This window comes from Dermatophagoides pteronyssinus, unplaced genomic scaffold (genome assembly GCF_027571235.1).
Source record: "Dermatophagoides pteronyssinus isolate colony J.1.1.1.1 unplaced genomic scaffold, Derpt_VIB-CSIC_2022.12 sq0052, whole genome shotgun sequence".
Classification (NCBI taxonomy): Eukaryota; Metazoa; Arthropoda; class Arachnida; order Sarcoptiformes; family Pyroglyphidae; genus Dermatophagoides; species Dermatophagoides pteronyssinus.
The window spans coordinates 1-135,912 of NW_027461575.1; the positions used below are offsets into that span (position 1 = coordinate 1).

Below are 135,912 nucleotides of genomic sequence, written 5' to 3' on the forward strand. Positions count from 1 at the left end.
TCAGGGCCGGTCCGAGGAAACGCGGGGCCCTGTGCAAATTTTACATGCGAGGCCTTTTTTTAAGTAATGATGCGGGGCCTTAAAAAATTCGAATTTAAAATCTAACATGAAGATAATCTTCATTTAACAATGCCAAATTTCAAGTCAGGAATGAAGAATATCTTCATTTAGCAAATCCAAATCGATAATCTGAAATGAAGAATATCTTTTCATAACAAAACCAAATTTCAATTCTGAAATGAAGAATTTCTTCTTGTAGCAAATCCAAATTTCAATTCTGAAATGAAGAATTACTTCATTTAGCAAATCCAAATCGATAATCTGAAATGAAGAATATCTTCATTTAACAAATCCAAATTTCAAATCAGAAATGAAAAGAATCTTCATTTAGCAAATTCAAATTTCAATTCTGAAATGAAGAATATCTTTTCATAACAAATTCAAATTTCAATTCTGAAATGAAGAATATCTTTTCATAACAAATTCAAATTTCAATTCTGAAATGAAGAATATCTTTTCATAACAAAACCAAATTTCAATTCTGAAATGAAGAATTTCTTCTTGTAGCAAATCCAAATTTCAATTCTGAAATGAAGAATATCTTCATTTAACAAATCCAAATTTCAAATCAGAAATGAAGAATAACTCCATTTAACAAATCCAAATTTCAATTCTGAAATGAAGAATATCTTTTCATAACAAAACCAAATTTCAATTCTGAAATGAAGAATTTCTTCTTGTAGCAAATCCAAATCGATAATCTGAAATGAAGAATATCTTTTCATAACAAAACCAAATTTCAATTCTGAAATGAAGAATATCTTCATTTAACAAATTCAAATTTCAATTCTGAAATGAAGAATTTCTTCATTTAGCAAATCCAAATTTCAATTCTGAAATGAAGAATATCTTCATTTAACAAATTCAAATTTCAATTCTGAAATGAAGAATTTCTTCTTGTAGCAAATCCAAATCGATAATCTGAAATGAAGAATATCTTCATTTAACAAATCCAAATTTCAATTCTGAAATGAAGAATATCTTCTTGTAGCAAATCCAAATTTCAATTCTGAAATGAAGAATATCTTTTCATAACAAATTCAAATTTCAATTCTGAAATGAAGAATATCTTTTCATAACAAATCCAAATTTCAAATCAGAAATGAAGAATAACTCCATTTAACAAATCCAAATTTCAATTCTGAAATGAAGAATATCTTCATTTAACAAATCCAAATTTCAAATCAGAAATGAAGAATAACTCCATTTAACAAATCCAAATTTCAATTCTGAAATGAAGAATATCTTCATTTAGCAAATCCAAATTTCAAATCAGAAATGAAGAATATTTTCGTGTAACAAATCCAAATTTCAATTCTGAATTGAAGAATAACTTCATTTAACAAATTCAAATTTCAATTCTGAAATGAAGAATTACTTCATTTAGCAAATCCAAATTGATAATCTGAAATGAAGAATATCTTTTCATAACAAATCCAAATTTCAAATCAGAAATGAAGAATATCTTTTCATAACAAAACCAAATTTCAATTCTGAAATGAAGAATTACTTCTTGTAGCAAATCCAAATCGATAATCTGAAATGAAGAATATCTTTTCATAACAAATCCAAATTTCAAATCAGAAATGAAGAATATCTTTTCATAACAAAACCAAATTTCAATTCTGAAATGAAGAATTTCTTCTTGTAGCAAATCCAAATTTCAATTCTGAAATGAAGAATATCTTTTCATAACAAAACCAAATTTCAATTCTGAAATGAAGAATTACTTCATTTAGCAAATCCAAATTGATAATCTGAAATGAAGAATATCTTTTCATAACAAATCCAAATTTCAAATCAGAAATGAAGAATATCTTTTCATAACAAAACCAAATTTCAATTCTGAAATGAAGAATTTCTTCTTGTAGCAAATCCAAATTTCAAATCAGAAATGAAGAATATCTTTTCATAACAAAACCAAATTTCAATTCTGAAATGAAGAATTTCTTCTTGTAGCAAATCCAAATTTCAATTCTGAAATGAAGAATATCTTTTCATAACAAAACCAAATTTCAATTCTGAAATGAAGAATTTCTTCTTGTAGCAAATCCAAATTTCAATTCTGAAATGAAGAATATCTTTTCATAACAAAACCAAATTTCAATTCTGAAATGAAGAATTACTTCATTTAGCAAATCCAAATTGATAATCTGAAATGAAGAATATCTTTTCATAACAAAACCAAATTTCAAATCAGAAATGAAGAATAACTCCATTTAACAAATCCAAATTTCAATTCTGAAATGAAGAATATCTTCATTTAACAAATTCAAATTTCAATTCTGAAATGAAGAATTACTTCATTTAGCAAATCCAAATTGATAATCTGAAATGAAGAATATCTTCATTTAACAAATCCAAATTTCAATTCTGAAATGAAGAATTACTTCATTTAGCAAATCCAAATTGATAATCTGAAATGAAGAATATCTTTTCATAACAAAACCAAATTTCAAATCAGAAATGAAGAATAACTCCATTTAACAAATCCAAATTTCAATTCTGAAATGAAGAATATCTTCATTTAACAAATTCAAATTTCAATTCTGAAATGAAGAATTACTTCATTTAGCAAATCCAAATTGATAATCTGAAATGAAGAATATCTTCATTTAACAAATCCAAATTTCAATTCTGAAATGAAGAATTACTTCATTTAGCAAATCCAAATTTCAAATCAGAAATGAAGAATATTTTCGTGTAACAAATCCAAATTTCAATTCTGAATTGAAGAATAACTTCGCGTAACAAATCCAAATTGATAATCTGAAATGAAGAATTTCTTCTTGTAACAAATCCAAATTTCAATTCTGAAATGAAGAATTTCTTCTTGTAGCAAATCCAAATTTCAATTCTGAAATGAAGAATATCTTTTCATAACAAAACCAAATTTCAATTCTGAAATGAAGAATTACTTCATTTAGCAAATCCAAATTTCAATTCTGAAATGAAGAATATCTTTTCATAACAAAACCAAATTTCAATTCTGAAATGAAGAATTTCTTCTTGTAGCAAATCCAAATTTCAATTCTGAAATGAAGAATATCTTTTCATAACAAATTCAAATTTCAATTCTGAAATGAAGAATTACTTCATTTAGCAAATCCAAATTGATAATCTGAAATGAAGAATATCTTCATTTAACAAATCCAAATTTCAATTCTGAAATGAAGAATTACTTCATTTAGCAAATCCAAATTTCAAATCAGAAATGAAGAATATTTTCGTGTAACAAATCCAAATTTCAATTCTGAATTGAAGAATAACTTCGCGTAACAAATCCAAATTGATAATCTGAAATGAAGAATTTCTTCTTGTAACAAATCCAAATTTCAATTCTGAATTGAAGAATAACTTCGCGTAACAAATCCAAATTTCAATTCTGAAATGAAGAATAACTCCATTTAACAAATCCAAATTGATAATCTGAAATGAAAAGAATCTTCATTTAGCAAATCCAAATTTCAATTCTGAATTGAAGAATAACTTCGCGTAACAAATCCAAATTTCAATTCTGAAATGAAGAATAACTCCATTTAACAAATCCAAATTGATAATCTGAAATGAAAAGAATCTTCATTTAGCAAATCCAAATTTCAATTCTGAATTGAAGAATAACTTCGCGTAACAAATCCAAATTGATAATCTGAAATGAAGAATTTCTTCTTGTAACAAATCCAAAGGCAATGAAAGTGACGGAATTTCATTCATTCTCTAAATTGGATAACAATTAATGAAATTAAAGAAAAGACACTCATACCTTGAAATCTTTGGCATTTTCTTGTAGGATTTTCCAGTTACAATTTTAATCATTTTTTAGTTCGATTCGTAAATTCGAAATTCAACATTCCAATCAATTAAAAACACAATTCTTGAGTAAACAATTCGGCTTATGATCCAATGAATAAGAAAAACTGCCATCATTTTTTCGAAAGTAAGGTTCGATAAAAAAGTAAAATAAAAACCAATTTAATCATTCGTATTTTCAATCAAATCATAACACAAAGAAAAAATTTTGGCGGAAAATAAATTTTTGTTTATCACGGCAGAATTTCCAATGCTTATTTCGGCGCCAATTTGAACCGTTCGTATAACACGTGATTTTCAAATTATTTGCAATTGCCAAAAATGAGAATAATTAATTACAAAATATCGAATGGAAATAAAAACAAAAGCTTTTTATTTATCATGAATTTGTCCATGAAATGTTGAAATGTTGAATGTAATGATCGAAAGATGTTAGATATGAAATTTGGATTTGTTATTAACAGAATCTTCATGTTACAATGGAAATTCGAAGTTGTTATTGAAGGATTCTCTTCATGCTAGTTTGGAAATTTGGATTTATTATTAAAAGAATCTTTTAGGTTAGGTTTTGCAGTTTCACAATTTACAAATTCAACCAGTTTCCAAGTTAAATTGGCGCCATTTTCACATTTTCAAACAAATCAATGGAGGAATCATGAGATGTTAACTTGATTTTTTCCTTAGTTTGATAATTCTGATTGAATTTTGTTAGGTTTGTCTATTTTAGAATCAATTTGGCGCCTTTTTTACGTTTTCAAACAAATCAATGGAGGAATCATGAGATGTCAACTTGATTTTTTTACAAGTTTCATTATTCTGATTGAATTTTGTTAGCTTTTGCAGTTTTAGAATCAATTTGGCGCCTTTTTTACGTTTTCAAACAAATCAATGGAAGAATCTTATGAGGTTAACTTGATCTTTTCACAAGTTTCATGATTCTGATTGAATTTTGTTAGGTTTTGCGATTTCATAATGAATTTGGCGCCTTTTTTACGTTTTCAAACAATCCAATGGAAGAATATTATGAGGTTCACTTGATTTTTTCCTTAGTTTCATAATTCTGATTGGATTTTGTTAGCTTTTGCAGTTTTACAATGAATTTGGCGCCTTTTTTACGTTTTCAAACAAACCAATGGAAGAATCTTATGAAGTTAACTTGATATTTTCACAAGTTTTATGATTCTGTTTGAATTTTGTGAGGTTTGCGTATTTGAGAAACAATTTGGCGCTTTTTTTACGTTTTTAAACAAACCAATAGAAGAATCTTGTAAGGTTAACTTGATTTTTTCCTTAGTTTCATAATTCTGATTGAATTTTGTTAGGTTTTCCAGTTTCCAAGTTAAATTGGCGCCATTTTCACGTTTTCAAACAAACGAAGGAAAGAATCTTATGAGGTTTACTTGATCTTTTCGCAAGTTTCATAATTCTGATTGAATTTTGTTTGGTTTTCCAGTTTCCAAGTTAAATTGGCGCCATTTTCATGTTTTCAAACAAATCTATAGAAGAATCTTATGAGGTTAACTTGATTTTTTCATTAGTTTAATAATTCTGTTCCAAGTTTGAGCCTCGCTTTTAACAGATCGCATTTTTTGGGCCTCGCTATTCTCTGATCGCATTTTTTGGGCCTCGCTATTCTCTGATCGCATTTTTTGGGCCTACCTTTTCCCTGATCGCATTTTTTGGGCCTTTTTATAAACTGGTTGAATTTTTTGGGCCTCACTTTTTACTGATCGCATTTTTTTGGGCCTCGCTATTCTCTGATCGCATTTTTTGGGCCTACCTTTTCCCTGATCGCATTTTTTGGGCCTTTTTATAAACTGGTTGAATTTTTTGGGCCTCACTTTTTACTGATCGCATTTTTTTGGGCCTCGCTATTCTCTGATCGCATTTTTTGGGCCTACCTTTTCCCTGATCGCATTTTTTGGGCCTTTTTATAAACTGGTTGAATTTTTTGGGCCTCACTTTTTACTGATCGCATTTTTTTGGGCCTCGCTATTCTCTGATCGCATTTTTTGGGCCTACCTTTTCCCTGATCGCATTTTTTGGGCCTTTTTATAAACTGGTTGAATTTTTTGGGCCTCACTTTTTACTGATCGCATTTTTTTGGGCCTCGCTATTCTCTGATCGCATTTTTTGGGCCTACCTTTTCCCTGATCGCATTTTTTGGGCCTTTTTATAAACTGGTTGAATTTTTTGGGCCTCACTTTTTACTGATCGCATTTTTTTGGGCCTCGCTATTCTCTGATCGCATTTTTTGGGCCTACCTTTTCCCTGATCGCATTTTTTGGGCCTTTTTATAAACTGGTTGAATTTTTTGGGCCTCACTTTTTACTGATCGCATTTTTTTGGGCCTCGCTATTCTCTGATCGCATTTTTTGGGCCTACCTTTTCCCTGATCGCATTTTTTGGGCCTTTTTATAAACTGGTTGAATTTTTTGGGCCTCACTTTTTAATGATCGCATTTTTTTGGGCCTCGCTTTTGATGATTTTATAGGCGTTTTGCTAATCAAGTTTATGGAATTTTTTGAATCAATTCGTTGTTATTGTTTAAATTCCACTTTATTTTGTTAATTTGTACATTGTGCATTGAATTTTCAAGGCAGATTTGCAATTGGCATCGCAATTTTCAACAAAGATCCATAAGCGAGGCCTCGCTTGAAATTTAACGCTTTATATAACATTTAATCATTTAAATGAAATATTGATGTCTAAGAAGAAAATATTTGTTTATTTTCTTTTGTTTCGATACTTGTTTAATATTTTTTCTTAAAATAAGTAAAGTAGATTGTTTTTTTTGATTTATATAACATGTGCTTTGATTCATAAGAGATATAACAAAAATCTTTCAGTGGTATGAATTTATGTGAGAACATTTTCGACTTATTGATTGAACTCACATGCTTCTCACTCACATGCTACTCGCTTGAGAACATGCATACAATGAAAAAAAGCAAAAAAAAAAAAAAAATTTTTCGAAGCGCGGGGCCTTTGGAAGCGCGGGGCCCTGTGCAGTCGCACACCTCGCACACCCCAAAATCCGGCCCTGCTCATTGTTATTGTTTTGTCTAATTTATTTTCTTTTTTGAATTTCGTTCTAGTAAAAAAAGTATTGATTGATTTATTGAATGAATAATTTATTATATAATGATAATTATAAATTTGTAAAAAAAAACAAAAATTTCTCTTTTGATTTATGTAAAAATAATGAATGTGTGAATGAACATTTGATAATCCATGGCCATCATTGGTGCTAATAACAATATTTATAAATGAATAAAACAATAGTTTTTCTTCCAACATTGTTGTTGTTGTTGTTGTTTCTCCTTGAGATTTCAAATCGCTTTTTGTCACCATTTTACATCATTATGGATGATAATGATAATGCAATTTGAATGATGATGATGATGAACTAGAGAAACAAAAAATGCAAAATCTTGTGGGAGTTTGCCCTTTTTATTTCACTCTTTTTCATTCGATGTCATTAGCATTGGATCACTAAGAATGATGGTTCTTTGTTTTTTAATATTTTAACTGTTGTTGTTGAAACTATTTCATTTATATAATTCTAATTAACAGGTTCGCTACCAGCGACGCATATGTGCGTCGTTTTAGTTCTTTATTTTGAACCCGACGACGCAAATATGCGTCGTTTTTGTATTACATTTAAGCAAATATGCTTGGTTTTAGTATTAACATTTGATCGAATTTGCGTCGTTTTTGTTTTTACATTAGATCGAATATGCTTGGTTTTAGTATTCACATTTGATCAAATTTGCGTCGTTTTTGTTTTTACATTAGATCGAATATGCTTGGTTTTTGTATTCACATTTGATCAAATTTGCGTCGTTTTTGTTTTTACATAAATGCAAATACTCGTCGTTTAAGATTTTACATTTATTTATCAATTAGATTTTTTCAAATTTCTTATATAATTACTTTTACAAATATGCGTTGGTTTTAAAATCATTGCCATTCAAAGTTCTATTATAAAAAAATTCCATGGGCTGTGGTTAAAGATTTGTTTCTCAAGCGCTGGTAGCGAACGAGTTAATAATGATGAAAAGTATTTCTTTACAATGAAATTTTGTTGAATTCATTCATTTTTTCTTGATTTGGTAACATTTTGTTTTTGTTTTTGTTTTTACCATGGACAAATCCATTTATCCACAACGATGGACATTGTTAATGTTTCAAATTCTAATAATTAATTGAAGTAAAAATGTTTTCATTTTTCATTTCATTTCCATATCACCGATGAAAAGAGATTTTTTTCCTATAGTTCTTATTATCCATCAATCGTGTTCTCTTTTTTTTCGTTCATTCTCTGTCCAATCCTCTTGTTTTTCGATCAATCCAACTAATGGAAAATGAACACCCCCGATTTTTATATCGTTATTGACCACCACTATTTATATAATTTTTACTTGTTTGTTCTGTCTGTCTGACTGTTTTTTCTTCAACTTGTAATAATTCTTTTTCTTTTTATTTGTCTCTTTTTTTTCTAATCAATAGATTTATCATTCAAAAACATACGCACCAAATTGGAATCATCTAAATCATTAGATATGGTCGATGATCAAAAACTTTATTCAACTAATTCAAGTAATGATAATAATAATAATAATAATAGTTCAAGATTACCACGATCACTAACGTCATCCTGTAAACGATTATCATCATCGATGAAGATTTGTGGTGAACCATTTTTTGATGTAACTAATGATCCGAAAACAATGATGGCTCTTCATGATAATCATCAACAAAATCAGAATAATAAAACTATTGAAACAAATATAAGTCGAAGTAGTACGGCATCATTAAGTTTAATATCAAATATGAATGATGCAATTTTAAATGATATTAGTGATAATGATGATGATGATTATAATGATAGTATTCTTGATCTACGTGGTCGATTATTAACAGCTATTGATGAATCATCATTATCACCATTACCAAGCTTTAATTCAATAATCACTACCGATCATAATAATCAATCTAATAATAATAATAATTCATCAATGAATATTGGTGTTGAAAATAATGATGACAACATTGTAATCATGATGACTGATGAAAAATCGGTTGAACCTGATGCTAATATGATTTTTGAACAATCATCATTAGAAAATATACAACAATTACAACCTGAATCTGAAATTATGGATGAAGAATCCGCTTTATCATTGAATTCTATCGAATTAATTCAAGAAACAAATTCCGATTCATTAAATTGTGTTGAAGAAAAAATTGATGCAACCAAAATTGAACCGAAAAATGTAGCTAAATCATTAAATAAACGTACGGCCAATGATGATAAATGTACATTTAAATCAAATAAATCAACAAAATCTTCGGTTACGAATCGAATAAATAATACTGCTAACAAACATCCTATATCAGCATCGACAAAAAGTACGACATCGACTACAAAAACATTATTGAATGCATCAACAGCATTAATGAAAGCACAAGTCAATCAGAATCGATTAATTTCAAAAAAATCAGGCATTGCAACCACACGTAATATTGATTATTTAAATAGGAAAAATTTGTCATCAAACAATAGCAGCAAACCTTGTTCAACTAATGTATCTCGTTGTACAACACCGGCGCTTTCAGAAGCTGATTCTGTTTGTTCATTGTCAACATTTACAACAAATTGTATGTGTTGTGTAACCAAAGTTACCAAAAATAATTGATTTTATTTGGCCTTTAAAATTTCTAATTTTTTTATGTTTTTCAGCTACAAAATCTAAACGTTCAACAAAAATGATTACGAATTCTGCACAGAATGTTAATAAACGGCCTTATTCATCAAGCACAAAAGATATTCATTCTACTAATAGTAAAAATTATTACTCACATCAGAAAAATGGTAATGTTTTTTTTCAAAATTATTGAAATTTTTAATTAATTTTTTTTTACATTTATAGGAAATGATTCAAATGTTAGTGGATTGAAAAAAAGTACAACATATACTCGTTTAGCGCAAACATCATCATCATCATCAACAAAATCAGCAGTTGTTGCAACACGAAAAGAAAATGTCAATCCAATAAATAATGATATGGCTGTAACCGGAACCGGTATGTATTATTTCTTTTTATATATTCATCATCATCATCATCACTGTGCATTGAGTGTATCGAGAAATGGTAACATCAAGAGATATCATTTCAATGATAAACATATCAATCTTTTTTTTTCTCATTATTTGTAATGTAATCATTTCTATTGTTTGTTTATATAATTTTTTAAAATAATTTGATTGATGTTTTTTTCAATTTTAATCAAGAAAAACAAAAACATTGAATTTGTTCCCCCTATTCATTGTTATCTATAGGTATATTTGCTAGTGTTGTGTTTGACAGTTTTTTTTAAATTCTATTTCTTCAACTTGATTTCTATTGTTTTTATATCAATCATCCTATACACAAATACATTTGGTTATTATGTAACCTGTTTCATAATTTTTTTCAAAAAAATGTCGAAAATGTTCATCTATCAATTCGAATATCAATGATAATAATAATTTACAAATATGGATCGTCGATAAGCCATTGATATTTCTTTTTGGCAATTTGGTTAATGTTTGTGTGTATGTGTGTGTGTAAAAGGGATTAACATAGAATAAAGGGTTTAGCCTGATTTACATACTGATTAGGATAATGGTGATAATAATGATCATCATAAATATGATGATTAAAAAACTATTATAATCTGTTGATCATCATTCATGCTTCAATAATTTGTTGTTTCCAATAATAATGTTTACTTTGATAATAATATTTTACGAAAATGAAAATTATATGTAAAATACAATTTCTCATAGCGTTTTATTATTGCGTATTTTAAATTTTGAGATAATCAACTTTCATATTATTTAGAATTATAAGAATGAAATTTATTTATTAAAGTTTTTTTTGCATTTTTTTCCTCGAAAATATATCATGAAAATGGCCATTATCGTTGCATATATTTTTTGAAAAGTTAGTTTATTAGTAGTTATAAGTAAGTAACCAATATTATTGTTATTATTTAGGTTGACAAAAAAACATTTTTCATCTTCCAAGATTGAATTTCGATGATATATGGACTATTTAGTGTCCTATATATTATCAAATTGCCATTTTTTCTACTACTTTCATTGAATAGATCATTATGTATAATGATGATTATTCAATTGATTTCAATGAATACAATCTCAATTACAAACGAAATGATAGAACAACTTGCTCGATATTTATATTTATTTCAAAAAGTTTTTCATCCAATCATTTTGTCTATATCGAAAAAGCATTATCGATTTGAGACTTGAAATATGTCAGCAAAAAAAACATTTAAAAGTCAAAAGAAAAATTGTATCAAAAAATATGGATGCTTATTTCAAACTAATTTTTTTATCGTTTGTAACAAAGAAACTTTACAATATTGTTGATTATTATCGTGATGGTTACAAATGTTTTCCTGCAACAAATGATATGGATTTTTTTCTTACTTTTTTGAATAAATTTTTTCTGACATTGAAATTTTATTTGCGATGCATTTTGTTATGATTTGATTGGAATGATTCCGTTTAGTTCCCACACACAAGTTTCCATTGAGACATTAACAAATTTCTTGTGAATTGAAATTTTGAAACTCAAAATTATTCATTCATTCAGAGCAACAAGTGTTAGCCAATATTAGTGATATATGTTTGTTGCCATTGTGATGTTTTACGTTTTTTTTCCCAAAATTCAATTTATTTCAATCAAGGATTCAATTGAATCAATTTGTGAATAAATGGTGAGGAAAACAATTTTCAAATTGGAAATTTCGTTTTTTTTTCATTTTCCTCCTCGTTTTTTTTTCTCACCAAATACGATGATGGATGGATGATGTTTTACTACATTTATTTCGTACTTTTCATGCTTGTTGATTATATTATCCTCGTTTTATAAAAAAAATTGTTTGGCTATGTTTTTCTTTCTTTCTTTTTTCAACCATTCGTTGTGTTAAAGGATTATCATATATTTTTTGCTTATTAAAGCAATTTTTTTGCTGATCATCATCATCATTGAATCATTAAATGGATGTCATCCTTGTTGTACCGCCGTTATTATCATTAGCTTTTTCTTTTTGATTGTCTTTGTAATTGACCGTCGCCGATACATCATGCGGTTATTCATAGATTTCTTTGTTTGACCTTTTTTCGTCGTCGTTTGTTGCTACTTGAAATTTAATTTATTTTTATATCTTTTAATGATAAAAAGTGAATGTTTTTTTTCTTCTTTTTCATTGTAATTTCAGTTTTTGTGTAAGAATAAATGATTTGTTTTTTTCGGTGTTAAATAAATCAAAATCACTGAAAAAAATGGCAGAATAAAAATTATCATGTCACCCAGATTTTCTGAATTAATTATCCAAAAGTTTTTATTTTTTCACTGTAATTGGATGACATTCTTATTTTTTTTTGTCGTTGGATGAAGAATTTACTGGCAACAAGAAACAAACGAAAAAAAAATTTACCCATATTTCTTTTCTGTGTCTGTGGTGAATGACACCAAAAAAATAAATAAAAATCCTCAATTTAAAATTATTATTCAACAATTTCAACGACAATAACAACAACAACCGTTTTCATTGATGAAATCTTATACCTTGTGTTGGATGAATTCAACATGTTTTTTTGATGCCATATAATGTTTTATAATGTTGTTGTGTGATTGAAAAAAAAAGAAAAGAGGGCCAATATTGTCGTCATATTTATCTGTATTTGCTGACTGAGCTATTCGATTTAATTCATCAAAAAAAAAAACGATGATGGTGATTTTGTGTGGAAGATTACTCAACAAGATTTTTTTTTCGTAGTCTTGTCGTTCATAATTGCTAAACACACATTGTTGTTGCTGTCCCGTTATTTTCAATTTGTATAAAAATGGAAATGAGGATGATAGTTGAATAGAGGATTCAAGTTTCAAGCCCCATAATAATAATTTTTTTCTGTCTGTGTTGTTGTTGGATAATTTAGCTCTTGTTTGTTTTCTTTTCATACATAATTCGTTTACCTTGTGTTTGTTTCTTTGAAAAAAATATTCATTCTTAAGCACAGTGTTTGTTTGTGTGTGTCTATGTCCAAATCATTATATGAATTTGATTTTTCTATTTGTGTTTTCATTGTTGTTGTTGTTGTTATCCTACGTTATAGATTTTATTCATTGAATCTTCATTTTTTTCATTATCGTCCTGGATTTTTTTTAAAATTCACTTTTCTTCATCGATCATTCTTGTTCACATTGTATCGAACACACATAACATTTGATCATTTTTGTTCTTCCCTATTTTAGTTTTTACAGCTTGCTTGCGTGTTCATAGGATTTATTTTTCTCAAATTTCCCCATTCCATTCTTTTTTTCTTCTAATATTGCGGTTATAATTGTGAATTTTATTTTATTTTTCTGTTTGTCCTTTTTTTTACACAAAAAACATTGATCAATTGAAAATCACCACCGCTTAATAAAATCCTTTCGTTTGGAAAGATAAAGACAATTTTTGTTGAATCATTCAATCTAATCAATTATTCAAATAGCCTTTGGTCTTGGTGGTTTTTTCCCCTCTCCCTGCATGTGTTTGTATGTGTAACCACATCGTAAAAAAATTCTAATTTATTTTATTTCGCCGTTTTTATACATCATCGATAACTTCCGTAACAAACAACAACAAGTTTACACATTAATAAAATTTTAATTTCAAAAAAAAATCAAATTAAAAAAAGGACAGTGAAAAAAATGTAAATTGATTTTTTCAGAATAAAACTTGTAACAAAACTCATCTAAATTCAATAGCCCTGTGTATGTTTTTATGTTTATATATCCGTCAAAATTTAAACTGATGAAGTAAATATTTTTCCTTTTTTTTTGTTTTCAAAAAAAATTGTTTTTGTTATTGATCCCGAATAATAATAATGATAATAACAACAACAACAACAACATAGAAATCATCTCACATGATCTCAATATCGATCCCAGTTTTCTTTTCAATTCAATTCTCATTTACGTTTATATTTATTTTCAATATCATCTGATATTTATTATTAATCAATCGAAATTGACTGATTGATTGATTGATTGATCCGTTCTTATCGGGTGTTTTAAAAGAGAAATTTTTTTTCGCTGTTTTGTTTTCATTTTTAGTCGTTTTGTTATCAATGGGTATTTTGGGTCTCTTTTTCCTCCATTTCTATTTTTTTCTCTTTCTTTTAGCCATTTTGTTATAAATGTTTGTTTCAATTTCCAAACAGAAAAACAAACAAATAAAATTAATAAATATTGCGACAAATTTTTTTCTGTTTCTCATAATCATTCAAATTTTTTTTGGAAATTTTTTTCTCTGTTTTGTGGACATTTTTTTCCATAATTTCCTTGCATTGTTTTATTTTATTTTATTCTTTTTTTTCCGTTTCATTTCCATTAAAATTTCTCTTTCTCAATTTCTCTCATTATATATTCATTTGGTTGATGATAATAATATTTGTGTTCATTATTTTTAACCATTGTTTTGCTGTTTGGATCAACAATCGCTGTTTTTTATCTTGTTCTTATCATTATACTAGATTTTCTCTTTCATTTACAATTTATTATTACTTTTTCATTATATTCTCACTATATTTTGTTTAACGACAATGACAAATTTCTAGTTCAACAATCTTGAAATGATAATGATACGAGCACGACCACACACACACACACATATTCAAACATTCATTCGTCGTTACTATCATTCGATCACTGTTGATCAGTTTCAGTTGATCTAAAAATTTGTAAATAATTCTTTTAAAAAAATTCTTTTCCTGATAGTTTGAAATAAAAAAATGTACAAAATCTGTTTTAGATTTAAATTCTATTCATTACTATCCTCATCATCATGCATATTAAATGGAATCGTAATTTAGACGGTGTACACCGGTCATATGCATCATCATCGAATGATTTATTGAATGATAAAGTTACTGTTATGAAAAAATTATTATTGAAAAAACAAAAATCTATTAAATATGATAATCATGATCAGGATGATTATATTGATACTACAGAAAAATTATTACATTTTCCATCATTATCATCATCATCATCATCATCATCATTACAATCATCAACAAATACAACATTAATCTATACAAATCGTTTTACATCAAAAAGTGCCATGAATACATTTATTAATTTATTCTGTTTTCGTAATGAACATTTTATAAATAACAAAACTAATAATACGACAAAACAATTATTATCCATTAATGATAATGATAATTATGAAATAAAAACAGATCCACCTATGAATAAATTAAATCAAAATATTGATGATGAATTTGATTCGGTTACATCATCAATCGATAGTGCATATAGTTCAACATTATCATCATCAAATGATTCTAATCCATCGATAATTCCATTAACAAAAGTATTGGTTAAATTTATTGATGATGAACCATGTCGTACACCGATTGTGATTACAAAGCAAAATATCGTTAACGATAATAAAGCTAATAATAAAACTTTACATGGAATACTACGTTTACGTAATTGCAGTCATTCATCAAATACATCATCATCATCATCATCATCAACATCCACAACATCGACCCAATTCGATGATGTTGGGTCATCATTATCGAAACGTGTACATTTCGCTAAACCATTACATACGTTCACATTGTATAGTTTATCCTAATCAATATATGCAGGTGAATTTGATTGTTTGATCTCTTATCTCGATACCTCGTGCACAGATGCTTAATTTTTATGTTTGCATTCATTTTATTTTTTATCTTTTCAATATTATAATGAATTTTTGTTTTCACTCCATTATAGGCAAAAATTCTCATTCATTTGCAAAGCCAACAACAAGTTATTTGCGTAAGGCAGCAAACAATGCACCAAGGCAATCACCTTCCGGATTATCTAATATTAACAATGCCAATTCAGTGGTAACCAAGACAACTAATAAACCGATTGGTAGTGTTAGTGGCGGCGGTAGTGGTCCATCTTCCACATTCACCGCAAAACGATCGCCAACAATTACATTATTGAATTCACTTGCACTATCAAATAAAAGTACATCGAATTCGGCTAATTCATCACGCCGTTCTTCAATAGCATCGCCAACTAAACCACCAGTCAATCTTAATTCAAGTAAAAAAGATATACTACAGCAGCTTCAATATTACGAAAATCTTTCCTATGAACGATTACAATTGATTGAAAAGAAAAAATTAGAATTAAAACAATTGAGCTCGAAAACGAATGGTTTCTTAACACTTTTTTCATTTCTTTTGGTCGAGGTAAGTGTTTTTTTAATTTGAAATTTTTGTTAATTTTTCATATTTTGTTTTCAGTATCGGCCGTTTGATACGCCAAAATTAAGAGCCGAATTATTGACAGCAAATCAAAAATGCAGCAATTTAAATCGAGATTATGGTAATTGATTTCATCTTATCAACTAGATTCCTGTTTATTTCTAATTATTTTTTTCATATATAACCGAAAATTATAGAATTGGCCAAAGAAATCAGTCATCAAAAACAGGCCGAAATAAATCTATTGATGACAAATGTTGGCGAGTTGACCAATGTTATTGAAGAACATAAAGAAAAAATCGCTTCGATTGAAAATCAATACAATGAACTAAAACAAGAGGCTGAATCATTTGATGATGAACGTAAACGTCTTGAAAATGAATTACATGAAGCTCAAAGTGAATGTGCAAATGGAAAGGGGATTATTACCGATTTAGAAAAACGATTAGACAAAGCAGAAGGATTATTACGAACTGATCGTAAATATAGAGAATTAAAAGAAAAAGTTTCGAATTATGAGAAAGAAGTCGATTCATTGAATGTTGTTGTTGATATGAAAACACAACGAATTCGTTATCTTGAAAGTGAAAAAATGCGTACTGAATTAGAATTAGTCGATTATGAACAGCTAAAAGAATCATATCAGCAATTACAACGAGAAAATGAAGCACTTACCGAAGCTTTAGGAATGAAAGCAAGAAAGAATGCTGAACAAAGTAGGGAACTGGATATACTTCGAACCGAATTAAAACGTGAAACAAATGAACGTAAACGTTTGGCAGCTCGTTATGATACATTGGAATTTCAATTGAATGAAAGTAGAGATATGTTGAGTAATATTTCCAATATGAATAATATTCTTAATGAAGAATCGATAAAGAATGCTCAATCCGATGAAGCCGGATTTTTTACACCCGGGCAAACAACTAATTCTAATTTTGTTGAATCTTCTCGTAAATCTCGACCAGGATCAAATAGTAATGCATTTCGGCAGCTTTTTTCTACACCAATGATGTCTGATTCTCAATTCAAATCTCGTTATCATTTTCAGCATCAAGATCCGGCTTCTGATACATCTCATAGATTACCCGAAGTTGTTTTGAGTAGTATGAATTCTTCTAATTGTCGATCATTTCATAACAAACGTAATACAACAACAACGGAAACAAATACAGCTACTAATGTTAACGTCATAAATGGCCATCAATCATCATCATCATCACCACAATCATCATTTCATCCACCAACAAAATTGAATACACAAACACATCATACTGATCATCATCATCATCAACATAATCATCATCATCAAGATATCGATCCAATATCCACCGATTCATCTTTGGCATCTTCGAATAGTGAAGAACGAGAAAGTAGATTTTTTGAATGACCCTACTAATAATGATATACCCTTATTTCTGTAATTTTATTTTAATGTTCCGTTGTGATCACTCTTTTGTAGGAAGGTCGCCTAGTCACAAAGAATTGCAACCTTCATTCATTTGTTTTAATACACTGAAACGTTTTTTTGAAATACAATTTTTTTTCATCTCTTTGTCTCGTATGGGTGACACACATGACGTTCTAATAACACATGCTTATTTACACTGATTACATTCCTTGTTTGTTCTTATAATAAAAAAAGTTATTTTACGAAATATTGATTTGGAATTCATCAAGAGGAAAGAAAAATCATCCGTTTTAAAATTATTTATTTAAATGATAGGATACAAAAATTTTCCTGAACAATTTTTTTAGAATATAGGCCAATATCTTTTTTCTTCGTTAGTTTTCCCTTCGCCATGATTTATTTGTGGAACTTTTATACGAACTTTTGATCGATCGACATGGTATACGTTTGGTTTTCTGTCCACCAACATCTTGTATATATACATTGTTTACATCAGTCATGATTGCATCATCAGTATCATTATTTGATTGTTTGATATTTTTTCGAACTGATTGTATTTTCGTTTCCAATGCCTGTTTCGAACGTGTACTTTCTTCTTTATAATTATTGGCTGTTTGAATTTGATGTTCAATATTTGATAAAATATTTTCACATGTTCGGCACCATTCATTGAGCACATTGGTTATTGTCTGGAAGTCTTCTTCACGTACATCTCTTGCAATGGTTTGATCAATTTCCAGACGGTTATTACGTTGGTCCATAGTTCCTAAATAATGTAAACATTTGAAAAAAATCAAACAATAATTCAATTACCTTTGATAACATTAGCATAGATAACTTCGATTATCATGTCTTCGAGTTGGCGAATATTATCCAAATCGAGTTCCTGCATAAGAATCTGATAAGGGATATGTCGACGGCAACGAGCCAATGAAACAATCGATAAATGACGTAATTTAATGATCATTAGTTCGCTTAAATCAGGCAATTTGTCGGGAGAATCTCTTTTTTGTTTCCTATAATCTTGGTATGTTCCAAAGGCAAAAATATTCAATAGATTTAAATATGGTTCATATTCGGTATCAACAAGTGCTTTGATATTTGAAACATCAAGCAATTCACCGAAAACATAAATTGAAGGTGATTCTAAAGCCTATAAAAATCAGAAAATTTACTACAATGACCAAAATGAATTCTAAAATTACCTGTCGAATAATGTCGATCAAATTTTTCGGTTCACTTGCCGTTTCAGCAAGTGTCACATATTTTCGGAGATGTACATTAGATCCAGCTTCAGATTTATTCTGTTTATTACCAGAAATATCATATTCCGCTTCCATTTTCAATCATATAAATGTCAAAATTGTTTTTATTAATAAAAATATTCAATTACAAAATAAATGATGAGAACTCAACAAAGAAAATTTCATCATTCGTAAACATTTTTTATGAATGACGCTCATATTTGCTTTCAAGTAAATACGGTGGTTTCGCAATTAACGACGGTCGAAATCGAGCTTACAATGTAACAATTTGTCAAAAAAATTTATTAAAATCAAATCAATATTTATTTATTCATTCCAAGTATGACAAAACCATCGGATCTTATCTTTCTAAATAATGAAATATAACGGGCCAATAGTTTGGTCCTTGGAACTATAAATGTTTCACAGAATTTTGTTTTACTTTCAATGGATGTTTCAAATTGTTTCATATTCAATGATCGTAAGAATTCTAAAACAAAATCGAAACAATTATTATCGGCGGAATGATATTCAGATTTCGCCCATCGTTTATTCGCTATGAATTCTCGTAGTTTAATATCCCAATGGTTGTTTATTTTAGCAGGAAGGTAATCGAACATATTTATGATGAGACATGATTGCCATTCGTTTCCATCTTCGCTGACTCTTGCACCTTTATCATCAAACTCGACAATTTTTCCATCCGACATCGTCAGACAAATGTGTAGATCAGATGTATTCTTATAATCGCTATATGATAACAAATTATATTCAAATAAATTTCAATTGGAATAAAAATTGTAATAAAAAACCTTAGAAAATCTCCTTTAGTTGGACGAATAGCCAAAGCACATTTTGATTTGTTAGCGGCTTTCAATGGATTTGGTAATGATTTAATTTCTTTAATCGAATGATCATCATCATCGAATTCAATTTCATCTGTATTATCAACATCTCGTTTAAGGATTTCTTTTTCACATAATGGACATCGATCCGGTATATCAAAACAAAAAATCCGATTATTATTGGCACAATGTTTAAATGTCAATATCTGTTGTACGCGGTTTGTTTCGCACATTATCACAGGACAAAGATATATTCAATATGACAATTTTTTCAAAATGAGAAATAAACTTTATTTGAATATTTATGATTTTTTAAAACAAAATTATTAATTCTGTTTTTCGTTTTACGAACAACTGAATTGTGAGTAAATTAACAAACAAAACACGAACAATCAGACAGACAAACAAACAAACAAACAACAATAATGATGACAACAGGTAAACCTATAGGCAAATGAAAAAAAACTAGCCAAACCGGTCGATGTCGGTCGCCAATGTTTTTATGGACATATATGCAAAAATAAAAATAGTTTTGAAAGAGAATCCTAATGCTTTTGTGATGATAATAATTTGACCTCATGATTCATGCACATTATGTTTATTATTCATATACATTATTTGTATGAATTTATTTTATTACATAACATTAAATTTGGCAGCAAATTTTTCATAAAATTCAATTGTCTCCATCGACGTTTGTGGTCGTATCATGTTGAATGAATGTAGAAAATGGTCAACTTGGATTGTTTGAGCATTTTTATCATTGGCTAATGCTAACAATGCGGCACGTTGACAAACGGCTTGTATTTCGGCGCCAGAATAGCCATCCGATTTTATGGACAATGTTTCGATAAGATTATGAAATCCGATTGTTTCATTTAAAGGCATTTTTGATAATCTTATTTTGAATATTTCTTTTCGTGTTTCCATATCTGGTAATGCTACATAAACAATAGAATCAAGTCGACCTGGTCGTAATAATGCTTTGTCAACAATATCAGGACGATTCGTAGCTGCTATTATAATTACCTGGCCAAGTTTTTCAATTCCATCAATCTCGGTCAACAATTGCGCAAGAACTCTATCACCGACAGCAGATTGTGTTTGACCACGTTCAGTAGCTAAGGCATCAATTTCATCAAAAAACAATATAGAGGGAGAAGCTGCTCTAGCTTTGCGAAATATTTCCCGTACAGCTCTTTCTGATTCACCAACCCATTTGTTGAATAATTCCGGTCCTTTAATGGAGAAAAAATTAAGACCACTTTCATAGGCCAAGGCTTTACCAATCATTGTTTTACAGCAACCAGGTGGTCCATACATCAGAATGCCTTTCGGTGGATCGATACCTAATCTTAAAAATGCATCAGGATGTTTGATAGGCCAAACAACACATTCTTCTAGCAATTGTTTCAATTTATTTAGACCACCAATGTCTGACCAACAAACATTTGGCATTTCCAATGTTATTTCACGCATTGTACTCGGTTTCGTTTGCAACATTAATCTATAAAATTGATCAAATCGAATGATTCGTGATTGTTCATCGTTTTGTTTAAGGAAATAATTTTTACACAATGATTTGAGATCACCACCCGTATATCCATGAGCTGTTTCTGCTATTCGTTCAATTTGTACCGTCGTTAATTCATGTTGATAATTGGTAAGAATTTCATTCAAAATCACTTTACGATCTAAAGGTGATGGTATGGAGAAATCAATTTCGATTTCGAATCTTCCAGATTGTCTTAATGAAATGTCCAATAAATCGGCCTGATTCGTTGCACCAACAATAATAATATGATTATTGCGAGGCAAATCATCAAATAAAACCTTTAACCAGGATACAAGACGTTTGTCAAGTTTATTTTTTTCATTAAGAACATCTTCCAAATTGTCCATAAATAGAAGCACAGGTTTTAGATTTGACATGTGTTTCAATATTTGATTTACTTTTTCATATTCAAATGATTTCGACAAGAACACTGTACTTGGTAAAACAATTATATTCATTTTTCCATACAATTTCTGCATTAAAGTTCGCATGGCTAATGTTTTACCAGTACCAGATGGACCGGTAATTAAAATATTGGCCTGTCGTGAACAGTCATTTTCAATGGATCTTAATAAAAGGGAATGTAATAATTCAAATCGTTCATTATAGGCAACAAATTTAGAATCTAATTCATAGAATTTTAATGGAGCGAAAATGATTTTAGTCTCTTCGGAAATGAGGAATGCCGAATGAACTTCAGGAGTTTGAGAAAGTCGCTTTGAAATCGAAAGATTGTGAAAATCATTTTCCAATGAAGTATTCTGGGGCTTTTGTTCTGGTTCATCATTCTTAGCGAATATTTTCAAACGATATTCAATATCATTCATAATGATAGATGTAACATTTTGATTTTGATCGATAACTTTTTTCATCAATTGTTTTTTGATATTGCTGCAAATATTCAGATAAACTATCGGATCGGTAAACTCTCGATGTGTTCCAACATACAATGATTTCAAAGTATTTGCAATAGTTTTCAGATTGATTCTCAAAACAATCGACTTGGTTGATAAACCTTTTTTCTGATTAGTTAGGGGATAATCTTTTGGAAAACCGATTGAAAGACAATTTTTTAATAATTGACATGATTGTACAGTGAAAAAGTTACTTTCAACATTATTATTTAAATCGATTACGTTGACAAGATCGCCATCATTCAATTGTGAATGTTCCATCAATTCGGTGGATAGAAGAATGACATTATCATCATCATTAACATTGATATCTGCTTTTAGCTTTTCTAGAATGAAACAAAAATTTGTATGAAGATTGGTTTTTAAATATAATGAATTTTACATTTACCGATTGATGATGTGTACAGGATATCATCACCGATCAGGAATGGATATTCAAACATTCTATTTTTCAAAAACGAATCATCCAATCTAGCGGTGCGGTCCGAAAGTTGATAAAATGATTGAATAAAATATGCACAGGATCTTTCTTTCATTTCTTCATGCTTGGATAGATTATTTTTGCTAATTTGAATCTGACATTTATTACATTTAACAATCTGAAATGATGATGCTGATGAATGACGATTTTTTTGACCCGATGAATGAACATTATTATTATTATCTTGCATGGAACGATTCAATGAAGTATTTGGAGAGTTAGTTGCCATAATGTTGAAAATGATCGAATGATGATGAACAAAACGTATAATGATTGATAATCATAGATTGAAGAAAACGACGCCAAAATGAATTGAAAAAACTTTGAATCATAATATCGTATGCATTTGCGTGCATTCAGGTGTGTGTTCTCGTGAAATATACATAAACATAAACATACACACAACACATGTATGCATGTACGGAATCAGATTCCTTCATTGATTTCATTACATTCACACATCTATAGATGTCGTTGTGGATTAAAAATTCATGGCCATTGAATCAATTTACGTCAATAGAAAAATTATATCGAACAACTAAATTGAATGAAGGTGCAGAAAAAAAATATCAATGTTCATTATCGATCGATTAATCAATCATTCATACTAATCAGAATTAATACACATACACATTGGCAACCTTGTCGCGTTCACGGGTAAATGTGTAATACCTGCTCTGTTTTACCAATTTTTTACTGTTTATCATCAAAAAATAAAATTTATTTTGTTGATAAAAATTTATTTTTTTATTTCATCATCATGTGTAAGATCGGTTGCTCCGAGTTTTTCATGATAAAATTCTCTCGCTAATTGATTCCAACCGAGTACATTCCATTCTATTCTTGGCATCTGTTGATGATATGCTTTACGTATTAATGTACAAACTAATGATCGTCCAAGGCCCAAACGACGATATTTGGGTTGAATGTAAAGATCTTCCATCCATAAAAATGCTCCTTTCCAAGTGGAATATTTTTGTACATAAAGTAAAAAGCCGACTACAGTTTTTGTTGACAAATTTTCTACAACTAAACAATGAAAACGAGGTTCATGATCATCACCGAATCCATCCTCTTTTAAACGTTCAGCCGTTATTTCTACCTGATCAGGCATTTTTTCATATTCGGCCAATTCGCAAATTAATGAATGAATCGAATGACAATCCGATGGTCGAGCATCACGAACTATAAATTCTATTTCGGACATAATTTTATTAAATAATCGGCGAACGAAAGAACGAAACTGATGAAGAAATCATAAACACATTGAAAAAAAAGATAAAGTTAATTACGATCTTACCCATTAGATGGAGTAAACAATTTTTTTGCTTTCACTGAGAAAAAAGTCCATTTTGGATGCCGTAATAACGCCAACATTGATGTATGCACGCCTTCAAAAAAAGCATGTAAATGTGTTAGCGATTGGCGTGCAAACCTCAAAAAAATTGGCGTGTGCAAACCACACTTTTCTCTCAGTGATTTTCTAACTTTTAACAACAACAAAAGCAACAACAAGAACCAATTTCCGTTGCCAGATGTCCTAATTGCCAGATAATACCGGTTAGAATGCCAATTAATTTCCAAGTCGAAATTCCAAACGAAACAATTATAGACAACATTATTATTCTGATCGAAAATTTTCGTTTCGATCATTTTGTTGCTATTTTATATATGATCGGAAAAGTCAAGTGGGGCAATTTTTTTTTATTTTGACAGAATTTATACATTTTTATTTTTAAAATATATTCACAAAAATATTATCCCACTATTCAATAACCAGAACATGGGAGAAAATTATTATTCAATCACAACTTTGGCCAGAAAAAAATGTTGGCAATTGATAAAACAAAAAAAAACAAACTAAATTTATTTGACATTATTATAGATGACTGATCGTATCAACTTTAACTTGAATTACAGAATTATTATTATGATTCGTTGTCGCTGAGGTGGTCGTCGTAGTTGTCATCATCGTGTTGTTCGTTCTTGATGAAGACAATGATGAAGATGATGATGAAGCTGATATTCTTGTCGATGGTGAACTACCATCATCCGAATATGAATTGGCCAACGATGATGATAATGATGATGAGGAAGAAGAAGAAGATGGTGAGGAATAATTTGATGTCATGGTTTGATTACTTGAATCTTGATTTGATTTAGATTTTTTTCGATGACGATTCAAATTATGATGATGATGTGAGCTATGTGATTGTTGATTAGATATTATTGATTGTCTTGAGGATGATTGTTCAATGGTTGCTCCGGTTTGATGTACATCAATTGGCTTTCGAACAATTGTACATTGGGATAATGATTCCGATGATGATGATGGCGAATTTATCGAATCATTTTGAATAATCTTTTCTTTTGATGATTCGTTAATATTATTATTTATCATCGTTGTTGAACAATGATGATTAGTAGATAATTGATTATTCGTAATTTGAGAATGATTTTGCGTTTGTTGTTGCTGTTGATGAATACTGTTATTGTTGTAAATGCATCGTGACATCATTGATGATTGCGGCTGCTGTAACATTGTTGATCGAGCATTTGGAAAATGTGTTCGTAAGGTTGATGTTTCGTGAGTTTGTTGGGAATTATTATTTACAGGCATTATCATTGTTCGGCCATAATTGACTGATGTTTGATTGGAAATTGGTGGTTCCACATGTAATCGGGTTATATATTGATCAGTGGATGTTGATCGCCCAGATGGTTGTGATTGTGAAAGATCTACAGAATTTTTTAAAAAATTAAATTGATTCGTAAAATTGATTTCATTTAATCTTACCATTATGTGATGCCAATGATGAAGCTAAATGTGAGATCAATCTCTGTGGATAGAAAAGATTATTTCGCATAGTTGCGGGTGGATTCGGCACACAATGTCGAATCTGTGGATCAACATTTAAAGATTGTCCTCTATAACAAACAGGAAGAGGTTTAATATCCGTCGATATGATGCTATTATGATGAATTAAGTTATTCGGCTGATAATAACGATTATTTTGATGAGCATGTGTATTCGCTCTGTTACCGGATGAATTATTTGAATGGCTTATTTGTTTGGTAAATGTTTGCTGTATTTGATCCATTGGCTGATTTTCAATTATAGACTGTTGAGGCAAATTTATTGATCGAATTATTGAATTATGAGGTGTCGTCGTTGTCGTCGTTAACCAATTTTGTGGTTGAGATTGTGTCATAACATACCCCGAATATGATGGCTGATGGTCCAAAACATTGATGATTTCATTGTGATGATTTGATGATTGAGTGTTGTTAAACTGTTGCGATAATGAAGATTGTTGACAACCAATAATAAGGGCTGCATTTGACATAGCAATGTTGCTGTTACTGACTTGGATTGACTCTTCATAGCTTGGCGGAGCTTCATTTGGTAAGGGTTGAACAGGCGAAAGGTCATTTGTCTCGGTTAAACTAGGAAATTGCTGTTGTTGCTGTTGTTGTTCAATACATTGCGCAGGCATTGATGGAGGTTTCCAAAATGTATATGGTGGGGGTGGTTCAATCGAACCAGGTCCCATCAAATCAAAAGGACCAAATGGTCCATTAATAGATGAATGACCACCTAGACCGAATAAACGCATCGGTGTTGTGACCAATTGATCGACACCATAACCTGAAGGATCATTACAATGAGGAGGTGGTGGAGGAAGATGATGGCCAGAATTACTGGCATTCATATGATTAAGCCGACGATTTTGTAAACGTCGGATCATCATCAGAAGACGACGTTGACGTAATCGATGAATCATGAATAATAATAATGCAAGAATTAAAAACGATGTGACAGTACTAGTGATTAATCGTAAACCAAGATTAGATGTTGGAATTGAATGGAATGTTTTCGTTTCGCCTTTTGTCAATATGGCAGTTTTATTGTTATTATTGCCAAGAAAACGCAAACCATTCTGTAATCCACCATTGAAATTGTTTGAATGATAATGATGGCCAGTACCGGTGTTTATCATTCGTATAGCCATATCACTATTGCCATTATTTGAATTTATTATTTCATTTCCATTTCCACCATCGATACATAAAAATTCACAGCATTTATTTGTTAATTCATGATAACGTCTATAGAAAAAAAAACAAAATTTTCTTATTAGTTTTCATGGAAAATTATTTTTTCTGGATTAATTAAGATAACGAAACAAAAACAACAACAAATTTATTTCAAGGTTCAAAAAGATAATTTGCCATTGATTACTCAATTCATATACATTATTCAACAGGCCAAATAATTGTTTATTAATTAATTGATTATTGTTCAAATATTTTTTTCATATTCATTATTCATTCATACAAAAATTATGTCATTCACATCAATTTTGTTTATGGCATACTAACCGACAATTTTCTGGTGGAGAACATAATACCGATATACACATTTCTGCTTTTCCATGCATACATGTACACTATAAATTGAATATAAATTAGAAAATTTTATTAAAGAAAAAAAAATAAAATAATAATCCAAAAAACAAACCTGTGTACAGGTATCGATTCCAAGTGGAACATATTGTTCACCATGTTTAACCATATCACCTTTATCATTATAACATATTTCAACACCGGATGATGGCTGTGGATGGCCTATTTTTGTTTTTTGGTAAGAAAGAAAACAAAGCAGTCAATAATTAGTATCTAAAATAATTCAAAAAAAAATTTCATTCAAACAGATTCTCTCTGTAATCAGATAAAATTCAATGTTTCTCCAAGAATCATCCATCTAAATTTTCTACAAGAATAAAAATCCAATTTTTTTTTTGAAAAAAATTGAGAAATTTAAAAGATGTATGAAAAAAATTAATCATAGAAATTGGCCCTGAACCTTAGATATAATCATCATCATCATTATTATTATTATTACAACAAAATCATCATCATTATTTGACGAATGAAATGAATTTTTCATTATATACACGATTATGTTTGCGAATGAATGAATGAATGAATGAAATGAAAACCAAAAGTTTATATTTTCAATCTTTGAAAAAAAACGATTATAATGATGATGATGGAGAGGATCCTGCTTCCATGGCTTCAGGGATAAAAATTAAGATTGAATAAAAGCGATATCACCACCATCATCATCATGATAGGGAGAAAGTATAAATTGAAAAAATCATCATCTTTTTTTTTGTTTTGGAAAAAATCAATGCTTTAGATGTTGATTTTGTTATGAAAAAAAACATATGTGGTTCATTTTATCAATAATTTTTATGTCGATATGTGTATCATGAAAACGGAGGTCACTTTTTTGTTGTTTTCGAAAATCAAAATTGAAAGAGAAAATCATTTTACCTAAAGGTAAATTTGGCCATAAATAAGCAATGTCATTTCAATTTATCAAATCTTTGATATCATCATCATCCTCATTATTATTATCATCAATTTCCGCATCAATCATCATTATGTTTTGAAGGAAATTTCTTCTCTTTTTTGTTTGCTTTGTTTTCTCTTACATAATGTCCTTTTCAATTTTCAAAATTTTTTTAGAAAAAATGGTATCGATAAATAATTTATAAAGAAAATAGAATCTAATCATTCAAATGAATTGAATTTTAATCCAATGTCAATTATTCTTGTCAATGAAAAAAATCCGATTTATATAATTTTAGATTATTATTGCATTTGTCGATGGAAATTTCATCTGCCCATTTTTTTCAAAGAAATACAAGTTTTTCTCTCATACAAATTATGTTGATGATATGTAAGAAATGAATCATTTATTTGTGTTTAAATTGTGTTGATCATAATGATGATTATGGTTTTGTAGTTTGGTCATCATCATTCACATAACCATCAAACAACAACAACAACAATCGAATCGATTTCTCTCCATCTAGACATTATAATATCTGTTGCATGATCATCATCTTCATCATCATGATGGTTGATTGGTCGATTGGCTTGTTGGATGATTGCAAACGAAGAAAAATCAAAATTATATAGCTTTTTGGTCAATTTAGGCTGGACTTATTATTATTATTACATTATTTAGGATCGTGACTCATCAACAATGAATTTGAAAGAATCAAGAAAAAATATTGAATTTTTTCTTATCATTGAAATTAATGAAGAAACCCAGTAGCTAAAAACACATGAACGAACAAAAAAAAAAAATACATGATGAAGAAATATAGCATTCGATTTCTATTTAAACATTCGTGTACACACCCAATATTCTTCAATTCGAATGTATTTATAAAAAAAGTTGAAAGGTCATTGCTTTATATCATTTTGGAATTATTTTAGAAGAATGGATGAAATAGAAAAAAAACATTACCATTTTGTCTTACACATAATCTGTGTATACAAACAGTTGCATCATTATAATGTTTATTCGTATTGATGATATGATCATGTTGACGAAATAAATCATTATAGGTTATATTCGGATTCTGTTGTTGATTATTGAAGCTCATAATTATATTATTATCATTATTAGTTGTCGTTGTTGGTGATGATAATGGTCGCATCATCATTATTGAATTATGATGATAAATTTTTGATGAATGCAATTCATTATTATTATTATTCGTACTAGTAATTGAAGGATTAAGTATTTTTTTCGGTAATAATGATGATGATGATGATGAATTAGTGAAAGTTGTTCGAAATATTTGAGAATGACCAATGCTATTACCACTGTTATTATTATTATTATTGGTAATAATTGCAGATAATGATGTCAAAGTTGTTGTTGACGCCATTGTTATCATCATTATCTTGATGATAATGATTAGATTTATATAAATCAATTTATTTGAATGGCAATAATAATGATAAAACATTGGACTAGTTGATGATTGGATTTTCATTTCGATAGAATAGATTCTAAATTGCTTTTTCTTTTAAATAATTTGAATATAAAGGAAGGTATACACAAATGTATAACCACATTTTCAGACATTTGAAATAAAAGTATTACATCATCATCATCATCATCATTATTGAGTTTTTGAAATTCGAACAAAAATTCATCAATTTTGAATTTGAATGTTAAGTATTGATCAGGATGGAGTGAACAGAGAGGACAAAACGGTCACACCAATCATTTGTTCATTGTCGATTATTCAATTTTTTTTTGTTGGTTGGATTGACACAATCACACCAGGTATGTTTGACACACAACAATAGATCTGGGTTCAAAATTATTTTTTTTCTCCAAATTTTCATAAGGTCGATTATATTGTATTTGATTAAATTTCCAAGGATCAAATATTTGTTGTTTGATAGAGTAGCAGTAGGTAAATGAATGAAAATCTTTCAACGAATAGGGGTCAATGATGATGATGATGATGATGATGAGGATGTATTATATAAATATATTTTCCTTAGAAAATCATACAAAAGAAAGTGAGGTTAATTTTGGATTGAACGCATACACACACAAAGTAATGCTGAAATTGAAATTTTTTTTTCGCTAATTTTCATTTTGTTTAACATTGTGTTTGGTTTATGGGAAAGAATTTTTGTCATCATTTTTATCGAAAATTATTCATTATAATATTGATGACAGTTTTTTGTTGATTTCTTTAAAAAATCTTATTGATGATATGCACAGATACACTTTAACGAAGAAAGAGAGAATATAAAAAAGATTTTTTAAAAATCTGATGACAATCGGTCGGGAAAAAAATCGAACAAATAGAACAACAACAACAACAAAAATGACATACAAACACCTGAATTGATTTGAATCATCAGGTAAATAAATTTGCAACACACAAAAAAAACTGAAATTAAACTAAACAGAGCGAGACCAAGAAAACGAAATCCGTTAAATCATGACAACAACAACAACAAAAAATTCACATGATAGTTAAGTATTAGAAAAATAATAAATGTCACAAAAAAAATGAACCAAAAGATCAACATTTAACGAAACAACAATTGTGAATAATGCTAATGATAAAGGATGGTTGAATTTGGAAGAAATTTTCTGCGTTTCCACTATAGATAAATAATCATCATCATCATTTCGACATATATGACGAAAAAAACCTGGAAAAATTTGAAATATAACAGCCGAATGTCATGATGATGATCAAAAGATCGAAATTGATCTATATATTTTTCAAGAGTTTTTACATTTGAAATTATCACACACACACACACACACCACATATACTCAACGATATCGATAACGATACTGAACGACGACGACGACGACAACGATAACGACGATGGTTGTGTGAAAAGAGAAATCTTCAACCAATTCAACAAGTGGTATTATCATCATCAACATTCATATAATAACAATCATCAACATTTCACCTTTACCTGTACTGCTAGCAAAGTAGAGAGATGAAAAAAAAATCCTGTTGTAATGATGTTACCATTTTTTTTGCTTTTCTTTTTCTTCTTTCCAACAATTTCTTCATTGTTGTTGTTGCATGTTTGACCACGACCTATGTGCCAAAATATCAAATAATAATAATAATAATAATAATGGATGAATAGGAGAAGAAGAAAAACAAAATACAAATCGTGAATATTTCAAAGATGTATATTGGATAATGGTAACAGTACGACATTAACAACGAAAACGACGAAGACGACGAGGAAAGAGATCAAACATACACACAGAACACAATGATGTATTTTTCTAAATAGGAGAAGAAAAAAACTTAAATGGATGTCAATCGCCGTAGCAAAACCAAAAAAAATTGATCATCATATGGGGTGAACACATTGGAAAGAAAAACGATTTGGAAGAAAAACATCCATTGTTTGTTTGTGTTATAATAAAATTGCCAAACGAAACTTGATTTTAGCTTGATAAACCAATAGCATATCTACCTAAAAATGATGATGATCTTGATTGATCTTTTTTTTACCTGGAAAATTTTTCTTTTTTGCTCTTCTTATATAACGATCACATTCATCTGATATATATTGACGATGAATGAATAAACAACAGGAGAGATGTATTATTATAAAAGTTTTACGTGTATTTTTTTAGATTTTAAAATATTAAAAAAAACATAACCTAACCTAATCTAACCTGATTACATATACAAATGTGGGTCCGTTTTGTTTGTGTGTTTGATGATGATCGTAATCACAGCAAGAAACCCACATAAGAAAAAAAAAGAAAGAAATATGACCATGGCCTTTTATCAAATGAATGATTTTTTTTAAACATTTCATCATCATGATTTCATATTGGTGTGATTAACTTTAAAAGAAGAAGAAAAAGAAAATTTCCCCATCCAAACAATTATTATATATTCGGGAGAAAGTTGATGATGATGATGATGATAATGAGAGGTCAAAGTTCGACATATAAGATTTGCTTTTTTTCTTACTTTAATTTTTTTCACGGTGAAATGTCTTTCAAATTCAAAAGGTGAAATTTATTGTATTTATAACGAGTACCAGAAAAAAATAAATTTGGATCGCCTGTTTCTAATATATCATACTGATAGATAAGGTAAAAGGATGGATGAAAAAATATAATCAATTTTCAATAAAACTTTAATAGAAAAAAAATCCTAATTTTTTATTTGGAAAAAAATGAAATGAATGTGATCTCTTGAAATATGAAAAAAAATTCCAACAATAATAATAACAATAACAAAACTAAAAAATAATGTGAAAACTAAATCTAAACATCAACATTGTTACAACATTGATAATAATTGTTCAAGTTCATGGCAATAATGATAATAAACATTATTATCTTCAATCAAAATCAAAATCCTATTTCTCAACACGAACAGACAACAATAACAACAAAAATTATGGATAAACCAAGATAACCAAATGCATCTATTATGTCAGTATTTCAACAACAACAACAACAAAAAAAAGGAGAATCATAATAAACTTAATGGCAAAATTATAATTGTTGTTTTTTTTAAATGATGTTTTTCATCATTAACATTGTCATTGAAGCAATGTAATAATATTATTTTTTAATAAAGATGATGACACACATCAGGGAACAAAACAAGGTAAAATAAAATTTCAAAAATTAAATCAATAAATGATACTTGGGTGTGGAAATAAAAGTCATCAACAATTTTTTTTGCTTTGTTTTTTCTTTTCAAGTTGTCATTTGAAAATAGATGATGATGATAACAACAAGGTGGTTCGATTCGTTTTTTTTGTTGGTATAAACAAATAGAATGAATGATTGAAAGAAAAGGTTGAATGAATTTAGGACAAACAAATGTTGTTATACGGTAATGAATAATCATCATTTGAAAAAAACGGATTTTTTTTCTCGAAACAAAACAAAAAAAACACATTGAATAGGCAAATCATCGTGATTTATTTTTTTGGGTGAAAAAAAAATTGGATCGAATATATTCGAACTAATCAACGGTTATTTTAACATATAGGTGGAAATGGAAAGAGAAAAAAAAATTGTTAAAACGTTCGAATGGATTTGTATGACAATCATCAAGCAATCAATTAATCGATCAATTAATTTTATAATAATGATTGGGAAAAAAAATCATGTTAAATAATATTATTCAAATTTAATGATTTTATAATTTAACTGATTTAAATTAATCAATAATGATGAAAAATTATATTATATTTCCGCTTTATTTGGTGAGAGAAAAAAAAATAAGCAACAAAAACAATACAAACTGGATTAAAACAAAGTTTCTTGTATAATCTTCATGGCCAACACACTAGCGACAATGAAAGGTGAATTTTTTGGAAAAATTATCATTTTTTTTTTTTGTCTTCTTTCAACAATAAAAACAGGATGAATATGCGTTGGCGCCATTTTATCTCGTTTATATTATGTGAAAAACTTTATGATCATGATAATGTGTTTATATTGTGCCATATTGTATGATTGTTCAATGATGATGATGATCATCATCATAAATTTGTTCAACATTTTTTTTTTGGTTTGGTTTCAAATTTGAAATTCAGTTATCATAATCACTAACAATAATAACAGGAAAATATCCAGTTTTTTTCTGGATGAATAATGTACACACCTGAAATAAATTATTTAGTTAATGAAAAAAATATTGGTTGAATTATAATAATGATATGACTAAACAATTGAATCCTGAACCACCAAAATCTCATCAAAAGGAGAGTAAAGAAAAATTTAAATTTGATGTTTTAAAAAAAAACCAAGCATCTAATTTGATTCATTTTGAATGGATGTTAAAAATACTGTGAACAAATAAAATAAAACAAAACAAAAACTAGATCATCATCCATCATTCATCTTTCATAGATCACGGATATTATTATTTATTTTTTTTATTTTATCCCAATAAAAATTAGAATCGAATTATATACTGTTTTATGGATTTTAACGATGATAATAATAATAATCCTTGGTTAATTTTGGTTGTTGTTCGAAAAAAAAATAATTTTCAAATTTCTTAGGTATACCGTTATCACTAAGATATTGTTCTTATTATTGATGGTGTAATTACCCCAAAATTAGAACAACAGAAAAAAAAACGTTTTTCTTATAATTATCAATAACAATGGCATTGTTTTTTGTTATTCACACATACAAACAAAATCTGAGTGAATATTTCATTCAATATCAATTACAATGAGCAAATGAAAACAATTCGCGAATGTTTTTGAAATGAACCATATTATCGGATGAATGAAAGGATTTTTCTTTCAAGTGTCATTATTATTATTATTATTATTATCACCATCATCATCATCAAAAAAAAATCACTTACCATCTTGAAAATCTTGAATGCCAGGCATCGAAACAAACATTATTAAAAATAATACATTGATTATTGTGTCACATATGATCAAATGAAATGATATGATCAAGGAACAAGAAAAATTATTATTGAAACAAAACGAAACAAAAAACAGTGAAGAATTGTAACCACACAAATATACGTATACAAACGAGAAAAGAAACAATAAGGATGTATAATTGAAATCACAATTATTAAAAAAAGAAAAATCTAGAGCAAATTGAAAATGGACAACAAAATCATTATCATCATTATTATTATAAAACTTTACAATGGTGACACATTAATTGTTGAAAGATGTCATCAAATTTTAATGATTGTCATTCATAAGAAGAAACCAAATTAGGTAGATTATTATTGTAATTATGCCAAATATGAATGCAAGGTGAATTGGTTTTCAAATTGAAATTTTACAAATTCGAATGTTCAATTTTGTTATTGTTATTGTATTTATACTTCCGCATTGCCACCATATTGATGATAATGATGATAATAATTGGAATTATGTTGTAAAGTTGACAAGTTCAATTTTGTCATTTAAAATTATGAAATTTTATTATCAATATTTTGTTCATTATTGAATATCTGGGATTTATTCTGGTTTCAAGAATTTTCATACGTTTAACACCTACAAAAAAAACATATACACCAAAAGAAAAGAAGATTTGATGTGCATGTGGAAAGAGAATTCGAGTATCCTTGAACTAGTAACCAATATATTTTATTTTGTCTAGTCCAAATCTGGGGAAGGAGAAGTTTTTGATATGATGTGTGTGCGTGTGTTTTTTTTCTGGCGACTCAATTAACCAATATGCTATATAAATCCATTTGAATATAGAATTCGCAAAGAATCTGATCAAAATATAGCAACGTTACATTTTCAACTCGTTCAACAATAAAGAGGTGAAGAAAAAAAAACTGAACAATGAACAAAGAATAAGATTTTTATATTTTATTTCAATCAATTTTGTAATGGTCTAATGAAAATTCAGATTATAATCTACAATGATAAGGCCAACGAGGAAATGGTACAACATCCTTAATATTGACAACACCACAAACAGTCTGCAGAAATCGATCAAAACCAAAACCAAAACCGCCAGTTGGTACCGATCCAAATCTTCGCAAATCTAGATACCATTCTAATTGATTAGTATTATTGATCACATTTTTCGATTTGATTTGTTCAACTAAACGTTCTAAACGATTTTCTCTTAGACTACCACCACATACTTCACCACAAATTGGAGTTAATAAATCAAAACATTGTGCCATTGTACCATCATCAGTAGATTTCATATAGAAAGGTTTAATTTCCATGGGGAAATTTGTTACAAAAATTGGTTGATGATCACAGATTTCCAAAATGAATCGTTCCATTTCTGCATTAAGATTCATTTTTCTATTTTCATTCAATTGAGGATATTTATTCGATAACATTTGACAAGCATCTTGATGAGAAATTTGAAGGAATTTAGAGCTTTTAAGTTTATCATAATATTTATGATGCTGATTCATATCCAATAGAAATTCTAAATCTTTTTGACAATTTTTTTCAATTTCATCGAGAAGATAACGAAAAAGCGATTCTACCAATGACATTAAAGTTTTGAGATCAAAAAGAAAAGCTTGTTCCAATTCAAGCATTAAAAATTCACTCAAATGTTTGGGAGACATTGATTTTTCTGCTCGAAACACTGAACTTAGACAATAAACACGGGATAATGAACTGGCCATTGCCTCCAGATGAAGTTGACCCGATACCGTTAAATATGTTGGACGACCAAAGTATAATCTTTCTGGATTAGTAATAGGCCAATTTGCGGGATTTAATGTAAAACATTCACCACCACCTTCACAATCGTTTGCAGTGATTAATGGCACTTGTACTTCAATAAATTGATTATCAGACATAAATTTATGAATAGCACGAGATAATTCATTTCTTATCCTCAGAATCGATTGAAAATATCGAACTCTAGGCCGCAGATGAATTTGTTCACGAAGTAAATCAAATTCCATGCCACTTTTCAAATGGCCAATCTGATAATGATCAGGTGGACAATCACCAATCACAGTGAATTGATCACAAAGAAAATCCAAAGATTGTTGATGGCCTAAACTTTCTGACAAACGTCCAATACATTCTAATGATGCACCGTTTTGTATTCTTGAACGATCATTTAGTTCCATCAATGATACGGGTATAATAACTTGCAAACGTTCAGCAGAACTGCCATCATCTAGCTGAAGAAACCATTTAGATTTTTTCTTTTGTATCTTCCCACGTATCCAACCCTGGAAAAGAATTTTCCCTAGATAAAATTAATTTATTTTTAAAATTTAAATAATAGGAAAAATGTACATAAACTTTATATTGATAACAATCGGAGGGTTGGCCATAATCAAGAATTTTTCTGATTGTATCTAATGATCGAATATTATGACAATATCTACGACAAATAAATTGATGAAAACGATAACGAATAGAATTGATAGACGAAATCATTTTCAAATTAAAATTTTGGTTCAGCTGACAATTTTAATTTGAAAGAATTTTTTTTGGAAATTTTCTCCGCTATCCAATAGTCACAATCGTTTACGGTTTGGTGTAGAAGCATTATTTCGTGTTATCACTTAACCGAATGTTGAATTAGAACAAGGATTCATTGTGACTATAAATGTACGGATGGATAAGTACTGGAAGCATGTGGACTTTGACACGTCATCATTGTTTAAGCTTTGACGATTATAAAAGCCGATAAACTTAATTGTTTCATTTCTGAAAAAATAAGTTTTCAACAACTTTTTAAAGTAAACAAAAAATTAATATTTAATCTTATAGATTAGTTATAACATAAATTTATAACCAAATACTGTTTTAGTTTTTTCATTTTAAATTTCAATCCGATACGATTCGAAAATTTTGTATTTTTCTCACTCCAGTGTCATTTACCAGCCGTTTGTATCTAAATTTTCGGGTTTTAATTGAGAAACGATTGTTCTATTTCAGCTATCAGAATTATCTATTATCGATCCATATTTCTATTCATCGTCAATTTTCCAATTTTTGTACGAAGAAAACAATGGCAACTACCGAGAATAAAACTTCATTTCAACGTTTACCCTGTTTGGTAACGCCTATAAATTATCATATTAGATTGGCACCAGATTTTAAGAAATTCACTTTCGAAGGATCTCAATCAATTGATCTTAAAGTGAATGAATCGACTGCTGAAATTGTTTTGAATTCGGATAAACTGACTATTGAAAATGGTGCTGATCAATGCAATGTGAAACTGCCCAACGATAACAAAAGTAAATGATTCGATAACATATGTTCATTGATGATATTTTTGTTTGACGTTTTTGTTTTTCATTATAGCAATCAACATCAAAGAAATTAAATACAATGTTGAAGAAGAAACAGCAACTCTAATACTGGCTGAAAAATTGGTACCGGGAATGAATGCCATCTTGAATTTAGAATTTAGTGGTGAATTGGATAAAAATTTGACTGGTTTCTACAAAAGTCGTTATATCGGTCCAGATGGAAAAGAACGTTTTTCTGCTGTCACTCAATTCGAACCAACATATGCTCGAAAAGCTTTTCCATGTTGGGATGAGCCGGCACATAAAGCTACATTCGATATAACTTTAGTCGTGCCGGTTAGTGATAATGATGACAAAATGGTTGCTTTAAGCAATATGTCCGTAAAAGAAGAAAATCGAGATTCCCAAAAACGACGTGTAGTTAAATTTGATCGAACACCGATTATGTCCACCTATTTAGTTGCATTCGTTATTGGTGAATATGATTACATCGAAACTCGATCCAAACATGGTGTTCTTGTTAGAGTTTATACACCTTTACAAAAATCTGAACAAGGACGTTTTGCTTTAGATGTTGCTGCTCGATCATTAGACTTTTATACCGATTATTTTCAAATTCCTTTTCCATTGAGTAAATTGGATTTGATTGCCATTTCTGATTTTTCTGCTGGCGCTATGGAAAATTGGGGTTTGGTTACTTATCGTGAAGTATATTTATTGGTCGATCCATCCCATACGTCTACTTCCCGAAAACAAAGCATTTCATTGACTGTTGCACATGAATTGGCTCACCAATGGTTTGGCAATTTGGTAACGATGGAATGGTGGACACGTAAGATATTTCATTTATATTGAATTTAATCTGATAATTCTATGCCAATTTTAGATCTTTGGCTAAACGAAGGCTTTGCGATGTTCATGGAATATTTGTGTGTGGATCATTTGTTCCCAGACTTTATGATCTGGAAACAATTCGTTTCAGACACATTCTTATCTGCAATGAATTTAGATTCGTTGGCGAATTCTCATCCAATCGAAATTCCTGTCGGACATCCATCGGAAGTAGAAGAAATATTCGATGACATTTCTTATAATAAAGGGGCTTGCATTAATCGAATGTTATTTCATTATATTGGCGATGAAAATTTCCGTAAAGGAATGAAATTGTACCTTTCCCGTCATAGTTATAAAAATACACAAACCGAAGATTTATGGAATGCTTTGGAAGAGGCTAGCCAAAAACCAGTACGTCGTATGATGACTACTTGGACTAAACAAAAAGGTTATCCGGTTGTTACTGTCAATTGTCAAGGATCAAATCGATTGGAATTGACTCAGGAAAAATTCAACTCAGATGGTCAATTGTCTGATGCTGATAAAACAATGTTATGGGCTGTTCCAGTTCAAGTGATCACTGCTAAGGATGTTCAAAAACCGCAAGCCGAAATTCTTTTAGAAAAGCGTGTTGAAACTCTTGAACTTGGTAGTCTCATCGATTTGCAAAAAGAATGGATAAAATTGAATCCTTTTGCTATGGCAACTTATCGTGTTCAATATCAACAAGAAGATCTATTCATCCGTCTGTTAGAGGAAGGTATTGGCCAACAAAAATTAGACCCAGCTGATCGTTTGAATTTAATCAATGATCTTTACTCTATGACATTGGCTGGACGTAAAAGTTCAGATGTTCTTTTCCAAGCTATCGGATCTTTCCGTAATGAATGTGAATATTCAGTATGGACTGTAATGAACGTCATACTGAGCAAATATAATCAATTGCTTTATGGTTATGATTTTCACCCAAAATTTGTTGAATTTGGTACAAAATTGATTACACAAAAAGTTTTTGGTGAAATCGGCTGGGATCCTAAACCATCGGAACCACATCTAAAAACTTTACTTCGTCCTTTGTTAATCAATCGTTTGGTTACATTCGAATATCCTGAAGTTATGAAAAAATGTCATGAAGCTTTTGATGATCATGTTGCCAAACGAAAATCAATACCGGCTGATCTTCGTTCAGCTGTATATCGAGCTATGTCAAGTCAAATCACAGATGAAATATGGGAGAAAATCATGAAACTTCATGATGAAGCCGAACTTCAAGAGGAACAAATGCGTATACAATCAGCGCTAGGTTCCGTAAAAAAACCTGAATTCATTGAACGTGTCCTAAAATTTGCAATTAGTGTAAGTAATTATTTATCAGATGATAACTGTAACCTCACAATGTCATGATTCTAGGATAAGGTACGTTCACAAGACACTACTTTTGTTGTTGCGTCAGTGGCGTGTAATCCATCTGGTCGTCGAACTGCTTGGGAATTTTTCATCTCTAATTACGAGCTATTCAAGAGTCGTTATGATGTTGGATTCCTAGGCAATGCATTGATAAAAAGTTTGATTGAAAATTTTCAAACTGAAGAAATGGCTCATCAAATTGAAGATTTTTTCCGCGTGAATCCTAATAAAGGATGGGATCGTTCGATTCAGCAATCGATAGAAACGGTTCGATTGAATGCTGCTTTGATGGCTCGTGATACTGAAAAATTGGCTAAATTTTTTCAATAAAAAATTGAATTATTAATCCACATAATTCATGAAAATCGTACAATAAATTATAATTTTCTATTCATTCAAGATTTTATTTACATAATAATCTACAATCTAAATGTATTTATAGATAAGAGCATTGCGATCTGCTGTTGTTGATACATCGACCTTAACAGGACATTTTAATAGATGAGACAATAGCTCTTCCGTGTAACCGATTAACCAATAATATTTTCGTGCAGGAATAGCCTGATTAACAATACCACCAATATGTATCATATTACCGCGACGTTTGATTATAATTTCGCTGAGAAATAAACGATGCCATGTACCAGCTAAAAATTTTCTAATAAATGTATCATCAATGGTTACTTCGCTTGTCAATGATACGCCCACCAAAGAACTGGTATTCCATGAATTCCAACCTTTACGAACACCAATATAACTAGGTTTATTTGCTTGTTCATAAGTTAATGGACGGTTACGTTTCAATGTAACCTTATAACGTCCAGCTTGACATTTTTGCCGATTTGAATTATACGAGATGATTTGAGGCACGGATAAAATTGACGGATTTTTTGTAAAAGTTGAATTAATATAACCAAAACAATTTCTCCATTGAATGCAAAATCTATTCATGATTCTGGAACTTTATTTGAACAATCGATAAAAATTGAAATTTGCTTTTCAATTATCACATGGCATAAAATTCGAATTGATTTTTTGCCAACTTCATACATTGTAACACCATACACAAACATCGTTTTCAAAAATGATTTAGTCTTGAAAAATGATTTATAAATGGTAGTGGTAATATAAAAAGTTTAAAGTTGATTCGGTAAATTAAATTGTAGAAGCAAAGAAAATTATGAACGATTATTAAAGCAGTGGTAATCATGTTGATGATGATAACACCATTTCCACATCAGCGTTAAAATTGCCTGATATTGTCCTTAACGCGTTGTTGTCATCATCATCATCATCATCATCATCATCATCATCATCATCATCACCGACAGTAAGCATTACCATCAGCAAATCATCGGCATAGTCATCATCATACGAATGAATGGATGAAAATCGGTCCATTGCTAAAAGACCATTGTATGTAGATTATATTTTCATTAAATTAATTAATTGAATTTTTAAAAATTTACGTTCAGTTTTTTTATATTCAAAGATTTTTTCCTCTTAAATTCGTTTTTTTCCTGTGTGTATATTTGTGTGCTAATAATTATAATTAATTAATCGATTGTTTTTAATTTTATTCAATCGAGAATTATAATCTCCTGATATATTTCGAAAGAAAAATACCAAATAAATCATAAATTCAATAAAATCAATCATGTTCATATTGGATTTTTTCAGTGGTGTTCTCGGTTTTCTAGGTATGTGTTTACATTGATGTTTATTTCTGATCCATACACCAAAATTATTCGGAAAACAAAATTAAATGAAAAATGGCCCTGTAGGGTACATTTAAATCAAAGAAAAGATTAGTGACGTAGTGTTTTCTCTTATGGATGATAGTAATACTAAAAAACTATTGAGAAATTATTGATAAACATTTTAACTTGTTGATATTGTTATTTTTATCCAATATATATTTTTTGTTCACAATTTTCATCGCTCATCATAATCAATTTCTTTTTTTTCATTGATTATGGAAATGTACGTTTAGGTCTTTGGAAAAAGAGTGGTAAACTTTTGTTTCTCGGTCTAGACAATGCAGGTAAAACGACATTGTTACATATGCTCAGAGATGATCGTATGGCTCAACATGTACCGACGTTACATCCCAGTGAGTTGAACAAAAATTATTTATTGAGAAATCAATTTTACCATCTTATTTTTTTACATCTCATAGCATCGGAAGAATTATCGATTGGAAATATACGTTTCACAACCTTTGATTTAGGTGGTCATTCACAAGCTCGTCGTGTATGGAAAGATTATTTTCCAGCTGTCGATGCAATTGTATTTCTTATCGATGCTTGCGATCGTGTACGTTTTCCAGAAGCAAAATATGAACTAGATGTAAGTTTATCTTTAATTATCCGAAATTCTTTGGTCATAATTTATTGATTTATTGCTAATAGAGTCTACTGTGTGATGAACAATTATCTAATTGTCCTGTTCTGATATTGGGCAACAAAATTGATAAAATGGGTGCCGCAAGTGAAGATGAAATTCGTGGTTACTTTAACCTAAACGGTCAAACCACTGGAAAAGTAAAAAATCTTTAAAATCTTGAATCGTTGAAATGTTTTAATTCTTTTTTTCAAATTCAATAGACTAAAATAGCCAAAAGTGACCTACCCGGAAGACCGCTAGAATTGTTCATGTGTTCAGTGTTACGGCGACAAGGTTATGGTGAAGGATTTCGTTGGATAGCGCAATATATTTGAAAGAAAAATTTTTGAAAAAAAAGTCAACCAATTATAAAAAATCTCTAATAATATTTAATGATAAAGATGCGAAACGTCCGAATACAACAAAAAAAATAATCTTTATAAATACCGATATTTATCAACTTTACTATTGGTATCCAATCAGAAAAAATTAACACATCTTACCCCACACACCAACACATACACACACAGGCAATGACACAAACCCGGAGAAAAAAATTTTTTTAATCAAAATGAAATAAAACAAACAGAAAAATATAAATATTTGTATGTATAATTTGCCGCCGCATATACAATGTTTTACAAAATGCATATTATTATACTCTTTATAAGATTCACATATACCTTACATGTCTGAATACTATAACTCATTATCCTATCAATCGAAAAAAAATATTGAATATTTATTATTATTATTATTATTGATTATAAAAATATCATATCTTTATTAGATTCTTTGATAGGAACAAAAAACAAAAGACGATCTAAATCTGACAACAAAATGAACATGTACAAAGAAAAAAAAATCTTTAATATTTTTTAATCCTAATTTTTTCTGTGTTTCTATTTTCTTTCAAGAATTGAAATGATTGGTAAAAAAATTGAATTTTTCCCCAAACCCACTTTGAAAATTCACACACACAAACAAACACATTAACATACTTGTTCTGTTTTAATTTTAATTAATTTTTTTTAAAAATCCTTTTTGAATAATTATTAATGGAATTGAATGGATAAATTTGAATGGAAATTGATTTTTATTTTTTTCCAACTTTTTTTTGGATCTTTTCGATTTCTATTCCGACGATATTGAACACTATCTTATCATTTTTTCGAAGTCGATTGACAAAAAAAACGAAACCTGAAATGATTTGACAAAATCAAAACGGGAATAGATTTTTATAATTAACGATTCAAATCATCAATCATACTTGTCGTTGGTTTTTTCTGTAAAGAAAACCTTGTAAAAATAAAAATAAAAATTCTGTTCTTTACCGATCCATCTGTTATTAAAATGATTTTATCACGTAAAAGTCTAGCTTAGTTTATCTTTTCAAAATCACTAAACTGGTTTTTAAATTCATTTTGTTCGACCTTGATTTTATGGTCAATGTTCGTATGTTTCGTACGTATGTCAGTGATGATCAATTTTTGTTGTTTTTGTTTAAAGTTTAGATAATCTATCGTGATCATACATGGTAACATCTACTAAAGATCAATGATGTGAACAACCGAATAAAAGTTTTCTTTGTATCCACCTGAAGGGTCCACTTTTTTGTCGAAAAAAACAAAATTTAAATTCATGTTTTGCCACTTTTTTATGAAAAAGATATTATATCAGCTATACTATTATACTAAAGATTCTTGAAAAAAATTATTCAGGTTTTTTTAAATTTATTTCTCGAGCTATTAAAATGATAAGTTTAAAGAAGGTTGAATAAAACTAGCCCGTCTACTTTGTTCTACACCATCAATATAAAGAATTGAAAAGTTCTTTATTTTTGAATTTTTACATTTTCTCATTTCACTATCATCATCGTCGTCAATTGAACACTGTTTTTCATTTTTTTTGCACTTGAAAATGTCTTGGTGTTGCTTGATTTTGTTTTTTTCTTTATTCACACTTGCCATTTCCTATCCGGAACCATTAGTTCCAAAAGAATTTGTATTGGCAAGTAATAGTTTTGGTTTCAATATTCTGCAACGACGATCTCAAGAAAATGAACGACAAGAAATTCGCGAAAATATTTTTCTTTCACCATTCAGTATTACAATCATTATGTCAATGCTTCAACAAGGTTCAAATGGTGAAACATTTGATCAGATAAATTCTGTTCTTGGTTTTCGTATGGCAAATATCGATGATAGAGAAAAAGTGGCCAAACGTGCACGAAAGGCCATCGAGCAATTGGCTCAACTCGATCAAAACGGAATGAATTCTATATCATTGAAAATGGCTAACGCATTGATGATCAATAGAAATTATCGTATAAGAGCAAATTTTAATGAAACGATTCTACGATATTTTGATAGTGAACTGTTGGAAGCTGATTTCGTTAGCGAAAGTGAATTGGTAATGGCTACCATTAATCAATGGTGTTCAGCACGAACAAATGGCATGATTCGTAACTTTCTTCGTCAACCACCAGCAAGAACAACTCAGTTGGCTTTGATTAATGCCATTTATTTCAAAGGAAATTGGAGAAATCGATTTATGGCTAATCAAACATCTCCAGGAATATTTTATGGCTTGGATAATGAAACATTCAATGATGTTTTATATATGAAACGACAAGGACGAGTAGCTACGGCTTATCTTTCGGAATTGGAATCAGATTTGGTGGAATTTCCTTACGAAGGTGAAGATGTAAGCATGTTTGCTATACTTCCACGTAATTCAAATTCATCAAATCTTATGTACATTCGTAATGCATTAAATCCTTGGTATATTGAAGCTGCCATTAGTCGTCTCAATGAAGATGACAATGAAGCAACAGTTATATTTCCTAAATTACGCATTATGGGTAGATATAATCTAAAAGAAACATTGAAAGATATGGGTTTGGTGAATATTTTTGAATTCGGACGAGCCGATTTATCAGGAATAAGCGAAGATTTGCCGATTGCAGTCGATGATGTTCGCCACACAGCATTGATCGATATAAATGAAGATGGAACTGAAGCTGCTGCATCAACATATGTTGGTTTCGTTAAAATGTCTTTACAACCATCAGCCGTATATAAATTCAATCATCCATTTGTTTTATTTATTCGTCATAATTTATCTGGACAAATTCTTTTCTTGGGAGAAATTCATAAACCCTAATAATAATTAGCATTGAATTCAATCACTTTTTTTCTATAAGTTACATCATATAATACAATAAAAACAAAATTAATTAATCAAGGTTAAATCAATAAAATGGGGAGATTAAAAAAAACTATATCAATCATTATTATATCGATTCCGGTCGTCGGTAAAGTTGTAACCAATGTATAGAGAAAGAGAGAATAAATTGAATTTGTTACTAAACGTAAAACATGAATCGGCATTAATTAATTTATCGATTTTTTTACCTGTAAAATATTGATTATGCCCCTTGATGTTGGCTAAATATAAAACCTCCTTGATCAGAAAAGGATAAATCCTTTTTTTGATGACTTGATTTTGTTCATATCGAAAAATACGTTAATTTGATTTCGTGATAGTATATGTGTGGACGTGTTTTCATTGTATGCGAATAATTTCAAAAAAATGACCGGACATTCGGTACGGTTCGACAAAAATGCAGCCAATGAGGATGGCCGCACTAATGAACCATCAGGTCGTTTGAGTAGACGAATTCGAAGAGCTCCATATCAATCGCAACCTAATCTTCATCGATTAAATCGTTATGGCTCACATGCAAATAGTATGTATCGTTTGAATTTTTTAAGTCCACAACAAAAACAATCGATTGGAAAAAGCTATGCACAGTTGGTCCACAAAAAACATCAACAACAACAGGAAAAACTAATCAAAAAACAACCGGATGCCGTTCCAATCGATATGGAGAAAAAAGAAGGTCCCGAACCGCCGAAACGTGGCTTATACACGAATAAACATATTGCTAGTGCACATCGTTTATTGAAGGATATTCCGGATGATGAACCCAGTTTTAAGACTAAATTGCGTTCAGTAATGAATACTTATAATTTTCAAATTTTAATGGTTGTATTGATCATTTTGGATTGTGTCATGGTATTGGGTGAAATGATCATCGAATTGAGATTGTTTCAGAACGAAGACTGTCCATACGGACATTCAGAAACAGGTAAACAAGTAGCAAATGCGATTGTTTCAACAATTAGTCCATTGCTACAATCAGCACCAATGGTCGAGCATAATGGACATGAATCGATTGTTTCTCAACACGAACATACGTCTGGTCATGGTAGTAGCGTTAATGATCACCATCTTTTAGAGTGCGAACATTCCGCTCACCTGTTGCACAATGTTGAAAATGTATTTCATTTGACGTCGATTTTTATATTGTTCATGTTCAATGTCGAACTTTTAGTTCGTTTTTATTCGGAAGGATATAAATATTTTTTACACTTGGAAATTGCATTGGATGCATTGATTGTTATGGTTTCATTTGGTTTGGATATTGTATTTTTGGATCATAAGATGAAAAAATATCTTTACCTGTTGATTGTTCTTCGAGTTTGGCGTGTATTACGTGTTGTACATGCTATAATCACAGCAATTCGTGCACCACATGAAAGACAGATTGAAAAATTGAAGAAAAAGAAGAAATTGCTACAAAGAGATCTGGCCAAAGCATATTTCTATTCAAATATACTTGAAGAAGAGATTAGAAGTCTTCGAGAATATATTGATAGTTTTGAAATTATCGAAGAATATGATGACGAAGATGATTTGGATGGTAGTCATGGACATGTGGAAAAAATCCCAGTTTGTCAACGATCAATTCAATCGGAACAAGGATTGAGATTTCAATCATCTATTCAAAAGGCTCGACGTGATTTCGAAAATAAAAATAAAAATGATGATGAAGACGACGACGATGATGATAATGATGATAGTGATACAAATAAAAATAAATAAAAATTTGTGTATTTATATTTTATATAATGATAATTTATTATTATTTAAAAAATTATTTTTTTAGTGAAATTACAAAGACAAAAAAATATTATCACAATTTATTCGTATCATTATAAATTCCTTATAGAATAAAAGTGACCATCCATCCAATAAGAAAATTAATCATGTTTTCCATTTCGCTCCTGATTGATATTATTTTTCCGCATATGTCTATGATTATAATCAAAATAGAGACAAAATTTATTAGTTATAATAAAAAAAATTTCCATTTTTATAATCAATCAATCAATCTATTCGTGATCGTCGTCCATATTTGTTCGTGGCCGATATTGTCTTATATTGAAATCATCCATTATTATTGTATTTTTATTTTTCAAACTTTCTTTCCATAAAATATAAACTCTAATCTATTTGAAACAAAACAAAGATATAAAAATTTGATAAGTACTTATTTTTGTGAAAAAAAATTTGATTAATAAATTTTAATTCTAAAGATAGACAAAATTAAAGTGATGTAAATCTTTTGTTTGATCGGACACGAACATTCATGGAAGACTTTGAATAGAATGATTTTTTAAAAATAAAAATGAATTAATCAAACATAAAATTACTCTTTATAAATTTCAGTGATGACATCGTATCGCTTTTTCGTATTGAGCTGATGGATTTCTGAATTCAACAAACTATTAATGCTCTGATCAAAATTTAAATAAAAAAAGAAAAATTAATGATCAATGGTGTTGAAAAAATTTACATCACATGTAATTTTGCCTACACAAATTTGAACTGATTTCGTAAAAAAATAAAGATAAATTTAAAATAAAAACAAACCTCTAAGATAATTGTTATGACTAAGGTCAACAATATAAAACTGGTGAATCTAGAACCGAACATTTCACGATGAAATTTCGAGTATCCTTCGCGTTCTTGATACATAGTTTCACGCATATGCCTGTAATGATTATAAGTGGCACGATCACTGAATGGTGATTGATGATAATAGTAACGATGATGATACGGGTCACTATGATCCATCGGCGGTGGTTGATGATAATAATAGCCTTTTGGTGGCCTTTTTATGAATGGATTGTTACCAAGGCCAAAGTTAAGTGACAAATCATATTGATTACGGGTGTCCACTTTACAAAGACAATTATAAGCTTCGTTGATCTTTTGAAAACGGGCAGTATCGTCGATTATTTGTTGTTCGCTTGTATTGTTTTTAGCTGATTTATCTGGATGATATTTTTTACACAGATTTAGATAGGCTGCGCGAATCTGATCTTGTGAACAATCATGTTTCAATCCAAGAACACTATAGTAATTTTCTTGCTGTTTTTGAAAATGTTTAGTTGTCCATAGCGAGCGAACATGATAATGACCAGTCGTTAAACAACAATGACCTGTCACATATGATGACAAAAAAGTTTTTACAAAGTTTTGACCGACGTTCGTTACAAAAAATGACATTCCGTTGTAATTACCTGTATAATGGTAAAGTAATTAAAAATATTATTAATATTGAAAATTTCATTGTCATTAGAGTACATTTTATACATGAAAAGAAACAAGTCAACCATGAAGAATTAGATCCAAAGAATTATACCGAAGAAATATAAACAAAATAAATATCTTTTTTTTATATTGAAAGTCATTGTTTATAAACACATGTAATGGGCGATACTATCGATATATATGATAAAAATCGAATATTTTAAATATTTGCATCAATATATTTAAGCGGCAAAAACGAAAAATCATTACTGTCATTTGATATGAAGTAATTCAATATATGATTAAGTAATAAGATTTTTTCATATAGAAAAAATTGATAAATGGATAATTGGAAAAATTTACCAAAAGTAGGATTTTAGTTTTTTTCTTTTCTTTTATGGAATGATGGATTTAAAAACTTGGCAAAAAAACGTGATCGTCCATTTTTTTCAAAGGATTTAATGATGATGATGATGACGACGATTTATCGTCATCGCTCACGGGACAATGATTGAAAAAAATGAGACACGCCTCCGATCTAAATAGAAAATAAAATTATTTTATTTACCATTTTTGCTTCTGGATAAAATCTCAAAAACTTGTAAAAAAAATTAAAATAATTTTTCATCGACATCATCAAAAAGTCAAGGATTTTTTATTTTTTGCTTTCATTTTCTTCGAAAGCGATTCAATACTTCTTGTTGTTTTTAATGAGATAAAATCTTTATACATAATATTTTTCGAAATCTTGCTTTTAGCGAGATTTTTTTTCAAATAAATCTTCATTTTGATTTTCTTTACCGGTAAACAGCAAAAACAAAAAACATGGAAAATGTTTCACAAAGACTCTAATTTTGTTAGCAATTTTTTTTTGTTTCATTCAAATTAAATATTATATGAAAAAACAAGCAAACAAACAGAAAAAAATATGATGAAATTGAAAGCAACGGGTTATTGTGTGAAAAAAAATTTCAATAGGTCATTTTCAATAATAAATGTTTGTTTTGAAAACATTTGTTTTTGTTTACACACTTGTTGGAACGGAAGAAACTTTTGAGTTTTTTTTTGTTCAAAAAAATTATTGTGTATTTATTTTTCTCTCGTTCAAATTAGGTCAATTTATCTATCCATCTATTTTTTTAAAAGTGTTTATTTGTGTTTGTCCATGATGAAAATGATGATCACAAACAACAACATAATTTTGATGTTTTGTTTCTATAATTCCGGTACACCTGGTCACAATCATTATCATTTAGCCATAGTATAGTGTTTTTTGTTTTTGTTTTGTTTCTGGGTGATATAATAATATCCGCATTTTGCTTAAGGGCCACAAAAACAATTGGTTCATTGAATAATTATCGTTTTAGTCTGTTTTTTGTTGTATTTATATTTAATAGATTTAATTAAGATTAGATAAATCTATCTCGGAAAAATAGACATTTTATGAACTAAAAAAAAATATAATAATTGATAAATTTAAGTAAGCCAAAAAGAAAATTATTTAAAGATAGCAGAAACAACAACAACAACAAAAACTTAAAGAAAAAATTGGATCACCAAAATTGATAGATTGAAGTTGTGGTAATCATCATCATTATTATGATTATAATCTTTACGTGGGCAATTTTCGGTTGTTTGTTTTGTTTTCATTTTTTCATATTCTTGTGGTCAAATGGTTTTCGGAGATAAAACAAATTAATAATAACTATGTAAAAGTTTTTCCTTCATTTTCTCCTAATTGCCAAATATTTGGTTTATTTATCAATATTTGATTCTGTTAAGAAAGAATAGAAGTAGTGACAAATCGAAACATCATAATTGAATCGAAACATAAAAATATTTTGCTCTCAATTATTGGTATTCACAATTAAATATCATTTATTTGATCCGAAATGTTTAAGGTGATTGGAAATTAATAAATCAGTCGATAATAAGGATAAAGGTGATAATGATTAACAAAAATAACAAAATTGGAAAATGGATTGACAAAAGTTGATCTGGATAACATTTAACATATTTATCATAGATATGGGTGATTAAAACATACAGTAATCAAATAATGATATTGATGAACCATGCAATGGCATTTAAAGATTTTTGGTTTTTTTTCATCGATTTTTTTCGAATATAAATATCAATACCGATATTCAGCCGACATTAATCATTCTGATCATGAATCAAAAATCAATTTTTATTATTTTAATTACATTTGTCCTTATATTTGGTTAGTAATTTCAGACAAATATATGGTTTAATATTTATCAGATAATGTAATATTTTATTCGTTTTATTGGTTCGTTAGAATGGACAGAATGCAATGTTACGACAAGTCATTATGGAAGTAGAACGACAAAAAGTAAATTATTATTTCAAATATTTGAACAAAACAAAGAAAATTAATTTCTATTTTTTTAAAAAACTAAACTGATTTTTTTAAATATTAAGGTCCTAACCAAGTGTCATACCAAACCAGTTCAAAACCAAAACCAGGATGTCTAAATTATTGTAATCCATACGAATGTAATCGTGGTTGTGTTCAATTGGGTTTTCATTATGGTCTATGTCAATTTTTATTACCACCACAAGAGGCTTGTATTTGTTATCCATATTATACATAAGAACTTTTACTTTTGTTTGAAGAAATAATAATAAACAAATAAAACTCTGATGAATTTTGTATTTTTGTATCATATGCAAAATTTCCCAGCAATAAAGCTCTACTGTAGAATTTCCATCTACATCATCAGAATTTTAATTCAATTAGAATTACAACAATTATGAACCAATTGTATAAAGCAAAGCTTTAGATTTAACCATATTAAAAAAGTTTTTATTATTATTAAAAATTATTATTTTTATATTTGGCGCGACAGGCAGGAGTGATTTATCAATACTGACATTCAGTTGGCATTAATGATTCAAAACATGAATCAAAAGCCAATTTTTATTATTTTAATTTCATTCGTCCTTATATTTAATGGTAAGTAATTTCCGAAAATGTGTTATTTCGTAATATAAAAAGTAAAATATTCGAACAAAATAATGAAAATTAATTTATGTTTTTTTTCAATTTCCTTTTTTTATATTAAATGGATCTAATCCTGTGTTAAACCAAATTATTTCAAAATCAGTTGGTCAAGTCATTTCTTGCGACCTAGCCAAGTGTATACAGGATTGCCAAAGTTTTGGTTATAAAGGAGGTGGCTGTAGCGTCATATGGGGTTGTCTTTGTGATATCTGGCACAAATAAATGATAAATACACAAAACTTTTACTTGTGCTAAAAGAAATGAGAATTAATAAATAAAACTCTGATGAATTATTTAGTTAATTAAATCAAAAAAATATCATGATTATGAAATAGTGATTGACATCATCAGGGAAGTTTACAAACATCCGTGGTGTATTTGACATTTCTTTTCATCTCGTTTTCATCAATATGAAACATCACAATTTCATTTGAATATCTTGATTGTCTAGACTTTTTTTTCGTTGGATGATATTGTTGTTGATTGTGATGATGGCCATTAATGTAGCTGAATGACTAAAAAGAAAAAAATTACGAGCTTGCTAATGAACTACGTTCATGATGCGTTGATCGAATCTGTCGATTTTGTCAATTTCATTGTCCGTTGATTGAGGAAAATGAAATTTCCGTTGTTTTTTTTGTATGCATTTTTCATTAATTTGCACAATTTTCATTAGCCTAATTTTTATTTACTTAATAGCCATAGTCCATTTCATGTAACAAAACAAAACAAAAACGATGACAGAAAAAATTGTACAAAAAAAAACAATGTTCAAATGAATTGAACCAAAGATTTATGAATATTTTTATGAGTGTGTGGGTGTGCAAATCACAATTTCTCATTAATAGATTTTTGTTCAATAATTTTTTATTTTATTGATAAATAAATATCATAATTGCAAAAGTTTGTCAAAGCATTATTATTATTTTATTTTTTTTTTTTGTTCTTTCATATTGAATTCGTGAGGTTGTCGTGTTGGAACATTAACAAGGTGAAACAAAACGCCGAATATTCAAAAAGATTATCCTATTTTCAATGAAAAACAAAAACAAAAACAAAATTCCGATCAATAATATTATAATATGGTTGCATAAGTCATGAAATAAGAAAAAAGAAAAAATTTTGTCTACTGTATACTTACAACGAAATATTGCCCGATTTAACAACAACAACAACATAAAAATGTTTGACTTGTGTTTAATAATAACAAATACAAACTACTTGTGGTGGATATAAATGTTGACATTTACCAAATCGAAAACCTTCTCGAACACAATTATTATTACAATCCCTTTGAATACAGCTTTTTGGCTCTGGGTTAGATTAAGAATATAAAAAATTGATTAATTTTATTTTTGTTTTTGTTTGGAAAATAATCAAAATGATAATTTACTTATTGTCGTTGTTTTTTTGACATAATCTTCCAAAGATGTACATCCTATAAAACAAATAAAATATTATATTAAACATATATTTTTTTCAGAAAAAAATGTTCTTCATTTCTAACCATCAAATATTAGAATAAATGAAATGATAAGAATATAAATTGATTTTTGATTCATGATTATCAATGATTGATCAATGTCGATTGTCAGTATTGATATTTATACTAAAAAAAATCTATCAATGCCATTTATAATTCATGGTTCATCAATATCATTATCTGATCAATCATTATTCAATTAGAATATACGTTTCAGTGTTCAAGTTTTTTTTTGTTCGCCATCCATTGAAAAGTCAAATGTTATCCAGATGATGATGATTATCTCATTAACGCATATTTTTTTTTGTGGGGAAGAGGAAACACATTGATCAAACTTTAATTTAAAGAAAGATCATCAAAAAAGGAGAAAAAATATCATATTAGAGAAAATATAATCTTGACCGATTACCAATAATATTTGCCAAAAATAATTTCCTTTTCTTCTTTTTATGTGATAAAAGATATTTTTTTAAATCAATGATTGGAATGTATATGATAAATAAGTGGAAAAAATGAAGAAAATTCAACCAACATCTGGATCTACATTTAGATTAATTTTGATAAATAATGATGTTAATATCAAAAATACTTTCGATTGAATACTGAGTAATTAATCTATCATGAAACATGAGTTTATCATTTATAGAATGTATTTTTTATTTTTGGCTGATAATATCATGATAATGTTGATCTTTTTTGTTTCATATAATTATTATGATATAAAAAAAAGTAGCCAGAACAAAAGATAATTTATCAATTGTTTTTGTTTCTCTGTTTAAACATCTATTAATTTGATTTCGGTTTCGAACGAATCTACTAAATGATTTGGATATGATTTTTCTTTTCTGTCAATCAAATCAAACAAAAACATTGTATGTTTGTTTCTCATTATCGCCTTCATCCTCAACAAAAAAAATGATTTCTTTTTCAATAATTAAAAAAAGAAAAGAAAAATTAATTTAAACTGGATGTTTTTGAAAAAAATTCGATCATTTTACAATTCGGTCAGTTTGAGAATTCAATTTGATGTGTTAAGTTTGATTAATCAAAGAGTAAAAATAATGACAATAGATTCTCCTGCTTTTTTAGATTTCACATTGGATCGAAGATCAAAAAAATGAGGATGGAAAAAAAGGTCACTTGGTCAATATTATTTTCAAGTTAAATGTTATGGTAATTTTATTATCATTTTTTTTCTCTTGCTCTCCAAACCATTGTCATCAAGAATGATAGTTTTGTTTATTGTTGTTGCCCATTGTATTGTCCTGTTTTTTATTATTATTATTCATTTGATCAAACGGATTTCCATTTGCATTCCATTCGCTATTTATTAGTTTATTCCATTCAAAATGTGATTATAAAATTTTATTGTGGCTAATCACTTCACCATCGCATACATTCATTCAACTAATCAATCAATCAATCAATCAAATAAATTGAACGTATGCTTCTGTGTTCTCAATCATCGATTGTCAAATTGTTGTTGAAAAATTTTCCATTGCGACTTATGCATTCATATTAAAATATTATTGATAAAATGAATCAAAAAATGTAAATTTATAATTTCTTCATAAAGGTTAACTGTTTAGTAATTTAATTTAAAATTTTAAACTTGATAAAATTGTACAGGTTAAATATCATTTAATTGATATTATATATTGAAATTTCGAGTTTGCAAATGAACCGCATTCATGATGCATTGATCGAATCTATTTGGCCCAATTCATTGTCCGTGGCTTGAAAAAAATGAAATTTTAGTTGTTTTTATAAATGTTTTCGTGAGTGTGTGTGTGTACTCATCACAATTTCTTTTCATTTTTTTTTTTGTTGATCAAATGATTCTTTGAATATCATCCATTCAATCTATTAATATCATCATCATGTAATCAAATTGTTGTTCTGGTTGTTGTTATGACAGCCATATGATAATCGGTCATCGAATTGAATCATATTTTTTTCTGGTTATTGATATCAAATTTTAAATTTTAATTTTAAATCGAGGTTGATCGATCATTTTGGTTAGAATAATTGATTGATTGATTGATTGATCGGTTGATCGATGAATCAACCAACCGACCAATCGATTCAAAACATTATTGCATACACTAATATACAATTATTAAGATGAGAATATATCCATACAATCTTGAATGAAGCGCATCGTTTCGTTTTTTTATCAAACTGAAAAAAAATTCAATTCACTTTTGTTGTCACGATGATAACAAATCTTTTTTTTTTTTTTTTTTTTTGGTTGCTCTCACAAACATTTTCTTTAACATGGTTGATTGATTCAAATGGTTGAATTGTTGTTTTTGAATTCTTCTTCATCATATTGACGTTTTTGTTGCTGTTGATTAGTATTGATATCGATTTCGATTCTAGTACAATTTCATTTATTCAAACAAACAAACAAACCAAATGACAAAATATTTGGAAATTGAGATTGTTGAGAAAAAAAAATTTCATCAAATTCGTCAAACTCCCACACACACACAAACACAAACAATAAGAGTGAGAGGAATATTAAGTTTTTTTTTGTTTATGTTGGCGTATTTGTGTTTGTGTTTGTGCCACAGACCATGTTGGTTTTCGGGTGAAAATTTCAATGAACTCTCCGAAATTTTATACAATTACATAATCATGTGGTATACAAACATACCACATGATTATGTTGAATTTCAATTTTCAATTTTTTCTTGTTTGTTTGTTTGTTGTTGTTGGTGGTGGTGGTGGTTACGATATGATAATAATTTGTATTATCTGGATCATCATCATCATCATTGTTGTTGTTGTTGTTTGTCATTGTAGATGATGATCGCTGTCATAAAATCCGAATTTTTTTTCTTCTTCATTTCTTATCACAAAGAATGTGCGTGGGAATTTTTCGTTTCACTTATTTATTTATTATCATTGTTGAACAAATTTAGACATGATTTTTTTTTCCTATTTTTGTTGTTGTTGTTGTTGTTATTGTTAAAATATTTATTGCCAAAAAAAAAAATCCAGGAAATGATGATAAATCATATCATTGATAATTGATATACAACTGAATTTCATATCGAATTTGGAAATTAAAAATTTATTTACCTGGAATAAATTAATAATTTTAAAAAAAATGATCGATTTGTTTTCCGAAAACAGAATCAAATCAATCATACAATAAACAAATCAATTTGTTTGTCTTTCGATTTAGATCTTCGAGAAATGTAGAGAAAGAGAAAGAAACGATGATGAATTTGCATACACACTGTGTTTATTTTTCAATAAGATGATAGGTTGTCGTTGTTGTTGATTATCTAGAATTGAATTATAATCATATTGCTGATTTGGACACGGGTAAAAAAAATTAATAAAAATCTTTTGTTTTTTTCTACAAATATTTGACCACCATCATTGTTGTAGTTTTTTATGCTTAAGGAAATTGAATGTTAATACAAATAAGAAAATTGAAATTGTTAGTACAAAGTTGTTGACGTTATTGATGATGATGATGATGATGAAATATCCCATCAATTCAATCATATAAAGATTGTTTCCATTTTCTTTGTTTTATTGAATATTTATTTTTCTCTTTTCAAATTTTGATTTCATTTCCTTCGATTATTTTGTTTGACAATCTTTTATTTATTGGATCCATAAGATTTAGTAAATAAATTAAAATAAATTCACACATCATATGGGATTAGAATTTTTAATAATTTTTTCTCTTTTTATCATTATTATTTTTCTTAGTAATATTAATGGAAAGAAACAAACCCAAATATTCTACATAAAGACTATTAGAACCGACAACTGATTATTATACAATGCAAAAAAAAATGATGGAAAATGTTCACCCTGGAAAGATAGTGAAAATCTGGCCTGTCCGGCAATTTCCTTTTTGTCGACATCCAACAACAACAACAACAAAAAAATGTGAAATTATTATCATAAACAACAACAAACAGAAAGTTAAAAAAACAAAAACAAAAAAACGGATGAATAACTTAAACAACAACACGAGAAAGAAAAAAAATATCCACTTTGGGTTTGTCTTTTTTGATGAACACCTTCATACCATCATAAATAATAGGGAAAAGATTTTTCAGCTAATTTTTTCAATTTTGGTTCTCATGTTTTTCTGGTGTCCGTCATACTTTTTTTTATCCCATCTTCATTTTTCTATTTATGTTTTACATTTGGATTGTTCCAAAAAAAACTACAACAACAACAAGACATTACGATGTGTTTTATTGTCGAGAATAGATTCGAAAACAAAAAATAAAAATATAAAAATATTTACATTTCGAATAAAATCGTTTGTTTGTTTGTTTGATTGTTTGTTTTCATGGAAATAATAAAAAAAAATTATTTAAATTTAAAATTGGAATCCGGACAATTTTTCTATTTTTTTCCCCGATTGTTTGTTGCCTGTGTATTTGTATGGTTTGAATACCGTATGAAAATTGTCATACGAAAAAAAATTGTACAAACAAGCATGAAAGAAAATGAAAAATCCGTAGAAAATGCATAGGTATTTTTTTCACTTATTTACAACAGCAAAGCAATTGACAAATGAAAGAAATGGATGAATGGATTGGTTTATACATTTTATTACAATACCAATTCATTTAAATTATTTGATTTGAATGAAATTAAAAATCTCCTACCATAATCTAAAATGGTTGTTTGTCCAATAATATCTAATTGAATGTAGTTTGGTATTTTTTGAAAAAACCAACATTTAAAAAAAGTGAAATGGAGACAACTATATCATTATCAAAACGAAAATTTTCACAAATAAACCTGCAATAATAATAATAAACTAATCTATCGAATACTTGGTCGTTTAATCAATTTTTTTTCTCTTCGTTCAATTATATAATTATTATGATGATGATGGAAAAAACAAATCAATCGATAAAGAAAAAATAACGAACACACATCATTATTTTCTCGATTTTTTTGTTTTTATTAATAATCTTAATAATCATTATTTTTTGTTATTATTATTATCATCATCATCATCAAGATGATGATTGAACGGTTACACACTTCAATACCTTTGATGTCGATGACTACCTAAGCTACTAGTCTTTGTTTTATTTTATGTTTCTATCATCATCATCATCATCGACATCAACAACGTTATCATCGAATAATGATAGCCAAAAATAGTCAATCATCGACATTGTAGAATGAAATAAAATGAAAAATAAAATAGTGAAAAGAAAGACCATCACCGACATAAAAATAATGTATATATCGTTTATATATATAGGTTGATTGTGTTGGAACAAACATTTTGATAAAATGTGATTGTTATATATAAAAATAAAATGTTTCCGAATGTGGCTGCAATAATAATAATAAAATAATGAAGCCGGTTTTTTTTGTCATTCGATTTCACTGTTGTTTGTCCGAATTGTGTGACAGAATCATATCCTTATCTTCTTCAAATTATTATGATTTTTTTTTTTGTAAAATAAAAACATCAATGGAAATGATTATTTTGTTGATAATTTTCGCGTTTTTCGGAACACATTTTTAAATTGTATTTTTTTTTTTTTTTTTTTTTTTGAATTGAAAAAGGAAATCAACAATGACAGTAAAAAAATGATGAAAATATTCAATCAATCATCAATGAAATAATTTGAATCGATCAATATCGATCGACATTGATGATGATGTGTGTAATCAACGACAATAACAACAAAAAAAAAGAATCCAATTTTTGAAAAAATGCCATATCCTTAATAATAATAATGATGGATAAATTATTGTAAATTGACAATCGACATTTATCATCATCATCATCATCAATATATTATTCGTATTGTTATTATCGAATCGATTGATAAAGATATCAATCGATTTGTTATCCAAAAACTAGATTTCTTTCTATTCTTTTATTCGTAAATATCGTCGTTTTCTCTCTTGCTTTATTTTATTCAAATAAAAATTCTGACATTTTTGTCATTCTTTATCATGATTTTTATTATAAGTTATACTTATCTATTACAATGAATACATTTGAAATGTGAAATTACGATTTATACGAAAATTGCATTCAACAACAACAGCAACTTATCATCTGTATTTAGAAGAAAAAAAAACAGATTGCAAACTAACATCTGACAGGATACAACTTAAGAAAGTCCAACAATTTTTTTCCTTTCTTCAATGTATGACCAGAAAAACGAGAGAAAAAGATAATAATAGCAACTACAATTGATGATGATGATGGTGATCACCATCTTGATGATTACGGTTATGATTACTACAACGAATCACATTCACAGCAGAAGTTATTTACAAATAAAATAAAATATACGTTAAATCAAAATGATCTGGCCAGGAAACGAAATCAGATCATCATTTATGTTTAAATTTATTTTCAAAGAAATGCTCAATGATTATAATGATGATAAATCCAAAAAAAAAGAAAAAAAAACAAAACAATCGATCAATCGATTCAATCATTTGATCTGATTACTAATTTCTCACATAGTTTAACAATTGAATTGATTGAACAACGCTCACTTATTAATCTTGATGATACTGAAATGAAATTTGAAAAAAATCAATGGCTACCTGAATTGCGATATTTAAAATAAAAATAAAAATTGTAACAAAGTTATTTTCAGCCAGGATTTTGCAATCAATGAATGATGATTATCGATTAGAGAGAGAGAGAGAGAGAGAGAGAGCATTAGATTGAGAAAATAAAAGAATGAATGATTTTACCATAGATTAATTAATACTTGATCGATTCAAAATAACAATTGACAATTGAAATGACAATGTGAAACATCGCTTTTGCATCAAATTGTCGTTGGTCTCGATTATAATCGGATTCCATTAAAAAAAAGATAAGTGAAGAGAAAAAAACTTTTGTCAATCAAAGAGATTAAATGTTACGTGTTAAGAAATTGATTGTAAATTCAAATCGATCATCATCATTAAACATTATATACAAAAGAAAATGATAATAATAATTAGTGGCTATGTAAAAACTTTTGTCATTGATTGATTTGATTATTTTGTATGATGATGATCATCATATGTAAATCTAATCTATTCAGTTTGTTTCATCATCTAAAATTTAGAATCTAAATTCATGTTTTTTTGTTTTGTTTTTTTTCATCGGCATTTCCACTTTATTTTCATTGACCATTTTCAACCAACCATCAACAACAGCATGAAAAAACATGAAACACGATCAGATAAACTGATTGATCATTCTCATCATCATCACCTTCACGAAATAACTTGCAAAAAATTATAATTATCTTCGTTTATTTTGTTCAATCAACCAACTAACCAACCAACCAAAAAAAAAGGAAACAAATCCATTCGAATAATCTTTTAACATATTTGCATATATGGTGTGTATGTGTTGATTATAATCGGCAACAATTTTCAATTCATAATGATCCATGATTCGTATGAAAAGAAAATCGTAAAAAAACGAAAAGAAATAATCGATTTGGTTATGTTAATTATTATTATCATCATCATCAATATTAGTGATAACCACAGTGTTTTATTCCTTATTTTATCTCTGTTTTTTTTCATTCACTATTTTATTTTTCAATCATACTTGAATTTTAATGTCGAATAAAAAATAATAATATCATTTTTATGGATAAAAATTTGGAGGCATCAAAAAGATTATTATCATCATCATTTGGATTTGGATGGATAGAATTCACGATTAGATTTTAATATCAAAAAAAACGAAATATATTCAAACAAAATAGATAAAAGAAATAGAAATAGAAATAACATTCAGTAATAATAAAATAGCAATTACATACCTAACAACAACAAAAAGAATGAATAAATATCATTTTGGTTTATTTTGACATCAACACTGACAAAAATAATAATTATTTTTTTTCATTCAAAAGAAATGAAAAAAACGGTTTCAATTTTCAAATGAATTTATCATTATTATTATTATTATTTCATATATTCTCAGTACACAGAGAGCGAAAGAAGAAAATGAAAAATTCATAATGATAAAAAAATGATGAATTTTTTTTTGGAACAAAATTTTGTTTTTTTTTTCAAAAGCTTCTATTTTTTTTGGCAAAAAAAATAAGGATATTGTATCACATTTATTTCTTTTACATACTATAGAAATGAATGAATGGATGATGATGGACAATAACAACGGACAAAAACTTTTGATTTCAAAATATTATTTCGGTAAAAATTAGCCATTGTATATTGGTTGAAGATTTGCATCTTTTTTTTCATCGCCATTTGAAAGTGGATGATGATGTTTTCATTCACTTTTACTCTACGGATTTCATTTTTTTTAATATTTGAGATTAGTGTCTGAGATCATCTAAATATTATTGATGATGATATGATCGATATCAAACATTTAGATATAGATAAATAGCTTGATTGAGACTATCATCATTATGATGGATTTTATTTTAAAAATCAGTGAAACAAAATGATGACATTTTTTCCATTTATTTTCTATAGATTTTTTAAAATTAATTTACCAAATTGTACAACAATAAAAATCTAAATATCCATTAGGTTGATTTTATAAGGATGTGCGTTTGTTTGTAGAAAGTAAAGAAGTGGGAAAACAACAACAAATAATAATAATACTAATGTTATTTATAGACATTTATTATTATTATTATTATTATTATTATCTTCTTGTATGAAAGATTTTCCACATACATACATACATGAAAGACAATTTGACATCACATATAATCATAATCATAATCATTATTGTTTTTATTGAATTTATACTACTTTTCTTGGCATATTTTAATGGCATTATCATTTCTTTTTCTCTTTCTTTCACTAGGCTAGAACGTTCTTTTGAGTGTCATTCTTATTATATAACATCCTATCTTGAATTTTGCATTTTTTTTTCACTTGGATGCATCATTTTTGTTTTGTTTTTGTTTTGTCTGCACACCTAATGATGACAAAGCATGATGACATAGAATCATATAGTGGATATGTGGATAAATTTTATATTACTGAGGTCATAGGTCTTTGTTTAAGATTATTACATTTTTGTCTGGACAATATAAATCAATATATGAGATTTTGATTTTAAAATGACTGGCGACAATTACAATTTTTTTTCTTATCAACCTGAAGAACAAAATTCCAGGTCAAATTCGCAAAAAAAAAAACAAAAATTTCGTTATTTAAATTTCTTTCTTTTTTCTTATACATTAGAAATGTTTTCTTCGAAATGTACACGATTTTTTTTATTATTTCTAAATTTAAATTCCAATTGGAAATTGATTGATTCCAGATTATCATCATACTACATAGCTATCCTAGATTTCTTCTTTAGATTTTGTCCAAGTTGTGGTTGCTGTTTTGCAAGATCACTAAGATTACTTTTCAATTAGAAATCAATCGAAAATTTGATTGTTCGAATTCAATCAAAATGTTATTTTTGTTTCTCATTATATTTTCATCAAAATTGATGAGATTTAAATGAGATCATTGTTACATCAGAACATTTTTTTGTTGTTTTTGATCAAATAATAATGGAAAATAATCATTCAGCATAAAAAAGGGGTTTTAAATTCAATTTTTTCATGAAATGTAACAAAAAATTTTGATTTTAGTGAAAAGGTATTATTTTTATCAACGAGTTATTGTCGTAAAGTAGAGGAACAAAATCTTGTGACAAAAATTCACATTATTTCATCATTCAAATAACTTTTGCTGTTGGGTGAACAAAGTGGAAGAGGTGAAAGGGGAATAAGAGTGAAAAAAAATTGTAAAACTTTTAGATTTTTAAAAATGGATCAAATTAGGCATTGAATGCAAGAATGAATAATGAAACAAAACTTAACCATCAAAAATACACATTTCAATATTATTTGATTGAACAGAATGATTTAGTTTTGTTTTCAATTTCCCTCTCGGTTCAATTTATATTTGTCATATACAATAATTTCATATGCGTATTCATGCGTATCATTAATAAACATGAACAAAATCGAAGAAAATTGTAATGAATCAAAACGAAAATGTCAAAACAAAAACAAAAACAAAATTCTTTAAACCAGATTTTGAATTGTTTTAAATTAGAAAAGAAATCTGATTTCAACTACCCCAATTCAATCATTTCATTCATAATCCATTTGTTTTTATGTATGTTCATTTTTATGAAAATTTTCCATAAAATAATGCTTTTTATTATCACCATTATTATTATTATCGATTTTTTTTTGTTTTTCGATTCAAATATGAAATAAACAGTGAAAAAAATATAAGAAAATTAGATCAACAGGTGAACTTTAACATCATTCATACCGCTAGATGGCCATAAAAGAGAAATAAAGATAGAGAGAGAAAATGATAAATGAAAATAGTATGGAAAGTAAACAGGTAAATGAAATGAAGAAATTTTTTTAAAAACAAACTGGTGACATGTAGAAAACAGGTGTATCGAGAGAAAATAGAAAAAAAGAGAAGGAAAAAAATTGAAAACATGAGAGAATTTTAAGAAAAAAATGAGAGAGATAGTTGATTGACTAACCGACGAACAAAATGAAATCTAGTTTGTCGTTGTCGATACAAGCACATCACACACACACACATCATAATATGTGGTAGAAATATATGTTCGTAAAAAAATCATTCCAATGGAAATACAAATGATTCATGTTTATTTGTTGTTATTGTTTTTAATACAATCATTTTTGATTCTATGAATTCGAATATAAATTCAATGTGATGATCATGAAATAAGAATTCAATGAATTTATTTTCAACAAAAAAGTTTCATTTTTTCAACATTAACTTTGATTTTTAATTGATTGTGATTTGATTTGATGGACATTTGACTTCATCTCTTTATATTGGATAATAATAAATTTTTTCAATTCTACAAATTTTCTTCTGTTGAACAACACAGCAAGAATTTTAAATTTTCAAAATGAATTTCATAAAGAATAAAGACGTTAAACGTGCATCATATTATGTTTGGTTTTTGGGAGCAAAAGAATCAAAAGGTTTACGTGGTGATGAATATGTACAACCGGTGTTAAATTATCTGATTGATAATGAATGTGATTTAGAACCATCAAAAGTAACCTTACAGGTTTCATCAAAAGGATTAAAAATCATACAAATATTAACAATACCAAGAAAATCGGGTAAATTAAATCCCGATCAACAATTACAATTGTTTGTTGCAACAACCGGTAAATCGGATACAACGATACCATCATCGGTGATGAAAAGTGAACAAGTAAAACATCATATACCACATGATTCAATATCATGGGTTTATCAAGAGGATGATGTTATTTGTGCCATATTATTATTATATAATCCAATTACACGTTGTCCTGTTCATATACATGGCTATCGTTGTGATTCCATTCAAACAGCCAATAATCTACGTCAACAATTACAAACATTAATTGATCGACCGGAAAATCAGAAAAAATTCCGTGAAATTGAAATGCGTTTAGCGGCCAAAGGATTATTAATACCACCAATGCAACCACAGCCATGTGGCCCTTTACAACTTGCACCATTACCATTACCACCATCTAATTGTCATCATCCTAGCTCATTGTTTGATGATTGTTCCGATTCTCGTGGATCAATACCATTCGATCATCATCATCATGATCCATTATTAAAACGATCATTTCGAAATAATTCACCTTCGGCAAGTAAAACATTGAATTCGGATGGCCGTTCGACTCGTACGGATGGTTCAGATGAAATCAATTCAGAAGAATCAAATTCTTCGGATCTAGGTTACGCTATAAATCGTTCATCATCGAATAGAAATAATAATTGTCAATATAGAAGTGATTCTAAATCATCCAGTCATCATCAATTATTCAATAAATCATCAGCGAAAAAACAAATCGGCAAAAATTAGTCCTAAAATCATACCAGATGATGGTGATCAATCAAATTTATTTGATTCATTAGCGGCTGAACTTAGAGCTAAATTGGGTAATCCAAAAGTGGGTCCATTATTATTGCCACCACGTGATTATGAGAGCCAAAATTCTGAAATTAATTTAAAAAACGGAATCATGGATAAAAAACGAAATCAACATGATAAACATTCGAATCATCCATTATCAAGATCCGAATCATCGGGAAAATCAAATTCAAGTGGTCTTGGATCCGATGAAGCATTATGTAATGATCCACAAACAACAAGACCACGATCATATTATTTTGATTCATGTTCAATCGCTAACGAATCTCCTCGTTCATCAAATCATCATCGATCATCATATTTAGAACATCGATATAATCGTGAAACATCGGCCGATGATGATTTAGTTAGTCATCATAGTGATAGTTCATCATCATCATCAAATGATGATGTAAATGTTGGTGGTGGTGTCAATCATCGTGGCCGATTAAATAATAATGGATCAATTGTTGATTGTTTAGAGGTTGATGTGGAAGATTTCGAAGAGGATGTTATTTTTTCCACAACAATTCCATCTATACAAAAAGAATCAAAACAATCATCTAGATCTCGTTCAAAATCAACATACAATTTGATGCCAACACAACAACAACAACAACTTTCATCACCGACATCATTTAATGATAATGATTTTGATGACATAAGAACACGGCAACGATTACCAAGTCAACACGTGCAACATCAATTTCATAAACAAAAACATTTAATTCATCCATCATCATCACCATTGACGAGGACAAAAGAACACAACAACAACAACAACGATGAACAAACGGCGGCAAATAATCTTCATCATTTTGGTCGTGGTCGTGACGATCATCAACATCATTATCATCATCAACAACAACAACATGCTACTTTGGAAATATTGAATCCCGATTTTTCGTCCGCTCCATATAATCATCATAACAGCAGCAGCAATGGTGGCAACATTAATAGAAAAAAATTTTATTCTAATCCAAATCTTGAACCAATATCGAGTTCAACAATGGCCATACAACAACAACAACAAAAACGGTCAACAACAAAAGAGGTCAACAATAATAAAATTATGCGACAACAAATAATTAATAATGAAGTCGACAAATCTTTGAACACGACAACAGCATCGGGTTTAATTTCATCAACATCATCATCGTCGGGTGTAATCGGTAGACGTGAACAACGATTTAATAATCCTTATCATAATCGTAATGAAGAAAATAATCATCATTCTCGATTAGCTAACGTAAAATCGAGACAACCGACACAAAAATTTTATTTTGCCGATGCAGAATTTTCATCAAATTTTAGAGAAGTACAACATGAGAATAATCATCGTCCATCATCATCATATAATCGTGGACGATCAATGGGCCGGTTAGATCAACTCTTGGCTGTCAATTCAAATGAAAATGATCGTCAAAATTATCATCATCAATCGGATAATTATGGACCGATGTCATTAAATTTTCAATCATTCGATAATAATCATGCAACTATTGTTGCCGATATGAATGATCGTTCAATTTCACCACCATATTATGTGTTACAGCATCAACAGCCACCATTATTACCACCACCACCACCACCATCATCAAATATAAAAAAAGATTTAATTAGTAAAAGATATGAAAAATCATCCAAAGAAATTGTTAATGAAAATAAACGTAAACAAAATCATAATCAACAACAATTTAAAGATCATCAAAGACGAATGATGTTTGAACAACCATTTTCACGTTATTCATATATCGATATGAATGATGATCGTATTGAACATGAAAGATTTTCAGCAATGATGATAATGAATAATCGTAATAAAAGATAATCATTGATGTTCTTCTTTGTAGCTATTTTTTAATTGTATTATTAGTTTTTTTTTCAAACAAATTTTTTTCTATTCTTTCAGTTAATTGTTGATTCGATTATAACTGAACTGAATCAAATATTTATTGATTATTTCATTTTTCTGTATGTAATATTTTGTTTCTTTATTTTTTTCCTATTAGATAATCAATTCGAATGTATTTTATATGATTTGAATTTAAAAGAGAAAAATATTTTCCTGAATAAATATTTATATCTATCATATTGAATGATGAATTTCAGTATTGAATTTCAAATCTGACAAACCTGACAAACAAACAAACAAACAAACACGGTATACATGATGAATTTATGGGAAAAAAATTTCATTTCTCATTCAAATATTGGGGCGTGAAAAAAACCAAAACCAAAACAAAACAAACTATTATTAGTTTGTTACACAGAGAGATTCAAAAATATATAGTTCGAATGATCATCATTTATAAATAATCGAAAATGTTCAACATTTGACATTTTTTTTTAAAAAAAAGGTATCTGCCCTATGTATGATAATAATAATGACAAAGATAGATAGACAAATAAAGAAATGACATCATCCATGATCATTTATGATGTTTGTTGTTGTGTACCGGATAAAATATTACCATCATGTCATGGTAGACAACAATTGAAGAAGGAAAACTAAAAAAGAAAATATCCAAACAAGCAAGCAAAATTTTACGTAGCACAAATGTAATGATCAATAATCCCAGAAAAAAAGCTGGAGCAAAGTAAAACAGAAAAAAATTTATTAAAATGATGATGCCAGTGCACATGGATGTGTTACTAAAAATAACCATCATCATCATCATTATTATCACCATGATAATAATGCTGGTCAATTTTATCATTATCGGTTGATCAAATCAACAAACCATCATCATCATCATCGATAGAGATTGATAGATATGGTCATCGTATATCATATGAATTGAATCAGGATATTAAATTTAAGGAAAAAAAATTAAATGAATCTTTCAATCTGTATGCCGGGGTTTTACTAATAATGCCGGTAAATAATAATAATCCAATATAAGTTTGTGGCAAAAAAAAAGAAAAGAAAAATGTTTTCATCATCAACATTGATTCATGGTGATATCACTACTGATATGGAAACAAAACATGTTGGGTTCATGTTTTTCTTATCTTCGTCAAACCATTATCATGATTGGAAAATATTTTCTTCATTTTTTTTGTGAAAGATGAGAAATTCAACAACAACAAATGTTTGATTTCCGGATGTTTTCATATATTTTTTCCCCTATTTTCTGCCATTGATGATGATAATGATGATGGTGATGAGTTTTTTTTTCATTATGATAATAATGTAATGAATTGCCATAATGTATTGATTGTAAAAATCGATTTGAAAAATATTTGTTTTTTTTTATATTTGATCATCACAGGAGGTTTATTTGTCTATCACTATAGGATATCCGAGACATCTTCATGACATACATGATGATGATGATGATACCAGGAAAATCATTGTTAATAAGTAAATGGAATACGTTTTGAAATAACATTGAAAAAAAAGGTTGGAGGGAAATAGAGACAGTTAGACAGACATGAAGCAAAACAAAAAAAACTTTGGACAATCAATAATGAATTCAAAGAAATAAGGTGTAACAAATATTGGTACACTGAAATTTTTTTTTCACTAATCTGCTTTTTGACTAATATAATAGGTTGACTAATGAAAGTCGACTAATCAGAATTTTGACTAACGTGAATGTGACTAATTCAGAATTTGACTAATGCAGGCCGACTAATCAGAATTTTGACTAATTCAGAGTGACTAACTTCAATTTTGACTAAAAATGTGCGACCACTTCGATTTTTGACTATTTTGTGCAATGGTTTTTTTCAGTGTATGAAAATGATTTATTATTCAAAAAAAATCAGTAAAATAAACGAATGAATAATTATTGGGAATCTTTCGATAATTCTTTTCATTTGAAAATGATTCAAAAATACATTTCGTTTTTTTTGAACATTCATTCATTCGAATCGAAATGAAATAATTTTTTTTCTTTCTTTAGATTTTGATTGATTCAATCTAACAAGAAAATGAAGAAAAAAAACGAAAGACAACAACAAACCACTTTAATCAATGATCTTTTTTTGATTTGATGATGATGGCACGGATTTTCAATTAACAACAACAACATCAACAGCAAAACCTTTATTCGAAAAATGAATTGAATCGATTCAATTGAACTTGATCTTTCTTCACTGATGATGTTCTGTGCCAGAAAACATTCGAAACAGGAAAAAATTGTTTATCAGTGTTTAGACATATTTTTTCTTTTTCTTATTCTTTTTTTTTGCAATATACGACCAATAATGGTTGAATTGAATGGAAAAAAGGATAACTGGATTCGATGAACACTGTTCACATAGATTTTTTTTTGTACAAAAAAACAACCATTGCAAACTTGTTCGTTTGTTGAATAAATAATTTGTTCTCCTAAACACAAATGCAACAACAATAATAAATAACAAAAGCCGGTGTTAGGTAGAAAAAAAGATCGACAAGTTTTCAAACATTATCAGATTCCAGGTCAACATTACCGACCATAATCAACCATCATAATCATCATCATCATTATTCAACAACCATCAAAAATTATCCATGAATCTAGTGGTAATGAAGAATCGTTTTTTTTTGTTTTGTTATTCAACCAAACAAGCACACTTGTTGATATGTGTTGTTTTTTTTGATGATGACCCATTACCGTTTCGGTTGATTGCCATACAAACATACATTCTTCACTATAACATACGCCGAAAGAAAAAGAGACTGTTTTTTTTCATCGACTTATAACCTCTTTATGATCCACATAAATCAAACATCACATATATACGGTTAAATTTACATTGGCCTTCAACTATCAAACAACATTCAAATGACCGGAATTATTCATTTATATGTATGGTGTATGGTGTATCTGATATGAACATCAGCAACAAGATTTAATATTATTATGATAATGATGATGATGATGGCTGACCTAATTTCACATCTAACAGGATGAATTTATCGACATAATTCTGTTTTAAATCACCCATTCAAGTTTTTAATAATCAAGATATGATATAGATTTTGATGGTCATCCATGATCATGACAGAGGTAGATACTGGAGGAAGAAAAGCAAAACATGATAAACATTTAAAGAATGCGGAAAACCAAGTCTGGAGTTATTTTTCTGATTGGTTTTGTTTTGCAGGTATTCAAAAATAATTTCAATTAATGAATGATAAACTCAAAGAACTTAATAATTTCATTGTAGATTTCATCACTTTAATAAAAGCATTTTAATGAATAAATAAAATTTAATATTTATGAAAATCCGATCGATTGATTTGTTGCATTTTGATTGATAAATAATTCGTGATCGGTGACTTATCTGACTTGATCAAGATATTTACCTAAATATTTTTTTTTCCGATAATCATTCGATTTAATAGTTTCAATTTGAATATAGAAACTAATCGGAAGCAAATTTGACAGGCAAAATATTCAATAATATTTAGTTGTTATTGTCCTCTTTTCTTTTTTTTTTTTTTTGTATTGATTTTTATTTCTTGTTTCGTTTCATTTTGGAACTTTTCTGTCAATGTTTAATTCAAACAATCAAACTGGCTGATATATAGCCCTGAATGGTTTTTCTTTTTTACTTTCATCAAGATTATTAAGGTGAAAAATAAAATCAGGAACACAAAAACACACTAACTATGATTGACAATCCTGATTCAAGAGGAAAAGAGAAAAAAAATTTCGTCCATCATCCTCTATGGTTAAGATAGTCAGATTGATTGGAAATTGTTTTGTTCCTCGATTTGTGTTTGTATGTGTGTGTGTGTGTATTTGAATAGCCCATTGTTGGTGTATGTTTTTATGCGACAATTTTCTTTGTTTGTTCCATAACACATCAACAACAACAACAACAAAAGACAATCACAATGAACAATCATTGTTGTTCATTTTGGAACATAATGGTTACAAAAACGTTTGATGTTTGTGTGTGTGTGTGTAAATGATGGCCTTTTAACGTGAATCTTTCTTTTTTTTCCATTCTGATTATGATCATCATGATGATCATTTAATAATGATTATCATCAAAAAAAAATTCCCTTTTGATTCAAAACTTGTTTATTTCAATGTCTTATTGTTTGTTTGTTGATTAAATTTTTTTTTAAATCATAAATTCAATGATAATTGGATGTATGTTTTTTTTTGGTAAATCTATACAGGAAATGACCACTAATGGGTTGAGAAAAACTTGAAAATTTGAATATTTCACAATCCAAAAATAACTGAAAATATGATGATAATTAAATTTAATTGGGATTGAATGTGTGAATATATACAGAATCTATTTTTTGTTTTCTTATCAGAATTTTTTTTGTTTTTCGTTTGACAGGCAATTTTCCCATTCATTAATTCATTCATTTGTCCATTATCAAATGACAGTGATCATAATAAAAGTGATAGAAAGTGAAAGATGCAGGTTTTTTGTTGTTGTTGATTAATGAATTTAAAAAAATGAAAACAAACCACAAATTTTAAGATTTTTTTTCGAGAATGTCGTGTTTGTTGCTGGGAAAAAATTATTTTTGTTTCCTTTCCAATTTTCAGTTGTTTAAAACAAATATTTCTGGGCGCTGTCCATACGAACACTGTGTTTTTTTCCAATGTTTACATTTGGAAATTTTGTGTTTGGACAAATGTGGATAACTAAGAAAACTACATGGAGAAAAAATCTTTATTAAATCAAGTGCAAAACGTCTTTATGTTTGTTTATGAAAAACAACAACATTTCCGTAATATTTTTTGAAAATGACAAATACATAATTTCTAAATCATGCATAATAATAATCATAGATCTTTTCAGAATATTCAAATTCCAATCATAATCTTTCATATCCTTTTGTATTGTATAATTGATGAATATTTTTTGTTAAATATATGGTAAATTTTTATGTTAATTAAAAGCCATAAATTTGATGTTTGTGGTGTGTCTGTTTGTGCGTGTTTTAGACGAGAAGAGATGAAAGAGATCACAACAACAAAAATCGAATCTAGGTTGAATATGAATCATTATTATATAATATAAAAATATTGAATAAGAAAAAAATTCATGAAAAAAAGATTTAGGCTAGGCTTTGCTCGTTTTATCATATAGATTATGGATGATTTTTGTTTCTTTTGTTTCTTCTTTTGTTGTTGTCGTTGTTAATAACTGAATTTGAATAGGTGACCAACGATGATGATGATGATCATAATGCCAAACCAATCCCATACTTTCTCCCAAATTTTATAATCTTTTTGGTGAACAAAAATGAAAAAAATTGTACATCATCCAGAAGAATGAGTTTTTTTTCGTTATAAAGAAAAAAATCCTTTCGAAACATATTGATATGATCAATGTTTTTTACTGATAAATCCAAATCAATCGATTTAAGATTGATTTTTAAAACATTTTTTATTCGTTTTCTGATTAATTGCCCTGAAACGAATGATATTTAATTAGATTCCAAATAAGGATGTTTTGATTAATGGAAATAAAAAAAAGAAAGGTCAAAACTGATAATCATTCATATAATATATGTGTGTGTGTGGCTGCATTTGATGTTTATAAATGAAAAAATAATCAACATTAAATCGATTTGAATCGGATATGATTGATTTCAATCATTTTTTTTATTTTGATTATAAGCATTCGTTTAAATTAATCGGTAAATAATCAAAACAAATAAAAAACCAAATAGGATTTTTCTTTTCCTTTTTTACCTTTCGAAATTTGCCAACCAAACACATGGCGAGAGAAAATAATTTTGTTCAATTCTCAAATCATCAGATGATAAATAAAAGCATTTCATCAAAAATTTTCCTTCATATCGAACAATAATAACCAAAAAAAGGAAGAAATGTGAATTTTTCCGTTCGAAAATAGATTTATCGAATTGAAACGAAAATCTAATCTTTCAATCGATTGTATCTTAAATCTTGGTCGAAATATTTAAAAAAAATGAGAACATAAAAAGTAATCAACAAAAGATTTCACACTCATTTTAGAATCACTTTAAGAAATGAATTTAGGCCGAAATTATTTTTCCAAGAAAAATCCAATTCAAATCGCCATATGAAATGACATCAATCCGGTCAATGAATTCAATTGATTATCAGTTTTTCTTTTCGCCATCACAAACATATCAAAACGTTGTTCTATTTTGTTTCAACAAATCAATTTTAATTTCATCGAAAAAAATGTTCATTTTTTTGAAATCAACCTAATCAATTAGCCGAATAATTCATATAAAGATATCATTCTTTTTTTTCGTTTACATTTCACATTATCATTTTGACCTGATCTTTGAAAATCTATTTTTTTTCGAAAACAAAAAAAAACAAAATTCCATTAAAGGTTATTTTGTTTGAAAATTGATCGTTGAAAAAATGAGTTTATCGATTTTGTTTTCTCATTGATCAGTATCATTTGACATGAATCATTTCAAAAAAGATGATGATGATTTTTTCTATTTGAAATCAATCCTGATCCAATGACATTGATGAATATTTATAAAATAATAAGCTTAACTATAGAAATGGTAAATCTTGTTGTTGTTATTGTTTTACCATTGTTTATCATCATAATCATAATCATAGTATTTCGATGACATATGTAATTATATCATGTATATGATTTGTATATTTGTACATGGTTATTATAAATAAAATACATTATATTGTCAAAACATTTTGGACAATATCTTGTTATAAACATACACACGTAAACAAAAACAACAGAAATCAATTAGACCTTGTCATACAAGTAGCAATTATGGAAATTGTAAAAGGACATATTTATGTTAATGATGATTTTAAAAAATATGAACATAAACATGACCACATGATGATGATAATATTTTAAAAACAAATTCAAATCATTCAAAAAAAGTCATGATTATGTGATGATAGAGGTTACCTTAATTATAATTTCATTTTTCATACAATTCATTTCGGATTTATGAATGGGAAAAACGAAAAACAAAAACAAAATAAAAAATGTTTCATTTGCATATATTTCTGTTACATTTGTTACTTTCCTTTTTGAATTTCCTATTCATTTTTACACTTGACCTTTTTCATTATAATCAATGGAAAATTATTATTATTGTTTTTTTCAATGAGAAATTTGCAGGTAAAAAAAAACAATGACACAATAATTAACTTTGATTATCTGGATTATCGATTAATTGATTGATTAATTGATTGTCTTTTTTGATGTTTGTTTTACAAATACAATAATAACATTGATGATGTTGTAATGGGAAATCGATTTCTTAATATCGATAATATTTGTGATAATTTAATTTCCAAAAATTCAAAATTGTTATTTGGATCATTGTTCGTTGTTATTGTTGTCGTTGAAATCAAAGAAAAAAAAATCCAATTCGAAATGAAATGAAAGGAGAATCACACTCGAATGAAAATGAAAACAAAATTGTTTTACATGTGTGTGTGGGCGCCATAATGATGATCAAAATATTCCCACAATATGACATTTAATCGTCAATTCATTTCCCATTCTGTGAATCGAGAAATAAGACGAAATGAGAAATGAAATGAAACGTAACGAAGCGAATGGATCATACAAAATACTATTTTTTATTCATTCAAAATGGCATCGACATATTTTTATTATTCAAAAAATTTTTTTGTTTTTTTTGACTACGATCAAAGTCATTGTTGATATGATTATAATGTTACCTTGTTTTTCATTTGTGTGTATGTGTGTATGATGAGAAGAAAAAATGTATTCATAAGCCAGAGATACCTAACTAATACTATGGAAGAGAACAAACTAGCGAACTAAATCTAGAAAGAAAATTTTTTTTTTAAGTTCTTGGATATTAATAAATGAAACAAGTGTGTGTATCGTCATTATAACCAACTGAATATAATGATCATTGGCCATTCAAAATTCAATTTTGACACTTCAAGGTATATATAATGAAAAATTGTGAGAAATTTTTTTCTTCTTTTTCATTTTGTTTCATTTAATAAAACCAAAAAAAAGTAATATTCTCATAAAATCACATGGCATATTTAACAACAATAATAAATACAAAGGAAGAATTTTCATATTGTAACACTTTTATTTGTCCAACAATAACAACAACAAAATGACCAAAAACTTCAAACCAACCGGAAAGGCGTCAATCATAGTTACTACGATAATGGTGAATCGAATCTATGAAAAGTCGATGAATAGACAAATTTTTCTTGGTTATTTTGTTATAGAAAAAAAAACACAATACAAAAATTACAAAAAGAACACAATAATAATTGGACTCTTCATCTTAAACCATTGAATTTTTTCCATAAACATTTCAAACAGGACAATTGGTCGATTGACCAATCAATCATTCAATCAATTGGTCACAACATCATCGATGAGAATGAAAAATAGAATGAATAAAAAAAAAATTTTCGTTTCGTTCATTTTATTATTTTTATTTTTTGCTAAATGCATGAATGCATGTCCAATTTTATATGCTTTGATCCAATTATTATCATTATTGTTCCAACATTTGTTGTTGTTGTTGTTCAAAGGTTGGTCTTTACAATTTGATTGTCAATTATTTTGTTGTTGTTGATCATCATCATCAATGATGATGATGATGATGATGAGAATAATAGATCTGACCATTTAAATTTAACAAAGAAGGGAAGAAAATGTTGTTTTTTTTTCTCGTATGAAGAATTATTAGAATTATTCGGGGTTTTGTTTTGTTGAATAATAATATTTTTTTTCTCTATATTCCGTCATGCTGCTGATGGTTATCATCATCGATGATGGATAATAATTGATGATGATTATCAATGCACTTAATGCACATTAAAAAACAAAACTTTGTGTTTGTTATAATGTTGCTCAATTTGATTCATTTATCAAAAAAATGATGTTTATGTTGTTACATTTGTTTCAACAAAAAAAATAAATTTCAATAAAAAATGGTAACACATCCTTTTGAAATTTTTGTTTACTTTACAAAATCACGAAATAGATATAATGATCTTGAATTGATTATCATAATTTCTATTGTATTTTTTTTACATTCTTATAAAAGCCTACCAAATCAAATCATCAATCGAATTTTCGTATTTGTTATTCAAAAAAAAATAATGATAATGATGATGATCATGAATGATGCATCTTAATGATTATGATTATGATGGCCTTCTGTACTTATTAATTTTATAATTTTTCTAATTATGTTATTGTTTTCCTGTTTATTTCTTATTGTGTTATTGAAATTATTATAAAAACCCACAAAAACAAAGACATCAACAATAATAACAATAAAGTGATGATCATCCGGGATAATGACATCTTTGCTATTGTCATTATTATGTAGAATAATTATTTTCAAAGAAAGAAATTCCCTCTAGTTAAATAAATGTTTAATTGTTTTCCACTAAGATTATAATTTGACAAGATTTTCTTTTGAAGAAGAATAAAATACCTTCAAAATATGATGATAGATATGATAGGATTATATCCCAATGAAGATTAGATTTTATTCTCAACAAAAAAAAAAAAAAAAAAAATAACAGAAAAAATGATTAGTTTCATCAAAACATTTATGTTTATAGTTCTAAACAAATTTACACTCATTGAAATTAATGAAATGGTACGGATTAACTTCATTATCATGATTTTTTTTTGAACGAAAAAAAACGAAATTTATAAATTAGAGAAACAAAACAAAAAAAGAAAAGAAATGAGGCTAAGGTTATTCAGATATATTTAAAATGGATTCATGCAATTTAAGTCTTCAACTAAAATATTTAGCGAAAAAATGATAAAATTCAACATCACAACATCATCATTTTAGATGTCAACTATAAAAATCGATTGGAATGATGAAAATCCAAAACAACTAATTTTGGATGTCAAATCAAAATTGATTTTCCAAACATTAAATCTAAATCCTGATTTTTTGTTGTTTTTTTTCTCTCGTTTGTTCATTTGAAAACATTTTAGTTCGTGGTTGATTTTTGTTTCCATAAGTCATTATTATATTTAAGCTAGTTAGTGAAAAAGAAAATTGTTCATGGTGAATCGTTAATAATAAATCATCGTCGTTAACTTTTATTTTTTTTTCCTCTTTCTAAACATCATTGATGATTATGTTTTTTGTTGTTGTTGTTGTTGTAATGACTAGACACAGAAAAAATGTTGTGTAATGATTTTGTTTTGAAATTGGAACATTAAAAAAACAAAAATGAAATGATAATAATTATTATATCATAATCCCATAAAGAAAAAAAGAAACGTTAAAAGTCTTGTTTATTAATGACATGACAATTTTTTGTTCAAAACTATTCAAACAAACAAAAAAAGGAAAAAATTAATCATCAACATAATTTCAATAGGTGTGTGTTTGTGTGTCTGCAGTTTAATTAGCTTAACTTATTTATTGAATTGTCTATAGAATATGATTAATTCTTCTGACTTAAACGATCAATTGCTTCAATTCATAGGAAATATTTTGTGTTGAAATTCGTCATCAATGTTTGATGTTCATGATGATTCAATATGATTATTTTTTTTTGAACCGGAAACAAAATAACAATTAAATATGAATAGCTCAAATGGAACAACAACAACAACAACAAAAATGATAATCTATTTTGCATGCTTGAACACACATACAATATACATCTTCCGTATGATTAAATGTCTTGTAATAATAGTATTATAGACTTAAGTCTATGTGGACATTCAATTCAATTTTTCCTTGTTCCATATAATCACCTATTGAATTGAGTTAATTACTATTTTATCATATGCAGTATTCATATTGAAATAAATATTTTGAATAAATAAAATCATTGTTTATTTGTTGAAACATTTTATTTTGTAATTTATTTACTTCTTTGATAAAGATGATAGTGACGATTAGTTGTTCATAAGTTCATCTTATTCAAATGAAAAGAAATAAAGGAAAAGAATTTTTTCTATAATAACAATAATGTTCATTGTATATCATTAACACCGTGTTATACTACGTTTTTAATCATCATTAGAAATCAATAATGAAAACAAATTGAATTTATAATTAATATACGACTTTCAATTCAGGAAATGATCATTGATAACACAAATATTCAAAATGTTTATAAATCTATTAGTGAAGAAGAAGAAAAAAATGAATAAATCCAAACCAAATGGCATAAATATTTTTATTTTTATTTAGTATTTGCACCATAGTAACCATTATTAGTATTGAAATGTTTTTGGATAAGTTTTTTTTTATTTCTCTTCATTATCCTGTTATCCTGTTTTAAATCAAAAATTCATTTTAAATTTACATTTACAATCTAATAACTGGTAATGCTAAATATATATAAAATACATTGATCAAAGTTAAAAATGATTCATGCAACTTTTCTTTTCATCAATTCAAAAGGTGCTGCTATTCAGCTATATTGAATGATTAATTATCATCATTAGGTTCAATAATAAAAAGTATCTTTTATATACTCATTAAATATACTTTTTTTTTAAAAAAGACGTACAATGTCTCGTGTACCATAAATCAAATATACCGTATAAGTATCTATCGTTTTTCATTTTATTTCCAATCACAGTATCCAATAACATTTTCTTGATGTTTTGTTTTTAATTTTTTACGGATAATTTTTCCCCTAGTATCGTTTTCATCTAAATGTTTCAAAAAAATGGTTATTACTTTTGGCTGGTCCATTATGATGATCAACAGATAAAACAAAACATATTTATTAATCTATTTCGACTATAAGTTGTTGGATCTATTTCCATTTTTTTTTCATCAGAATTTTTTTGTTTTTGACTACACTATAAAAAAATGCATCGGAAAGACAAAAAAGAGAAATCGCTTCTGTTTATCTTACATATATTTAATTGATTAATTGTACAATTTTGATTTATTTGTATACTAAAAATGAAAATTTCATAAAATCATTTCGTTTTCCGAAATTTTTTTTTCGAAAGATTATATATTTTGGTCAGTGAAAAAGATAGAGAAAAAGTTAAATTGATGTTTGCAATGTAATGATTTATTATTGTTATCGAATTTTGTTTTTTAATAACAAGTCGACCAAGAAAGATAAACCATTGAATTGGATACGAGATTATTATAACGGTTTTTTTTATTTTGTGCGAAAAATTTTATCGGCGTTGTTGTTGTTGTTATTTCTGTCTGGATGTATATTTTTTACCGACTTCGTTTTTTTCCTTTTAAATTTTTATACAAAATTGGACTATAGAAAAAAGAAGTTAGGAAAAAAACTGGATTAATATTTTTTTCCGTTGATTGTAAAATCAAGTTATACGCCAACACACACACACACTTGGCAAGGATTAGATATGTGATCGGCAATGATTTAATTCTTTTTCTGGATACATTTTTTCCCTAGATCAATTCAATCATTTATTTATATTTTCTTCACCAATGATAATCATTTGGTGAAGAAAACGAGATGTTTTTTATTAACAAACCAAAAAAAATCGATCAAATTTTCCAAAATCAGCTAGATAGAAACTCAATTCAATGATAAAAATACTGGATAATCTGATGATTTCAAAATTTTTTTTGACCATATCAACTTTATGCCTACTTGAATTTGTATCATGAATATATAGATTTTTTGTTTGATTGAATGATTGATTATATACAACGAACAACGTCAAATAATTGTCATTGTTTTTTTTTGTTTCATTGAAACGATTGATTCGAAAATTTTAAATTAACATTTGAAAATGTTTTTAAATGACATTTCAAATAAAAATAGGTGAACACACCTGATCAATTTTCTATTATCCTAATGATAGTTTATGATGATGATGATGATTGTGTGATGATCGAAATTGTTGCTTATTACACAATCAAATGGTTTGACTATTTGAAAAATTTTCATTTAAAACATGTCATTTCAAGGTTGATTGATTTCTTTAAAAAATCATATTTCATATCCATAGTGTTATTGTCATTTTTGTTTTTGTTTCTCACTTCAAATCACCACCATCATCAGCATCTAATTTTAGTCAAAATTTATTCAATAACAATGATAATTAATAAGCAAGAACAACGACAACAAATAGTGAGAAAAAATGGATCATGATTATAGAAATAAGAAAATAGTGTGAGAAAGTATCTGTCAAAGTTGAAATCTAGTCCATAAAATGTATTCTGAAAATTTTTTTTCAAAAAAAAACTTTCCCGAATGAATGAATAATAAATCTTGGATGAAGATAATATTTTTCATTATACTTACACGATTCGAGAAATAGACAAACATTAAATTTTTGCCAATCATAATTTTTTAAAAATTCTGTTTTTTTAATTGAATCAGAAATAAAATGAACAGCCAGTTTGCTGTATTAATTAATCTGAATGATTTTCCTTTCTTAATGCAATATATGCATACACCTGTTGGATTTTTCTATGATTTCATTTAAATATTTATGTTTAGTATGTGAATCATTCATTTCATTTGCTTAAGTTTTTTTTTGTTTCATCAAAAATATTGAAGTATAACAATGAATATGAACATTATTCGTATATATCAAAATGAACAAACTGAAAAATTGATGATGATATTGAGTTATATGATTTATTATTTGTTTGATATTATTAACCTATTTTTATTTTCTCCCTTTCTTCCTTTGTTTTCTTATATATCATAATAATACTATTTATTTTTCTCATTTATTTCATATTTGTCTAGTTTCGTTATCATTATGTAATCAAAATAAAAAATCAAATGTTTCAATGTCATGGATAGATTTATCTCTCTTTTTTTCATCAATGTTGTTCATTTGTTTGTTTGGCGATTCTTTTTCATTATTCATTTCGATTGTACAAAATAATTGTAACAACAATAACTATAAATAAAATCAAAATCTTTTATTTTCATTTTAGAAATATATTCTTTTTCAAAAAAAATATCCAATATCCCATAACCATTTGGTTAAAGAAAAATTGTTCTGATTTGTTAGTGAAATCACAATTGCCATTATTAACATTATTATATTCAATGTCAATTTTGTTGAAACTGTTTGTTTTTCAACCATTTCGATTCAATAATACGATAATAATTCATTCTTCATCCGTCAGAAATTCATATTTTAATCATAGTGATGAATATAATATGTGTCCATATCAATCATCAAAATAATAATGTTTGATGATATTGAACTTTATTGACCTATAGGAAATGGAAAAACACAAACATGATCGTTCGAAAAATTATTAACATAAGGATTATCTTATTTTGAAAAAATTGATTCATACAGAAACTATTTTTTTTAAAGAATAAAATCTACTTATAATTTATACAATAAAACAAATAATTCCTTTTCTATCTGATCAACCATAAATTAATGTTTATTTTCCCATGAATTTCATGATCGAAAATTTTTAACATTCGTTATAGAAGCATAAGAACGAAAAAAAAACTTGATCACGAAATAGTTCATTATATGCAAATAACTTTATTCGAATTCTTTTGGTCGAAATATATGTTTATTTTATCTAGCCAACCATATTTGATCATCAAATCTATCAATGAATATTGTTGTTGTTTTTTCTCTCAATACTTTTTTTAGCCTAATCCTTTCGATACTTTCTTTAAAAAAAAATCCAGACCGTACAATTAATAACATGCATATATTGTTTATATTTTATTCTTGCCATGATTATTTCTAGGTCAAAGTTAATATCGAATAGTCTTGAATAGTTTTTGGTTGTTTGTATTGGTTAACAAAAGTTAAATATTGTTTATTGTTATCGAACAATATATGTGTAGGTGCTTCGTTCATCCCACCCCTTCCCTGAAAAAAAAATTTCGGGTGATGTGATGATGATTATGATGATAATGAAGATTGTATTGTTCGAAATCCATCGGGTCATCCATTCATCAATCCATCATCATCATCATCATCAAATCATCATTATTATTGGGCTGTTGTTGTTGTTGCTGGCAATCATATCAACAGGTTCATTGTTGTCCTATTTGTTTGTATATTGTGTGTTCATATGGAATGATCCTAAATTTTCGGTTCGTAACAAGAACAACCAAACAACAAAAATTCTCTCATCCACTGATTCAGCTTACCTAGATTAACGCAAATGAACTAATTTTTTTTCTTTAAATAATTTAAAACCGAGAAAAAAAACATCACGAAAATGATATTAAATAAGATTTTATTATTATTATTTTTCACGAAATAAAATTCAAGAAATATCACATGAATTTATCGATTCATTATTTTTCGTTGATTGAAATTATGTTTTAATTAGCAAAAAAATAATGTTTCTTCACAAATTACCATCAAAAAAAGAATCATTAGAGTTGTTGTTGTCGTCGTTGGTCATTTTGATTCAATCACCCAGGCAATATTTAATCCGGATGGGCCAAGATTTATTCGTCTGTAATGATGAGAAAAACATATTATTCAGGAGGAAAAATTGAATCATTTTGTCATTTAAGTTTTCTTACCCTAATAGACCAAAATTTTTTACTTTTATGTGATGAATAAAGATCAATAAAGCATAAAATAAATTATTTCGACCAGGAGGAATTTCAAAGTGTTCGCCTTTTAACACTAATGAATAATGAGGTGGATAAATTTTATCTTGTTTTATGTAGGTATCAGATTTTATGAATTTCATTGATGAAGAATTCGTGCCCGGGCTTCCTCCTAATGTTGCCACTTTGAAATGTTGACTTGTAAATGGTTTCCCTTCAGGCAATGCTGGATTGAAAAGCAAACGTGAATCCATATAGGTACAGAAAACATGAAGAATCAATTCAGCATCAGTTAACATTGAATCCTGTTTCCATGGTCGATAATTATAGCTTCCACCACCATCCCAAAGAAATTCAATCATACAACCACCTTTGGCTAAATCTTTTAAACGCCGTACAAGATATTCTTGCAATGGTATAGTATTTTCAAGGTTACGAACATTAGATATATCTAAGAATGGACAAACTTGTTCCAAGGTAGGAAATTCTGTTCTACGGCTCTCGGCTAATTGTTTTAAATTCTTTAATGGAGTTTCTCCAATCATTGAATCAATATAACCTTTTTCGACAATCAATTTGTTTATTGATTCAATTTCTCGACAAAGTCGAACTAATATGGTCTGTGAGATCCATTTTCGAATGTTTTCCACCATTTGATTTAAACGAGAATCGTCAACGTTCAACTTTGTCAGAATTTTTTCGAGAGTTCGTGTACTTGAGTTCAATGATTCCGATTTTTCTAGACTACTTCCACTTGGTGGCGAATGAATTTTGATAGCCGATTTGTATGAAGGAGGTGTTAATGTTCGTGGAGGGGATTGGTGAGCCAAAAATCTAGAAGAATCGTTGAATGAATTACCAACAAATGAAACGTGTTTAGTTGGAGTCATCGAATTATTATGAATAAAGAGATCATTATTTGTTGTTTGTAAAAATTGTTGTCTTGTTGCAGAATGATTCGTATTTTGACCTGGAGATAATGTAGTGGGTGATGCTGAATTCATGTCGGTCATTGTTTGTAAAATTGGATTGACATTTCCATAACGCTTTTCGGCATGAAATAATTCTTCCAATTCTTCTTGACGTTGTTCATGTTCTTGCAAATATCGATCTAAATCGGCTTTCGATGTGATAACAGATGAAGAACATGTAGGTGATAAACTTTTATTAAAAGAATCATTGAGAAATGATCTAGATCGTCGAAATCGTATACCATCAATTTGTTTTTGTGAAAGTGAATTATTCAAACTTGCATCAGATCTTTTTGAGTATGGTGAATCGACAACGGTTCCTAGATTAAAAGACCATGATCCAGTTGGTTTGATATCATACTGGGAATTACTGTCATTGAATCTTGAAGACAAAGTTGTAGGAATCCAAAGACGAATTTCCATGATTAGAATGATTTTCGAAACTTATTTCGAATTTTGGTGTAAGAGAAATTTTCGGCTTGTTTTTCAATTCTTGACAACTATCATTCAAAGCAGCCATATCTTTTAATTTAAAGCCACATTCTTTTTCATCGATTCCAAACATACGAAATTCTTCTGGTGTCATTTGGATGGGCTGCAAAAACCTTTTGAACCGCACAAAAAGATATGAGTTATAGAGGAAATTAACGAAAAACAAAAACATCAAGAAAATTTCTAACAAAAAAATAATTTATAAATTAATAACAAATAGAAAAATTTCAAACGAAAACAACATACCGAAAACTGTAATCATATTTTCGATGAATTTTAACGATGATATCGATAGAAATACTGAACATTTGCTATTATCAATAAATGAAATTTATTATTACATATTAGTTGTTTCTTATAATTTATAAAATCACTTACAAATCAATCAAACATAATATTAGAAACAATAGATTTATTCCGGCCCAGAACGGAGCCTTTTGTGCTATCGAGACAAATTGTCTCTGTTTTAATATTTCAGCCGAATTTCTTGAAGGTAAAAAAACGATTAAAAATAAATTATAATAGAAACTGGAAACTTACATCATTTTCTAGCTATAAATTTGTTTATTTTAATTTGATTTTAATTAAAATAAAAGCATGAATTTCATCAGCTCGCGCTAAGATTCTAATCATTATATGGCATGTATTAAACGGCGTGCATAGCTTCATAAACAATGTATCATTTGGAACGATTTTCGCAGCATTCAAAATAAGGCCGAAAAAAGTCAAATTTATAAATTTCTTTTATTTTTTATTACTTATTTTTTATACAATTTTTTTATGAAATCAAATGAAAAAACTAAATAAAAGGACTATGTAGAAATCAATCAATCAATTGAACAAGTAGCACCAACAGATTCCAATGTAGATTTTAATTTTTCTGCCTCTTCTTTAGAAAGATTATTTTTGACTACCTGTGGGAGAGACTCGACAAATTTTTTCGCCTGAAAAATAAATGATTGAAAATGAAAGAATTGAATAAAAAGTATACCGAAAAGGCTATTTTTGGCCTACAAAAATTTACCTGTACCAAATTAAGACCTTCGACCAAATTTTTCACCTCTTTGATCAATGCAACTTTTTTACCTTCATCGAATTTCGTTATCTTTAGGGTGAATGCAGTTTGTACAGTTTTGGAAGCAGCATCAGCATCTTCATCAGATTTGGCAGCTTTATCGCCGGGCATCCCTGCCATCATCGCACCGGCAGCAAAAGACATCATCGGAGCATCAGGAATTTTAAGAACTTCTTTCAACGCTACATTCAATTCGGCCACTTCTAGCAAGGTAAGCTTGCCAATTTCATCGACAATGGCCTTTATTTTAGGACTTGTTTCAGTAGGCGACAATATCTGATTACTATCAGCAATGGATTGAGATGCAACTTGTGTTGAACACAAAGATCGACCAACATGTATTGTTCTAATGATAACTAAAGTGAAACAATGAATACGGATAAAAACCATTTATACCTGTTGATGATAAGTTGTCGGTTTAATCTAGATGTAATTGATAGAAGTTTCATGGTGGACATGTTTTTCCCTTGATGAAAATGTTGCAAAATCACAAATCTGTGTTAAGAATAAAATACGAGAATAGCCAAATGGCAATCACATGTGCATACAAGTATCGATACAATCGATAAATTTTTCCCGAAAAAAAAATCAAAAGTAAATTACGCTTTTAAATTTGTTTAATGAAATTTTTATTCGTAAATATCTATGAGATTTAAAAAACAAATCAGCTGCAAAAAAAACAAAATACAAATAGAATAGGAATAATAGTTGTTTGTATATAATTGCACAAAAGTGAATATCAATAATAAAAACTGATTATGAAAAAATCAGCATCATAAAGTTGATCAGGAATGTACGTTTGCGAAATGTTACACAATCAAGTGAATGAATGATCATAATTCAAAATTCTCATGTATAATGAAGCGATAATAAAAATTAAAAAAATCATCAAGGGAAAAGGATCGAGAATCCCGAATGTTTTCGACTAGTATGCATATTTTGACTTGTTTCTGGAAAAAGTATTGAATGCTTGATGTTGATTCAATTGCTGATGGCTATGATGATGATGTTGATTTGATTGTTCAATTTGATTATGGTGATTATTATCGTTATTAGTAGAATAACTATGATAGCCATTTATATTATAATTATTTTCTGATTTATATTTTTTCGAATTGTCATTAAATATTTTTTGCTGTTGATATTGACCATTCGAATACTGATAATGTAGTTGATTTTTGTTTGATGAATCAATATGATTACTATAATGATGATTAACAGTTGCTATTGAATGATTATTCATCCGCGATTTTTGGCTAGGTAATGTTGATGATTTGTTTGAATATGACAATGAAGAATGTTGATGACAACCATTCTGAAAATTATAATCAAAAATTGGCATTCGAAATGCCCAATGTTGACATTTTGTAGTAATCATCGAATAGCTGGCTGATACTGATGATTTTTGATAGAATAAAATATAAGCATCTTGTTTGACTTTGAATTTTTCCACTGTTACTTTTGTATCATCGAATAGATACCAACAATTGTCTACAGAATTCTTAGAGTAAGCTGAAAATAAAAGTTGATTGGAAAAAATTTCTTAAAAATTTCTAATCATTACCTTTATAATGGCCGGATTGCATATTTCCTTGATGACAGGAAACGGCGAATAAATCATATGTAGTTTCGTCCAATCTATCATTACCCTTACATTTATAGGTTAGCTTATTCGATGAAGATGACGATGATCTTCTATCATTACTACTATTCAATGATGAAAACGACGGCGAATGATCATGACCATTCATAGTTCCATTGAAACTTTCACTGAATTTTTCTTGTACATATTTTAATAGATCTAATTGGAAAATATTTTTCAAATCGATTAATGATTATTCAAATGTAAAAAAAAATGTTTAAACTTACCGAGACCATTTTCTGGATAATCAACCATCGTGTTGACTTTAAGTCGATTCATATTATTTGTATAACGAAATCGTTTTAAATGTAAAATTAAAATATCTGGAAGACTCCATATGTTCAATTTTCTCAGACATGATTGTGATGAACACGATGAACATTGCCATGAATTTTCACTTGTCAACTAAAATTTTAAAAATGACAATTAGTAAAATTAAAAATATGTCTTTTATGATTTTCTATCTTACATTTTCATCACGAAAATATAAATCCAAACAATCTTGTAATGTAGTTCGATTGTTCATTTTCGAATGTTCTTGAGCCTTCTTAACCGACTCATCTTCACATTCATGTGCTATCATATTAAAAAGTTCATTGCTAACGATAATGTTTTGTCGTGAATCCAAATCCCATTCGACAATTAATTTCAGATGATATGGTCCTCTATATTGATTTTCGGTCATTGATAAAGCATTTTCGACAGATTTTACAAACAGAGGATGATCAACACTTGGCTTTAAATATTCTTCTCCTTTTAAACCATTGACAACTCGTATTCGTAATGTTATGAAGTGTGATAATTTAACGAAATCAACATTTTTAAAATCTATGATATATTCGGCCATTGTTAGCAAAATATTTTCTTGTAACTTTCGAAAACCAATTACGCGTGAAACTACTGTTGTAAATAGTGGACCAAAAATTGGTCCAGTTTCATCGATACGATTCAACCAAACGATCGTCAACAAACCATCTTTATCCTGGTGAGACAATTCAGGTGTTTCCAGAGCACATATTGTTTCGGAATCAGTAAAAATTTCCTGACACATTTTGTAATCATTAGCAAATTCGACCAACTGATAGTGGATACTCGGCTCCTGAAGTAGAAGCAATCGACGTTCAGGAATCTTAATCATACGGCTAATCTTGTCTCTTAGATTGCGTAGAATTAATGCCGCCTCAATAGAAATTCCATATTTGATGATGGTATGGTCGAGGAATGTGACTTTGATAAAAATAGTAAAACGAAATATAACAGACAAAGATATAGATGTATATGGATCAAAAGTTTTGGAACGATGACCACACGTTGGACATTCAATAGTCGAACGAAGTTGACCTTGGAATAGATCAGAAATAATACTGCTCGAATTGCTTGTTTGACATCGTGCTAAAAATTCTTTGGCTGCCTTTTCCTCACTTTTGTCCTGCGAAATTTTTTTTGGACTAGGCGCATTCTTTAACATTGACGATATGCCATTTTTTATTGATTTGTATGGTGAATTGGATTTTGATAATTCTTCGTGACATGTATTCAATAACCATAATAGAAATTCTTGAGCATCATGTTGATCATGGCCTAAATATTGTTTGTTATATTTACCACAGATGTATTTGAATTTTAATGAAATATCACTAGAATATTTATAAGTCCATAGGCTTTTGATAAGAAGAGCTAAACATTCACTAACTTCACCACCAGTTGTTGAACGATTTTGAACTAGATCTTCACGATAATAATTCAAACAAAAATATTCTGCTAAAGGAGCAGTATTTGAGAGACATTGAATGATTGAATTTAGATAACAGGTATTTCCATGGTTTTGTATACCACAAACACCTGGAATATATTCCACTAAAGATGAGTGAAGATTTAGGTCATTTTGATCATCATTATGGTCAACAAAATGTTGGTCTATATTGAAACCATTTCCATTACAAGTCAGATCACTTGAGCTAATAATATTAGGATTGATATTGTCGATTGACTGAATTTTAGGTGTATTATTCGAATTATCAATTTGATCAATCGAATTTTCTACTGGCGATTCTTTTTTACATTCATTCGAATTTGTTGAAGATGTTTCAATGAATTGTGATTGTGAGGGTGATGGTGTTTTACTCCTACTTGGAATATTTCCATTTGGAATGATTTTTTGTTTTGATGGGGACTTGGGTAAACGTTGAGCACGATAATCATTATGATGGCTTGATGGCGGTGGTTCCGAACGACGGCTAGGTGACGAAAGCTCGGAAATGTTATCTATTGAACCAGAAAGATTTTTTTTCCTCCTATCAATCTGAAAATGATGATGTCTTTTGTTTTCTGGAAATGATTTTGATTTCCTAGGATTATTTAACGATGATGAGCGTTTTATTTTTGAACTCTGATTTGTTGACGATTGTTTACGTTTATATAAAAAACGAAAAGTTCGCAAAAATCGTATAAAAAGATTTGAATTATCAGCAGATGATGCTTCATCGCCAGCTATATTTGTTGGTTTAAAATCGCTATTTTGTCGATTTTTTGAGGATCTTTTCATAAATGGTAATGAACTATGAGAACGTTTTCCTCGTATATTATCAAGCTTAGATGATAATTTATCTTCAGATTGATCATGATCGCTTTTTTTGGTAATTTTTCTCCTAAAACTTAAGATTCTAATCAATCGTGTGAAATTGGAAGTAGATGTTGATTGATGATTATTTGAATTCGATGTCGTTCGATTATCCGTTTCGTTGTTGACGTTTCGAATTTTTTTCGAATTTTGTTTCAAACTTTCTGTTCTTGTTTTTATAAGAGGCTTTTCTTCGGTCAGTGTATCATCGATTAGCTGTTGATCATTACTGTAATCAATGTTTATCGATTGAGACATTTTTTCTTTTTCTTTTTTTGTTATTGAAATTGATAACAAATATTTTTCACAATAAAACAAATTATTTGATTATCATCATTAATGATGGCTACTTTTAAGCATAAGGTTTCAATGTCTTTGAATGATAAATGAAAAAAAAAGTAACAGAGAAAATCAATTAGATGAAAATGTTGAAATCAGATCGAGGTTAAATGAATGGAATGAAATGGATTTGTAATATACCTTGTATAGGAGGGAAATTGTTGTTGTTGTTGTTATTTTGAAAAATAATGTTTATGATTTATACTGGTTGTGGAAACTAAAATTAATCATCATCATTATTATCACCACCATCAACAAATGAATGGTAGTAACCGAAATCGTGGTTATGGTTATTTGATTACAACGTTAAATCCACAGGTTTTCATTATCATCATCATCATTATTATTATTATTATCGAAAACAAACAATTTCTTATTGATTTCAGCAATTTTTTCTTATAAGATTATTATCTGTACCAACTGCCACCAGTCGAGAAAAAAAAATTATCAAATGAAAAGATGGTGTAGTTGCCTGGAAACAAAGGATAGAAAAGATAATCATTTGTAATGAAAAAAGAAGAGACAATTAATAATATTTAAAATAAACTTTATAGATTGAATGAAATGGCAAACATCATCATCATCGTAACCACCTTCATCAACATCATCAGAAACAACAACAACAACATTATCATTATTTGTTTATTAAATCTATCAAACATTTCAAATAATTGACATCGATTGAACAACAACAACAACAAAATTGGAATGTTTGGTCATAGATGTTGATTTCATTGCATTATTTTTTTCCAATTTTAAAATTGCAATTAAAAAAACAACAACAACATTATTTTGTCGTTGATTATATGAGCAATAATATAGGTAGACAATTATAATGATGGACAGTAATAATAATTATAATAATGACAATAATAAATATTTTATAATCCGAAACGTTATCGTTTTATTTTTCTTTGCTTTGCTATCATTGATTCTATATAACAATTTAATGGTAAATATAACAGATATTCCATTCGAATATCATCTATTTATTATTGAGTTGATAATCATAAATAGATACATACCTTTATAATGTCGAATGATTTATCTTTAATTTTTTTTACTCTAATAGTAAATAATTGAAAATACAATTTTTTAAATTTTTTTTTTGAAAAGGTATAACTTTAAATTTGTTTGTTTTTTTTACCTCTATCTCTCGATAAATTTTTTTTTATAAATATTATTTGCACTATATATAATGTTGATTATCACAATGGTAATTATCGTCAACTTGAAAAAGAGCGACAAGCATAAAGAAAGACAAAAAAAATGATCAAATTTGATTTTGTTGATTCCTTGATTTTTGATTATTGTATCCTTATTATTGTTAATTTAAAAATAATAATGACGGATTTAAAAATTAGAGGCCACTGATAATAAAAGAATATTCTAGTGTTTTTTAAAAATAATCAATTTATCTACAGTAATAAGGCAATCGTTTTCTTCTTCTTTTTTTTGTGTTTCATTTATCGATTTTTATTGTCACAATTAGTGTGTGTCAATTGTTCATACTGATAATTTTTATTGAAAAATGTAAATATTCATGAATGATGATGATTGAAACATAAATAGATTAATAATGAAATAAGAAACAATAAAAATATCAGGTAAAAAAAATGAAATCAAACAAAATCAGGACATCAACACCAACACAAAAATAAACAAACACGCAAACAGACACCTGTCAATTGATATATATCCCGTAAATAAAAATGCTGATCCATACTATTTGAATGATCCAAGGATTCTATTGCAAATGTATTGCATAACACAATGATTTTATTTGACATATATAAATAACAATTGAATTTTATTTTATTTTTTTAATTTCTAAAATTAAAAATTTTACATTTCCACCACATTTTTAAAGGTAATGAACCACGGCGACGATAAAGCCGTCTATCGAATACATTGAATTGTACACGTTGAAGATCATGGAGATATGCCTGTATGGCCATCATCGGCAAAAACATTAATCGATCAGATTTTCGTATCGTCGGTGTTTCATTTCCATTTGAATCGAGTAATTTTTGAACATGTTCTAGATGACCTTTAGCAGTTGATGCAATTAAGAATATGGCTTCTCGAAGAGAATCATTATCCTGTTGACATTGAAGAAACGCTTCATGTGAAGATTTACTTTTGATCAGTATATCATTCGGTATATAACATCGTCGATTTTTTGGAATTATGTATAATGCCTCGAAGAATATTTGTCAATCCTTGTGCTTTTCCAAGATGATTGGCTACATGATCTAAAGCTATACGATAGCCTGCATTCTTTTGTCCTTCATTTAGTGATTGAATGGATTTCTCATTTAACAAATAATAGATTGACACAACTGATGCTTCACAATATTTTTCCAATTCATCTAATGTTTGAAATGGATATTCACCCAAGTATTTTGGATCTCGACGAATTTGAATTAGTCTCGAAATCCAATGTTTAGATAATTTTTCAGTTCCAGAAAGTACCTGAAAAAAGAGCAAATAAAATTTCTGTAAAAGTTGGTAAAAATAATTTACCTTGAATAGTTCAAATGCCAAAGGAAAATTTTTATATTTCATAAGTGTTTCTTTATCCGGAACATGATTATCAGAGGAGATTAAGTAAATCTCGTCGATGACATCGTGCCAAAATTGAAATCGAATTTGAGCCAATTCATCTGTTCTGGTGATATCACGAACTTGCGCCAATTCGACATTGAAGGCACGAAGGGCAAATGCTGTTCGACGAATTTCTTCATCAGAAATGAACAATGTAGCCACAAAATTTTCATAATCAAATTTTCTATCATTGTGAATATAAATAGATAATTGTTCCATATAATTGGTTTCCATGCATCAAATGAAAACTTTACTTTACCACATTTATACAATGAACTTCTGTTGAACTCAAATGTTGATTTGTTGATTTGGTGAAAAACCCATTATTATTGGAGAAATAAATATTTTTACATGATTTTCTTTTGTAATTTAATGATGAAATCTTTAAAATCAAAGAATCTGTTCGATATAAAACATTTCTTATCATTGTAGATTTTGTTTTGAATTTGATTCATATATGAAACAGATTCAAGCAAGAATCTTGATCACGTGAATGACTCGTCATTAAATAACAGTACACAGAATCAGATATATAAGAATTATATTTTATTTAAATAAAAAAAACTATCCAACTATTAATTTTGACTGTATAGAAATGAATCTTGCTGTAATTTTTCTTCAATAAGACTCCAATCGACAATATAATCAATTTCATTAGCCAATTTTTGTAATTGTTCCGACTTTGTTTGCTGTTTATATTTGCTATTTTGTTGTTTTCGACAATGTTTTTCCCAGCAAGAAATAACCATATGAATCAAATCCACTTTAATTTCATTGGGATCTTCCAAATTAATAGGTTCCTGTTCATTTTCTTGCTGTTCACTATTCACTTTTTTACTGATTTTGATTGAAAAACTTGGAAATTTTGAATTGAATTTCTGAGCCAAATCTATCGCTCTTATCCAATTCTGTAATTGAAGATGAAGATAAATTGCACGCAGAAAATATCCTTTCTGTATCAACAAATTTTCAGCCAAATCGAAATTGCCGCAAAGTAATTCGGATTCAATTGTGATCAGTTCCTGCGATTTTAAAGTTTTTATACGATTTAGATAGAGAACTTTGTCTAATTTATTGATTGCAGCATAGGCAACTTCCGCAATCCTAAATTGTTTCTGTTCTAAACTCATAACCGCTAAAGTTGCCCATAATGAATCGCGAACATTACGTTCTACCGGTTCAATTTCGTGAATAGATTTATCCAAAAAATTACACATTCTCACGGCTTCATCCAGCCGATTATCAATCTTATGTTTATGTAACAATATTACAAATGGATTAACAGTCATATAAATTTTCAAACGATCTTGTCGTTCAATCGTAATACGATTCTGACTAAATTCAACAATTCGACTATTTGAAGAAATTTCCTGACTCGACAATGTTAGTATAGCATCTTGCAAAAGACTTGAATCCATAAATACGGCATTCGGATGTAACCAAATGGATAAATTTTTCTGATTTTCATGTAGCGATACTAAAAGATTATAATCAACATGCCAACAAATATCACGAATCATTGGTGATAATTTAAATGATTTAATACTATTTAGCACCGAATTAACATTGTTCTGTGTCCAGGATAAAATATAAAGATCCGAATTTCTATCCAATATGGCGCATAAATGATGAACATCTTCATTACTTGAACTTGATTTATATCGATATTGTTCAGTATTCAATTTAATGTTTATAATTGCTAATTGATGTTGATATTGATCAGTAGATTGTCCAATTATTCCAGATGACTTTTGTACAATTTTTGTTTGATTTTCTAGATCAATCAAATGAATCATTTGTATATTGATTGAATCTCGATATGCTATTATATGATCATTCATACTGTAAAGTAGAAAAATAAATTTTAATTTTTTTTTGCTTGTTATAAATTTTAAATATATTTGCCAATCAAACCTGACATGATTTGGAAGTAAAGATTCTGGACGCATATTGAAAAGTTTAATTGTTTTAAGAAATCTTCCATCATAGGAATATAAATTTGCAGCTGATAAATTAATCAGAGCAAAATATTTATGTGATTGTTTTATCATTAATCGATTTAAATCATCGGATTTCATTTCAAAATGATAAGGTGTAGCAAAATTGTTTATCTTATAGATAAAACATTGACTTTTTGTTACAACAATCAAATGATCGAATTGTAAGGAAAATTTCAGCATTGGATCTTTGAATTCAAGAATTTCTTGAAATTCATTTGTAGAATTGTTGACCTTCAATGAACGTCTAGAAATATTGGTTGCTTGCCAGAATTTTGATTCCAATATTCGATCCACAACAGAAGCGAATAAAACTCTTCCACTTGAACAAACACAACAAACTTGTTGAATATCAGGAGACCATGATATAGAAACCAGTCCTTCCATTGATAGTTTTTCCATTGATAAACAATGACCAAATTGATCATGAAGTTCCAATGAATTGAATGTTGATGCAGTAAATAATTCACCGTCCGAAGACCAAGCTACTGAGGTCAATGCAGATGAATGTTTTCCGCTAACATAAATCATTCGACCAGTTGTATCCCAAATTTTAATACGACCATCTTCTGAAGCTGTCAATATTCGATTATTCAATGGCGACCAATCGATACTAATAATAACACCTTCATGAGCCATCCATTCTAAAGCTTTGGATTGAGGTGAAAGAGATTTGATAACGAGATTAGCCTGATTGACATAAGCCAATGAATTACTATCCGGTGACCATGACAAAGCATACACTGGTGATGTATTAGAAACTTGAATTGTAGAGCGAAGCATTCCTACTTTTGACCAAATTTTCACTAATCCATCTTCGCCGGTTGTGGCCAGTGTAGAACCATTATCATTTGACCAACGTATAACAATAATTGCTCCTTTATGTGCCTCAAACGTTCGATCTAATTTGGTTCCATTCCAATTGATTGGTAATAAATAGAAACAACCATTTGTAGTTCCTATAGCCAATGAATTATTGGAACTGGAATCAATTTTAATTAAATTTAACATTGATGAATCAGATGTAAATGAACCATGATGTGGATAGTAATGCATAGTCGTTGGTATTGCATCGGTCGGCAATGTTAATGTTTTTATTGGTTCCGTATGTGTTAATATATGCCAGAATAATAATTTTCGATCATCACCACAAGTAAGAACTAATTCATTATTAATCCAAATGGCGCAACTTACATAGCCAGAATGGCTTAATTTTGAACTAGAATAAAGATTAAATTTCATATTGATATCGCTGATAACAATTTTTTTTATTGAAACCAAACAATGAAAAATGAGTCAACTTTTCGAGAATTTAGATGAAATTTGGACAAAAAAAATTATTGGAATAATCATGTTTTGTGTTGTTGTTAAAAGTAATTTTTTCAATTTTCATTTTGCAATTGTGCGCGTTACCATGGCAATAATTTGGTGTTTCAATAAATTGTCATAATAGATATTCCAAAGCAGTGGAGAGCACTTAGGGCCTTGGAGACAACCTCGGTTGAGTGCTGCAGTATTATATTTTGTATAAGCCTTTTTTTCTTTTACCAAACGAATCAGTTTTAATCGTTTTTCTCCTTAAAAATTTCAATGTAAGAAATTAATCATTAGTACCATCATTGTGATCAACATTGCCTTGAACTTTTTTATATTTTTTTGGTGACATTTTTTAAAACACAAAGAATTTAATTCAACATATAAAAATTTACGAAATAACAAAATAATTATTTTGATTAATTATCTTCATTTAACAAATCCAAATTGGTAATCTAACATGAAGAATATCTTCATTTAACAAATCCGAAATTTGGACAAAAAAAAATTATTGGAATAATCATGTTTTGTGTTGTTGTTAACATTAAGCGATTTCGAACTTATAAAATTTTTTTGTATAACCTGGGGTAAAAATATACCCCACGCGAGCACTAATGTGTGCTCAAAAAAAGAAATGATGAAATGCATAATGATGAAATGCACACTGAGAAAAATGAAGGATGAAGTAGAAGCATAGAAAATAGTTACGAAAAACTCGGACAAAATTTGTACAGCTGTGCACAATAAAAGAATAATAGTACCATCATTATTACATTCTAAATCAATGATATGTAGCATGCGCTTGTGCACCGCAGCATGTTTCTTATTCGCTCATCCTTTTCCGCCACGTGCTTTCTAGAATGCATTTTGATGATCATTGCAGTCAATCATCATCAAAATCATCTTAACAAATCCAAATTGGTAATCTAACATGAAGAATATCTTCATTTAACAAATCCAAATTGGTAATTCAACACGAAGAATATCATTCTTCAGCAAACCCAAATCTCGAATCTAACATGGAAAATATCTTCTTATAACAAATCCAAATTCGATCCTGTGGCTACATTTTTGCGTGAATTTCCATCTCTTCAAGATTTTTTGGAAAAACCAATTTTTTCCGGTAATTACTCAAAAACATTTATAAACATAATTTAAACAAAATTTTTTTTTATTTTTCAGGAAAAAATGAAAAAACTTACTATGATTCAGGCTAACCTTAGAAAAAGCAATTCATCATTGCAAAAAATGTCAGAAATTATAAAAAAATTCAACATCGACATTTGTATGTTTCAGGAGCCTCCAAATCCATTAGACAGTCATCGAATATTTCACAATAAAAAAATAATAGTACCATCATTATTACATTCTAAATCAATGATATGTAGCATGTGCTTGTGCACCGCAGCATGTTTCCTATTCGCTCATCCTTTTCCGCCACGTGCTTTTTAGGATTTGTCACCCATGCATATACTTACATGAACACACAACATGCATTCACTCTTCATTGATTGATTGATTGAAAGAAAAATCGTAAGTTTTGTTATTTAAATTTTTTAAAATTGAAATCATATTAATTGTTTATCATTGCAGTCAATCATCATCAAAATCATCTTCGGGTGAAGACAAAAATAAACGTATTAAAAATAAACGTATTAAAAATAAACGTATTAAAAATAAACGTATTAAAAATCGAAAGGGAGACCCATTGGCTCCCACCCTCTTCAATCTGGTCTTGGAGTATGCAATCCAATTAGACAACTGGCCCATAACAGCTTTCGATTGAATCGATAAATTAACTTGGAGTATGCAATGCGTAAGGCGAACCTGGTAAACCCTGTGATCGATCAAAATTCACCACTAATTCTGGCATTTGCCGACGACATCGTCATCACCGGTACAACGATGCAATTATTCCAAACGACATGTGAAAAACTTATTGATGCGCCAGTGAAGTTGGACTAATCGTTAATGAATCAAAAACAAAATTCCTAACGATCAACGGGTCAAAAACTACCAGGCCTCTCACGTCATGGAGGTGAGAGGATTCCGCTTCCAAGAAACCATTGATTTCAAATATTTGGGTGTAACCCTGAACAACACGAGAGATGCTCATCAACAAATCAGGGAACGAATCAAATGTGCAAACCGGTGTTACTATGGTATTATTGATATTTAAATTTTTTAAAATTAAAATCATACTAATTGTTTATCATTACAGTCAATCATCATCAACATCATCTTCGGATGAAGAAAAAAATAAACGTAATAGAAAACGATTTGGAATGCCCGAACTACACAAACACAAAAATACAATTGAATCTACAACACATAAACAGTCTTGAAAATTTTGTACAAAAACAAAATTCACTTTATTTCGGTTATATTCATGTTACATCTACTCCTAAATTGTACACACTACACAAACATTAAATACGATCTTCATTTACACAATGTCAACACATTAGAAGAATTTATACAGAATAAAAACACATACAACAATTTCAAACACTTATGCACACACATTTATAAACACCTTAAAACACTATTCTAATTTTAATTGTATTTGCTACTTAATTTCATTTTCTTTATTTTAAATACTGTATATCTTTCAATTTTTGTACCTAGGCTATCTCTTTGAATAATTTGTAATTGATAACTCATTTTCATTTTCTTATTTTAGCGTAAATATCCATCGATAAACGCTTTTCAATAAAATTATTATTATTGTTTATCATTTTAGTTTATCATCAACATCATCTTCGGATAAAAAAGAAAATGTTAAACAACGATCGTAAGTTTTGTTATTAAAATGATTAAAAATTCAAATAATAATAATTGTTTATCATTTCAGAACGATGTTCTGTAAGATTCAGGACCGAAATTTATTCTACACTTAAAAAAAATTTAAATTTGGTTATCATATTTTGCAAAAACAAAAGTCATGATTTAAATCAATGTTGTTTAAAAAGAAAAAAAATTAAAAGACCAATTTATTTGTCTAAATTGATCCATTTATAAATTTTACCACCCAATTTGAGAAATATAATATCTTATAAGAAAATGTCAACAATTCGATATTATGGAGTGGATTGCCTAAAAGACAGTTGTTTTTTTACTGTGTGAAATTGTCGAAATAAATCGACTAATTATCCACACAAAAAAATTTACTAAAATTTCTGATATTATATAATGATCTTCAATTTTAATGTTTCAAATAAAATCATCACAAAAAATTATATTTTTTTCAGAAAACAATTCATTGTTGTGATGGTTGTTGTGACAGTTGATTTTCTGATTGTTGTCTATTTTCTGTTTGTGTTGAGTTCGTTGAAGAATCAGTGAAATTAAGGAACGGTTCGGAAGATTGAATATTATGTGAATATGTTGCCGATAAATTTGTGATATTTATCGAATTGGGATAGATGAAAACTTCTTGGTTTTGAACATTGACAATTTGTTCATTGCCTGATGCTGCTTGTCTAGCTTTCAGAACATCCAATGGCAATGAGACGAAATTCTGTATGATAACAATAGTTGGACGGAATGTTATTGTCACTGGTTGACGAGTTTGTGCTGCAACCTGACTGGCTACTTGGCCAATTTGTTCAACAAAACGATCGACGGGTGGACGATAAGTGACTTGTGGTTCGAATTCTCGACGCATTGGAGGATATACTCCGTCCTGTGTAGGTACCAATAAACTGGAACCAGTTTAGTGATTTTGAAAAGATAAACTAAGCTAGACTTTTACGTGATAAAATCATTTTAATAACAGAAGGATTGGTAAAAAACAGAATTTTTATTTTTTAAAAAAAGGTTTTTTTTACAGAAAAAACCAACGACAAGTATGATTGATGATTTGAATTGTCAATTATAGTGAAAGTTACAAAAAAAGACTTAGAAGATGAAAATCTATTCCAGTTTTGTCAAATCATTTCAGGTTTCATTTTTTTTGTCAATCGACTTCGAAAAAATGATAAGATAGTGTTCAATATCGTCGGAATAGAAATCGAAAAGATCCAAAAAAAAAAAAGTTGGAAAAAAATAAAAATCAATTTCCATTCAAATTTATCCATTCAATTCCATTAATAATTATTCAAAAAGGATTTTAAAAAAAAATTAATTAAAATTAAAACAGAACAAGTATGTTAATGTGTTTGTTTGTGTGTGTGAATTTTCAAAGTGGGTTTGGGAAAAAATTCAATTTTTTTTACCAATCATTTCAATTCTTGAAAGAAAATAGAAACACAGAAAAAATTAGGATTAAAAAATATTAAAGATTTTTTTTTCTTTGTACATGTTCATTTTGTTGTCAGATTTAGATCGTCTTTTGTTTTTTGTTCCTATCAAAGAATCTAATAAAGATATGATATTTTTATAATCAATAATAATAATAATAATAAATATTCAATATTTTTTTTTCGATTGATAGGATAATGAGTTATAGTATTCAGACATGTAAGGTATATGTGAATCTTATAAAGAGTATAATAATATGCATTTTGTAAAACATTGTATATGCGACGGCAAATTGATACATACAAATATTTATATTTTTCTGTTTGTTTTATTTCATTTTGATTAAAAAATTTTTTTTCTCCGGGTTTGTGTCATTGCCTGTGTGTGTATGTGTTGGTGTGTGGGGTAAGATGTGTTAATTTTTTCTGATTGGATACCAATAGTAAAGTTGATAAATATCGGTATTTATAAAGATTATTTTTTGTTGTATTCGGACGTTTCGCATCTTTATCATTAAATATTATTAGAGATTTTTTTATAATTGGTTGACTTTTTTTCAAAAATTTTTCTTTCAAATATATTGCGCTATCCAACGAAATCCTTCACCATAACCTTGTCGCCGTAACACTGAACACATGAACAATTCTAGCGGTCTTCCGGGTAGGTCACTTTTGGCTATTTTAGTCTATTGAATTTGAAAAAAAAGAATTAAAACATTTCAACGATTCAAGATTTTAAAGATTTTTTACTTTTCCAGTGGTTTGACCGTTTAGGTTAAAGTAACCACGAATTTCATCTTCACTTGCGGCACCCATTTTATCAATTTTGTTGCCCAATATCAGAACAGGACAATTAGATAATTGTTCATCACACAGTAGACTCTATTAGCAATAAATCAATAAATTATGACCAAAGAATTTCGGATAATTAAAGATAAACTTACATCTAGTTCATATTTTGCTTCTGGAAAACGTACACGATCGCAAGCATCGATAAGAAATACAATTGCATCGACAGCTGGAAAATAATCTTTCCATACACGACGAGCTTGTGAATGACCACCTAAATCAAAGGTTGTGAAACGTATATTTCCAATCGATAATTCTTCCGATGCTATGAGATGTAAAAAAATAAGATGGTAAAATTGATTTCTCAATAAATAATTTTTGTTCAACTCACTGGGATGTAACGTCGGTACATGTTGAGCCATACGATCATCTCTGAGCATATGTAACAATGTCGTTTTACCTGCATTGTCTAGACCGAGAAACAAAAGTTTACCACTCTTTTTCCAAAGACCTAAACGTACATTTCCATAATCAATGAAAAAAAAAGAAATTAATTATGATGAGCGATGAACATTGTGAACAAAAAAATATATTGTGGATAAAAATAACAATATCAACAAGTTAAAATGTTTATCAATAATTTCTCAATAATTTTTTAGTATTACTATCATCCATAAGAGAAAACACTACGTCACTAATCTTTTCTTTGATTTAAATGTACCCTACAGGGCCATTTTTCATTTAATTTTGTTTTCCGAATAATTTTGGTGTATGGATCAGAAATAAACATCAATGTAAACACATACCTAGAAAACCGAGAACACCACTGAAAAAATCCAATATGAACATGATTGATTTTATTGAATTTATGATTTATTTGGTATTTTTCTTTCGAAATATATCAGGAGATTATAATTCTCGATTGAATAAAATTAAAAACAATCGATTAATTAATTATAATTATTAGCACACAAATATACACACAGGAAAAAAACGAATTTAAGAGGAAAAAATCTTTGAATATAAAAAAACTGAACGTAAATTTTTAAAAATTCAATTAATTAATTTAATGAAAATATAATCTACATACAATGGTCTTTTAGCAATGGACCGATTTTCATCCATTCATTCGTATGATGATGACTATGCCGATGATTTGCTGATGGTAATGCTTACTGTCGGTGATGATGATGATGATGATGATGATGACAACAACGCGTTAAGGACAATATCAGGCAATTTTAACGCTGATGTGGAAATGGTGTTATCATCATCAACATGATTACCACTGCTTTAATAATCGTTCATGATTTTCTTTGCTTCTACAATTTAATTTACCGAATCAACTTTAACGCGTTCGCTACCAGCGACGCATATATGCGTCGTTTATTTGCTGTAGTTCTATGTGTTTTTCGAAATCTCTGGTAGCGAACGCGTTAAACTTTTTATATTACCACTACCATTTATAAATCATTTTTCAAGACTAAATCATTTTTGAAAACGATGTTTGTGTATGGTGTTACAATGTATGAAGTTGGCAAAAAATCAATTCGAATTTTATGCCATGTGATAATTGAAAAGCAAATTTCAATTTTTATCGATTGTTCAAATAAAGTTCCAGAATCATGAATAGATTTTGCATTCAATGGAGAAATTGTTTTGGTTATATTAATTCAACTTTTACAAAAAATCCGTCAATTTTATCCGTGCCTCAAATCATCTCGTATAATTCAAATCGGCAAAAATGTCAAGCTGGACGTTATAAGGTTACATTGAAACGTAACCGTCCATTAACTTATGAACAAGCAAATAAACCTAGTTATATTGGTGTTCGTAAAGGTTGGAATTCATGGAATACCAGTTCTTTGGTGGGCGTATCATTGACAAGCGAAGTAACCATTGATGATACATTTATTAGAAAATTTTTAGCTGGTACATGGCATCGTTTATTTCTCAGCGAAATTATAATCAAACGTCGCGGTAATATGATACATATTGGTGGTATTGTTAATCAGGCTATTCCTGCACGAAAATATTACTGGTTAATTGGTTACACGGAAGAGCTATTGTCTCATCTATTAAAATGTCCTGTTAAGGTCGATGTGTCAACAACAGCAGATCGCAATGCTCTTATCTATAAATACATTTAGATTGTAGATTATTATGTAAATAAAATCTTGAATGAATAGAAAATTATAATTTATTGTACGATTTTCATGAATTATGTGGATTAATAATTCAATTTTTTATTGAAAAAATTTAGCCAATTTTTCAGTATCACGAGCCATCAAAGCAGCATTCAATCGAACCGTTTCTATCGATTGCTGAATCGAACGATCCCATCCTTTATTAGGATTCACGCGGAAAAAATCTTCAATTTGATGAGCCATTTCTTCAGTTTGAAAATTTTCAATCAAACTTTTTATCAATGCATTGCCTAGGAATCCAACATCATAACGACTCTTGAATAGCTCGTAATTAGAGATGAAAAATTCCCAAGCAGTTCGACGACCAGATGGATTACACGCCACTGACGCAACAACAAAAATAGTGTCTTGTGAACGTACCTTATCCTAGAATCATGACATTGTGAGGTTACAGTTATCATCTGATAAATAATTACTTACACTAATTGCAAATTTTAGGACACGTTCAATGAATTCAGGTTTTTTTACGGAACCTAGCGCTGATTGTATACGCATTTGTTCCTCTTGAAGTTCGGCTTCATCATGAAGTTTCATGATTTTCTCCCATATTTCATCTGTGATTTGACTTGACATAGCTCGATATACAGCTGAACGAAGATCAGCCGGTATTGATTTTCGTTTGGCAACATGATCATCAAAAGCTTCATGACATTTTTTCATAACTTCAGGATATTCGAATGTAACCAAACGATTGATTAACAAAGGACGAAGTAAAGTTTTTAGATGTGGTTCCGATGGTTTAGGATCCCAGCCGATTTCACCAAAAACTTTTTGTGTAATCAATTTTGTACCAAATTCAACAAATTTTGGGTGAAAATCATAACCATAAAGCAATTGATTATATTTGCTCAGTATGACGTTCATTACAGTCCATACTGAATATTCACATTCATTACGGAAAGATCCGATAGCTTGGAAAAGAACATCTGAACTTTTACGTCCAGCCAATGTCATAGAGTAAAGATCATTGATTAAATTCAAACGATCAGCTGGGTCTAATTTTTGTTGGCCAATACCTTCCTCTAACAGACGGATGAATAGATCTTCTTGTTGATATTGAACACGATAAGTTGCCATAGCAAAAGGATTCAATTTTATCCATTCTTTTTGCAAATCGATGAGACTACCAAGTTCAAGAGTTTCAACACGCTTTTCTAAAAGAATTTCGGCTTGCGGTTTTTGAACATCCTTAGCAGTGATCACTTGAACTGGAACAGCCCATAACATTGTTTTATCAGCATCAGACAATTGACCATCTGAGTTGAATTTTTCCTGAGTCAATTCCAATCGATTTGATCCTTGACAATTGACAGTAACAACCGGATAACCTTTTTGTTTAGTCCAAGTAGTCATCATACGACGTACTGGTTTTTGGCTAGCCTCTTCCAAAGCATTCCATAAATCTTCGGTTTGTGTATTTTTATAACTATGACGGGAAAGGTACAATTTCATTCCTTTACGGAAATTTTCATCGCCAATATAATGATATAACATTCGATTAATGCAAGCCCCTTTATTATAAGAAATGTCATCGAATATTTCTTCTACTTCCGATGGATGTCCGACAGGAATTTCGATTGGATGAGAATTCGCCAACGAATCTAAATTCATTGCAGATAAGAATGTGTCTGAAACGAATTGTTTCCAGATCATAAAGTCTGGGAACAAATGATCCACACACAAATATTCCATGAACATCGCAAAGCCTTCGTTTAGCCAAAGATCTAAAATTGGCATAGAATTATCAGATTAAATTCAATATAAATGAAATATCTTACGTGTCCACCATTCCATCGTTACCAAATTGCCAAACCATTGGTGAGCCAATTCATGTGCAACAGTCAATGAAATGCTTTGTTTTCGGGAAGTAGACGTATGGGATGGATCGACCAATAAACATACTTCACGATAAGTAACCAAACCCCAATTTTCCATAGCGCCAGCAGAAAAATCAGAAATGGCAATCAAATCCAATTTACTCAATGGAAAAGGAATTTGAAAATAATCGGTATAAAAGTCTAATGATCGAGCAGCAACATCTAAAGCAAAACGTCCTTGTTCAGATTTTTGTAAAGGTGTATAAACTCTAACAAGAACACCATGTTTGGATCGAGTTTCGATGTAATCATATTCACCAATAACGAATGCAACTAAATAGGTGGACATAATCGGTGTTCGATCAAATTTAACTACACGTCGTTTTTGGGAATCTCGATTTTCTTCTTTTACGGACATATTGCTTAAAGCAACCATTTTGTCATCATTATCACTAACCGGCACGACTAAAGTTATATCGAATGTAGCTTTATGTGCCGGCTCATCCCAACATGGAAAAGCTTTTCGAGCATATGTTGGTTCGAATTGAGTGACAGCAGAAAAACGTTCTTTTCCATCTGGACCGATATAACGACTTTTGTAGAAACCAGTCAAATTTTTATCCAATTCACCACTAAATTCTAAATTCAAGATGGCATTCATTCCCGGTACCAATTTTTCAGCCAGTATTAGAGTTGCTGTTTCTTCTTCAACATTGTATTTAATTTCTTTGATGTTGATTGCTATAATGAAAAACAAAAACGTCAAACAAAAATATCATCAATGAACATATGTTATCGAATCATTTACTTTTGTTATCGTTGGGCAGTTTCACATTGCATTGATCAGCACCATTTTCAATAGTCAGTTTATCCGAATTCAAAACAATTTCAGCAGTCGATTCATTCACTTTAAGATCAATTGATTGAGATCCTTCGAAAGTGAATTTCTTAAAATCTGGTGCCAATCTAATATGATAATTTATAGGCGTTACCAAACAGGGTAAACGTTGAAATGAAGTTTTATTCTCGGTAGTTGCCATTGTTTTCTTCGTACAAAAATTGGAAAATTGACGATGAATAGAAATATGGATCGATAATAGATAATTCTGATAGCTGAAATAGAACAATCGTTTCTCAATTAAAACCCGAAAATTTGGATACAAACGGCTGGTAAATGACACTGGAGTGAGAAAAATACAAAATTTTCGAATCGTATCGGATTGAAATTTAAAATGAAAAAACTAAAACAGTATTTGGTTATAAATTTATGTTATAACTAATCTATAAGATTAAATATTAATTTTTTGTTTACTTTAAAAAGTTGTTGAAAACTTATTTTTTCAGAAATGAAACAATTAAGTTTATCGGCTTTTATAATCGTCAAAGCTTAAACAATGATGACATGCAGAAACGTGTCAAAGTCCACATGCTTCCAGTACTTATCCATCCGTACATTTATAGTCACAATGAATCCTTGTTCTAATTCAACATTCGGTTAAGTGATAACACGAAATAATGCTTCTACACCAAACCGTAAACGATTGTGACTATTGGATAGCGGAGAAAATTTCCAAAAAAATTCTTTCAAATTAAAATTGTCAGCTGAACCAAAATTTTAATTTGAAAATGATTTCGTCTATCAATTCTATTCGTTATCGTTTTCATCAATTTATTTGTCGTAGATATTGTCATAATATTCGATCATTAGATACAATCAGAAAAATTCTTGATTATGGCCAACCCTCCGATTGTTATCAATATAAAGTTTATGTACATTTTTCCTATTTTTTAAATTTTAAAAATAGATTAATTTTATCTAGGAAAAATTCTTTTCCAGGGTTGGATACGTGGGAAGATACAAAAGAAAAAATCTAAATGGTTTCTTCAGCTAGATGATGGTAGTTCTGCTGAACGTTTGCAAGTTATTATACCCGTATCATTGATGGAACTAAATGATCGTTCAAGAATACAAAACGGTGCATCATTAGAATGTATTGGACGTTTGTCAGAAAGTTTAGGCCATCAACAATCTTTGGATTTTCTTTGTGATCAATTCACTGTGATCGGTGATTGTCCACCTGATCATTATCAGATTGGCCATTTGAAAAGTGGCATGGAATTTGATTTACTTCGTGAACAAATTCATCTGCGGCCTAGAGTTCGATATTTTCAATCGATTCTGAGGATAAGAAATGAATTATCTCGTGCTATTCATAAATTTATGTCTGATAATCAATTTATTGAAGTACAAGTGCCATTAATCACTGCAAACGATTGTGAAGGTGGTGGTGAATGTTTTACATTAAATCCCGCAAATTGGCCTATTACTAATCCAGAAAGATTATACTTTGGTCGTCCAACATATTTAACGGTATCGGGTCAACTTCATCTGGAAGCAATGGCCAGTTCATTATCTCGTGTTTATTGTCTAAGTTCAGTGTTTCGAGCAGAAAAATCAATGTCTCCCAAACATTTGAGTGAATTTTTAATGCTTGAATTGGAACAAGCTTTTCTTTTCGATCTCAAAACTTTAATGTCATTGGTAGAATCGCTTTTTCGTTATCTTCTCGATGAAATCGAAAAAAATTGTCAAAAAGATTTAGAATTTCTATTGGATATGAATCAGCATCATAAATATTATGATAAACTTAAAAGCTCTAAATTCCTTCAAATTTCTTATCAAGATGCTTGTCAAATGTTATCGAATAAATATCCTCAATTGAATGAAAATAAAAAAATGAATCTTAATGCAGAAATGGAACGATTCATTTTGGAAATCTGTGATCATCAACCAATTTTTGTAACAAATTTCCCCATGGAAATTAAACCTTTCTATATGAAATCTACTGATGATGGTACAATGGCACAATGTTTTGATTTATTAACTCCAATTTGTGGTGAAGTATGTGGTGGTAGTCTAAGAGAAAATCGTTTAGAACGTTTAGTTGAACAAATCAAATCGAAAAATGTGATCAATAATACTAATCAATTAGAATGGTATCTAGATTTGCGAAGATTTGGATCGGTACCAACTGGCGGTTTTGGTTTTGGTTTTGATCGATTTCTGCAGACTGTTTGTGGTGTTGTCAATATTAAGGATGTTGTACCATTTCCTCGTTGGCCTTATCATTGTAGATTATAATCTGAATTTTCATTAGACCATTACAAAATTGATTGAAATAAAATATAAAAATCTTATTCTTTGTTCATTGTTCAGTTTTTTTTTCTTCACCTCTTTATTGTTGAACGAGTTGAAAATGTAACGTTGCTATATTTTGATCAGATTCTTTGCGAATTCTATATTCAAATGGATTTATATAGCATATTGGTTAATTGAGTCGCCAGAAAAAAAACACACGCACACACATCATATCAAAAACTTCTCCTTCCCCAGATTTGGACTAGACAAAATAAAATATATTGGTTACTAGTTCAAGGATACTCGAATTCTCTTTCCACATGCACATCAAATCTTCAATTCTTTTGGTGTATATGTTTTTTTGTAGGTGTTAAACGTATGAAAATTCTTGAAACCAGAATAAATCCCAGATATTCAATAATGAACAAAATATTGATAATAAAATTTCATTATTTTAAATGACAAAATTGAACTTGTCAACTTTACAACATAATTCCAATTATTATCATCATTATCATCAATATGGTGGCAATGCGGAAGTATAAATACAATAACAATAACAAAATTGAACATTCGAATTTGTAAAATTTCAATTTGAAAACCAATTCACCTTGCATTCATATTTGGCATAATTACAATAATAATCTACCTAATTTGGTTTCTTTTTATGAATGACAATCATAAAAATTTGATGACATCTTTTAACAATTAATGTGTCACCATTGTATAGTTTTATAATAATAATGATGATAATGATTTTGTTGTCCATTTTCAATTTGCTCTAGATTTTTCTTTTTTTTTAATAATTGTGATTTCAATTATACATCTTTATTGTTTCTTTTCTCGTTTGTATATTTGTGTGGTTACAATTCTTCACTGTTTATTTCGTTTTGTTTCAATAATAATAATAATAATTTTTCTTGTTCCTTGATCATATCATTTCATTTGATCATATGTGACACAATAATCAATGTATTATTTTTAATAATGTTTGTTTCGATGCCTGGCATTCAAGATTTTCAAGATGGTAAGTGATTTTTTTTGATGATGATGATGGTGATAATAATAATAATAATAATAATGACACTTGAAAGAAAAATCCTTTCATTCATCCGATAATATGGTTCATTTCAAAAACATTCGCGAATTGTTTTCATTTGCTCATTGTAATTGATATTGAATGAAATATTCACTCAGATTTTGTTTGTATGTGTGAATAACAAAAAACAATGCCATTGTTATTGATAATTATAAGAAAAACGTTTTTTTTTCTGTTGTTCTAATTTTGGGGTAATTACACCATCAATAATAAGAACAATATCTTAGTGATAACGGTATACCTAAGAAATTTGAAAATTATTTTTTTTTCGAACAACAACCAAAATTAACCAAGGATTATTATTATTATCATCGTTAAAATCCATAAAACAGTATATAATTCGATTCTAATTTTTATTGGGATAAAATAAAAAAAATAAATAATAATATCCGTGATCTATGAAAGATGAATGATGGATGATGATCTAGTTTTTGTTTTGTTTTATTTTATTTGTTCACAGTATTTTTAACATCCATTCAAAATGAATCAAATTAGATGCTTGGTTTTTTTTTAAAACATCAAATTTAAATTTTTCTTTACTCTCCTTTTGATGAGATTTTGGTGGTTCAGGATTCAATTGTTTAGTCATATCATTATTATAATTCAACCAATATTTTTTTCATTAACTGAATAATTTATTTCAGGTGTGTTCATTATTCATCCAGAAAAAAAACTGGATATTTTCCTGTTATTATTGTTAGTGATTATGATAACTGAATTTCAAATTTGAAACCAAACCAAAAAAAAAATGTTGAACAAATTTATGATGATGATCATCATCATCATTGAACAATCATACAATATGGCACAATATAAACACATTATCATGATCATAAAGTTTTTCACATAATATAAACGAGATAAAATGGCGCCAACGCATATTCATCCTGTTTTTATTGTTGAAAGAAGACAAAAAAAAATGATAATTTTTCCAAAAAATTCACCTTTCATTGTCGCTAGTGTGTTGGCCATGAAGATTATACGAGAAACTCTGTTTTAATCCAGTTTGTATTGTTTTTGTTGCTTATTTTTTTTCTCTCACAAATAAAGCGGAAATATAATATAATTTTTCATCATTATTGATTAATTTAAATCAGTTAAATTATAAAATCATTAAATTTGAATAATATTATTTAACATGATTTTTATCCAATCATTATTATAAAATTAATTGATCGATTAATTGATTGCTTGATGATTGTCATACAAATCCATTCGAATGTTTTAACAATTTTTTTTTCTCTTTCCATTTCCACCTATATGTTAAAATAACCGTTGATTAGTTCGAATATATTCGATCCAATTTTTTTTCACCCAAAAAAATAAATCACGATGATTTGCCTATTCAATGTGTTTTTTTTTGTTTTGTTTGAGAAAAAAAAATCCGTTTTTTTCAAATGATGATTATTCATTACCGTATAACAACATTTGTTTGTCCTAAATTCATTCAACCTTTTCTTTCAATCATTCATTCTATTTGTTTATACCAACAAGAAAAAAACGAATCGAACCACCTTGTTGTTATCATCATCATCATCTATTTTCAAATGACAACTTGAAAAGAAAAAACAAAGCAAAAAAAATTGTTGATGACTTTTATTTCCACACCCAAGTATCATTTATTGATTTAATTTTTGAAATTTTATTTTACCTTGTTTTGTTCCCTGATGTGTGTCATCATCTTTATTAAAAAATAATATTATTACATTGCTTCAATGATAATGTTAATGATGGAAAACATCATTTTAAAAAAACAACAATTATAATTTTGCCATTAAGTTTATTATGATTCTCCTTTTTTTTGTTGTTGTTGTTGTTGAAATGCTGACATAATAGATGCATTTGGTTATCTTGGTTTATCCATAATTTTTGTTGTTATTGTTGTCTGTTCGTGTTGAGAAATAGGATTTTGATTTTGATTGAAGATAATAATGTTTATTATCATTATTGCCATGAACTTGAACAATTATTATCAATGTTGTAACAATGTTGATGTTTAGATTTAGTTTTCACATTATTTTTTAGTTTTGTTATTGTTATTATTATTGTTGGAATTTTTTTTTCATATTTCAAGAGATCACATTCATTTCATTTTTTTCCAAATAAAAAATTAGGATTTTTTTCTATTAAAGTTTTATTGAAAATTGATTATATTTTTTCATCCATCCTTTTACCTTATCTATCAGTATGATATATTAGAAACAGGCGATCCAAATTTTATTTTGGTACTCGGTATAAATACAATAAATTTCACCTTTTGAATTTGAAAGACATTTCACCGTGAAAAAAATTAAAGTAAAAAATCTTATATGTCGAACTTTGACCTCTCATTATCATCATCATCATCATCAACTTTCTCCCGAATATATAATAATTGTTCGGATGGGGAAATTTTCTTTTTCTTCTTCTTTTAATGTTAATCACACCAATATGAAATCATGATGGTGAAATGTTTAAAAAAAATCATTCATTTGATAAAAGGCCATGGTCATATTTCTTTCTTTTTTTTCTTATGTGGGTTTCTTGCTGTGATTACGATCATCATCAAACACACAAACAAAACGGACCCACATTTGTATATGTAATCAGGTTAGATTAGGTTAGGTTATGTTTTTTTTAATATTTCGATTTTTTAGATTTTAAAATCTAAAAAAATACACGTAAAACTTTTATAATAATACATCTCTCCTGTTGTTTATTCATTCATCGTCAATAAATATCAGATGAATGTGATCGTTATATAAGAAGAGCAAAAAAGAAAAATTTTCCAGGTAAAAAAAAAGATCAATCAAGATCATCATCATTTTTAGGTAGATATGCTATTGGTTTATCAAGCTAAAATCAAGTTTCGTTTGGCAATTTTATTATAACACAAACAAACAATGGATGTTTTTCTTCCAATTCGTTTTTCTTTCCAATGTGTTCACCCCATATGATGATAATTTTTTTTTTTTTTGGTTTTGCTACGGCGATTGACATCCATTTAAGCTTTTTTCTTCTCCTATTTAGAAAAATACATCATTGTGTTCTGTGTGTATGTTTGATCTCTTTCATCGTCGTCGTAGTTTTCGTTGTTATTGTCGTACTGTTACCATTATCCAATATACATCTTTGAAATATTCACGATTTGTATTTTGTTTTTCTTCTTTTCCTATTCATCCATTATTATTATTATTATTTGATATTTTGGCACATAGGTCGTGGTCAAACATACAACAACAACAATGAAGAAATTGTTGGAAAAAAGTAAAAGAAAAGCAAAAAAAATGGTAACATCATTACAACAGGATTTTTTTTTCATCTCTCTACTTTGCTAGCAGTACAGGTAAAGGTGAAATGTTGATGATTGTTATTATATGAATGATGATGATGATAATACCACTTGTTGAATTGGTTGAAGATTTCTCTTTTCACACAACCATCGTTGTCGTTATCGTTGTCGTCGTCGTCGTCGTTCAGTATCGTTATCGATATCGTTGAGTATATGTGGTGTGTGTGTGTGTGTGTGTGATAATTTCAAATGTAAAAACTCTTGAAAAATATATAGATCAATTTCGATCTTTTGATCATCATCATGACATTCGGCTGTTATATTTCAAATTTTTCCAGGTTTTCGTCATATATGTCGAAATGATGATGATGATGATTATTATTAATCTATAGTGGAAACGCAGAAAATTTCTTTCAAATTCAACCATCCTTTATCATTAGCATTATTCACAATTGTTGTTTCGTTAAATGTTGATCTTTTGGTTCATTTTTTTTGTGACATTTATTATTTTTCTAATACCTAACTATCATGTGAATTTTTTGTTGTTGTTGTCATGATTTAACGGATTTCGTTTTCTTGGTCTCGCTCTGTTTAGTTTAATTTCAGTTTTTTTTTGTGTGTTGCAAATTTATTTACCTGATGATTCAAATCCATTCAGGTGTTTGTATGTCATTTTTGTTGTTGTTGTTGTTCTATTTGTTCGATTTTTTTCCCGACCGATTGTCATCAGATTTTTAAAAAATCTTTTTTATATTCTCTCTTTCTTTGTTAAAGTGTATCTGTGCATATCATCAATAAGATTTTTTAAAGAAATCAACAAAAAAATGTCATCAATATTATAATGAATAATTTTCGATAAAAATGATGACAAAAATTCTTTCCCATAAACCAAGCACAGTGTTAAACAAAATGAAAATTAGCGAAAAAAAAAAATTTCAATTTCAGCATTACTTTGTGTGTGTGCGTTCAATCCAAAATTAACCTCACTTTCTTTTGTATGATTTTCTGAGGAAAATTTATTTATATAATACATCCTCATCATCATTGACCCCTATTCGTTGAAAGATTTTACTTCATTTACCTACTGCTACTCTATCAAACAACAAATATTTGATCCTTGGAAATTTAATCAAATACAATATAATCGACCTTATGAAAGCTTGGAGAAGAAAAAATAATTTTGAACCCAGATCTATTGTTGTGTGTCAAACATACCTGGTGTGATTGTGTCAATCCAACCAAAAAAAATTGAATAATCGACAATGAACAAATGATTGGTGTGACCGTTTTGTTCTCTCTGTTCACTCCATCCTGATCAATACTTAACATTCAAATTCAAAATTGATGAATTTTTGTTCGAATTTCAAAAACTCAATAATGCTGATGATGATGATGATGATGATGATGTAATACTTTTATTTCAAATGTCTGAAAATGTGGTTATACATTTGTGTTTACCTTCCTTTATATTCAAATTATTTAAAAGAAAAAGCAATTTAGAATCTATTCTATCGAAATGAAAATCCAATCATCAACTAGTCCAATGTTTTATCATTATTTTTGCCATTCAAATAAATTGATTTATATAAATCTAATCATTATCATCAAGATAATGATGATAACAATGGCGTCAACAACAACTTTGACATCATTATCTGCAATTATTACCAATAATAATAATAATAATAACAGTGGTAATAGTATTGGTCATTCTCAAATATTTCGAACAACTTTCACTAATTCATCATCATCATCATCATCATCATTATTACCGAAAAAAATACTTAATCCTTCAATTACTAGTACGAATAATAATAATAATGAATTGCATTCATCAAAAATTTATCATCATAATTCAATAATGATGATGCGACCATTATCATCACCAACAACGACAACTAATAATGATAATAATATAATTATGAGCTTCAATAATCAACAACAGAATCCGAATATAACCTATAATGATTTATTTCGTCAACATGATCATATCATCAATACGAATAAACATTATAATGATGCAACTGTTTGTATACACAGATTATGTGTAAGACAAAATGGTAATGTTTTTTTTCTATTTCATCCATTCTTCTAAAATAATTCCAAAATGATATAAAGCAATGACCTTTCAACTTTTTTTATAAATACATTCGAATTGAAGAATATTGGGTGTGTACACGAATGTTTAAATAGAAATCGAATGCTATATTTCTTCATCATGTATTTTTTTTTTTGTTCGTTCATGTGTTTTTAGCTACTGGGTTTCTTCATTAATTTCAATGATAAGAAAAAATTCAATATTTTTTCTTGATTCTTTCAAATTCATTGTTGATGAGTCACGATCCTAAATAATGTAATAATAATAATAAGTCCAGCCTAAATTGACCAAAAAGCTATATAATTTTGATTTTTCTTCGTTTGCAATCATCCAACAAGCCAATCGACCAATCAACCATCATGATGATGAAGATGATGATCATGCAACAGATATTATAATGTCTAGATGGAAAGAAATCGATTCGATTGTTGTTGTTGTTGTTTGATGGTTATGTGAATGATGATGACCAAACTACAAAACCATAATCATCATTATGATCAACACAATTTAAACACAAATAAATGATTCATTTCTTACATATCATCAACATAATTTGTATGAGAGAAAAACTTGTATTTCTTTGAAAAAAATGGGCAGATGAAATTTCCATCGACAAATGCAATAATAATAATCTGAAATTATATAAATCGGCTTTTTTTCATTGACAAGAATAATTGACATTGGATTAAAATTCAATTCATTTGAATGATTAGATTCTATTTTCTTTATAAATTATTTATCGATACCATTTTTTCTAAAAAAATTTTGAAAATTAAAAAGGACATTATGTAAGAGAAAACAAAGCAAACAAAAAAGAGAAGAAATTTCCTTCAAAACATAATGATGATTGATGCGGAAATTGATGATAATAATAATGAGGATGATGATGATATCAAAGATTTGATAAATTGAAATGACATTGCTTATTTATGGCCAAATTTACCTTTAGGTAAAATGATTTTCTCTTTCAATTTTGATTTTCGACAACAACAACAAAAAAGTGACCTCCGTTTTCATGATACACATATCGACATAAAAATTATTGATAAAATGAACCACATATGTTTTTTTTCATAACAAAATCAACATCTAAAGCATTGATTTTTTCAACAACAAAAAAAAAGATGATGATTTTTTCAATTTCTACTTTCTCCCTATCATGATGATGATGGTGGTGATATCGCTTTTATTCAATCTTAATTTTTATCCCTGAAGCCATGGAAGCAGGATCCTCTCCATCATCATCATTATAATCGTTTTTTTTTCAAAGATTGAAAATATAAACTTTTGGTTTTCATTTCATTCATTCATTCATTCATTCGCAAACATAATCGTGTATATAATGAAAAATTCATTTCATTCGTCAAATAATGATGATGATTTTGTTGTAATAATAATAATAATGATGATGATGATGATTATATCTAAGGTTCAGGGCCAATTTCTATGATTAATTTTTTTTCATACATCTTTTAAATTTCTCAATTTTTTCAAAAAAAATTGGATTTTTATTCTTGTAGAAAATTTAGATGGATGATTCTTGGAGAAACATTGAATTTTATCTGATTACAGAGCGAATCTGTTTGAATGAATTTTTTTTTTAATTATTTTAGATACTAATTATTTGTTTTTTTTCTTACCAAAAAAACAAAAATAGGCCATCAACAGCCATCATCCGGTGTTGAAATATGTTATAATGATAAAGGTGATATGGTTAAACATGGTGAACAATATGTTCCACTTGGAATCGATACCTGTACACAGGTTTGTTTTTTGGATTATTATTTTATTTTTTTTTTCTTTAATAAAATTTTCTAATTTATATTCAATTTATAGTGTACATGTATGCATGGAAAAGCAGAAATGTGTATATCGGTATTATGTTCTCCACCAGAAAATTGTCGGTTAGTATGCCATAAACAAAATTGATGTGAATGACATAATTTTTGTATGAATGAATAATGAATATGAAAAAAATATTTGAACAATAATCAATTAATTAATAAACAATTATTTGGCCTGTTGAATAATGTATATGAATTGAGTAATCAATGGCAAATTATCTTTTTGAACCTTGAAATAAATTTGTTGTTGTTTTTGTTTCGTTATCTTAATTAATCCAGAAAAAATAATTTTCCATGAAAACTAATAAGAAAATTTTGTTTTTTTTCTATAGACGTTATCATGAATTAACAAATAAATGCTGTGAATTTTTATGTATCGATGGTGGAAATGGAAATGAAATAATAAATTCAAATAATGGCAATAGTGATATGGCTATACGAATGATAAACACCGGTACTGGCCATCATTATCATTCAAACAATTTCAATGGTGGATTACAGAATGGTTTGCGTTTTCTTGGCAATAATAACAATAAAACTGCCATATTGACAAAAGGCGAAACGAAAACATTCCATTCAATTCCAACATCTAATCTTGGTTTACGATTAATCACTAGTACTGTCACATCGTTTTTAATTCTTGCATTATTATTATTCATGATTCATCGATTACGTCAACGTCGTCTTCTGATGATGATCCGACGTTTACAAAATCGTCGGCTTAATCATATGAATGCCAGTAATTCTGGCCATCATCTTCCTCCACCACCTCCTCATTGTAATGATCCTTCAGGTTATGGTGTCGATCAATTGGTCACAACACCGATGCGTTTATTCGGTCTAGGTGGTCATTCATCTATTAATGGACCATTTGGTCCTTTTGATTTGATGGGACCTGGTTCGATTGAACCACCCCCACCATATACATTTTGGAAACCTCCATCAATGCCTGCTCAATGTATTGAACAACAACAGCAACAACAGCAATTTCCTAGTTTAACCGAGACAAATGACCTTTCGCCTGTTCAACTCTTACCAAATGAAGCTCCGCCAAGCTATGAAGAGTCAATCCAAGTCAGTAACAGCAACATTGCTATGTCAAATGCAGCCCTTATTATTGGTTGTCAACAATCTTCATTATCGCAACAGTTTAGCAACACTCAATCATCAAATCATCACAATGAAATCATCAATGTTTTGGACCATCAGCCATCATATTCGGGGTATGTTATGACACAATCTCAACCACAAAATTGGTTAACGACGACAACGACAACACCTCATAATTCAATAATTCGATCAATAAATTTGCCTCAACAGTCTATAATTGAAAATCAGCCAATGGATCAAATACAGCAGACATTTACCAAACAAATAAGCCATTCAAATAATTCATCCGGTAACAGAGCGAATACACATGCTCATCATAATAATCGTTATTATCAGCCGAATAACTTAATTCATCATAATAGCATCATAGCGACGGATATTAAACCTCTTCCTGTTTGTTATAGAGGACAATCTTTAAATGTTGATCCACAGATTCGACATTGTGTTCCGAATCCACCCGCAACTATGCGAAATAATCTTTTCTATCCACAGAGATTGATCTCACATTTAGCTTCATCATTGGCATCACATAATGGTAAGATTAAATGAAATCAATTTTACGAATCAATTTAATTTTTTGAAAAATTCTGTAGATCTTTCACAATCACAACCATCTGGGCGATCAACATCCACTGATCAATATATAACACGATTACATGTTGAACCACCAATTTCCAATCAAACATCAGTCAATTATGGCCGAACAATGATAATGCCTGTAAATAATAATTCCCAACAAACTCACGAAACATCAACCTTACGAACACATTTTCCAAATGCTCGATCAACAATGTTACAGCAGCCGCAATCATCAATAATGTCACGATGCATTTACAACAATAACAGTATTCATCAACAGCAACAACAAACGCAAAATCATTCTCAAATTACGAATAATCAATTATCTACTAATCATCATTGTTCAACAACGATGATAAATAATAATATTAACGAATCATCAAAAGAAAAGATTATTCAAAATGATTCGATAAATTCGCCATCATCATCATCGGAATCATTATCCCAATGTACAATTGTTCGAAAGCCAATTGATGTAAATCAAACCGGAGCAACCATTGAACAATCATCCTCAAGACAATCAATAATATCTAATCAACAATCACATAGCTCACATCATCATCATAATTTGAATCGTCATCGAAAAAAATCTAAATCAAATCAAGATTCAAGTAATCAAACCATGACATCAAATTATTCCTCACCATCTTCTTCTTCTTCCTCATCATCATTATCATCATCGTTGGCCAATTCATATTCGGATGATGGTAGTTCACCATCGACAAGAATATCAGCTTCATCATCATCTTCATCATTGTCTTCATCAAGAACGAACAACACGATGATGACAACTACGACGACCACCTCAACGACAACGAATCATAATAATAATACTGTAATTCAAGTTAAAGTTGATACGATCAGTCATCTATAATAATGTCAAATTAATTTAGTTTGTTTTTTTTCGTTATGTCAATTGCCAACATTTTTTTTCTGGCCAAAATTGTGATTGAATAATAATTTTCTCCCATGTTCTGGTTATTGAATAGTGGGATAATATTTTTGTGAATATATTTTAAAAATAAAAATGTATAAATTCTGTCAAAATAAAAAAAAATGCCCCACTTGATTTTTCCGATCATATATAAAATAGCAACAAAATGATCGAAACGAAAATTGTCGATCAGAATAATAATGTTGTCTATAATTGTTTCGTTTGGAATTTCGACTTGGAAATTAATTGGCATTCTAACCGGTATTATCTGGCAATTAGGACATCTAGCAACGGAAATTGGTTCTTGTTGCTGCTTTTGTTGTTAAAAGTTAGAAACAGCAAAAAAATTGTTTACTCCATCTAATGGGTAAGGTTAAAATTAATTTTATCTTTTTTTCAACGTGTTTATGATTTCTTCATCAGTTTCGTTCGCCGATTATTTAATAAAATTATGTCCGAAATAGAATTTATAGTTCGTGATGCTCGACCATCGGATTGTCATTCGATTCATTCATTAATTTGCGAATTGGCCGAATATGAAAAAATGCCTGATCAGGTAGAAATAACGGCTGAACGTTTAAAAGAGGATGGATTTGGTCATGATCATGAACCTCGTTTTCATTGTTTAGTTGTAGAAAATTTGTCAATAAAAACTGTAGTCGGCTTTTTACTTTATGTACAAAAATATTCCACATGGAAAGGAGCATTTTTATGGATGGAAGATCTTTACATTCAACCAAAATATCGTCGTTTGGGCCTTGGACGATCATTAGTTTGTACATTAATACGTAAAGCATATCATCAACAGATGCCAAGAATAGAATGGAATGTACTCGGTTGGAATCAATTAGCGAGAGAATTTTATCATGAAAAACTCGGAGCAATCGATCTTACACATGATGATGATTGGCTTACATATCGTTTGCATAAAAATCGTTTCGAACATCTTTTACAGCTAAATCCTTCGAATGTTCGAATCGATGTTTACGAAAAATCAACTAAATAATTCATTCATTTAGATTTAATTGAATAATTTTTATCAACAAAATAAATTTTATTTTTTGATGATAAACAGTAAAAAATTGGTAAAACAGATCAGGTATTACACATTTACCTGTGAACGCGACAAGGTTGCAAATGTGTATGTGTATTAATACTGATTAGTATGAATGATTGATTAATCGATCGATAATGAACATTGATAATTTTTTTTCTGCATCTTCATTCAATTCAGTTGTTCGATATAATTTTTCTATTGACGTAAATTGATTCAATGGCCATGAATTTTTAATCCACAACGACATCTAGCTGTGTGAATGTAATGAAATCAATGAAGGAATCTGATTCCTTACTTGCATACATGTGTTGTGTGTATGTTTATGTTTTTGTATATTTTACGAGAACACACACCTGAATGCACGCAAATGCATACGATATTATGATTCAAAGTTTTTTTTCAATTCATTTTGGCGTCGTTTTCTTCAATCTATGATTATCAATCGTTATACGTTTTGTTCATCATCATTCGATCATTTTCAACATTATGGCAACTAACTCTCCAAATACTTCATTGAATCGTTCCATGCAAGATAATAATAATAATGTTCATTCATCGGGTCAAAAAAATCGTCATTCATCAGCATCATCATTTCAGATTGTTAAATGTAATAAATGTCAGATTCAAATTAGTAAAAATAATCTATCCAAGCATGAAGAAATGAAAGAAAGATCCTGTGCATATTTTATTCAATCATTTTATCAACTTTCGGACCGCACCGCTAGATTGGATGATTCGTTTTTGAAAAATAGAATGTTTGAATATCCATTCCTGATCGGTGATGATATCCTGTACACATCATCAATCGGTAAATGTAAAATTCATTATATTTAAAAACCAATCTTCATACAAATTTTTGTTTCATTCTAGAAAAGCTAAAAGCAGATATCAATGTTAATGATGATAATGTCATTCTTCTATCCACCGAATTGATGGAACATTCACAATTGAATGATGGCGATCTTGTCAACGTAATCGATTTAAATAATAATGTTGAAAGTAACTTTTTCACTGTACAATCATGTCAATTATTAAAAAATTGTCTTTCAATCGGTTTTCCAAAAGATTATCCCCTAACTAATCAGAAAAAAGGTTTATCAACCAAGTCGATTGTTTTGAGAATCAATCTGAAAACTATTGCAAATACTTTGAAATCATTGTATGTTGGAACACATCGAGAGTTTACCGATCCGATAGTTTATCTGAATATTTGCAGCAATATCAAAAAACAATTGATGAAAAAAGTTATCGATCAAAATCAAAATGTTACATCTATCATTATGAATGATATTGAATATCGTTTGAAAATATTCGCTAAGAATGATGAACCAGAACAAAAGCCCCAGAATACTTCATTGGAAAATGATTTTCACAATCTTTCGATTTCAAAGCGACTTTCTCAAACTCCTGAAGTTCATTCGGCATTCCTCATTTCCGAAGAGACTAAAATCATTTTCGCTCCATTAAAATTCTATGAATTAGATTCTAAATTTGTTGCCTATAATGAACGATTTGAATTATTACATTCCCTTTTATTAAGATCAATTGAAAATGACTGTTCACGACAGGCCAATATTTTAATTACCGGTCCATCTGGTACTGGTAAAACATTAGCCATGCGAACTTTAATGCAGAAATTGTATGGAAAAATGAATATAATTGTTTTACCAAGTACAGTGTTCTTGTCGAAATCATTTGAATATGAAAAAGTAAATCAAATATTGAAACACATGTCAAATCTAAAACCTGTGCTTCTATTTATGGACAATTTGGAAGATGTTCTTAATGAAAAAAATAAACTTGACAAACGTCTTGTATCCTGGTTAAAGGTTTTATTTGATGATTTGCCTCGCAATAATCATATTATTATTGTTGGTGCAACGAATCAGGCCGATTTATTGGACATTTCATTAAGACAATCTGGAAGATTCGAAATCGAAATTGATTTCTCCATACCATCACCTTTAGATCGTAAAGTGATTTTGAATGAAATTCTTACCAATTATCAACATGAATTAACGACGGTACAAATTGAACGAATAGCAGAAACAGCTCATGGATATACGGGTGGTGATCTCAAATCATTGTGTAAAAATTATTTCCTTAAACAAAACGATGAACAATCACGAATCATTCGATTTGATCAATTTTATAGATTAATGTTGCAAACGAAACCGAGTACAATGCGTGAAATAACATTGGAAATGCCAAATGTTTGTTGGTCAGACATTGGTGGTCTAAATAAATTGAAACAATTGCTAGAAGAATGTGTTGTTTGGCCTATCAAACATCCTGATGCATTTTTAAGATTAGGTATCGATCCACCGAAAGGCATTCTGATGTATGGACCACCTGGTTGCTGTAAAACAATGATTGGTAAAGCCTTGGCCTATGAAAGTGGTCTTAATTTTTTCTCCATTAAAGGACCGGAATTATTCAACAAATGGGTTGGTGAATCAGAAAGAGCTGTACGGGAAATATTTCGCAAAGCTAGAGCAGCTTCTCCCCTCTATATTGTTTTTTGATGAAATTGATGCCTTAGCTACTGAACGTGGTCAAACACAATCTGCTGTCGGTGATAGAGTTCTTGCGCAATTGTTGACCGAGATTGATGGAATTGAAAAACTTGGCCAGGTAATTATAATAGCAGCTACGAATCGTCCTGATATTGTTGACAAAGCATTATTACGACCAGGTCGACTTGATTCTATTGTTTATGTAGCATTACCAGATATGGAAACACGAAAAGAAATATTCAAAATAAGATTATCAAAAATGCCTTTAAATGAAACAATCGGATTTCATAATCTTATCGAAACATTGTCCATAAAATCGGATGGCTATTCTGGCGCCGAAATACAAGCCGTTTGTCAACGTGCCGCATTGTTAGCATTAGCCAATGATAAAAATGCTCAAACAATTCAAGTTGACCATTTTCTACATTCATTCAACATGATACGACCACAAACGTCGATGGAGACAATTGAATTTTATGAAAAATTTGCTGCCAAATTTAATGTTATGTAATAAAATAAATTCATACAAATAATGTATATGAATAATAAACATAATGTGCATGAATCATGAGGTCAAATTATTATCATCACAAAAGCATTAGGATTCTCTTTCAAAACTATTTATATTTTTGCATATATGCCCATAAAAACATTGGCGACCGACATCGACCGGTTTGGCTAGTTTTTTTTTCATTTGCCTATAGGTTTACCTGTTGTCATCATTATTGTTGTTTGTTTGTTTGTTTGTCTGTCTGATTGTTCGTGTTTTGTTTGTTAATTTACTCACAATTCAGTTGTTCGTAAAACGAAAAACAGAATTAATAATTTTGTTTAAAAAAATCATAAATATTCAAATAAAGTTTATTTCTCATTTTGAAAAAATTGTCATATTGAATATATCTTTGTCCTGTGATAATGTGCGAAACAAACCGCGTACAACAGATATTGACATTTAAACATTGTGCCAATAATAATCGGATTTTTTGTTTTGATATACCGGATCGATGTCCATTATGTGAAAAAGAAATCCTTAAACGAGATGTAGATAATACAGATGAAATTGAATTCGATGATGATGATGATCATTCGATTAAAGAAATTAAATCATTACCAAATCCATTGAAAGCCGCTAACAAATCAAAATGTGCTTTGGCTATTCGCCCAACTAAAGGAGATTTTCTAAGGTTTTTTATTACAAATTTTATTCCAATTAAAATTTATTTGAATATAATTTGTTATCATATAGCGATTATAAGAATACATCTGATCTACACATTTGTCTGACGATGTCGGATGGAAAAATTGTCGAGTTTGATGATAAAGGTGCAAGAGTCAGCGAAGATGGAAACGAATGGCAATCATGTCTCATCATAAATATGTTCGATTACCTTCCGGCTAAAATAAACAACCATTGGGATATTAAACTACGAGAATTCATAGCGAATAAACGATGGGCGAAATCTGAATATCATTCCGTCGATAATAATTGTTTCGATTTTGTTTTAGAATTCTTACGATCATTGAATATGAAACAATTTGAAACATCCATTGAAAGTAAAACGAAATTCTGTGAAACATTTATAGTTCCAAGGACCAAACTATTGGCCCGTTATATTTCATTATTTAGAAAGATAAGATCCGATGGTTTTGTCATACTTGGAATGAATAAATAAATATTGATTTGATTTTAATAATTTTTTTTGACAAATTGTTACATTGTAAGCTCGATTTCGACCGTCGTTAATCGCGAAACCACCGTATTTACTTGAAAGCAAATATGAGCGTCATTCATAAAAAATGTTTACGAATGATGAAATTTTCTTTGTTGAGTTCTCATCATTTATTTTTTAATTGAATATTTTTATTAATAAAAACAATTTTGACATTTATATGATTGAAAATGGAAGCGGAATATGATATTTCTGGTAATAAACAGAATAAATCTGAAGCTGGATCTAATGTGCATCTCCGAAAATATGTGACACTTGCTGAAACGGCAAGTGAACCAAAAAATTTGATCGACATTATTCGACAGGTAATTTTGAAATTCATTCATTCAATTCATTGTAGTAAATTTTCTGATTTTTATAGGCTTTAGAATCACCTTCGATTTACGTTTTCGGTGAATTGCTTGATGTTTCAAATATCAAAGCACTTGTTGATACCGAATATGAGCCATATTTAAATCTATTGAATATTTTTGCCTTTGGAACATACCAAGATTATAGGAAACAAAAAAGAGATTCTCCCCACAAATTGCCTGATTTAAGCGAACTAATGATCATTAAATTACGTCATTTATCGATTGTTTCATTGGCTCGTTGCCGTCGACATATCCCTTATCAGATTCTTATGCAGGAACTCGATTTGGATAATATTCGCCAACTCGAAGACATGATAATCGAAGTTATCTATGCTAATGTTATCAAAGGTAATTGAATTATTGTTTGATTTTTTTCAAATGTTTACATTATTTAGGAACTATGGACCAACGTAATAACCGTGTGGAAATTGATCGAACCATTGCAAGAGATGTACGTGAAGAAGACTTCCAGACAATAACCAATGTGCTCAATGAATGGTGCCGAACATGTGAAAATATTTTATCAAATATTGAACATCAAATTCAAACAGCCAATAATTATAAAGAAGAAAGTACACGTTCGAAACAGGCATTGGAAACGAAAATACAATCAGTTCGAAAAAATATCAAACAATCAAATAATGATACTGATGATGCAATCATGACCGATGTAAACAATGTATATATACAAGATGTTGGTGGACAGAAAACCAAACGTATACCATGTCGATCGATCAAAAGTTCGTATAAAAGTTCCACAAATAAATCATGGCGAAGGGAAAACTGATGAAGAAAAAAAGATATTGGTCTATATTCTAAAAAAATTGTTCAGGAAAATTTTTGTATCCTATCATTTAAATAAATAATTTTAAAACTAATGATTTTTCTTTCCTCTTAATGAATTCCAAATCAATATTTCGTAAAATAACAACTTTTTTATTATAAGAACAAACAAGGAATGTAATCAGTGTAAATAAGCATGTGTTATTAGAACGTCATGTGTGTCACCCATACGAGACAAAGAGATGAAAAAAAATTGTATTTCAAAAAATCTCGAACGTTTCAGTGTATTAAAACAAATGAATGAAGGTTGCAATTCTTTGTGACTAGGCGACCTTCCTACAAAAGAGTGATCACAACGGAACATTAAAATAAAATTACAGAAATAAGGGTATATCATTATTAGTAGGGTCATTCGAAAAATCTACTTTCTCGTTCTTCACTATTCGAAGATGCCAAAGATGAATCGGTAGATATTGGATCGATATCTTGATGATGATGATTATGTTGATGATGATGATGATGATCAGTATGATGTGTTTGTGTATTCAATTTTGTTGGAGGATGAAATGATGATTGTGGCGATGATGATGATGATTGATGGCCATTTATGACGTTTACATTAGTAGCAGCATTTGTTTCCGTTGTTGTTGTATTACGTTTGTTATGAAATGATCGACAATTAGAAGAATTCATACTACTCAAAACAACTTCTGGTAATCTATGAGATGTATCAGAAGCCGGATCTTGATGCTGAAAATGATAACGAGATTTGAATTGAGAATCAGACATCATTGGTGTAGAAAAAAGCTGCCGAAATGCATTACTATTTGATCCTGGTCGAGATTTACGAGAAGATTCAACAAAATTAGAATTAGTTGTTTGCCCGGGTGTAAAAAATCCGGCTTCATCGGATTGAGCATTCTTTATCGATTCTTCATTAAGAATATTATTCATATTGGAAATATTACTCAACATATCTCTACTTTCATTCAATTGAAATTCCAATGTATCATAACGAGCTGCCAAACGTTTACGTTCATTTGTTTCACGTTTTAATTCGGTTCGAAGTATATCCAGTTCCCTACTTTGTTCAGCATTCTTTCTTGCTTTCATTCCTAAAGCTTCGGTAAGTGCTTCATTTTCTCGTTGTAATTGCTGATATGATTCTTTTAGCTGTTCATAATCGACTAATTCTAATTCAGTACGCATTTTTTCACTTTCAAGATAACGAATTCGTTGTGTTTTCATATCAACAACAACATTCAATGAATCGACTTCTTTCTCATAATTCGAAACTTTTTCTTTTAATTCTCTATATTTACGATCAGTTCGTAATAATCCTTCTGCTTTGTCTAATCGTTTTTCTAAATCGGTAATAATCCCCTTTCCATTTGCACATTCACTTTGAGCTTCATGTAATTCATTTTCAAGACGTTTACGTTCATCATCAAATGATTCAGCCTCTTGTTTTAGTTCATTGTATTGATTTTCAATCGAAGCGATTTTTTCTTTATGTTCTTCAATAACATTGGTCAACTCGCCAACATTGGTCATCAATAGATTTATTTCGGCCTGTTTTTGATGACTGATTTCTTTGGCCAATTCTATAATTTTCGGTTATATACAAAAAAAATAATTAGAAATAAACAGGAATCTAGTTGATAAGATGAAATCAATTACCATAATCTCGATTTAAATTGCTGCATTTTTGATTTGCTGTCAATAATTCGGCTCTTAATTTTGGCGTATCAAACGGCCGATACTGAAGACAAAATATGAAAAATTAAAAAAAATTTCAAATTAGAAAAACACTAACCTCGGCCAAAAGAAAAGAAAAAAGTGTTAAGAAACCATTCGTTTTCGAGCTCAATTGTTTTAATTCTAATTTTTTCTTTTCAATCAATTGTAATCGTTCATAGGAAAGATTTTCGTAATATTGAAGCTGCTGTAGTATATCTTTTTTACTTGAATTAAGATTGACTGGTGGTTTAGTTGGCGATGCTATCGAAGAACGGCGTGATGAATTAGCCGAATTCGATGTACTTTTATTTGATAGTGCAAGTGAATTCAATAATGTAATCGTTGGCGATCGTTTTGCGGTGAATGTGGAAGATGGACCACTACCGCCGCCACTAACACTACCAATCGGTTTATTAGTTGTCTTGGTTACCACTGAATTGGCATTGTTAATATTAGATAATCCGGAAGGTGATTGCCTTGGTGCATTGTTTGCTGCCTTACGCAAATAACTTGTTGTTGGCTTTGCAAATGAATGAGAATTTTTGCCTATAATGGAGTGAAAACAAAAATTCATTATAATATTGAAAAGATAAAAAATAAAATAAATGCAAATATAAAAATTAAGCATCTGTGCACGAGGTATCGAGATAAGAGATCAAACAATCAAATTCACCTGCATATATTGATTAGGATAAACTATACAATGTGAACGTATGTAATGGTTTAGCGAAATGTACACGTTTCGATAATGATGATCCAACATCATCGAATTGGGTCGATGTTGTGGATGTTGATGATGATGATGATGATGATGATGTATTTGATGAATGACTGCAATTACGTAAACGTAGTATTCCATGTAAAGTTTTATTATTAGCTTTATTATCGTTAACGATATTTTGCTTTGTAATCACAATCGGTGTACGACATGGTTCATCATCAATAAATTTAACCAATACTTTTGTTAATGGAATTATCGATGGATTAGAATCATTTGATGATGATAATGTTGAACTATATGCACTATCGATTGATGATGTAACCGAATCAAATTCATCATCAATATTTTGATTTAATTTATTCATAGGTGGATCTGTTTTTATTTCATAATTATCATTATCATTAATGGATAATAATTGTTTTGTCGTATTATTAGTTTTGTTATTTATAAAATGTTCATTACGAAAACAGAATAAATTAATAAATGTATTCATGGCACTTTTTGATGTAAAACGATTTGTATAGATTAATGTTGTATTTGTTGATGATTGTAATGATGATGATGATGATAATGATGGAAAATGTAATAATTTTTCTGTAGTATCAATATAATCATCCTGATCATGATTATCATATTTAATAGATTTTTGTTTTTTCAATAATAATTTTTTCATAACAGTAACTTTATCATTCAATAAATCATTCGATGATGATGCATATGACCGGTGTACACCGTCTAAATTACGATTCCATTTAATATGCATGATGATGAGGATAGTAATGAATAGAATTTAAATCTAAAACAGATTTTGTACATTTTTTTATTTCAAACAAAAAACTGCCAGAAAAAGAATTTTTTTAAAAGAATTATTTACAAATTTTTAGATCAACTGAAACTGATCAACAGTGATCGAATGATAGTAACGACGAATGAATGTTTGAATATGTGTGTGTGGTCGTGCTCGTATCATTATCATTTCAAGATTGTTGAACTAGAAATTTGTCATTGTCGTTAAACAAAATATAGTGAGAATATAATGAAAAAGTAATAATAAATTGTAAATGAAAGAGAAAATCTAGTATAATGATAAGAACAAGATAAAAAACAGCGATTGTTGATCCAAACAGCAAAACAATGGTTAAAAATAATGAACACAAATATTATTATCATCAACCAAATGAATATATAATGAGAGAAATTGAGAAAGAGAAATTTTAATGGAAATGAAACGGAAAAAAAAAGAATAAAATAAAATAAAACAATGCAAGGAAATTATGGAAAAAAATGTCCCCAAAACAGAGAAAAAAATTTCCAAAAAAAATTTGAATGATTATGAGAAACAGAAAAAAAATTGTCGCAATATTTATTAATTTTATTTGTTTGTTTTTCTGTTTGGAAATTGAAACAAACATTTATAACAAATTGGCTAAAGAAAGAGAGAAAATAGAAATGGAGAAAAAAGAGACCCAAAATACCCATTGATAACAAAGCGAAAAAAAAATTTCTCTTTTAAAACACCCGATAAGAACGGATCAATCAATCAATCAATCAGTCAATTTCGATTGATTAATAATAAATATCAGATGATATTGAAAATAAATATAAACGTAAATGAGAATTGAATTGAAAAGAAAACTGGGATCGATATTGAGATCATGTGAGATGATTTCTATGTTGTTGTTGTTGTTGTTATTATCATTATTATTATTCGGGATCAATAACAAAAACAATTTTTTTTGAAAACAAAAAAAAAGGAAAAATATTTACTTCATCAGTTTAAATTTTGACGGATATATAAACATAAAAACATACACAGGGCTATTGAATTTAGATGAGTTTTGTTACAAGTTTTATTCTGAAAAAATCAATTTACATTTTTTTCACTGTCCTTTTTTAATTTGATTTTTTTTGAAATTAAAATTTTATTAATGTGTAAACTTGTTGTTGTTTGTTACGGAAGTTATCGATGATGTATAAAAACGGCGAAATAAAATAAATTAGAATTTTTTTACGATGTGGTTACACATACAAACACATGCAGGGAGAGGGGAAAAAACCACCAAGACCAAAGGCTATTTGAATAATTGATTAGATTGAATGATTCAACAAAAATTGTCTTTATCTTTCCAAACGAAAGGATTTTATTAAGCGGTGGTGATTTTCAATTGATCAATGTTTTTTGTGTAAAAAAAAGGACAAACAGAAAAATAAAATAAAATTCACAATTATAACCGCAATATTAGAAGAAAAAAAAAGAATGGAATGGGGAAATTTGAGAAAAATAAATCCTATGAACACGCAAGCAAGCTGTAAAAACTAAAATAGGGAAGAACAAAAATGATCAAATGTTATGTGTGTTCGATACAATGTGAACAAGAATGATCGATGAAGAAAAGTGAATTTTAAAAAAAAATCCAGGACGATAATGAAAAAAATGAAGATTCAATGAATAAAATCTATAACGTAGGATAACAACAACAACAACAATGAAAACACAAATAGAAAAATCAAATTCATAAAATGATTTGGACATAGACACACACAAACAAACACTGTGCTTAAGAATGAATATTTTTTTCAAAGAAACAAACACAAGGTAAACGAATTATGTATGAAAAGAAAACAAACAAGAGCTAAATTATCCAACAACAACACAGACAGAAAAAAATTATTATTATGGGGCTTGAAACTTGAATCCTCTATTCAACTATCATCCTCATTTCCATTTTTATACAAATTGAAAATAACGGGACAGCAACAACAATGTGTGTTTAGCAATTATGAACGACAAGACTACGAAAAAAAAATCTTGTTGAGTAATCTTCCACACAAAATCACCATCATCGTTTTTTTTTGATGAATTAAATCGAATAGCTCAGTCAGCAAATACAGATAAATATGACGACAATATTGGCCCTCTTTTCTTTTTTTTCAATCACACAACAACATTATAAAACATTATATGGCATCAAAAAAACATGTTGAATTCATCCAACACAAGGTATAAGATTTCATCAATGAAAACGGTTGTTGTTGTTATTGTCGTTGAAATTGTTGAATAATAATTTTAAATTGAGGATTTTTATTTATTTTTTTGGTGTCATTCACCACAGACACAGAAAAGAAATATGGGTAAATTTTTTTTTCGTTTGTTTCTTGTTGCCAGTAAATTCTTCATCCAACGACAAAAAAAAAATAAGAATGTCATCCAATTACAGTGAAAAAATAAAAACTTTTGGATAATTAATTCAGAAAATCTGGGTGACATGATAATTTTTATTCTGCCATTTTTTTCAGTGATTTTGATTTATTTAACACCGAAAAAAACAAATCATTTATTCTTACACAAAAACTGAAATTACAATGAAAAAGAAGAAAAAAAACATTCACTTTTTATCATTAAAAGATATAAAAATAAATTAAATTTCAAGTAGCAACAAACGACGACGAAAAAAGGTCAAACAAAGAAATCTATGAATAACCGCATGATGTATCGGCGACGGTCAATTACAAAGACAATCAAAAAGAAAAAAGCTAATGATAATAACGGCGGTACAACAAGGATGACATCCATTTAATGATTCAATGATGATGATGATCAGCAAAAAAATTGCTTTAATAAGCAAAAAATATATGATAATCCTTTAACACAACGAATGGTTGAAAAAAGAAAGAAAGAAAAACATAGCCAAACAATATTTTTTTTTTTTTATAAAACGAGGATAATATAATCAACAAGCATGAAAAGTACGAAATAAATGTAGTAAAACATCATCCATCCATCATCGTATTTGGTGAGAAAAAAAACGAGAAGGAAAATGAAAAAAAAACGAAATTTCCAATTTGAAAATTGTTTTCCTCACCATTTATTCACAAATTGATTCAATTGAATCCTTGATTGAAATAAATTGAATTTTGTGAAAAAAAAACGTAAAACATCACAATGGCAACAAACATATATCACTAATATTGGCTAACACTTGTTGCTCTGAATGAATGAATAATTTTGAGTTTCAAAATTTCAATTCACAAGAAATTTGTTAATGTCTCAATGGAAACTTGTGTGTGAGAACTAAACGGAATCATTCCAATCAAATCATAACAAAATGCATCGCAAATAAAATTTCAATGTCAGAGAAAAATTTATTCAAAAAAAACATGAAAAATCCATATCATTTGTTGCAGGAAAACATTTGTAACCATCATGATAATATAATCAACAATATCGTAAAGTTTCTTTGTTACAAACGATAAAAAAATTAGTTTGAAAAAAGCATCCATATTTTTTGATACAATTTTTCTTTTGACTTTTAAATGTTTTTTTTTGCTGACATATTTCAAGTCTCTAATCAATAATGCTTTTTCGATATAGACAAAATGATTGGATGAAAAACTTTTTGAAATCAATATAAATATCGAGCAAGTTGTTCTATCATTTCGTTTGTAATTGAGATTGTATTCATTGAAATCAATTGAATAATCATCATTATACATAATGATCTATTCAATGAAAGTAGTAGAAAAAAATGGCAATTTGATAATATATAGGACACTAAATAGTCCATATATCATCGAAATTCAATCTTGGAAGATGAAAAATGTTTTTTTGTCAACCTAAATAATAACAATAATATTGGTTACTTACTTATAACTACTAATAAACTAACTTTTCAAAAAATATATGCAACGATAATGGCCATTTTCATGATATATTTTCGAGGAAAAAAATGCAAAAAAAACTTTAATAAATAAATTTCATTCTTATAATTCTAAATAATATGAAAGTTGATTATCTCAAAATTTAAAATACGCAATAATAAAACGCTATGAGAAATTGTATTTTACATATAATTTTCATTCTCGTAAAATATTATTATCAAAGTAAACATTATTATTGGAAATAACAAATTATTGAAGCATGAATGATGATCAACAGATTATAATTGTTTTTTAATCATCATATTTATGATGATCATTATTATCACCATTATCATAATCAGTATGTAAATCAGGCTAAACCCTTTATTCTATGTTAATCCCTTTTACACACACACATACACACAAACATTAACCAAATTGCCAAAAAGAAATATCAATGGCTTATGCGATCCATATTTGTAAATTATTATTATCATTGATATTCGAATTGATAGATGAACATTTTCGAAAAAAATTATGAAACAGGTTACATAATAACCAAATGTATTTGTGTATAGGATGATTGATATAAAAACAATAGAAATCAAGTTGAAGAAATAGAATTTAAAAAAACTGTCAAACACAACACTAGCAAATATACCTATAGATAACAATGAATAGGGGGAACAAAATCAATGTTTTTGTTTTTCTTGATTGAAATTGAAAAAAAAACATCAATCAAATTATTTTAAAAAAATTATATAAACAAACAATAGAAATGATTACATTACAAATAATGAGAAAAAAAGATTGATATGTTTATCATTGAAATGATATCTCTTGATGTTACCATTTCTCGATACACTCAATGCACAGTGATGATGATGATGAATATATAAAAAGAAATAATACATACCGGTTCCGGTTACAGCCATATCATTATTTATTGGATTGACATTTTCTTTTCGTGTTGCAACAACTGCTGATTTTGTCGACGTTGATGATGATGATGTTTGCGCTAAACGAGTATATGTCGTACTTTTTTTCAATCCACCAACATTTGAATCATTCCCTATAAACGTAAAAAAATTAATTAAAAATTTCAATAATTTTGAAAAAAAACATTACCATTTTTCTGATGTGAATAATAATTTTTACTATTAGTAGAATGAATATCTTTTGTGCTTGATGAATAAGGCCGTTTATTAACATTCTGTGCAGAATTCGTAATCATTTTTGTTGAACGTTTAGATTTTGTAGCTGAAAAAAATAAAAACAAAATTAGAAATTTTAAAGGCCAAATAAAATCAATTATTTTTTGGTAACTTTGGTTACACAACACATACAATTTGTTGTAAATGTTGACAATGAACAAACAGAATCAGTTTCTGAAAGCGCCGGTGTTGTACAACGAGATACATTAGTTGAACAAGGTTTACTGCTATTGTTTGATGACAAATTTTTCCTATTTAAATAATCAATATTACGTGTGGTTGCAATGCCAGATTTTTTTGAAATTAATCGATTCTGATTGACTTGTGCTTTTATTAATGCTGTTGATGCATTCAATAATGTTTTTGTCGTCGATGTCGTAGTTTTTGTCGATGCTGATATAGGATGTTTGTTAGCAGTATTATTTATTCGATTCATAACCGAAGATTTTGTTGATTTATTTGATTTAAATATACATTTATCATCATTGGCGGTACGTTTATTTAATGATTTAGCTACATTTTTCGGTTCAATTTTGGTTGCATCAATTTTTTCTTCAACACAATTTAATGAATCGGAATTTGTTTCTTGAATTAATTCGATAGAATTCAATGATAAAGCGGATTCTTCATCCATAATTTCAGATTCAGGTTGTAATTGTTGTATATTTTCTAATGATGATTGTTCAAAAATCATATTATCATCAGGCTCAACAGATTTTTCATCAGTCATCATGATTACAATGTTGTCATCATTATTTTCAACACCAATATTCATTGATGAATTATTATTATCATTATTAGATTGATTATTATGATCGGTAGTGATTATTGAATTAAAGCTTGGCAATGGTGATAATGATGATTCATCAATAGCTGTTAATAATCGACCACGTAGATCAAGAATACTATCATTATAATCATCATCATCATTATCACTAATATCATTTAAAATTGCATCATTCATATTTGATATTAAACTTAATGATGCCGTACTACTTCGACTTATATTTGTTTCAATAGTTTTATTATTCTGATTTTGTTGATGATTATCATGATGAGCCATCATTGTTTTCGGATCATTAGTTACATCAAAAAATGGTTCACCACAAATCTTCATCGATGATGATAATCGTTTACAGGATGACGTTAGTGATCGTGGTAATCTTGAACTATTATTATTATTATTATTATTATCATTACTTGAATTAGTTGAATAAAGTTTTTGATCATCGACCATATCTAATGATTTAGATGATTCCAATTTGGTGCGTATGTTTTTGAATGATAAATCTATTGATTAGAAAAAAGAGACAAATAAAAAGAAAAGAATTATTACAAGTTGAAGAAAAAACAGCCAGACAGACAGAACAAACAAGTAAAAATTATATAAATAGTGGTGGTCAATAACGATATAAAAATCGGGGGTGTTCATTTTCCATTAGTTAGATTGATCGAAAAACAAGAGGATTGGACAGAAAATGAACGAAAAAAAAGAGAACACGATTGATGAATAATAAGAACTATAGGAAAAAAATCTCTTTTCATCGGTGATATGGAAATGAAATGAAAAATGAAAACATTTTTACTTCAATTAATTATTAGAATTTGAAACATTAACAATGTCCATCGTTGTGGATAAATGGATTTGTCCATGGTAAAAACAAAAACAAAAAAAATTGTTACCAAATCAAGAAAAAATGAATGAATTCAACAAAATTTCACTGTAAAGAAATACTTTTCATCATTATTAATTAGAATTATATAAATGAAACAGTTTCAACAACAACAGTTAAAATATTAAAAAACAAAGAACCATCATTCTTAGTGATCCAATGCTAATGACATCGAATGAAAAAAGAGTGAAATAAAAAGGGCAAACTCCCACAAGATTTTGCATTTTTTGTTTCTCTAGTTCATCATCATTCAAATTGCATTATCATTATCATCCATAATGATGTAAAATGGTGACAAAAAGCGATTTGAAATCTCAAGGAGAAACAACAACAACAACAATGTTGGAAGAAAAACTATTGTTTTATTCATTTATAAATATGTTGTTATTAGCACCAATGATGGCCATGGATTATCAAATGTTCATTCACACATTCATTATTTTTACAAGAGAGAAATTTTTGTTTTTTTTTACAATTTCATAATTATCATTATATAATAAATTATTCATACAATAAATCAATCAATACTTTTTTTACTAGAACAAAATTCAAAAAAGAAAATAAATTAGACAAAACAATAA

At 28.6% G+C, this 135,912-nt stretch overlaps 29 protein-coding genes, 1 long non-coding RNA gene and 1 pseudogene across 52 annotated transcripts; 14 read left to right on the plus strand and 17 right to left on the minus strand.

The window, feature by feature from the left end:
• Positions 1-7,908: 7,908 nt before the first annotated feature.
• LOC113791907 (uncharacterized) lies at positions 7,909-17,865 on the plus strand. Of its 2 annotated transcripts, none has more exons than XM_075824175.1 (7): positions 7,909-7,933; positions 8,383-9,534; positions 9,617-9,748; positions 9,807-9,959; positions 15,723-16,192; positions 16,247-16,328; positions 16,405-17,865. In XM_075824175.1, exons 1-7 carry the CDS (start codon positions 7,924-7,926, stop codon positions 17,595-17,597), a joined length of 3,192 nt encoding a protein of 1,063 aa, XP_075680290.1. In that variant the 5' UTR covers positions 7,909-7,923; the 3' UTR covers positions 17,598-17,865. The 2 variants fall into 2 exon arrangements, with proteins under 2 accessions (XP_075680290.1, XP_075680291.1); XM_075824176.1 differs by having other exon boundaries at positions 8,434-9,534.
• Positions 17,866-17,902: 37 nt separating this feature from the next.
• Positions 17,903-19,052, minus strand: LOC142646103 (COP9 signalosome complex subunit 7b-like). Its single transcript, XM_075824188.1, has 3 exons — positions 18,824-19,052; positions 18,432-18,771; positions 17,903-18,384 (listed from the first exon to the last, which is right to left on the minus strand). Exons 1-3 carry the CDS (start codon positions 18,956-18,958, stop codon positions 17,993-17,995), a joined length of 867 nt encoding a protein of 288 aa, XP_075680303.1. The 5' UTR covers positions 18,959-19,052; the 3' UTR covers positions 17,903-17,992.
• A 55-nt stretch (positions 19,053-19,107) lies between these two features.
• LOC113791752 (MKRN2 opposite strand protein-like) lies at positions 19,108-20,152 on the minus strand. The gene is made up of 2 exons (XM_027341571.2): positions 19,675-20,152; positions 19,108-19,612 (listed from the first exon to the last, which is right to left on the minus strand). The coding sequence occupies exons 1-2, from the start codon at positions 19,938-19,940 to the stop codon at positions 19,186-19,188; spliced, it is 693 nt and encodes a 230-aa protein (XP_027197372.2). The 5' UTR covers positions 19,941-20,152; the 3' UTR covers positions 19,108-19,185.
• Positions 20,153-20,289: 137 nt separating this feature from the next.
• On the minus strand, positions 20,290-23,071 carry LOC142646101 (ATPase family gene 2 protein homolog A-like). Of its 4 annotated transcripts, XM_075824183.1 has the most exons (3): positions 22,565-23,070; positions 22,371-22,502; positions 20,290-22,304 (listed from the first exon to the last, which is right to left on the minus strand). In XM_075824183.1, exons 1-3 carry the CDS (start codon positions 22,884-22,886, stop codon positions 20,344-20,346), a joined length of 2,415 nt encoding a protein of 804 aa, XP_075680298.1. In that variant the 5' UTR covers positions 22,887-23,070; the 3' UTR covers positions 20,290-20,343. The 4 variants fall into 4 exon arrangements, with proteins under 4 accessions (XP_075680298.1, XP_075680297.1, XP_075680299.1 ...); XM_075824182.1 differs by having other exon boundaries at positions 20,290-22,502; positions 22,565-23,071; XM_075824184.1 differs by having other exon boundaries at positions 20,290-22,497; positions 22,565-22,733.
• A 305-nt stretch (positions 23,072-23,376) lies between these two features.
• On the minus strand, positions 23,377-23,954 carry LOC142646106 (thialysine N-epsilon-acetyltransferase-like). Its single transcript, XM_075824198.1, has one exon. The coding sequence runs from the start codon at positions 23,862-23,864 to the stop codon at positions 23,397-23,399; it is 468 nt and encodes a 155-aa protein (XP_075680313.1). The 5' UTR covers positions 23,865-23,954; the 3' UTR covers positions 23,377-23,396.
• A 540-nt stretch (positions 23,955-24,494) lies between these two features.
• Positions 24,495-34,561, minus strand: LOC142646100 (uncharacterized). Of its 5 annotated transcripts, none has more exons than XM_075824178.1 (5): positions 34,384-34,561; positions 27,180-27,286; positions 27,041-27,108; positions 25,455-26,767; positions 24,495-25,396 (listed from the first exon to the last, which is right to left on the minus strand). In XM_075824178.1, exons 1-5 carry the CDS (start codon positions 34,421-34,423, stop codon positions 24,537-24,539), a joined length of 2,388 nt encoding a protein of 795 aa, XP_075680293.1. In that variant the 5' UTR covers positions 34,424-34,561; the 3' UTR covers positions 24,495-24,536. The 5 variants fall into 5 exon arrangements, with proteins under 5 accessions (XP_075680293.1, XP_075680296.1, XP_075680292.1 ...); XM_075824181.1 differs by lacking the exon at positions 34,384-34,561 and adding an exon at positions 32,698-32,789; XM_075824177.1 differs by lacking the exon at positions 34,384-34,561 and adding an exon at positions 28,983-30,868.
• A 789-nt stretch (positions 34,562-35,350) lies between these two features.
• Positions 35,351-37,096, minus strand: LOC142646102 (asparaginyl-tRNA synthetase-like). 2 transcript variants are annotated; one of them, XM_075824186.1, is made up of 2 exons: positions 36,779-37,096; positions 35,351-36,711 (listed from the first exon to the last, which is right to left on the minus strand). In XM_075824186.1, exons 1-2 carry the CDS (start codon positions 36,920-36,922, stop codon positions 35,407-35,409), a joined length of 1,449 nt encoding a protein of 482 aa, XP_075680301.1. In that variant the 5' UTR covers positions 36,923-37,096; the 3' UTR covers positions 35,351-35,406. The 2 variants fall into 2 exon arrangements, with proteins under 2 accessions (XP_075680301.1, XP_075680302.1); XM_075824187.1 differs by having other exon boundaries at positions 35,351-36,728; positions 36,779-36,891.
• Positions 37,097-37,207: 111 nt separating this feature from the next.
• Positions 37,208-40,381, plus strand: LOC113791744 (puromycin-sensitive aminopeptidase-like). Its single transcript, XM_027341557.2, has 4 exons — positions 37,208-37,731; positions 37,799-38,578; positions 38,633-39,936; positions 39,991-40,381. The coding sequence occupies exons 1-4, from the start codon at positions 37,500-37,502 to the stop codon at positions 40,315-40,317; spliced, it is 2,643 nt and encodes an 880-aa protein (XP_027197358.2). The 5' UTR covers positions 37,208-37,499; the 3' UTR covers positions 40,318-40,381.
• On the minus strand, positions 40,371-41,046 carry LOC142646105 (small ribosomal subunit protein uS3m-like). Its single transcript, XM_075824197.1, has one exon. It carries the CDS (start codon positions 40,936-40,938, stop codon positions 40,414-40,416), a length of 525 nt encoding a protein of 174 aa, XP_075680312.1. The 5' UTR covers positions 40,939-41,046; the 3' UTR covers positions 40,371-40,413.
• A 218-nt stretch (positions 41,047-41,264) lies between these two features.
• On the plus strand, positions 41,265-43,487 carry LOC142646104 (small COPII coat GTPase SAR1-like). 4 transcript variants are annotated; one of them, XM_075824194.1, is made up of 7 exons: positions 41,265-41,403; positions 41,463-41,509; positions 41,577-41,687; positions 41,981-42,100; positions 42,167-42,336; positions 42,399-42,530; positions 42,594-43,487. In XM_075824194.1, the coding sequence occupies exons 3-7, from the start codon at positions 41,645-41,647 to the stop codon at positions 42,705-42,707; spliced, it is 579 nt and encodes a 192-aa protein (XP_075680309.1). In that variant the 5' UTR covers positions 41,265-41,403; positions 41,463-41,509; positions 41,577-41,644; the 3' UTR covers positions 42,708-43,487. The 4 variants fall into 4 exon arrangements, with proteins under 4 accessions (XP_075680309.1, XP_075680308.1, XP_075680310.1 ...); XM_075824196.1 differs by having other exon boundaries at positions 41,279-41,403; positions 41,480-41,509; XM_075824193.1 differs by having other exon boundaries at positions 41,266-41,403; positions 41,463-41,687.
• A 721-nt stretch (positions 43,488-44,208) lies between these two features.
• On the plus strand, positions 44,209-45,655 carry LOC113791749 (iripin-1-like). Its single transcript, XM_027341565.2, has one exon. The coding sequence runs from the start codon at positions 44,293-44,295 to the stop codon at positions 45,535-45,537; it is 1,245 nt and encodes a 414-aa protein (XP_027197366.1). The 5' UTR covers positions 44,209-44,292; the 3' UTR covers positions 45,538-45,655.
• Positions 45,656-45,817: 162 nt separating this feature from the next.
• Positions 45,818-47,349, plus strand: LOC113791748 (uncharacterized). The gene has a single exon (XM_027341564.2). The coding sequence runs from the start codon at positions 45,967-45,969 to the stop codon at positions 47,320-47,322; it is 1,356 nt and encodes a 451-aa protein (XP_027197365.2). The 5' UTR covers positions 45,818-45,966; the 3' UTR covers positions 47,323-47,349.
• A 42-nt stretch (positions 47,350-47,391) lies between these two features.
• Positions 47,392-49,024, minus strand: LOC113791751 (uncharacterized). 5 transcript variants are annotated; one of them, XM_075824189.1, is made up of 4 exons: positions 48,871-49,023; positions 48,154-48,806; positions 47,934-48,016; positions 47,392-47,532 (listed from the first exon to the last, which is right to left on the minus strand). In XM_075824189.1, the coding sequence occupies exons 2-4, from the start codon at positions 48,790-48,792 to the stop codon at positions 47,481-47,483; spliced, it is 774 nt and encodes a 257-aa protein (XP_075680304.1). In that variant the 5' UTR covers positions 48,793-48,806; positions 48,871-49,023; the 3' UTR covers positions 47,392-47,480. The 5 variants fall into 5 exon arrangements, with proteins under 5 accessions (XP_075680304.1, XP_027197369.1, XP_075680307.1 ...); XM_027341568.2 differs by having other exon boundaries at positions 48,880-49,001; XM_075824190.1 differs by lacking the exon at positions 47,392-47,532 and adding an exon at positions 47,602-47,729 and having other exon boundaries at positions 48,871-49,024.
• Positions 49,025-63,860: 14,836 nt separating this feature from the next.
• On the plus strand, positions 63,861-67,227 carry LOC113791967 (uncharacterized). Its single transcript, XM_075824164.1, has 2 exons — positions 63,861-65,128; positions 65,160-67,227. The coding sequence occupies exons 1-2, from the start codon at positions 64,252-64,254 to the stop codon at positions 67,091-67,093; spliced, it is 2,811 nt and encodes a 936-aa protein (XP_075680279.1). The 5' UTR covers positions 63,861-64,251; the 3' UTR covers positions 67,094-67,227.
• A 15,460-nt stretch (positions 67,228-82,687) lies between these two features.
• On the minus strand, positions 82,688-84,866 carry LOC142646096 (uncharacterized). The gene is given in 5 exon segments (XM_075824168.1): positions 82,688-84,091; positions 84,093-84,367; positions 84,431-84,495; positions 84,563-84,670; positions 84,725-84,866. Coding segments are annotated over 5 exon segments (1,857 nt in total). The 5' UTR covers positions 84,730-84,866.
• A 43-nt stretch (positions 84,867-84,909) lies between these two features.
• Positions 84,910-85,814, minus strand: mRpL12 (mitochondrial ribosomal protein L12). The gene is made up of 3 exons (XM_027341844.2): positions 85,656-85,814; positions 85,209-85,605; positions 84,910-85,128 (listed from the first exon to the last, which is right to left on the minus strand). Exons 1-3 carry the CDS (start codon positions 85,715-85,717, stop codon positions 85,012-85,014), a joined length of 576 nt encoding a protein of 191 aa, XP_027197645.1. The 5' UTR covers positions 85,718-85,814; the 3' UTR covers positions 84,910-85,011.
• Positions 85,815-85,955: 141 nt separating this feature from the next.
• LOC113791978 (ubiquitin carboxyl-terminal hydrolase 31-like) lies at positions 85,956-91,544 on the minus strand. 2 transcript variants are annotated; one of them, XM_075824165.1, is made up of 7 exons: positions 91,008-91,544; positions 90,886-90,925; positions 90,002-90,332; positions 87,371-89,894; positions 87,129-87,306; positions 86,824-87,060; positions 85,956-86,771 (listed from the first exon to the last, which is right to left on the minus strand). In XM_075824165.1, exons 4-7 carry the CDS (start codon positions 89,777-89,779, stop codon positions 86,185-86,187), a joined length of 3,411 nt encoding a protein of 1,136 aa, XP_075680280.1. In that variant the 5' UTR covers positions 89,780-89,894; positions 90,002-90,332; positions 90,886-90,925; positions 91,008-91,544; the 3' UTR covers positions 85,956-86,184. The 2 variants fall into 2 exon arrangements, with proteins under 2 accessions (XP_075680280.1, XP_027197634.2); XM_027341833.2 differs by having other exon boundaries at positions 90,886-91,024.
• A 109-nt stretch (positions 91,545-91,653) lies between these two features.
• On the minus strand, positions 91,654-92,950 carry sicily (NADH dehydrogenase (ubiquinone) complex I, assembly factor 6 homolog sicily). The gene is given in 4 exon segments (XM_027341843.2): positions 91,654-92,043; positions 92,045-92,335; positions 92,387-92,651; positions 92,722-92,950. Coding segments are annotated over 4 exon segments (1,089 nt in total). The 5' UTR covers positions 92,895-92,950; the 3' UTR covers positions 91,654-91,683.
• A 37-nt stretch (positions 92,951-92,987) lies between these two features.
• Positions 92,988-96,410, minus strand: Oseg5 (intraflagellar transport protein Oseg5). Its single transcript, XM_027341841.2, has 2 exons — positions 94,382-96,410; positions 92,988-94,309 (listed from the first exon to the last, which is right to left on the minus strand). Exons 1-2 carry the CDS (start codon positions 95,704-95,706, stop codon positions 93,043-93,045), a joined length of 2,592 nt encoding a protein of 863 aa, XP_027197642.2. The 5' UTR covers positions 95,707-96,410; the 3' UTR covers positions 92,988-93,042.
• A 118-nt stretch (positions 96,411-96,528) lies between these two features.
• LOC142646099 (uncharacterized) lies at positions 96,529-98,042 on the plus strand. Its single transcript, XR_012847099.1, has 4 exons — positions 96,529-96,901; positions 96,961-97,311; positions 97,372-97,940; positions 98,000-98,042. It is a non-coding gene; the product is annotated as an uncharacterized LOC142646099 (long non-coding RNA).
• A 902-nt stretch (positions 98,043-98,944) lies between these two features.
• On the minus strand, positions 98,945-99,518 carry LOC142646098 (uncharacterized). Its single transcript, XM_075824174.1, has one exon. The coding sequence runs from the start codon at positions 99,443-99,445 to the stop codon at positions 99,038-99,040; it is 408 nt and encodes a 135-aa protein (XP_075680289.1). The 5' UTR covers positions 99,446-99,518; the 3' UTR covers positions 98,945-99,037.
• Positions 99,519-100,328: 810 nt separating this feature from the next.
• Positions 100,329-102,036, minus strand: LOC113791753 (small COPII coat GTPase SAR1-like). Of its 4 annotated transcripts, none has more exons than XM_075824172.1 (7): positions 101,899-102,030; positions 101,793-101,839; positions 101,615-101,725; positions 101,200-101,319; positions 100,964-101,133; positions 100,770-100,901; positions 100,329-100,705 (listed from the first exon to the last, which is right to left on the minus strand). In XM_075824172.1, the coding sequence occupies exons 3-7, from the start codon at positions 101,655-101,657 to the stop codon at positions 100,592-100,594; spliced, it is 579 nt and encodes a 192-aa protein (XP_075680287.1). In that variant the 5' UTR covers positions 101,658-101,725; positions 101,793-101,839; positions 101,899-102,030; the 3' UTR covers positions 100,329-100,591. The 4 variants fall into 4 exon arrangements, with proteins under 4 accessions (XP_075680287.1, XP_075680288.1, XP_027197374.1 ...); XM_075824173.1 differs by having other exon boundaries at positions 101,793-101,822; positions 101,899-102,020; XM_027341573.2 differs by lacking the exon at positions 101,793-101,839 and having other exon boundaries at positions 101,899-102,036.
• A 291-nt stretch (positions 102,037-102,327) lies between these two features.
• LOC113791755 (small ribosomal subunit protein uS3m-like) lies at positions 102,328-103,001 on the plus strand. The gene has a single exon (XM_027341575.2). The coding sequence runs from the start codon at positions 102,434-102,436 to the stop codon at positions 102,956-102,958; it is 525 nt and encodes a 174-aa protein (XP_027197376.1). The 5' UTR covers positions 102,328-102,433; the 3' UTR covers positions 102,959-103,001.
• Positions 102,991-106,180, minus strand: LOC142646095 (puromycin-sensitive aminopeptidase-like). The gene is made up of 4 exons (XM_075824167.1): positions 105,641-106,180; positions 104,794-105,573; positions 103,436-104,739; positions 102,991-103,381 (listed from the first exon to the last, which is right to left on the minus strand). Exons 1-4 carry the CDS (start codon positions 105,870-105,872, stop codon positions 103,055-103,057), a joined length of 2,643 nt encoding a protein of 880 aa, XP_075680282.1. The 5' UTR covers positions 105,873-106,180; the 3' UTR covers positions 102,991-103,054.
• Positions 106,181-106,409: 229 nt separating this feature from the next.
• On the plus strand, positions 106,410-108,030 carry LOC113791747 (asparaginyl-tRNA synthetase-like). Of its 2 annotated transcripts, none has more exons than XM_027341563.2 (2): positions 106,410-106,602; positions 106,670-108,030. In XM_027341563.2, the coding sequence occupies exons 1-2, from the start codon at positions 106,459-106,461 to the stop codon at positions 107,972-107,974; spliced, it is 1,449 nt and encodes a 482-aa protein (XP_027197364.2). In that variant the 5' UTR covers positions 106,410-106,458; the 3' UTR covers positions 107,975-108,030. The 2 variants fall into 2 exon arrangements, with proteins under 2 accessions (XP_027197364.2, XP_075680284.1); XM_075824169.1 differs by having other exon boundaries at positions 106,509-106,602; positions 106,653-108,030.
• Positions 108,031-108,864: 834 nt separating this feature from the next.
• On the plus strand, positions 108,865-119,014 carry LOC113791746 (uncharacterized). 2 transcript variants are annotated; one of them, XM_027341561.2, is made up of 5 exons: positions 108,865-108,998; positions 116,097-116,203; positions 116,276-116,343; positions 116,616-117,928; positions 117,987-119,009. In XM_027341561.2, exons 1-5 carry the CDS (start codon positions 108,959-108,961, stop codon positions 118,844-118,846), a joined length of 2,388 nt encoding a protein of 795 aa, XP_027197362.2. In that variant the 5' UTR covers positions 108,865-108,958; the 3' UTR covers positions 118,847-119,009. The 2 variants fall into 2 exon arrangements, with proteins under 2 accessions (XP_027197362.2, XP_027197363.2); XM_027341562.2 differs by lacking the exon at positions 108,865-108,998 and adding an exon at positions 113,951-114,401 and having other exon boundaries at positions 117,987-119,014.
• Positions 119,015-119,279: 265 nt separating this feature from the next.
• On the plus strand, positions 119,280-119,978 carry LOC113791754 (thialysine N-epsilon-acetyltransferase pseudogene; annotated as a pseudogene).
• Positions 119,979-120,241: 263 nt separating this feature from the next.
• Positions 120,242-123,044, plus strand: LOC113791745 (ATPase family gene 2 protein homolog A-like). The gene is given in 4 exon segments (XM_027341560.2): positions 120,242-120,771; positions 120,834-120,962; positions 121,029-122,467; positions 122,469-123,044. Coding segments are annotated over 4 exon segments (2,412 nt in total). The 5' UTR covers positions 120,242-120,449; the 3' UTR covers positions 122,991-123,044.
• Positions 123,045-123,051: 7 nt separating this feature from the next.
• On the plus strand, positions 123,052-124,173 carry LOC142646097 (MKRN2 opposite strand protein-like). The gene is made up of 2 exons (XM_075824170.1): positions 123,052-123,663; positions 123,726-124,173. The coding sequence occupies exons 1-2, from the start codon at positions 123,395-123,397 to the stop codon at positions 124,150-124,152; spliced, it is 696 nt and encodes a 231-aa protein (XP_075680285.1). The 5' UTR covers positions 123,052-123,394; the 3' UTR covers positions 124,153-124,173.
• Positions 124,174-124,277: 104 nt separating this feature from the next.
• On the plus strand, positions 124,278-125,440 carry LOC113791750 (COP9 signalosome complex subunit 7b-like). The gene is made up of 3 exons (XM_027341566.2): positions 124,278-124,514; positions 124,571-124,910; positions 124,958-125,440. The coding sequence occupies exons 1-3, from the start codon at positions 124,380-124,382 to the stop codon at positions 125,347-125,349; spliced, it is 867 nt and encodes a 288-aa protein (XP_027197367.2). The 5' UTR covers positions 124,278-124,379; the 3' UTR covers positions 125,350-125,440.
• A 37-nt stretch (positions 125,441-125,477) lies between these two features.
• LOC142646094 (uncharacterized) lies at positions 125,478-134,933 on the minus strand. The gene is made up of 6 exons (XM_075824166.1): positions 133,791-134,933; positions 133,573-133,704; positions 133,361-133,516; positions 127,162-127,631; positions 127,026-127,107; positions 125,478-126,949 (listed from the first exon to the last, which is right to left on the minus strand). The coding sequence occupies exons 1-6, from the start codon at positions 134,893-134,895 to the stop codon at positions 125,754-125,756; spliced, it is 3,141 nt and encodes a 1,046-aa protein (XP_075680281.1). The 5' UTR covers positions 134,896-134,933; the 3' UTR covers positions 125,478-125,753.
• Positions 134,934-135,912: the final 979 nt, after the last annotated feature.

What these genes read in the sequence shown, in the direction of transcription:
- LOC113791907 (XM_075824175.1), top strand. An exon ending in TTACTCACATCAGAAAAATG is followed by an intron (nt 9,749 to 9,806) that starts GTAATGTTTTTT and finishes TTACATTTATAG; the next exon opens with GAAATGATTCAAATGTTAGT. An exon ending in TTTCATTTCTTTTGGTCGAG is followed by an intron (nt 16,193 to 16,246) that starts GTAAGTGTTTTT and finishes TTTTGTTTTCAG; the next exon opens with TATCGGCCGTTTGATACGCC.
- LOC142646103 (XM_075824188.1), bottom strand. Translation starts at nt 18,958, where the DNA reads ATGGAAGCGGAATATGATATTTCTGGTAATAAACAGAATAAATCTGAA. An exon ending in TGATCGACATTATTCGACAG is followed by an intron (nt 18,772 to 18,823) that starts GTAATTTTAGAA and finishes TGATTTTTATAG; the next exon opens with GCTTTAGAATCACCTTCAAT. An exon ending in CTATGCTAATGTTATCAAAG is followed by an intron (nt 18,385 to 18,431) that starts GTAATTGAATTA and finishes TACATTATTTAG; the next exon opens with GAACTATGGACCAACGTAAT.
- LOC113791752 (XM_027341571.2), bottom strand. Translation starts at nt 19,940, where the DNA reads ATGTGCGAAACAAACCGCGTACAACAGATATTGACATTTAAACATTGT. An exon ending in ACTAAAGGAGATTTTCTAAG is followed by an intron (nt 19,613 to 19,674) that starts GTTTTTTATTAC and finishes GTTATCATATAG; the next exon opens with CGATTATAAGAATACATCTG.
- LOC142646101 (XM_075824182.1), bottom strand. Translation starts at nt 22,886, where the DNA reads ATGGCAACTAACTCTCCAAATACTTCATTGAATCGTTCCATGCAAGAT. An exon ending in CCTGTACACATCATCAATCG is followed by an intron (nt 22,503 to 22,564) that starts GTAAATGTAAAA and finishes GTTTCATTCTAG; the next exon opens with AAAAGCTAAAAGCAGATATC.
- LOC142646106 (XM_075824198.1), bottom strand. Translation starts at nt 23,864, where the DNA reads ATGTCCGAAATAGAATTTATAGTTCGTGATGCTCGACCATCGGATTGT.
- LOC142646100 (XM_075824177.1), bottom strand. Translation starts at nt 29,517, where the DNA reads ATGAAAATCCAATCATCAACTAGTCCAATGTTTTATCATTATTATTGC. An exon ending in ATTATGTGTAAGACAAAATG is followed by an intron (nt 27,287 to 28,982) that starts GTAATGTTTTTT and finishes AAACAAAAATAG; the next exon opens with GCCATCCACAGCCATCATCC. An exon ending in TCTCCACCAGAAAATTGTCG is followed by an intron (nt 26,768 to 27,040) that starts GTTAGTATGCCA and finishes TTTTTTCTATAG; the next exon opens with ACGTTATCATGAATTAACAA.
- LOC142646102 (XM_075824186.1), bottom strand. Translation starts at nt 36,922, where the DNA reads ATGATTTCGTCTATCAATTCTATTCGTTATCGTTTTCATCAATTTATT. An exon ending in GTTATCAATATAAAGTTTAT is followed by an intron (nt 36,712 to 36,778) that starts GTACATTTTTCC and finishes ATTCTTTTCCAG; the next exon opens with GGTTGGATACGTGGGAAGAT.
- LOC113791744 (XM_027341557.2), top strand. Translation starts at nt 37,500, where the DNA reads ATGGCAACTACCGAGAATAAAACTTCATTTCAACGTTTACCCTGTTTG. An exon ending in AACGATGGAATGGTGGACAC is followed by an intron (nt 38,579 to 38,632) that starts GTAAGATATTTC and finishes TGCCAATTTTAG; the next exon opens with ATCTTTGGCTAAACGAAGGC. An exon ending in TCCTAAAATTTGCAATTAGT is followed by an intron (nt 39,937 to 39,990) that starts GTAAGTAATTAT and finishes TCATGATTCTAG; the next exon opens with GATAAGGTACGTTCACAAGA.
- LOC142646105 (XM_075824197.1), bottom strand. Translation starts at nt 40,938, where the DNA reads ATGAATAGATTTTGCATTCAATGGAGAAATTGTTTTGGTTATATTAAT.
- LOC142646104 (XM_075824194.1), top strand. Translation starts at nt 41,645, where the DNA reads ATGTTCATATTGGATTTTTTCAGTGGTGTTCTCGGTTTTCTAG. An exon ending in TGTACCGACGTTACATCCCA is followed by an intron (nt 42,101 to 42,166) that starts GTGAGTTGAACA and finishes TACATCTCATAG; the next exon opens with CATCGGAAGAATTATCGATT. An exon ending in AAGCAAAATATGAACTAGAT is followed by an intron (nt 42,337 to 42,398) that starts GTAAGTTTATCT and finishes TATTGCTAATAG; the next exon opens with AGTCTACTGTGTGATGAACA.
- LOC113791749 (XM_027341565.2), top strand. Translation starts at nt 44,293, where the DNA reads ATGTCTTGGTGTTGCTTGATTTTGTTTTTTTCTTTATTCACACTTGCC.
- LOC113791748 (XM_027341564.2), top strand. Translation starts at nt 45,967, where the DNA reads ATGACCGGACATTCGGTACGGTTCGACAAAAATGCAGCCAATGAGGAT.
- LOC113791751 (XM_075824189.1), bottom strand. Translation starts at nt 48,792, where the DNA reads ATGTCATTTTTTGTAACGAACGTCGGTCAAAACTTTGTAAAAACTTTT. An exon ending in TCATAACAATTATCTTAGAG is followed by an intron (nt 48,017 to 48,153) that starts GTTTGTTTTTAT and finishes AATTTTGATCAG; the next exon opens with AGCATTAATAGTTTGTTGAA. An exon ending in ATCACTGAAATTTATAAAGA is followed by an intron (nt 47,533 to 47,933) that starts GTAATTTTATGT and finishes TTATAATCATAG; the next exon opens with ACATATGCGGAAAAATAATA.
- LOC113791967 (XM_075824164.1), top strand. Translation starts at nt 64,252, where the DNA reads ATGAATTTCATAAAGAATAAAGACGTTAAACGTGCATCATATTATGTT. An exon ending in ATCGAATAGAAATAATAATT is followed by an intron (nt 65,129 to 65,159) that starts GTCAATATAGAA and finishes TAAATCATCCAG; the next exon opens with TCATCATCAATTATTCAATA.
- mRpL12 (XM_027341844.2), bottom strand. Translation starts at nt 85,717, where the DNA reads ATGTCCACCATGAAACTTCTATCAATTACATCTAGATTAAACCGACAA. An exon ending in CGACAACTTATCATCAACAG is followed by an intron (nt 85,606 to 85,655) that starts GTATAAATGGTT and finishes AGTTATCATTAG; the next exon opens with AACAATACATGTTGGTCGAT. An exon ending in AAGGTCTTAATTTGGTACAG is followed by an intron (nt 85,129 to 85,208) that starts GTAAATTTTTGT and finishes TTTATTTTTCAG; the next exon opens with GCGAAAAAATTTGTCGAGTC.
- LOC113791978 (XM_075824165.1), bottom strand. Translation starts at nt 89,779, where the DNA reads ATGTCTCAATCGATAAACATTGATTACAGTAATGATCAACAGCTAATC. An exon ending in TATATTTTCGTGATGAAAAT is followed by an intron (nt 87,307 to 87,370) that starts GTAAGATAGAAA and finishes TTAAAATTTTAG; the next exon opens with TTGACAAGTGAAAATTCATG. An exon ending in TTATCCAGAAAATGGTCTCG is followed by an intron (nt 87,061 to 87,128) that starts GTAAGTTTAAAC and finishes TTTTCCAATTAG; the next exon opens with ATCTATTAAAATATGTACAA.
- Oseg5 (XM_027341841.2), bottom strand. Translation starts at nt 95,706, where the DNA reads ATGAAATTTAATCTTTATTCTAGTTCAAAATTAAGCCATTCTGGCTAT. An exon ending in TTACTTCCAAATCATGTCAG is followed by an intron (nt 94,310 to 94,381) that starts GTTTGATTGGCA and finishes TCTACTTTACAG; the next exon opens with TATGAATGATCATATAATAG.
- LOC142646098 (XM_075824174.1), bottom strand. Translation starts at nt 99,445, where the DNA reads ATGCGTCGAGAATTCGAACCACAAGTCACTTATCGTCCACCCGTCGAT.
- LOC113791753 (XM_027341573.2), bottom strand. Translation starts at nt 101,657, where the DNA reads ATGTTCATATTGGATTTTTTCAGTGGTGTTCTCGGTTTTCTAG. An exon ending in TGGTGTTCTCGGTTTTCTAG is followed by an intron (nt 101,320 to 101,614) that starts GTATGTGTTTAC and finishes ATGTACGTTTAG; the next exon opens with GTCTTTGGAAAAAGAGTGGT. An exon ending in ACGGTCAAACCACTGGAAAA is followed by an intron (nt 100,706 to 100,769) that starts GTAAAAAATCTT and finishes CAAATTCAATAG; the next exon opens with ACTAAAATAGCCAAAAGTGA.
- LOC113791755 (XM_027341575.2), top strand. Translation starts at nt 102,434, where the DNA reads ATGAATAGATTTTGCATTCAATGGAGAAATTGTTTTGGTTATATTAAT.
- LOC142646095 (XM_075824167.1), bottom strand. Translation starts at nt 105,872, where the DNA reads ATGGCAACTACCGAGAATAAAACTTCATTTCAACGTTTACCCTGTTTG. An exon ending in ACTGCCCAACGATAACAAAA is followed by an intron (nt 105,574 to 105,640) that starts GTAAATGATTCG and finishes TTTTCATTATAG; the next exon opens with CAATCAACATCAAAGAAATT. An exon ending in AACGATGGAATGGTGGACAC is followed by an intron (nt 104,740 to 104,793) that starts GTAAGATATTTC and finishes TGCCAATTTTAG; the next exon opens with ATCTTTGGCTAAACGAAGGC.
- LOC113791747 (XM_027341563.2), top strand. Translation starts at nt 106,459, where the DNA reads ATGATTTCGTCTATCAATTCTATTCGTTATCGTTTTCATCAATTTATT. An exon ending in GTTATCAATATAAAGTTTAT is followed by an intron (nt 106,603 to 106,669) that starts GTACATTTTTCC and finishes ATTCTTTTCCAG; the next exon opens with GGTTGGATACGTGGGAAGAT.
- LOC113791746 (XM_027341562.2), top strand. Translation starts at nt 113,954, where the DNA reads ATGATGATAACAATGGCGTCAACAACAACTTTGACATCATTATCTGCA. An exon ending in ATTATGTGTAAGACAAAATG is followed by an intron (nt 114,402 to 116,096) that starts GTAATGTTTTTT and finishes AAACAAAAATAG; the next exon opens with GCCATCAACAGCCATCATCC. An exon ending in GAATCGATACCTGTACACAG is followed by an intron (nt 116,204 to 116,275) that starts GTTTGTTTTTTG and finishes TTCAATTTATAG; the next exon opens with TGTACATGTATGCATGGAAA.
- LOC142646097 (XM_075824170.1), top strand. Translation starts at nt 123,395, where the DNA reads ATGTGCGAAACAAACCGCGTACAACAGATATTGACATTTAAACATTGT. An exon ending in ACTAAAGGAGATTTTCTAAG is followed by an intron (nt 123,664 to 123,725) that starts GTTTTTTATTAC and finishes GTTATCATATAG; the next exon opens with CGATTATAAGAATACATCTG.
- LOC113791750 (XM_027341566.2), top strand. Translation starts at nt 124,380, where the DNA reads ATGGAAGCGGAATATGATATTTCTGGTAATAAACAGAATAAATCTGAA. An exon ending in TGATCGACATTATTCGACAG is followed by an intron (nt 124,515 to 124,570) that starts GTAATTTTGAAA and finishes TGATTTTTATAG; the next exon opens with GCTTTAGAATCACCTTCGAT. An exon ending in CTATGCTAATGTTATCAAAG is followed by an intron (nt 124,911 to 124,957) that starts GTAATTGAATTA and finishes TACATTATTTAG; the next exon opens with GAACTATGGACCAACGTAAT.
- LOC142646094 (XM_075824166.1), bottom strand. Translation starts at nt 134,895, where the DNA reads ATGGTCGATGATCAAAAACTTTATTCAACTAATTCAAGTAATGATAAT. An exon ending in GTCAACATTTACAACAAATT is followed by an intron (nt 133,705 to 133,790) that starts GTATGTGTTGTG and finishes TATTTTTTTCAG; the next exon opens with CTACAAAATCTAAACGTTCA. An exon ending in TATGGCTGTAACCGGAACCG is followed by an intron (nt 127,632 to 133,360) that starts GTATGTATTATT and finishes ACTCCATTATAG; the next exon opens with GCAAAAATTCTCATTCATTT.